Genomic DNA, 144,179 nt, shown 5'->3' with positions numbered 1-144,179 from the left:
ACAGGTATCGGTTTTGCTCCTAGTGACAGTGCACTGACTGATTCTCTAAAATAGTCTATGGATTAGCATTAAGCTGGAGTTTGTATAATTATAGCAAAACAGACCTATACTCCCTCAGCCTCTACTTCAGTGCAGCGAGAGAGGGGGAGAGAGAGAAACTAATCAGATTTATCGCAGGGTAGCTTTATAATTATTTACTCCATTAGCCATTAGTGGTCGACACAAAGTGCACTGGCTCGCAAAATTAGAATCCTTATCTGAATGTTGCAGAACCTTCACTGTATTCTGAAAGAAAGTGTAAATGCAGCGGGATGTGCCCCGACCAGGAAGCGGCGGGTGTACAAGGACATTTTGAGGACATGTCAGTAATGTGGCACCAAGATGTTTTTTGCAGTGGCAATGGGAGATTCCAGAGAAACTGTAATGAATTCCTGAAGGGACCAAAGCTCTCATTTGCATTGAAACCTTTTTTTCTCTCTGTGAGTGTCTGTGTCCAAATCTGGTTAGGCTCTTTGTGCCAAATCTGCACATCTCCTGTTTATATATAATGCCTATTGCCTATATATCACTAATTTTCGACATTACATACACTTTGCAGGAAACCAATGACCAGATTAAGTTTTAATTAACATAATAATAATAACATAAACTTTTTTAATATGGCGTTCAGGCATTATGTTACACAACCACAGACAAGAGTGTGGATGCAAACCCTGGTCTCTGGTGTCACAGTCCTGCACTCTGTATGCTCACCCACCTCTCTTTAACTCTGCTGCTTTATAAATATAATCGTTCATTCATCAAAAAAAAAAAAAAAACATACACACAAAAACCAACAAATAATAACCTTGCATCTGAATATAATTCAGCCATCTATTATATTTTGCCACCACAATGCAAATGGAGGGTTCATATTCTATAAATATTCTACCACTCAGATCATCTCAGTAGTTTTGAATGCTAAGGTTGTTATATTTCATTCCACATAATGAGCATCTTAATCTTCTATTCAGACCATAGCTGGAGTCTACAGACACACAGACCTTATCAAGAGTGAATGTTCTGTACATTGTAAAGTCAGTGTTGGGTTGTGAAAAGCTGTATTATGTTGGTTCACTCACTGATACATCACAGCACAACAGCCACAAGTAAGGACATTTTAATGCAGGCCAGAGTCGACTTTCCTTCTACATTTTCTCACGAGTATTGCAGGATGCTCCATGCGTGGGATGTGACAGGTTAAGGTGATTTGTCGTAATTACATGAAATGACTCATGGAAAGAACTTTTTTAAATTTTTTTTTTTTTACTGCGGATGCAGAGTAATAAACAAGTGATAGTTTCTTCATCTCCTCCCAGGCTCTGCCTCATTTCTACAACACCCCAGGGATGATCATCTCTGTTCAGGAGCAGCGTTTGAATCCAGCAGCAGGAGGTTAGGGTTAAGAAAATATCACGGCTCGAGTCTAGGACAAGTACCACATAATGCCTGACTTCCTATTGACATGGAAGGCTTTTACTGCCCTGTACCTCCCCCCCAACCCCCTCTGGGACCTCACTGGGAGTTTGACCTTTCCACTTTGCTGGGAGGATAATTGAGGTAGAGACTTTACAGAGCCTCCATGATGTACAATGTTCTGTATCCACAACACCTTTTATTATTATTTTTTCCAAGCGTCTTATGTGCAATTTTTTAAGGAATAAAAGGAGAAAAGGAATTTAGATAACACTGTCAATGATTGCTGTTAATTTATGGCAGGATTTCAACAGTATTAACCTGTTACATTTATATACAACACTGCACTTACTGTAATACAAACTGAAAAAATCTGTTAAAGGGACAACGAGGAGTGTCTCCAGCAGCAGAACGAAAAATTCTGCAACAATAAAAAAGTCTCATATTAATGTGGATGAATCTACGTTACCCACACTTGTTAATGGGCCCATTTTCGATAAATATATAGTTTTGTCTCTATCGTTATTTTGTTATTATTAGTGGTGGTGGAAATGCTGGGCGAGCCGACCAGCGTTTCCTTACTTTCGGTTTCGCGGACGCTGCCCGGCGGGTCATGAGAATAACGCCGCCGAATCGCCGTTTATGGTCGGAACTACGGCGGTATCTGATCGTCGATCCTCTGACTTTAATTCTTGATGAATGAAAACATGAGTCTGTCTTGCGCCGGTCAAAGAATTTCACAGTGCGCGCGGAGGCTCATAAATGTAGTGTGAAAACACTTAGCTTTTCCAAAACTCCTCGTTGTCCCTTTAAATTATGCTCCATTGACCATTTTTTAACAGCACTATTATGTATTCCTAAAATACAGAACTTTATTGCTAATCAATCATCCAAACCATCTACATTACAGTATCATGTAGTATTTATTGCATTTTGGGAAATTTCCCCTGAACTGCACATGCAAAGGTGGATCTGATCTTTTCTTCATCTGTGCTCATCTAGTTATTTGGCGAGTCGCAGTTTCATTTCATTCATTAATTGGTGCAAATTATATGAGTGATGTTTCCAGTTTAGCCTACTGAATATGTGCACGCCATGATAAAAGGATTCAGCAGCTAGCTAGAATTTCATAGATGAGTCTCAAATAACCAGACAACCCAAGGAGCTCATTTCAATTTCTACATGTCTAAGGTGTGAACACACAGGTGTGAAGATAGAAAGCCACACACACATATTTTGACAGTGAATTCATGAGGCATAAAAATATAGATAATGATGATGCCTTAAAAGTTAAAATTAAAAACATGTTAATTTTGCAGTAAGATAATGGCAACCCTGCTGCCAGTTAGGCTACTGTGTTTTTTACAGGAGAAATGCTAACAGTGATTATTATTGTGGAGTTAGCTTCATATCTCAGAGAACCAATGAAGCCCCATATTCTTCCTGTAGGACGTACATGTAGCAGAGAAAGGCAACATATATCTCGAGGGACAACAGAGACATAAGAGTCTTCCAGTTCAGAGGCAGACACCGAAACAGTCAGGTAACTTAACACTCTGCCCATGTCTCATCCCTTTCAATCAATCAATCAATCAATCAATCAGACTTTCTATCTGTAGCACTTTTCATACAAACTCCCTCCACCAGCCCAGGGAAACTTCAAGTGCTCAAAGTCTCAAGTGCAGTTGTAGTGGGATAGTGCAATCTCCTGCAATTTCTGGATCATATTGCAGTTTACAGACAACCTCTGCTGTGGCTGCTCTTACACTTAGAATAGCTGAGCAGATGGGATTTCGAAAAGTTCACTTCAAAGGTTGAAATGTTTGATGGTTGTTATAATGAGAGGATTTGTGGTTACACAGGGATTCACATGACACCATTAAGTGCTTAAACTTTCTTTACTTTTTCTACATATTGAAGGTCTCACTGGATAAAAACTGGATTTTATTGTAGCTCATAAAAATCACACCACCCCTCAGCGTGGAGTGGGTGGGTGGATTTTGACAATGCTGTATCAGACTGGGGTCATGTCAGTAAAGTTTTTTTTTTTTTTCAATTTCTATTTTTCCAGGACGTATTAAAAAGAGCATGTCGGTATCCAGTAAAATCTTTTCTATATTTAAATGGGAGTTAGGTCACTCCAGTCAAATACTTGATGCTTATGGTTGCCTCAGCCAGACCCCAAAGGATGCATGCTGTCTTTTACAGAAATGCTTTGAAATACCCCTCAAGTATTTACCTTAAATGTTTACCTCAAGATCTGCAAGCTGTACATGAAACTATTTTGTGAAGCCTCATCAATGCAGAAAAACATCCCATCCCACCATTCCTATCATAAGATGATTTGACGCAGAAAAGACTTCTGGCAATGGAAATAGAAAGTATGGTTTTCTTTGAGCAGTCATCAACAGAGACTCAGACTTCCTCCTGCATATTTATAAGAAAACCCAAGAAATGTGCTTTAAAGCAATAAAATCTATCAGTACCGGCTCACCTCTGTGTGTTTTTGAGTTATGCTAATTTCATTTTTCTGATAAGTTGAGAAACAAGCATTGCTTTAAAGACACATAATAATTTGGGGCATTAGTTTATTGATCCTGGATGTTGTATTCCTTCAGATTTCAGTTCCAGTTGATTTGGTGACACACACAGTTTCCTTCAAATGCACTTAACATTGCAGCAAAACAATGTCGTGTTATTTTAATAAGTCAGTCAGCACTTGCAAATAATTGCAACAGTGATCTGATTTCATGCTTTACATGGCGTTAATAATTTTAAACAAAAGTGCATGTACAGCAAGAATGCTGGTTGACTTGTGGAGGAGTTTGAGATGAAGGTGCATATAAAACAAATTAAAGAGAAAAAATGAAAAACAGAACTGATGGATTGTATTGTTGCATTACAGTAGTGTACTTCTTAGATGGTCCAGTTCTCTGAGCCAGAAAGTTGATTTTCCAACTTGTCTGTTCTATACTTTTTAGTTGTAATGTGGAAGAAACGGGGATGCTGAGGAGAAGATCGACGGTCAACAGAACGTTGCTTCTGTATTTGTCCTACTTAATATCAGGTTTACTTTTGACTTTAAAACAAATCTCAGTCACTAATAATAATACATTTAATTTGTAATGCCCTTTATATTTAAAACAAATCTCAAAGTGCTACTGTACATAGGAAGGCCTAGATAAACAAGAAAAACAAAACACACAAAAAAACAAGGAGGCTAAAAGGTTAATTAAAAGTAAATTAAAACAACCGTTACAAACAGGAAACCTTGTGTGAACTGCAACTGACAATTACAACATAATACTGTACCATTTCACAAATTAAAAGTTTAAAAATACCCAGATTTTCACTATTAATCAAACATAAACTAAACTTAACAAACTTGAATTTCCATTTGCTCTGACAGCATATGAATGCAGGGACAGGATGAATGTCTTGTTTCCTATAACTACCCCCAGCAGACACATTTAACTGGAATGGTTTTCTCCACCATACTGTACCACACGTAATTACAGAGTGTAAGTACACTGAATGGCTGTTACTGGGAGAAAAAAAAAAATATATATATATATAGTATATATATCAGTACATACTTAAAGTGCATAAATTGAATGCAGCACATCATATGGAGAGCATGAAGGTGAATAAAACTAAGCATGTAGCAATTACCTGTCAGGGTGATGTCTGCTATTGAATGGCACAAAAAGCGTAAAATTGACACCAAGGCCTATCACAATTTCTGTCAAACACACCAGCGTCCTGTGAAAGGAACCTGTGCAACCCAAGGTTAGTTACATAGGAAAAGCTTTCACACATCACAAAGCACGAGCATGATGCAGTTTGTTCTTTTCTTTGCTCAGGTGTTCTCACTTGAAATGAAATGACAGTTTAGAGCGATCAGGTTCAATTTCAGAAAGCTCTTCTGAAGCAGCCTTGTGTACATCTGCCAACCACTTGAGGCAGAGAAGAGAGGCACACAGAGGGCAGCTCATGTAAAAAGGGACTATGTTGACCTTAGCACATGGCATCCACAAGGGAGCTTTAACATTCTGGCTAAATGAAGGCTCCATCAGATTGGCGTTAAATGTGAACACGGCGAGTCCTTCTCCATCTCAGTATCCCCCTGAGCAATGCTGCAATCAGTGTGTTTTCTTCAGCTACTGCTCGATACAACATCATTCATGCTTGCATGATGCACCGACAACCCTTATTTGTGCTCTTTGTCTCCTGTCTTTTATACCTTATATCAGCAGGGACATGCTCAAACAGTTTGAGGGGTTGTTTAAATTTGTAGACAAAAAACTGGAGCAATCAAAGTGAGCTGTGATTTTTGCAGATGACTTTCTGCAGCATAAACTTCAGTTTGTTCTGTGTTATCCCTGGTGCTTCATGTGCAGACAGTTGACTAAGGACATGTGTATCCATCTTTTTTACAGCCATTAGTCATGGACTGGTTGCACAAAATACCTTATGTTAAGATTTTCCTCAGCCCAACTTAACCCTTACATACTGTTTCAATTTGATACCTTCACAGTATGGTTCGGGTCAATTTTGACCCGGACCAAGAATTCCCTCATAGTAAGTGTCTATATTGAATTTTAAACTACAGATCTATTAAGAATGTTTAAATAGCCTATGACACATAAATTAATGTATGATTAGCCTAAGTGTTAAAAAAAAATTCAGAGAGCATGGAGAGTGCATTTTTTAAGTTTTACAACACTCGTTTTTGGATAAAAACTTCTACTATTACACAGTATTACATCCTGTTCTACATAAGACATAAACACATAAAAGCCACAATTATTTAAATATATTTCATTGAATTATAAAATGGCATGGACTTTGTGGAACTGTTGGAGTTCATAATATGACCATGTTTAACCATTGCAACCATTAGGTGCTATATGTTATAGGGAGCGTGCCTATGTTCCCACAGCCCTATGTTCCCACAGCCCTATGTTCCCACGGCCCTATGTTCCCACAGTTCTAAGGTTTTCCTCAAAATTAGGCCCTATGTTCCCACTGGACTCTCTCTACCTATCTGGACTCTGTCTATCTGGCCTGTCTAGCCTCTACCGGGTCTTTTTACTAAACTTAACCAACTCTTTTCTTCATTGCCTAAACCCAACCAATGGTGGGACCAAAGGGCTGTGGGAACATAGGGCCTAATTTTCAGTGACAACAAAAGTTAGAAATGTGGGAACATAGGGCTGTGGGAACATAGGAATGACCCCATGTTATAAGCTAAATGCTATATCATAAGAAATCATAATTATCAATATTAATTCAACATTTACCACTTAGAACACAAAAACATTAAATAATAAAATGCTTATTATATTTTTAAAAAAAGCACTCTCCCTGCTTTATATATAATATGGTTTTCTTCAGCATTGTCTTCCTGCTCTGACACATCCTCCACCAAATCACTATCAACCTCCTCCTTTTGGAAGATCAGATAAAGGGCCTGTTGTACCAAGTCTTGCTGCCATGATGTCAGTCACTGAAATGGCAGCTCAGGAACCTCTATGTCATGACCCTCCACCACCACCCTCCCAACGCAAATTGATTCAAATTTGTTACTTTATAGATTATTTTATTAGGGAGGCACGGTGGCACAGTGGTTAGCACTGTTGCCTCACAGCAAGAAGGTACTGGGTTCGAATCCCCGGCCGCCCAGGTCCTTTCTGTGTGGAGTTTGCATGTTCTCCCCGTGTCTGCGTGGGTTTCCTCCGGGTGCTCCGGTTTCCCCCACCACTAAAAACATGTCGGCTAGGTTAATCCTCCAGTCAGCGCCCCTGACCAAAGGCACTGGCTCATAATCTGGAGTTGGTCCCCGGGCGCCGCACCGTGGCTGCCCACTGCTCCTCAGGGATGGGTTAAATGCAGAGAAAGAATTTCACTGTACTAGCTGTATATGTGACCAATAAAGTACCTTTATTACGTTGCAGGTGCAGGTGCTTGCAGGTGCAGATCTCGTGTCTGTGTCAAGGCACCCCTTGACCTCAGATGACCTCTGTTCCACTTGTGCACCAAGTGTCTGTGTCAAGGCACCCCTTGACCTCAGATGACCTCTGTTCCACTTGTGCACCATACTGTATGATCACTACTATGCTGTTTTACTATTTCACTGTTTCGAGGTCCCCCCATGCCCCCTCAAAGACCAGCAGGTGTCTGTCTCTGTGGGAACCTGGGCAAATGTGGTGGGAACACAGGCAGTTCTCGTGACAGTGTCGAAGGCCCCCTTGAACTCTGTTTCTGTCACCACTGTCCCATAAATCATACACACAAACATGGCCTGTACAGTTCCACAGTTTCAAGATTCCCTAAAACCACAATTTTCCTTGATTTGACCCACACTGGTGGATCTAAAATCCATCTAAACAGATACGGGTCAAATTTGACCCGAAACAGCCTCAGTGTTTAAAAATTTGTAGCACCTGTTCAAAAGTATACAATTTAAAAATATTTTCATTTTTGTGTATTTTGGGTCACTTTAGGAAAAGTCATAAAATTTCAGCCTAAAAGAATGATGTTTAGGGTATTTTTTCTGCTGTCAAATGTCAAAATGGGTTAAATTTGACCCGAACAGTATGTAAGGGTTAAAGGGACAATGAGGAGTTTTGGAAAAGCGAAGCGTTTTCACACTACATTTATGAGCCTCCGCGCGCACCGTGAAATTCTTTGACCGGCGCAAGACGGACTCATGTTTTCATTCATCAAGAATTAAAGTCAGAGGTCCGAAGACTATCACATACCGTCGTAGTTCCGACGATAAACGGCGATTCGACGGCGTTATTCTCATGACTCGCCGTGAAACCGAAAGTAAAGAAACGCTGGTCGGCTCGACCAGCATTTCCGCCACCACTAATAATAACAAAATAACGATAAAGACAAAACGATATATTTATCGAAAATGGGCCCATTAACAAGTGTGGGTAGCGTAGATTCATCCACATTAACGTGAGACTTTTTTATAACAAAATAGAAACTCCTCGTTGTCCCTTTAAGATTTTACACACTGGACATCTGGATCTTAACAGCTGGGCAAATGTCAGGCAGCTCAGCCCTCAGTTGCTCCAGACAGTGCCTTATATGTTGAACATTTCTTAATCCCTCAGGTCTGATTGTTGTGGCGAGGACGACACGTCTTCAGATATTTCACCAGCAGCTAAAAACTTGCTGAAAGCCTAGTTCATGCAGTAAGTGATCGCAGAAGACACTAAAACTTTCTCGCAATCTCAGTACTCAAATTTTATTTAGGCTACTGCACATTTAATTGACAGATTAACATTGTGAGATTCATTTAAAATGTTTTTTTAGTATTTAAGTTTTTTTCTTATCTTATTCATACACTTAAGGAATCACAGAAGACCTTAGCGACAAGTTTGTGGCAAAGGAAGAGAATGAACACAACCCAAGAAGAGTTTTCCTGATGGACACCCTCAATGACACAGAATTGACTTGACCTGCTATTACAATCATTAATACCAGCAATACCAGATGGTCTCCATGGAAACTATATACCTTTACAGCTGTAAAATTTGTATCATCGCTGTAAAGCCTTTCCTCAATGAAGGAAACCTTTTCTGTGCGACACCCCCAGCTAAGGAGAAATTCACCCTTCATTGCCATACTTATGTGGAAAGCTTTTGTGTTTTGTGCAACCAGGACCAGGCTTGTAGACAGCATTATTGCACATCTTTCAACAGTTGATTCTGTGCTGTTGTATGTGATTGTGGTGTTGGGGTTTTAGGGCTGAAAGAAGGGAGGTCAGTTAAACAACAACATGCTGCACAAACACAAGGTCACAGGCTCATTCAGCAGCACTTGGAGAGGACACTGGCAGATGCTCCAACCTTGAGATTTAAACCTCTAAAGGACTCTTGTTTCTCCCGTGGTTAGATCTCTTGGGTGACCACTTAACCTACATCTAGTCCTCTGGGAACAGATGACATTTAAGGAGACAGTGCCAACACCCACAGCAACCAGTCATTTCCATAAAGCCTTTCTGGCCCAAAGCCCTGCAGAGGCTTGCAGCAGAAACAGGAGCCATAGGATTTAAACAATAACAAAAGCAGATACACAAAAACCCTTTCTCATGCGATTGGAGATGATCAAATAGACCAAACAAATAGCGGACAGAAATAATACTTGCACATTTCATGAAATGTGCAGACATGACTAGTTTGGACACTTTGTGGCGAGTTTACTTTTCCACTAACTCTAACAATTGTCTGTGGTGACAGACTGAGATGTGGTTTACATCCATACAGTACAGCAGTTTCCTCAAAAGCCTTTTTTTTGTCTGCTTTGCATCATCCCTTCAACAATCATGGGCCTTTTTTATTTCTGCTGCTGACTGTAGCTGGAAACCTTCTCTTCTGAGATGCTGTCTCTGTGTGGTTTATTTTTCATCCACAATTCATTATTACTATAAACTCTCACTGTCCTGTAGTAACAGGTTTTTTAAATTATTATTTTAAAAACCAAACCGCAACCATTTCAAAGGTAGCTATTGTGGCTTTGCTTTGCCTGCTCACAAAAGACATTGATGTTAACATGCCCCCCACCCACACATACACACACACAGCAATGAGTCAATTATCCTGAGATTGCGCCATTTTCCCCTCACACTCAGGTGCATATTGAACATCCACACCTTTTGTGTTGTGGCCACGGCTTTGAATATTCACACAGCTCCAGTGGAGTAAGGGAACAAAGATGTCCTCTTTAATCAAGTGTAGATTTGCAGCAAAGGGACACTCATGTCCTCCTGAAGAGGAACAAACCACTGGAGCCTTATTAAACTTCCTGCAGTGGTCACACTTCCTCCAGAAACACATTTGAAGGTGATACGTTGCACTGAATCTCCAGGCAGTGCAGCGGTTTCATTTGGAACAAATGTTGGATGATGATACAGTACAACGTTTCAACTTCCCTCTGCGCTGATTCACATGTTTTGTACATATCTCTAATTCATCTGCTTTATTTTGCATACTTGTATTTGACACAAGCTGTTACTGATGATAGATGGATTATAGGAAGCTATGCATTTACATTTTATGAAAGAAAGTAGTGTTACCTGACATGAAAACTCACAAATCGAATGCCAAATGTATTTTCATCTAAAGCAAATCAAGTTCCCTTGATTAGTTTTGATCACATATTTAAATATATAAGTATCATACTCGGTGTAATAAGCTCAGTGTCAAAGACAATAACAGTGACTACGCCAATGAGTCACTGTATATTTGTTTTTCTTATACATAAAAATGAAAAGAATAAGAATTCCCTTTGGCCATCGCTCAATCAAATATCTGGCATTCAATACTTTCATTTCATATCTCCCTGAAGCCCACACATCCACATAATACCTTCATCTCACACAACACAGTCTCATTATTTATACAGTACCTGTCTGGGAAAGAATATTGGAGATCGCAGTAAATAAGCCACGCCGTGTGTCTCCAGAGGCAGCCAGCACATGAGCATTTACTTTAAAATGCCCCTGTGGAGGACATCTGCCAGGAAGTGAAAGTGAATCAGTAATGGCCTCTGTAACAGGAAATCCATCCCTGATACCTGACATTTACACCGTGGAGGACAGATGCTTCTCACCACCTCCCGGTCTGTCACTCTGTCCCCCTGTCTCCCCTCTAAGTCAACGCAGATGTGTTGTCTTCCCGCCACGGAGCAATCTGGGCTAAATTGTCCTTGAACATCAAGGACCCCCTTGGCCTGTGTGCAAATATCCAATCCGATGTTTGTCAGGTTAACCTTTAACATTTGTGGAAACAGAAATAAATCACACTCAATATTTCATCACATTTTGGAGGAGAGGTGTTAGGGCGAGGCATCCTTTGTCAACTGAGGTTTCAACACGTTCTTAGAAACTTAAATGAAAAAAACAAACAAACAGGCACACAAGTTTTTGATCCATTCATTTACTGCCTATTTTTTGTCACCTCTCTGCAATTCTAATGAAGAAATAAAGTATAGTAAATACCCAGGGACCAGATCTCCAGATCAAACAAATAAAATGAATAAAATTTGCCAGCAGCTGCATGATTTAAAGTGAGGCTGTAAAAATGTTTGAAGTCGGCCAGTACGACAAATTAAGACAAAAGTTAACTATTCTTTGTTTAAATCCCCAATAATGTCTGTTTTTCAGTGTTTGAACAGTGTTAGAGTGAGAAGACCACCACTGAATCCACTTGCTTTGGAGAAGACAGGCTCGTCTCTGCTCCCTCACTGAGGCGGCTGTTGAAGCCACTCGGGGGTTTGAAGCTCTTCATTGTGTGTTGTCTCTGTCATCTGTTGGAAGGCTTTGATTTCAATTGTTCCTCATTAGTGCTTCTGTTGGGCAGAAATTGTGTTGGCTATGAAATATTCAGTAGCTCTGATGCGAGTTGAAACTGCTGCTTCTGGATCAACACTAAGCAGTGTCTTTTTTTTCGGGGGCATATTTCTGTTTACTTTGGAGCAGTCGAGAGAGTTTGTGTGTTGTTTTTGTTTTTTTGGGTGATATCATAAACTGAGCCGCTCTCTGAGGGTGCGAATCAGTCACATTGAATGCAAACCTTCAATTTGTTATGGCTTCAGTACGACGAGAAAAACCCCATCCCGTGCTGCTGTAAAATCTGATTGAGTCCAGATTCACACTGACTGAAATGACAAATGTGTCTCACGTCTCATCACAGATGTTTTCAGATTCAGTCGCTGTTGTTTCTAATTAGAAAACAATATTCTTTGACCTGAGGAAATAAAGACAGTTTTATTTTTTAACACAACACATTGATATTCAAACAGCGCCTGTGCTGATTTATTCATTCAGTATAAAACAGAGAGGAGAGATCTAACATACAACCAATACATGCCAAATCAGATAGAGCCACTGAGAAAAGAAGATAAGCGTATTAAAGTGTATTTCATTATTAAAATAGAGCAATGCATGCCTTGTAAATGGCCGAGAGAATTCATCCAAATGACATTTCCTTGATTTGAATTTCAAAAGCAGCTCTGTGTAAGCAGAATAATCTTGTATTGGCTAATATTAATGTTTTATTAGCTGCCTGAGCTTTGTTCTGACTATGAATGGACATTATCTTGTCATATGAAAAGACTCGCTGCTAAGCCCAGAATGAAGTTAGTACCATGGTATTCAGCTTGTTAAGCTCGTATTCTGTTTTAAATCAGTCTTTAGATTCACAGTTTCCTTATTCTGGAAAGCCATTTTCATATTAATGAACAGAAGCTGTAGCAAATACTGTAGCTGGAGAATGTATATGCGCGGTGTATAGTGGGTGAAAGTATAGTGTACATGCAAATGGGCTTTTAGAATGAATCAGATCATATTATGGAGTTATCATGTTCCACTCCAGACAGTTATAGTAATTAAAGGTAGCATATGGACATGCACTCCTGATAAGAGGCAAGGCAGGAGTGAGGCTGCAGCGCTGGAGGAGCAACTTTTAGAAACTTCAATGATATACTTAAAGCAGAAGTAAGTGATATATTTGTGTTAATATAAGTCTTAAATAGTTATATCTTCCGACAGCAATCACTTACATAGAGTGTTTGGTCTGAAACACGGGTCTGTCAGTCCCTCTGCTCTGCTCTGAGCCGAGGTGAAAACATTTATCGTATCCTACAGTTTTTATCCAATGAGGAGAGAGAACGACATGCAGGGCTGTGTGTGCAGCCAAGGGACGCCGTGAATGTGGCGACGTAGGGACGAGGACTGTTATGGTGCGTTCAATGAAACTCGTATTTTTCCGACCGTGAAGTCGTACCAGTTCGATCTGGTACGAGTTCACCGGTCGGAAGTTACGAGTGGCCGTTATAGTGACTTTCACCGGTAAAACAGGTCGGAAAAACACGAGTGGGTTGCCTGGAACGCTACAAAGTCGTAAGTTGTGATGGCACAAGCTGTAATTTACGATTTCAAAAGCCTGCCTGGAACGCAGCATTAGCCTGGAACGCAGCATTAGCGAAAACGACCGGACCACTTACTTCTGCTTTAAAGAAATGAAAGAGAAGTAGCATAACCTGATCACCAGCTGCTTCGACGTAACCTCTAGAGATTCAAGCATTTATGAATTGTGATATGCACTCATATTTTCATGCCGACCAAGTTACAAGCTCTGATGATGCAGCATGTACTCCACTTAACCTTCTTCTTCTTCTGTCACCAGGTTTTGTGATTCATAACTTCATTATTCAGAGAGGATTCAGACCATTTTTAGACTGGTCTGTGTTGAAAACATCCTCTTCAAACGCTTTACAGTGTCCTTTGTATAGGCTGTCTGTAAGATAGATGCTTTCTGGGCCACAGGAGAGCCAACATCAACCTCTATTGGAAACCAGCAGCAACACTGAGTAGTGTTTGCAGCCTATACACAAGCCTGCACCTCATTTTCAAGTTAACTCTTTGCAATATGTCTTCCTCCACAGTACACTTTGGGAAAACCTTTAAATGCACGCGCACCAAGGCATTCAGGAATATAAAAAAAACTATGGTAAAACTTTACTAGAGGATAACAAACTGCTGAAGGGTGGATTATTCTTTTTTTTAAGTATATTATTTGGGCTTTTTGCCTTTAATTTATAGCGCAGTAAAGAGAGACAGGAAATGGGGAGGCAGAGAGAGAGGGGGAATGACATGCTGCATAGGGTCCCCCGAGTTGGGATTTGATATGGGACCAGAATGGATAATTCTTACTAAACAACATTAAGATTATATGTTGCTGATTCCCTTAGTATATTTTAAAGGTAATATAGGATGGGCTACTTTATTCTAACCTTTGTGACTTTAACATAAGAATAATAAACCCTGTTTCTGTTGCTCTAAGCGGATTCTGTGGAACAGAAGAAAGTTAAAAAGAAAAAACAAGAAATGTATTGTCATTGAAAATTTTGGAAATGGAAACATGGCAGGCTGAAATGTGTCAGAATCTCCCTTTAAAGATGTTATGTCACTACATCATTGCAGCAAATTTGTCAGCCACACTTCTCATGCTGCCAATCTCCTGCTCCACCACATCCCAGAGGTGTTCCACTGCATTCAGATCTGGCGCCTGGGGAGGCCACTGAAGTTCACTGAACTGAACTGTCGCGTTCACAAAACCAGTTTGAGACGACTCTGCGACACGGTGCATTATCAAGCTGGAAGCAGGACAATGCACCATGTCACAAAGCAATTAGAAGGTGGATTAGCAATTAGAGGATGAAAAAAGAAATCAGAACAAAGCCGTTAGAAGATGGTGAGTTGTGGCCATATAGAGCTGCTGCTGGTCAGCAGAAAGACTCAGACAGACGGTGGCATTCAAATCATGATTAGGCTCACAGTGTGCCATGAAAGCATTCCCAACACCACTGTAGGGTCAAAACAGGTGTTGATGTAAACCTGTGAAATAAACAAGGAAATGTGTAAATGTTTTATGTATTTGTAAAAAGGAGATTACATGAAAAAAAAAGATTCAGCAGTAAGTTTACACAAATGCAATGAAAAAAAAAGTACTCTGTGTGGGAGTCATGAGTGTTTTCTGGATGTGTGCACAAACAGCCCAGTCACAATGCAGATTCCAATCAGAGGGCGAATGGTCAATTCATGACCAGATAAGATCGATCTTAAAGGACAATTCAACCTGGGGTAGTTTCCTAACATTTTAGGTCTAAAAGAATGAACCTGAAGATTTTCTTTTTAATTGCTCCTGTTATGCAGTAGTTCTGTCTGTCCCCGTATTGCCACAGCAGCATAGACCAGAGCAGCTTTTTTATGCAAATGAGAATGGCCGATGCATTCTGGGTAATTTAGGGGCAGCTACCAGCATCCCTCCATTGAAAAGTTCAGCCTAACTGGCTTGACAAACGAACTAACAAAAAAGTTGGCTATTAACAGGCTATTAACAGACAACACTTAGCCAAAACCTACCCGGTGATTCGACCAAATACGTGTAGATGTCTGGATAAGACATTTCTGGCCACTTTGTGGGGTCATTGATCACTGTGGGAGGCTAAATGAGCATACCGGCAGATTCATTAATTGTAATTTTTCAAGATAGCGTGAACGGTGGGTTTCAAAGAGGGTGTCAAAATAATTATGAGACATAGTGCTACAAAAGAAACAAAAAATAAAACATTCAGATTAATTGTTAGTTAGTCTACACTCCATCAAAACACAAAAAGCCACTGAGTGCAATGTAAAAATGCCGGTAGCTGCCCCTAAATTACCCAGAATGCATCGGTCATTCTCATTTGCATAAAAAAGCTGCTCTGGTCTATATAATGGGAGCGGACAGATCTTAGGCTGTTTAGCCTATTTACAACCCACAAAACCACATTTTTTTCCACAGACAATGTCAGATGGCTATTCAAACATACGCCGAGCCAACATGTTTGTAAACGGAGCTGTAATACAAAGTCTCGTGACAGAGAGTCAAGTTGATGGCTCAGTATGTTTACAGGTAGAATAAACAATAGCCAGACTTACTGCTATGAAAAGAGTTGATATTCCTTTGTTGATAAAACAAACGGGAGAGCTTCAGACGACCTGTAAACATACTGAGCCATCAACTTGACTCTCTCGCGAGACTTTGTGAGACTTTGTATCACAGCTCCGTTATGTTTGAATAGCCATCTGACGTTGTCTGTGGAAAACAACTGTGGTTTTGTGAGATGTAAACAGCCTAAACAGCATGAGATCCGTCCGCTCCCATTATGCGCTGCTGTGGTGATACGGGGACAGACAGAACTACTGCATAACAGGAGCAATTGAAAAGAGACTTACAGTAAGAGCGCACTGAAGAACTGAAGACAGACAGAAGTCTTCCTCCCATAGTCCAATGATCAATCAATCAATCAATTTGTTTATTTCGGGCATGTCATACATGGCCGAAAGGGAAAGCGGGAGAAGCAAGCATGATATGCACAGTATGTTTACTGGCAACTCTAACCTGTACTGTACTGTGTGTGAAGGTTGTTTACTGTATGTCAGACCTGAGACTGACTGACACCTGCCCATGTTTACCCCGCCCTCGCCCTGTGCTAGCTAGCATAGGCACTGACCCTGCATGGGTAAGTGTGATGGATGGATGGATGGATGGATGGATGGATGGATGGATGGATGGATGGATGGATGAACTCTAGTCCTGATTTGTTCCTCAATAATTTTTCAGTAACTAAGGATTTTGTGCAATTTTGCCTCATTGTCTTTACAAACATTGAAGTGTCTACAGTATGTGTGAATTAGAGTCTAATGTAAACTCCTTCACAACTGAGTGCATCTCCTTCAGGCATTGTAAATATAATAAGCAGACTTTCCACATCAGTTCCCACAGAGAGTGCACCAATCACATCTTACATTTAAATGCAGCCAAAACGCAAAGCTCCACTGCTCACCAGTCATCAGCCTCCTTACAATTAGGACTACAGGCCTCAGGGGGCTGCACAGTAGACATGAGAATCAGTGCTGTGGATAGAGTTGGGTTGACCACCAGCTCTTTTTCTAGCATCTGAGGCACAGTTTGAATCTCATCTCGGCATCTAGCCATCCCTCCCTCTCGCTCGCTCTCTCTCTCTCTCTCTCTCTCTCTCTCTCTCTCTCTCTCTCTCTCTCTCTCTCTCTCTCTCTCTCTCTCTCTCTCTCTCTCTTTCCCTCTTTTTCTCTCACACACTCAAAACGAGGTTGATAATATCAGAGACTAAATGCCGAAATTATTTTCTATTGTGCAGATTGTAAAAGAAGTTAACAATGTCTGACCCTTCACTAGTAAGTAATTATAGGGGTGAGAACAAGTCAATCAAAATGTGAGAAAGCTGTGGAGAGGTGGTGACAGGAATATACTGTAGTGCGCGGTCGCCCTCTTTGTTTTTCTCTCATCTGAATAGCTTGTTTTTCATTTCATATCAAGGTCACAAGCACTTAGTCTCCCTGAAACATTTGTAAAAGAGGGTGTTCAACAAACACAGGGAAAATTTCCTTTTTTTCCTTTTTTCTTTATTGTAACTGGATCTGTGTATGTTTTGTATCTGGATCCGTGTATTGTGGTTTTATTTTGAACTTTTTGAAAAGGAACCCAGAAAGACTAGCTTGGCGTTTGTGCGTCGGCTAATGGGGATCCTGAATAAACAATAAACAATAAACTCGCTTTAACACAACTGATGCTAAAATGGCTCCAAGTGAAACCCTCATATCCTTGTGGTATAAATATTTTACATGTCAGGCAACACTTGAAAAACTGTCACAGCAGTGGGGTCTCAAACACAGCTGGATTCAAACCTTCATTACCTCCTGTGTGTTTAATCTTATAGGCATCAAACGAACCACTGCCCTTCCCCACCGCTCCTCTGACTGCTACCACCAAAACACAAACACATGCTCATACAAACACGTGAAAGCACTGCACATACACCCGTGCTGTAATTTGCACCCAATGAAGTCACCCTTTCAGCTCGGCTGAGCAATAAAACGTCCTGGTTGGAGCGTTTGGTGTTCATCTGTTTTGACTGCATTTCAACAAGCTGGTGATGTCCCTGTTGCTCTTCTATGTTATATACTCCACAGCATATTGTATTTTGTTATGGTGTATATTTGGAGCCATCTGCAGCAGTCAGTTGAAACACTTTCATTGATTATAAAGCAGCTTTAATCAATATTGTTTTATTAATAGTTGATGAGATTACTATACGTGAAATGCAAGAATGGTCACTTCAGGTAATGAACCCACAGAGAATCATTACTCAGCTCTTAGTTCTGGTTTTCTGCTGAATACTGGGCAAAGCCAGTCTTTACAGGTTCAGATATTTTAAGAAAAACCAAAAGGAGAGTGAACGATGTACCTTGATTCATTCGTTTGCAAGATTTACAACTGTAAATTACTGCTAATGTTTCTCAGTGTCTGCTGTGCGTGTACACAGACAAGTGAATGGTAAAATTTACCTTGTTTAAAACTTAAAATGTGACATTAATGTTCATGTCACTGTTGTTACAAGTTTACAAAACAGCTTATGATGGTTTTGGCTTCTTTGATACAGTTTGACGAACACACAGTGTTCTGGGTTTTCTTTGCCCTTTGACAAGTATTTTAGCCCTGCCATAGACAGACCACAGAGTATTACACTGCGACACTCAAAAGAAAAAACACATGTAGAATGAATAATGCCCACTGGTAATGTAGAGGAATAAGTACTGTTCTTCTCCAGGGCTGTCGATGAATATTCTTAGTTTGATTATATAATCAAATTGTTACAACAACAAAAAATGATAGTGAAACTTAATATTTAACTGTGAAGACAAAGCTGAAAGACAGAATAATTCAACAATGACTGTGTGGTAATGACAGAGAGGTCACAACCCAACTTAGCTAGAGACAGAGTTGCACTTAATCTACAGTAAAAGGTCCCGTGTGGAAATCCTTTGGAATTGGTTAGAAGACGGCAAAATTGTGGAACCTTGACATGAAGTTATATGTGAGAGCAGATCTCAAAAATGACCACTTAACAAATAGTTATGTCTCCAGGTGTGTTAGTTTGCCCTTTTGTTGACATAATGCACAAAAAGAGACATTCAGATGGTCCCCCCTCTTTTCTTTTCTTAAGGAGAAATAATGTTTTTTGTCCAGTTTTGACAGCACTCGTAATGACAGCCATCAGAATACAATGCATAAGAGAGATAGTGGATTATTTATATAGTCCTAAGTGGTGCACATGCGAGTTGCTCTAGTGGACACTGACTTGTTCTGACAGCCTCTTAATATGGCAGCACTCAGGCATCAGGGAATGGACTGACCACGTAACATCAGCACCACGCTGCCAGCAAGAACTCCAACCCCCTTTTATCCTTTTCCCTCTTTCACTCTGTCATTTCTCCCGGGCTCTCTTTCTCATCTCTGACATTCTCTTGTCATCGTTGTTGTTGTTGTTGCTCTTCTCTTATTTTATGTGTGTAAATAACATGTAATGAAGTGAATGTGCAAGAGGGATTTGTACAATAATGACCAGCAAGACGAAGTGCAGTGCATCCTATGTGTCCTAATGACAGGATGTAGATGCATTCATCTTCAGATCCTCCCATCTCTTTCTCTGGCCTGTTATAGTGTAACGAAATGTCAAACCCAACATATAAATCCCCAAACCACCGTGTATCCCTAAAGGGAACGCCCCACCTTGTCTTTCAAGGCTACACTGGTTATGATTGACATGTCAACACCGTTCCCTAGTCCCTGGAGACAGTGAGTGACACATTGAGTGCAGAGAAACATCCATAAATAAAACCTGGCCAGCATGGCAATAAACTTTTGTTGTGCACATAACAATAACATTTTCTACGTCGCGACTTTCACATTTATGATGCAGATTCATCACATCTGCTATCAGATCTATTATCAACTTTGGGGGTCTCTAGCAACGAGACGGAAAGTAGTTGATAAGGATTCTTCAAGCAATGGTTGCTGCTCTAAGGTTGCCTTGTTTGGTCAAATCTACATTCTGCTGTTTATTTACAGCCATTCTTTTAGAGGTCCTCAGAGGCCAACATTAATATCTGAACCGCACTCCCTGCTTCTGTATAGTGTATGTGTGGTAGGCCATGCGTGGAGCACCCCATTTCTTTTCTGTTGCTGGAGCCTCCAGATGAGCTGTCGCCTCCAATACTATCAGAAATAGATGGCAGAATCGATGGGATTGGTGCGCTGAGCAAAGGGGTCCACTCAAATTCAATTTCAAAGTGCAGAGAGACCCTAATTTCTGAGTCCCTATCTCAGCCCGAGTGAAGATGAGGTGGTATGAAATTTGACAATGTCATCTGCGACACATCGTGTTGTTTACAGTACATACGTGCTTTATTCTATGCGTTTATTCTCTTTCGCTATTTATGACACCCTCACAGGCTGAGGACCACTCCCCGCCTGCAGCACACTGTGGTCAAGCCAAGAGAACTACTTTACCTTTTCTGTCTCTATCTCTTGAAGCTGAAAACATTGACTCGGGCCATCCTTGAACACTGCTCATTATGGGTGATTAATAGTTTTCATCAGCACAAGGTCATTAGAGGTCTAATAAACAGTCTCCTGAGTAGCTTCATGTATCTCCCGCAGCTCATTCCACTCTAATTGCAATCTTGCAGCGGAAAATAGCTTCGCATTTGTTTTTAAATAAACTCTACTGATAAAAAATGTAATCAAAGACACCTTTCTTTTTCTTGTGTTCTGAGTGAAAGTCAGCTTCAAGTCATCATCGCTGACCTTGTTTTAATTGGTTGGCAGGCTGGGCACTTGCAGCAGAAACCAAGAGGAACGCTGTTCATAAAGTCTAGTCAACAGTGGAGGCTGAGGGTCAAAGGTCAGGTTTGTATGCATTGAATCAATTACACCTTCAGCTTATTATGTCCACAGGCAGTTACTGATGAACCATAAAATGAGATTTAGCCTAATGAGCAAAGCTAACGTGTCTGACCATTTAGCTCAATGCGGTGATGGAGATTTATCATTTATCTTTGTTGATCAGGGTTATCCATGTGTTGGCTAATAGCTCATACTGGATCTTCTTCCAAAGAGGTTATAAATTAGTAGTCTGAAGCGTGTCTATGGCCTCAGATCCTTTTTCATTCCTCCCCAAGGAAACTTTTTCATGTTTCCCAAACTCTGCACCACTTTCAGATTCTGGGTAACTCTGAGGGAACATGATAGTAAAGTTGAGATGATTGCTTCTACATTGCTGTATATATATAATTTATACAAACTATTTTCCCTCAAATATCACAAATCGGCTCCTGCCAAAGGAAGTTAGTCAGATGCATAGATGAGCATTCAAAATGCAAAATATCCAAATGTCAATTGGCTTCTGTGTAGGGACATAGTTATTCTTAAGTAAATAGTGCTGATTGTGTGTCCATGAAAACTTGGCAAAGCAGCAGCTCAAAATAGCACAATTGTGAACTAAAACCTACTGTAAACACACACTTAAGACACACCAAGGGATTTTCTTTGAATGTTACCTTTTATATTAAAGCCTTTCAAACATGTCCCCAGGTTTTTCTTAGATTATAAGATGTTCCTCTTTGGAAAAATTAGGTGTTGCAGCAGTTCCAGGCAAAGTTTTAAAAAAAAAGAAAGAAAAGAAAACGAAAAAAGTGGGACTGGGTATAAATGATAAAAATATTTAATAAGAAAAAAATGTTCTAGTATTTAAACCTACACAGTTGATGAAGAATGGACACAGTAACGCTGACACTTAAACAATGAAGCTGCAAGTGTGCTGCTGAAACTCTTGAAGGGTATAGCCGCCGTACATTTCATCTAGTGGTCATTAGACTTGCAAACAATGTGCTTGTTTATCATAATAGCCAAGGATGCCCCGGTCAGACAAGCTTGTTTATTTCTCCTTGTCTTAGGCTGAGTGTCCTCACTTGATAAATATCCCATTAACTCTTCTGTTCCACTTTGCAGTCTGGCCATGTGGGATTACTGTTTGGTCCCACACACACACAGTCATATACACATAGACACACACTCTTTTTATCAATGAGTTTAACATAATCATGTTTATCTAAATGTTCATGTCAGCCCATGCACACACAGGGCAGTCACACACATAAATATCATTGCCCATCTTTTTTTTTGGACATCCACTGGGTTTGCTTGTTCGCACCTTCCTGCAGGCAAATCTGTCTCATGTTGCCAGATCTCTCACTCCCCCTTCATTATTCCCTATAAAACCCCCCTCACCAATGCCCTTTTGTTTGAAAGTAACTTCAGAGAATATAAACGGATGGACACACACACACACAGAGCATTCCCAAGCGTCTCAGTGGTCATTTATCTTTCCTGCTGCCCACAGTTTAAGAATAAGTGGAGAAATTAATTTAGTCTCCCTGTCACGAGAGCGCATCAAATTTGGCAGCGGCGGTCGCCTCGCTCGCCTCATTTATTGCATCTTTCTTGGCTCCATTTTGTTTGAAGAAGATAGGGAGATCCCTGTGAGGAGTAAAGGAGGATTAAAAACCTTTATTTATTGCTTAAAAGAATGGAGGTCGCAGGGGGAAAAAAGAGTCAATATTCCGCTTCATAAAAAATGACAATGAGGGAAAGAGCAGCATGTGCAGCAGCTGGCTAATTATATGATAACTTGATCATAAATTTACTTGTTGAAGTAAATATCCATTTCTGCGTAAACTACATGGGCGGTGGGGTTTTATCTTGGATGCTGGAATGAAGTCTGGGTGATTGTGGTCGTAATAAATGGTCGTCAGCCGGCTGCCAAAACAGTAAACCCTGTGGGCCAACAGGAGGACAGGGCATGTTTCCATCAGACTTGTGTGTGTTTGCATAAACAAGGACCAGCAGGAGCGGACATGAGCATATTCTACGGCATATGCACGCAACGACACAAATGCATACAAGGCCATTAACTTGAACATTTGCAGTGATGTGTATCTGCATGTGTAAAAACAACAGCTGCTCATCAGTCAATCTGGTCAGCACATTCAGTCAAAGTGTTCTTTTGTAATCATACTGTATAAGCAACACTTCCTATTCATTCAGGGGGAAAAAATGGTTCGAATACAATAATAAATGAGTTAAGGTTAATACATGTTTAATGTTGGGCAACTATAACCTGCTAGAGATATCCACCCACTCACCGTTTTATTTCATATCCGCATATATCAGCATTTATTCAATTAATGTAACACACAGCTCATATCACAGTGCCTGTATGATTTCCTTCCCTCTTCTTTGCCTCTTTTGTTCAGCGGCTTAGACAGCAGTAAGTGCACAGTATGAAGGTATATTAGCACCTGCACAGTTTTAATCAGACAGTTCCATTACACACAGTTTGAATGGTCTTAGCTCCTCAGCTGGGGTTAGCTCAGCTTTCAATCTTAGCACCAGCTAAAAATCACATTCCCCTTGTTGTAAAAAACAAATAAATAAATAAAATAAAAAGCCCCTCAGGCGATGTTGCCTCACAGAAACACTCTCACAAATCTGCATTTATCTTCAAATCGCGCAGAACGGCGTCATATCTTTGTTCCAAAATAACCCGTATCAGTGTGTGTCATCAAGCAAATGACTATTTTACAGGATTGGGGTTGAGCCCTGCCTGCGAAGACAGTACCACTTTAGTCCTGACTGAGGATGAGACAGGGTAGTCTCTCTCACTCTTTCCGTTGAGAGACTCTCATTTTCTCATTTCAATACAGGGACACACACAAATGGGCACACCAGAAACAGCAGTTTCTCGGTCATTTACTTAGTGTATATGGCTAGTCCGCGAAACATTTGCTGTTAGTAGCGCGCAGCCTGCTGTTTCATGAACACTAAATGTTATGTGCTGTTTAATCAGATGTACTCGTACCTTCTTTTCCTGATGGTATTTCTTGGATAATATTTTTGCCAGCATGTAATCAGTTGAAATAAAGTTGGTAAAGGTGAATATTTACTGTAGAAGCAAAGGCTAGAGGTTGGCTGCTAATGGAACAGTTAAAATGTGCATTAAGAGGGAAAAAATAACTGCCTAATATAATTTCCAAGAATCATTATAGGGCAGTGGTAAGTAAAACACTTAGTGCACACCACATCTGTATATGACTTCTGACTTCAGAGCCCCTTTTGAACTGAGTCTCGAGGATATGGCAGACATCTCTTGAAGTTATATAAGCAATGAAATATTTAGTATTCTGAAGATGTGCCATGGCAGTGGAGGTGTCGTGCCCTGCGTAGATTCACAGAGACACACTGAGAGCACCAGTGAAAAAAAAGGTAATGCACAGAGTCTATAGGGTGTGTTCACGTCTGCACTGCAGATGTGACTGATGATAACACACACTTAGGGCTGTGCAATTTTACACATGTTAGGAGGGATGTGACAATGGGATGGGATGTATTCAAGTATTGCTCCATCCTCCCTTTGCTCATCACTGAGCCCACTGTGGCACAAATCTCCTTGTGTGGCAATTTAGCCCAGACAAATGTGGCCAGAATGCTTAATAATGGCATTGATCTTCTGTGGTCTGATTGCGTTTCCATCGGGCTGTCATTTGTGGGGGGCCATCCCATCAGTAATGTGTCTTTTTGGATGTAAAGTGCAGTAGATCTCGAGGCTTCTCAGTGGGGGAGCCATGCTCACAATCTCTTTGGCTTTTTGGGGATTTTTCTTGATGTAACCAAGCCAAGCCCAGATGTCTTGTCTGCCTGCCATCTCCTCGGGCTAGATGGGATATGTAGTCTTTTCAGCAGGTTTTGAACAACCCAAAATGCCTCAATATGATGAGGGGGCAGCCTAATCAGACATTATTTTAACATCACAGAGAGAGTGCAATCCTTTTAAAGCAAAGCAGTGTAAATCCACATAAGTGATCCATAGAAAATCCATAAATACAACTTCCATAGCAGCAGTAGAAGCACATAAAAGATGTTTTATAGCCAACTTGTGTACAATGAAGCAAATTGATATTGATTACCTGTTGTATGACGGGATATTGCCCCTGAATCCATTTGCCGGTAAGTTTTTCTTCTGTCTCTGAGACGGGAAAACGTACCTGTTGAACAGATGTATGTGGAAGTGACAAACCTGCATGTTTAAAACACAGTCAGCTTGATACCTCTGGAAGCATATATGTATGTGCACCTTTATTGGCAATTGGCAATTCAATTGGCAAAATGGCAATTTAACTGTTAAAATGGCAATTCAATGTTTAATTTTGTCATGTAATTTGAAAATGCATTTGGCAATTGACAATTCAGTTATTAAAATGGCAATTCAATATATAATTTCATCATGCAATTCATGCAATTTGTATTTGTTATATTAAAAAGAAACAGTGACCCCTTTATTGCATTGCGTTTTGCCACATGGATAATACAGGAAAACAGATACCCAGGTAGCCAATCAGGGGGAGGGAGCGCTCGTTCGCTCATTTACGGTCAAATGGAGGAGGTCAGGGCCAGATACGATGAATATGGACCTTGTGAAGAAGGAGAGGCGACCATCGAGAAACATCCAGAGAGAAGAAGGTCAGAAGAACAAAACAAAACAACCTAAAGTTATAGCTGACACTAGCTGCTTAACTTTGAGTATAGCTGCTCTCCGTGTATCTGGTGTCTGTCTGCACCATCCACTGAAGTCACAGAGGAACAGATGACGCTCGGCCTGAGTCTTTTCCAAAAACAAAAAGAAAATCAGTAGCTATTTGCTTGTTTCATCCACATTTATCTTACTGTTTCACTTACATGACAAAATTAAACATTGAAACAACTGACTCAAGGACTCAAGAGGATCAGTGCTACCGGAAGTGGGAGAAATGGACTGAATATAAATCTGGCCAGGCCATGCTCGTAAAAGAGATTTTTGTATCTCAAGCAATTTGCCTGGTAAAATAAAGGTTAAATAAAAAATAAAATAATAAATACAACAGGACAAGGACCATCACACTGACATTAAAACAGGAAAAAACGGGGTGGTGTTTAGCTCAGTTGGTAGAGCAACTGCCTCACTGCAGGCGGCCTCTGTTCGAATCCCGCGTTGAGTGGCCCTATCCTGCATGTCATTCCCCCTCTCTCTGCCTCCCCATTTCCTGTCTCTCTCAACTGTCATGTCAAATAAGGGCATGAAAAGCCAAAAAATATACTTCAGGAAAAAACTGTAGAGGCACGGCGATCCAACATGTTCTTTTTCTGATCTTTTGTTTTTTATTTGTTACTTCCCCTCACCCCCAAAAACAATAAAAAGAAAGTATCAAAAAAAAAATTAAACATTGAATTGCCAATATAGGTGCCCATATGCTTCCATCCAAAAGTGTTTTGTTAACTGCCTTCAATGAAAGCACAGGCACAAATACACTACTGTACATAAACTCCCCACTGTACCTCACACACACACACACACACACACACACACACACACACACACACACACACACACACACACACACACACACACACACACACACACACACACACACAGATGTCATTCCTCTTATTCAGTATAGTCTTGGGAGCATAACATAAATTGGAGCCATTCTTCAACTTGCACAGGCAAGGTGTCTGAGAGAGTCAATAGTCTACTAATTACATGGTGTTAGAAGTCCAAGTCTGGCACTGTGGGTTTGGCTGCAAGTCATTATTGGAGCCCCCATGCGCCACAGATATATTGGCATGTGGTCCTGACATGGGGATTAGTTGTGAGCGCCAGAGAGCCTGTGGACACTGGGGAGGTGTATGTTACAGAACCACCACTCTCTGTGTTTGCAAAGAGGTAAAATGTAATTGGGCTGAGAGGCTGCACCAGAGATGGACTGGTTGGGTGGGTGGAGATTTAAAGATGTTTCACCTTGGGAATCATTTACATATGACATTGATCACAAACTGTATGATCAAAATACACAAAAAGTAAAAAGAAACAAAACAAAATCAGTGTGTGTCTGCCCTCCAGTATGATACAGAAGCTTGTTGTGATGCGACAGCACCAGTAACAGGAGAATATGGTTTGACAGGGAGTTTCAAATAACTGTTTTAAGATTGTACCCACTTTCTCAAGGTCTGGTTAAGTAAAGGCACAAAAGCGGCCTGGTTATGTTTAAGGAAAGATCATGGCTTTCATTTTGGTTTGCGGAACCTTTGTCGGCATGGTTACAATAATAACCACTTGGTTAAAGTTTAGGGAAAGACCGGGGTCATGGTTAAAATAAATCAGTGCTCCCTGATGGTAGGAGAAGGGAAACCAACAGCTGTCTCTACAACCTTGTGTCCCAGAAATTATGTTGATGTACGACTATATTGTTTCCCGGGTTACTGTGTGGCGACAACGTAATCACTGGCTGGATTAGGCTATGTTCAGAGGCAATGCTTCCTTTGAATGAATGAAGCGCTACATTTGTTAGTGGCAGCAGAGGCGCCAGGAGGTGGTTTAGATGAATGGCAGGAGTTTGCTTTCAGAAGTCCCTGTGGTGAGGTTACAGGACTGGGAAAGCACTTTGATTAAGGTTAGGGAAACACACTGTGAAGTTTTACATCAAACCAAACCATGATCTTTCCCTGACTTTAACCAGGTGGTTATTACTGTATTGTAACCATGCCGAGCTGTGGGTGCCTACACATTATTAACCATGAAGACGTTTAATAATCCCTACGTCATTATACCAAGTCAATATTGTACTACAAGATTGGAAAACAAATGTCGGTGAGCTATTTATTGATACTCTTATCAGTGTATTTCAACTTTGCCAATAAGGATGGTGATTGATTCGATCTTATTGATACCAGTGCTGTTATTGATTCTGCTTATCAGACCTGAACTTTATAGATTGCTTTACTGATTCCTGATCAGTTTTCAGGGTAAAAAGTATGCCACATACAGTCACACATGACATAGCTTTGGCTTTAATGTAAACACAAGTGGGATGCATTGGGCCCATTCAAGAATTGCCCAGATTAGCTGCTAGAAACAAAGTCCTGTTCATACAGTAGTTATTTTTGACTGATAGATGTGCATTCTTAAATGTTTAATTCTATATTGAATCAATATAGTCAATGACAGCTGTTGCATTCACGGTCTTATTTTACTGGTGTTTTACCTTTTCTGAGTCACAGTCTGTAGACACTGTTGCCAGTTGGCGTTTATCAAACATAATGAGTAGCTGTTTTCACTTTAAGTTTTGCCAGGCACAAAGTCACAGACAGACCAAGAGACACACTACCCTGGTGTTTCCTGGTTAGAGAAAACGACAGACTACAAAGGGACACACTGCAAGCTAGCACTTAGCGTTGGCCTACTGCTATTGCAGAGTCTTTGTAGGATTTGTAGCTTACCCAACTTGCATAGTGGGTGTTTAGGTCCTGAAAAACAAGCAGAGAGAGAGAGAGCATAGATAAAAGGAAGTGATAAGCTCTGAGTCATGTGATTCTGATGGTTCAGACTATTGAAAACTGGTTCTCAGATGGTTTTTGTGATTCCCACCCACTATTTCGCTGTCAAGAAATGTTGCCGTATGTTGAGGTAGACCAGCGATCATTTTCTCTCCAGCCATCAATCATCCTCCATGTGATCAATCACCTCAGCTACACCTTAGCAACCATCACCTTATTGGCTCATCTGTCACATACACAACTGTGTGGTGTGTTTGTGAACTGTACATGAATTATCTGTTAAAAGTCCTCCGGTGATGATGAGAGGCAAAACTCTTCACAGTGTTTTCAGATTTCAAGATGCTTTTGAATATAACCAGGATGACATTTCCTGCTGTAGATGTAGATATCTGTGTGCCTATCCTAAATCTGCACCAAATCCTTTCCCAGGGCTGATAGATAGTGACTGAAATGATTTCAGTGTGAGAGAGAGAGAGAAAAGCAAGAAGCAGGAGTCGGCTGGAGTGGGAGAGTAGGTTGAGTTAGGTGTGGGTTAAATTCATCTACATGGCCCCAGAGAGAAGAGGAGGAGGAGGAGGATGAGGAGGAGGAGGAGAGTGGGAGGACTAATTGTCTTTGTAGAGGCTCATAAAGTGTAGGGTCATTAGTGTTAATCATGCTGTGCTGTCACCTAGGCAGCTGTGATTATCTGACTTCTATTGTTGCCACTGCTATCATCCTCCTCACACTGTAAGTGCTCTGTCTCTTTGTTCTCCCGTGTGCACGGACATCTCTCCTTTTCACCTGGGTCTGTCTGGCTGTCTTTGATGTTTTTTAGACTATTAAGTGTACACTTTCTCACAACCTCACTTGCCATTGTCAGTCCATCACGCCTGTCTCCCTCTGTGTAATTACATTGCAACCCAAGCTCCGACAAAAGTACACAGGTTGATGGGTCCGCACACACATCAAGGTTTATATCTGTGGTTGACCAGGTTCACTGTTATCACCCAAGAGCATTATTCATAATGCTGTGTGTGGACATCCACATAGCAATTTATATTCAAATGCGTCCCTAATCACACTGAAGTTTCCATGTATAGCCAACTTGTTAAATTCCCATCACATCCCTGCTCTCTAGCTGTATGTCTAAACACTGATCAGGCAGTGCAGTCTACCTGTCCCGCATTTACAACTGAACCAGTTATTATTTTACACACAGCTAACATTAAGCTGTTTAAATGGCAGATACTCACCCCCAGGTGGACTGTCATGCAGGGACTCCTTGCTGCTGCTGCACATTGTCTTCAATCTTGCTGCTTTTCATGCATGACATTCCCAGCTCCACCTCCTCAGACTTGCTTTTATGCTCTTCCAATCAAGTGTAATGCATGTGCAGCAGAGAGCTTTAAAAGCAGATCTTTACCAGCTAAAAGTGTTGTTGTTGTTTTTTTTTTCAATTTTGGTAGCTTTCACTTTGAACTCAATTCAGCTGGAAGCGGAAAAGTGGGATCCACTCATGTCATCACTAAAGATACATTTGCTTAGAATTTTGATAGGAATTCATAATAAGATAATTAATCACTAATAATAACTAACTTTTATGACCATATAGGTTTATTTGCCCTACACTTGGATATACCGGGGTATACCAGCAGCAGTCATACAAGACCTCTGATGCCAGGGGAACAATTACTAACATGCAATTGGGGGCACAAAAGCAACTTGGTTATGTTTAGCAAAATAGCATTGCCTGGCTTAAAATAGGTACCTTGCTAAAGTTAGTGGACCTGGTTACAATAACACATGTGGTTAAGGTTGTGGAATAGTGATGGATGGGTCACTGATAACTGCTGTCCTACGGGGAATTAACTGTGTCCAATGCCGCGTTTCCACTAGGTGGTACCAGCTCGACTTGACTCTACTCGACCTTTCTGTGTTTTCATTAAGTAGAAGTACCTGGAATCTGGTACCTGATACTACTAACCACCTCAGCAGAGGTTCCAAAACAGGTAAAGAGGTACCTAAAGGTGACATGCGACCACTGCAGATCACCGATTGGGCGAGAGAATCATCACTGCGTCATTGTGTCATCAATGCGCAGCATGCACGGATATTTTGCATCTTCTGGATATCTTTAAATTCCCGCTGTAGGGCTGTTTATTTAAGCAATATCACACGAGAGGGAGTGCTGTTGTACTGTATATCAGCACGGCTGTGATTCGGTCGTAGGCACGAGGCCGCAGGCCGAGTGCCGCAGATAATCACACCGTGCTGATATACAGTACAACAGCACGACCTCGAGTGTGATATTGCTTTTATACAACAGTGCTACGAGCGCATTTTAGAACAGTAATAAACTACAAGAGATTATGATTTGTTTGTTTATTTAATCATTTATTTGGCTCCGCCAACAGAAATAGTTCCGCAACTGGGAAGGGAGACAAGGCTGTTGCCAGGCAACACATAAACATTTCATACTAGCTTGCTACGAGCTACGAGCTTCTCCACCGAGCTGCTTCCAGTGCTGGTTCTGGTTCTGAGCCCGTGTCTGATTAGCACCGGAGCAACAGGACCAGCGTGAAGACACAGAGACGTTATCGACACCGTATTACATTTGTTTATCTGCTATGTAATCAATTTAAACACAGTTGAAGCTAAGTAGCTGAGCTACGTGGCTAACAACAGCTAATGCTAATATCAAAACACATCACCGTCAAAACGTAGTTGCCCCCGCGGCGATTTTTTTCCCAGCCGGGTTTAGTAGAGGAGATGTATCGCCAATTAGACGGACCAGGTCAGGTCCAGGTTTTAATGTTCACGTCCGTTTATAACTGTAGCAGCAGCAGCAGCAGCAGCAGCAACAGCAGCAGCAGCAGCAGAGAGATGGGGCAGCTCCTGTATGGGGAGCGTAGCTCTGACTTAGCTTCTGTCCAGCTGAACAGCGGAGTGATACTGTCTGTAAAAAGTCCCAGTGCTGTTATACTGTATATCAGCACTATGGAATGTCTCGTTGTCCAATCAAATTGCTCGGTTGGGACCGGTCGGAACTAACTGTTGTATAATCCACTTTATTCCATTTTCATATTTTTTTATGGGAGAAAGTGACTTTATAGATCCTCAATATGTGGTCAGTTTTTTCAAGTGGCTCCTTTTTGAGCATAGCTCGATTAAGCTGTGCATGCATGTACAGTAAACGTACTGACTATAGTACATCAGTTGACCTAATCCTGTTTCAAATATTTTTATTGGTTTTCAAAAACAGAGGTCAAATATAGGGCATACATAGTTCAATATTTAAAACATGACCCCCTCAGAAAAAACAAAAACAAAAAAACTAACAAACATATAAACCCCACAACGTAATACCCCGAACAACCATTCCCCCCCTCACCACCCCTCAGCCAATCCGACCCCAAGCGCTAAAGGACTGTTCCAAAATGTCAGGAGGCCCGCTCCCTTTCCAGGAAGAAAAGCAGTGGTCGCCAGATCTTTTCAAATTGTTCAGTTCTGTCTTTTATAGAGTATCTGATCCTTTCCAGATGAAGGGTGTCTGTCAGCTCAGTTAGCCAACTTTTCAGTGTAGGCACCTCTTTCCCTTTCCAACACATCAGAATCAGCTTCTTGGCTGTGATCAATCCATATGACAGTAGAAGTTGTTGCGACATTCTTAAAGATCTCAACACGTCTGAAATACCCAGGATTATTAGCACTGGTTCAGGTTGTATCTGTACTTTAAATGAGATGAACCGAAAATGTCAAACCAGTAGCCTTGCAATCTGGTACAGTACATGTGGCAAAACTGTGCAACAGATCAGCTTCTGTTGACCCGCATTTATCACATAAAGGTGAAATTTCAGGAAAAATGTTATGTAACTTCACTTTTGAATAATGGATTCTGTGTAGAACTTTGAATTGGATTAAACAGTGTCTAGCATTTAAAGAGCAGGTATGAACATGTTCTAAGCAGGAGTTCCCGGTGTTATCAGTGATTTGTAGTCCAAATTCCCTCTCCCATTCAGATTTAATCCTAGTCATACTAGGGCGACAAAGACCTTGCAGTCTATCATACAGAAAGGATATTATGTGGTCTGACTGTGTGCATGACTTTAAGCACCCATCCAGTTTGTCAGGGGGTGTATTTTCAAATCCAGGTAGATGCTCCCTTACATAGTCCCTGATTTGAAAGTATCTGAAACGGTAGGTCCTGGGTAGATCATATTTTTCCCGAAGCTTTTCAAAGGATGCAAAGGTCCCATCGACATAGAGGTCCCCAATATTACCTATACCTAACTCTTTCCAGACATTAAAAAAGCTATCCATACTAGAGGGAGCGAACGATGGATTGGATGCAATAAAAAAGAGACTTTCCTGAGATTAAAGTGCTTTCCCATTTGTTTCCAGATCCTTATTATATTAGTTGACCTAATCCTAATATTATTTCAATGGCCACTTGAGGTCAACTAACAAGTTAACATAGTAAGTAATAAGCTGCTGCACAGGCCTGTGGGGTTGTTATGTTTAGGACAGGAGCACAGTCTCATACAGATACAGTATTGTTCCTAAAGCTGCCACACCTGTCAACTGTCAAATGATAAGATGATTCATGAGTTAGGGTTAGGGTTATAAAATGTTACTCAACCAATCAAGCAATCAACTTTGGAAACCAAGTACAAGGTTATATACGTAACTCGTGTTAATGAGATTTTGCTTGATTTTAGTTATGTGATAACATACAGTACAGTGCAACAAAAAACAGCAGTTTTTCTATGTTGGTGCTTATTTAAATTTGAAGAAAATTTCAATATTTATGAATTATATACTTTAAGTATACAAATTTTCTAGCTTTCAACACAATTATGAGAAGGTAATGAACTGCTGTTTAATATGGGCCCCAGGGGAAGAAATTAGTCCGATCCACAGAGACCTAAAACTACAATAAAAAAACAAAGGTTTATTTCAAGGTTATACATGTTAATATACAAGAAGTGAGTTACCTGCATGTCTTAAAGTCTAAAAGGGGAAAGTCATGGTTGATAACCTTCCAATCGTTTCAGCAAACACAACTGAACCACAAATGTCTGCTCTGTTCCAGCAGGCTGACAGTTCCTTTTGTTCCTTTCCCCCAGCGAGTGAGCCATAAGCTTGAGACAATAGGTTTAATGGGATTATAAAGGGCATCAGAAGAGTTTCCATGGATCACAAAGCTCACAACAGATACACAGGGCAAGTACCAAATGAGACAGTCAACAAGGTGAGATAGGTTTCTGCTTCCTCTAACAATATGCTGACCGTCCATCTTGTCTGCCCGCAGTAAGCAGCCTAGGGACCTGGGGACCTGAGTGGAGGGTCAGGAAGAGGGTCTGGGTCGATGTTCTGGGGCCTTGAACTGAAAACCCAATTATCCCAGCATTTCAGTCAGGCCTAATTAGGCTTGTCAGATGTTCAGCGGATTCATTATGTTTCTAATTAAGTCCCTATCAGCCCCATAGAAATAATGGCTTTATGGTACGTCAGAATCAAGCTGCACTATGCTCACATGATTGCAAAAGCTATCCTTTGGCAATCTTCCTGAGTGGGTGGTCGCCTTGGAGGTTGTTGTCTCCTTCAAGAGAAGCTTTTGAGCAGAAGTGTTAATCTTTTGGGCTCCTGGGGACTGACTGTGGTGTGGACTGAAATTGATGCATTTCTCTCTAAACCAAGAGAAACTAAAGAGGATAAAATGTTTTAAAGATGTGTTTTAAAGAAGGTTTTTACATCTTTGTCACATCTCTACACCATCTAACCTCAAACGCAATAATTACTTCTCTTTTATCTATTTCCCAAGGTTGTATCTGTGTTTAATAATTTCTCATATTTCACCATGATTTTATTGTAGTTAAACTGTATTGTTTACAGCATTTTAATTTGAGACAAAATACTCACATTTAGCCTTGTGAAGCATGTAACTGCACATTTCAAAACACACTAGGACACACACCTTTTTGACTCGGTATTAATTAGTTCTGCAGCCGAAGACAGGTGAAATACTTCACATGGAGAGGTTACTGAGGGTCCTTGTGAATAGGTTGACTGCAAGTGAAAACATTGCCGTATTTCACAAGGACAAATTAGCTATTTTGAAAGAAGAGTGGCTCGTTTGATTTGAGAAACTCTTAAAGTGTGTGACACAACACAAACATCACACCTGCAGTTTATTCAAGGATAAACAAAACTGTGAGAAGGCTTGCAAAGTCGTCTTTCTTGACCTTCAGGAAAGGTTTCCAACCTTCTGTTATTCTGTTCAAAACATAGACTCACTAATGCACATTCATACACAAATGCATTCATACCACAAGAAGAGCATCTTGGTAAGGATATGAAGCAATGTTAGTAAACACACACCCTGCAAAACATGTCACGTCCACTCAAACAAAGCCATGTAACTAGGCGTGCTTTTGGCCTTTATCTTCTTCATGAATTCATGTGCTTCTTGAGAGAAAACAAAGAGAGAGAGCTTTTTTTGTTTAAGGCCACAGCTACAAGCAAAGCACAAGTTGTGGATGAGCAGCTACTAACTGATGCTGATTTGAATATCTCAGAGGATGAGGCTTATACTCCAGGGAGAAGAGAGGGCTCAAGTGGAGACACACATGGAAAACATTCGGAGTGCAAACAGAGGGAAGCGACATGTAGAGTATAAAATTAAAAAATTAAAAAAACATTTTGAAAACAAAAATTTGTCACCATGCTAGAGTCAACAAAAACAGCATGCACTGTGGTGGGTGGTTGTTTATTTTTAACAGCAGTTTAAATCTGTGTACTTATGTTTGAATGCGGTTTTTCCGTGGTGTAATGTTTTATTGAAGCATCACTTTTTAAGTGTTGAAACACCAGCTTCTGTACAACCACCGACAAACAATGTATTGAGTTTTTCTTGGGAACTAACTGAGCCGCAAATGCAAAGGCGTCTTGGTTGGGCAGAGGTCTATGTTCTGTTTTTGTTTTTTTCACTTGTGTCTCTTTCGCAATTTCATGGCTCTGTTGCAATGAGAATTTGATTGCAGTGTAGTACAGCTGGCCCTTACAAACCTTGGGTTTCTGATGTTAGTGGGGAAACAAGTTTTTTCTAAGGAACACAATTTTTGTTGTAAGCCAAACACAATTTTCTCTGGTAATCAAACTTCTATTTTCCATGTGAAGTTATTATGAGCAGCTTTCACTTTTTTTGTAAGCATGTGACCAGCTTAAGCAAACTTTTGCAACAAAAAATACTTTCCCTCAGCAGCCAGTTTGGATGCTACATATTTTTGCTTTGTCACTCTGAACCTCCCGTGTATTAGTGTTGGCTACAAAGCTGTACTCTCTTCTCAGCCTATTGAAATGCTGCTTTAAGAGGAGATCTAAAGGAACTGACGTGACTGGCCAAAACTCAGCTCCACCCAACTCCAACTCCATGGCCACCCTCGTATGCACTTGCAGCTGTGCAGTGTTTTCTCACTTCCAGTCTCACTAAAGTAGACTCCATAGTCCTTGAGTGCTGTGTTCTGTTGTGTAGACCACTTTGGAGTCACCCAACGTATCAGAGAAAAATCAATATCAATATAGCTCCTGTGCTAGTGACCGGTGTTCCAAACAGGGTTTCTAATGATAGGACTTTTTCTTTTATCAATGGTAGATCAATGGTACACCATTATGACAGAAAACTCATTGTTTCTAATGTCCAGTGGACATCCTGTTAGAATGTATTATTCAGTCAATGCGTCATTGCTATACTGTGGATTTGTAAAGCAATTCGCGGGGGAGTCTTATAGGTGTTTACATGTGAAAATTCATTCATTCATATTTATGGATAACTAAAACAAAAACCTAGTAGAAAATATGATCAATCTACAGTGCAATATTTGGAGCATGGCCTGCCATGATGATTGACAGGGTCTGTCACACTTGAAGGTGATATATCACTGAAGAGCCCTGCTTTGTATTCAGTAAGAAGCGTCACTGTGCCTTTAATTGTAAATCCTTCTTGCAAGGCACTTAACACTGTATGTGTATGTGTGTATGTGTGTGTGCAGCTAGCGGGATTTTATTTTATCGTCCAGTGGAGCAGAAATATGGGAGCCAGTTGGAGAGCAATGCTGCTGGAAGACATTTAGAGGAGCTGTGCAAGCGCCTCGTGGGGATAATAGGTACTGGGAAGCAGGTGATTGCCTGGGTAGACCTAAACTGTACTTTGTTTGTCCCAGTCGAAAGATGCATTTTTCTTCTGTGACAGCACTTTGTAAATAGATGGACAAAAATAAGATAATTCTGGGTTGTGCGGTTTGTACTTACGAGGACATCGCCATACACAGGGGCCACCAAAAACAGTGAGGCAGACCTTAGCGATAATCATCTTTTACTCTTTTACAAGTTGTCAAATATATTAAACGTCACTCTTGGTGGTAGTGACAGTAATTTAAGAGGAAAAAAGTGAGACTGCCTCTCCTGGATTCTCACAGTATAGTTTGCAGCGTGTGGCCTTGACTGCTTAATAGTCCAAAGACAGTGGGTGAGAGCAGCTGTGTTATTTTTCATTCTTTTGACAGAGGGCTTGACACTTGTTTTTTGAGACTGTGTTTTGAGCTGTCAGTGTCAATATACACTTAAGTTAGAGAGGAACAGGGAATGCTGTCAGGGTGATTGAGTGGGTGGGTCGTGTCGTATTCTTGATAGGTAGTTTCAATTGCATTACCCCAGAATGCAGTCACCTCTGATTACTGATTACATGGCAAGGAATGTACATCCATTCAGAGAGAAAATCTCTGAATGACATTTGAGCTTCTACCATTAACGGACAGTGGTAAATGCCTCACTGATGAATGGATTCTTTCTTTCTAATGTATTAGAATGGCGAGACCCATTGGAAAACCCTCCTTATTAACCATGATAAGAATATTAGATGTTGTATTATTATCCTGTATCTTTAAAATGTCAGCACAGAAGGTGGTTTACATAAAAAAATAAAAAATAAAAAAATAATAATAATTGCAGCAATTTGTTGAACTGAACACTTAAATTAAGGCTGAATCTTGTGGATACTGACGCAAGATCAACACTCCCTGACTTCTTTACATTTAGATGAAAACTACTGATGACGGGCGGTGTTTAGCTCAGTTGGTAGAGCACCCGCCCCATGTGTTGAGGCTATATTCCTCACTGCAGGCAACCCCAGTTCGAGTCCCGCGTCGGACGGCCCTATCCTGCGTGTCATTCCCCCCCTCTCTCTGCCTCCCATTTCCTGTCACACTCTCAGCTGTCCTATCTAATAAAGGCATGAAAAGCCAAAAAATATACTTAAAAAAAAAAAGAAAACTACTAATGACAATCGTTTTTCTCTTTGGATCAACAATGCATGTGTGGCAGCTTCAACTTCAAAATTACTTGAAGTATAATCACTCTACATTACAAGGTTGGACAGCACTTCTCCAAGATTTAGTTGGGTTTAAGAAGGATATCAGGATTTCTGCTCTGTGACTGAACATGATGGCTTGTCTGGAATTCACGGGTAAAGCTGAGCAACACATTGGATTACCAGGAAACAACATGATTTTCTACTTATGAATAATCCCAGATTAGCAGTTTTAATTTCCTGTCAAACCAATAATAACATTATTAACCCACCTACTAGGCTCAAACTGTAATGGAAAATTAATAATGCAACCAACATGTATGCCTTTATATTTGATCAAGTATTTTGCATCAAAGGAAATGTCCTTGTTTTGATGTGGATGAAATTGAGTATACTAGAGTAAAATTTTGTTGTATTCCTTTGTACCATGGGATAGTGTGTTCTTTGTAGGCCTTGCTTGTTGAACTATACTTGTGGTGTGTTCCTTTCAACAGTCTGACTGTGATGTAGTTCCTCCTAGAATGCAATTATAATGTGTTTTTCTTTAAAATGTGGTTATAATGTGTTGCTTTAAAGGTTGAATATGTAGAATATTTATTAAAAGCTATATTTTTTCAAAAATAATACATCCATGGGGCCTTTAGAGGGGTACAGAATGAAAGTATTGCTTTTCCATAAAACATTTTTTTTTAGTCTGAATTATTATTTTAAATTTTTTTGACGGGGTCGACAATGACTTTCTGTCAACGTTCTGTTTACATTCGTACCTGCCTGTAGCCAACACGTGGCTCAGTTCTCCGCTGTTTTCCTGCCTCCTCCCGGTCGGATGCGTTTGTTTCCAACCAAGCCTTTTTAATAATCAATCGGTGGATCAATGGATTATCATATACTTGTTAGGATGGGTGTATTTGTGTAGTCTTATCTGTCATAAACACGTTTATCGTCGCGGACTTTCGGTGCCACGGAGCTCCTTTTTTTTTTTTTTTTCCAACTTGACGAGAGCAGTGACAGCGGAGGCTCTGAGCAGCAGCGGTGTGGAAGGCAGAGAGCCTCCACTGTCCCTGTAACAAGCTGCAAGTCATTTATTATGCTGTTAATGACGGTAAAAATGAAACATATCCTGCTTAGTCTTCCTCCTCTGCTGTCCTCTGATCAGAGCGGAGTCCCTAGCAACGGCCCGTTTTACCTAGCAACGGTCTGGCAATCGACTGCTGGAATTCTTTTTCTGTTGTTTTTCTTGTAATTCTACATAGTCAACCTTTAAAGGTGATACAAGTTTAATTCCTTCTGGCCAGTAGGTGTAGAACTCACACTGCCTGCTCTCGCTCCAACCTTCTGTTTTACTGGTTGCCAGTTACAGCAGTTACACATGACATCAACGTTCTAATGCTGTTGCCACAGAGATCATTCCATGCCGACGTTGCCAACGTAACCAGATGTAAATATTCATATATTTCGGACCCGCCAAAATTTATTAAACAATTATTTATATACTATTTTTTTTTAATTCTGTAAAATTAATTCTAATTTTATTCTGCACCCCTCTAGACATTCTGTGGATGCATTATTTTTGAAAAATGTATCCTTTTGATGAAAAAGTTGTAGTTATGACCTTTAAAGAATGTGATCGTGACCTGTCGACTCCTAGGAAGTGATTGTGACTTGTTCCCTTCTAGATGATTGACACAGGGTTAACAACAAAGAGCTGCCGCCTAAACTAACGTCTTAAAAAAAAAAAAAAAGTAGCGACGAACGCCTTCATTCATCTCCATTCATCTCTGCATCCTCTCACACACATAGGCCTACACACCACAGAGAAGCGCGCATGCATAACAGCAGCGCGTGGTGAAAGCGAAACTTAATTTTGTTTTCTAGAAAATGACTGTGCTTGTGTTATATATTGTATGTGTATTTTTCTTAGCTCAGCTTTTATAATAGTGACATACTTCAATACAATCTGCAGGTGATTCTCCTAATGCGATCTATTTTCTTTGCTGGTTTCACAGAACCCCAAGGACTATTTGAGTCCAATGATGTGATGACTCTACAAGCAAAATAAGTGAGTTTGTTTTATGATTTTTCTGCATCTCCTGGTCCCACAGTAAGACCACGGTCATACATCATTCATGACTAGATTTAACACAGTTGGTCTTATGATTGCAATATTAAAAACAAAAAACACTCTTCATGTTCAGTAGCTGAACACAGTTTTTTTTCCATGAAAAGGGAAAGAAAAATTTCTACTGCAGCGGCCAAATTGAGATTTACAATCTCCTGTAACACCAGGGTTATGTTTCAGGTGAAAAGGATAGTTGTTTCGTTTCAGCATGTCAGCGGGCCACATTGGCAATTTGCTGAAAACTTTCACTTGTGCCTAGGAAATCTCACCTCAGAATGCACAGAAGGTGTTTTTCATTTTCACTGGCCAGAAACCTGCCAAAATGCATTTGACATGTAAAGAAAAGAATCACATCCTCTAGACACCGACTACAGTGATCCCCCAAGTGACAATTGCATTAAACAAATCACAAATAGAATGGCACGTGAAACACACCAAATTATGTTTTTTCAACAACAGCAATCTTGCACCTCAACCGTTCCACACTTGTCCGTATTAATAGCTGTATTAAAGTTTTAATTTCTTTAGATAGCCAGCATTTAAAGCTATCCAATTCCAGTTGTGGAATCTAATCCTATGGGATTGGGATAAGCATTTACCAGTTACCCCATTCACTATGTTATAATAAAGAATTGTAAAACTCCACACAAACTTTTACAACCCTATTGGTAACAATTTAGCATGGTAGTAATAACATGATTACTAAAAAGCACTGAAATGTCAAATTAACCACTAGTCAACCATCAACTATACATCCCATCCTCCAACCATGTCCTGAAATGACAAGTTTCAGGCAGTTGTGACATTGGCCAGAGAAACAGAGATTCATTAGGCAAACACAGCTGCCTTTTACTCAAAAAATATGGAAAACAAACCATGTGCCATTTCATTTTACACCTCATTTAGCAAGCTAAGCAGATAACCCATTATTGCCTGGTGGCAGAGGACTAGCAGGCCTCGGTATACAACGCTGATCGGATGGTGACAGAATTAGCACAGCTGAGTGTTTCACACTCCAAAGGTCAGGAGCTTGCGGTGATTGAATATTAGCTTGTGTTGCACAAATGAAATCAATTACCTTCGTGCTTCATGAAGGGAGAAGAGAATACAGAGAGGGAAGAGAAAGAAAGGTAAATCTGATGGAAAAGGACAGTCACTGTGGAGGGTTATTAGACCGACTGCTCCAATTCACAGCCACAATCACTCACAGTCACATCCACCTCCTGGTCTACCACTGCCACTGCTAACCTCTACACTGTTATATACAGTAGTACACCATGCTCGTACCTTACCTGTATCCGTTCATTACACACAAAAACACACACTCTTCCATAACAAGATTTCTACGTAGAACTTGAAAAGGTTGCATCGTGCTGTGATTCACATTGCCCTTTTGTTGATAACATCACATACCGGTATGTCCTATCCACCCACTGCCAGTTCTCTCCAGCTCTGTGTGCAGACTATTAGCAAGGAGCAGCCAAGGCCTTCGATCCTCTTAAATCAGAGTGTTGATTTTCCAGTCTTTGATGCTGTTAAAGTTGGATTTACTCTCAGAAATATGAAACCAGCTTTAGTAACCTTCTGGTGAGGAAGCAGAATGCATTCTATGTTTTCACCCTAATACCTCTTTACCTGTTATGGTCCATCCTCTCAGTCTGCCAGAGAATACCTCTTTCTTGAGAATACTTGAAATTGGATACAACTTGAATGTTTTTAAAATAGCAAAAAGCATTAAAAATACATTTCACAAAATACACCATAAAGTCTTTCTCCGTGCATTACAGTACGAATACATGTGGTACTGTGTTTATAACCACAGCTGCATAACTAAATTACATGCCAAGGATTAAAAAAACAACAACAAAAAACATTATATGGAGATGTAGATGTTTATTATGGGTGACATTTTCATCCACCAGCAACAGTTGGGTTTTGCACACTTCAGTGGAGATCCAAATGATCATTTTTATGCTCATGCAATGAAACCAGAACACAAATTACAAATTGGCCGGAGCAAAACAAACAAAATGTAATGTGACATGGGGCTCAGTTATATTGATTCCATGGTCTGTCAGTTATACCAGGTCCCTGTAATGCTCTTCCACCAGACTAAAGCCAGTCTCTTTCATTGCATATTGCTGAGCAGTAGAAACACTGGCCTGTAAAATCATGTTGTTGTTCCTTGTTTTCATTTTCTGTTCTATAATTTTTCTGGACATAGGTCTGCAGCTACAGTACCAGTTGTTTAATTATCAATTAATCTGCTGATTATTCACTGAGATAAATCCTATGATTTCCCTCAGCCCAAGGAGATGCGTTTCTGGATTTCTGGATTTGTCCAACTAACTTTATTTACTGTCTTATATAATAAATAACATCTGGTATTTTTGCTTGTAAAATCACTAAAACTGACTAATTGGTGCAGCTCTTGTTGAGTTAAAGTAGATATTTTACAATATTCAAAGGTGACCTGACTGCATTTTGAGAAAAGAGAGTTGTGATGAAATGTAGCTTGAGAGCTTAAAACACTGTTTTCACTTTTTGGCCAATGGTTATGTTTAATCAACTGCACAATGCCACAAAAATGTCATTCACAACACAGCGCAGTCATCAGAGGCGGAGATTTTTGCTTTATCTACATATTTAATGCCACTATATCTGTCTGAGTTCTTCCCCCTCAGATGTCACACCCACCACACTGTCTAATCAAGGCTTAACTGTCATATAACAAACTCTAATCATGTGCAGTACCAAAACATTCAACCTATCAGGGCCAGCTATAATGAAACATCTTTCTGTGCATCAGTAGCTGTGACAGCATGGACAAAAATGAGTTTTCATAAAAGTAAAAGCTGGCTGTAACAGGATGTGTCCTATCTTAAAAAAAAAAAAAAAAAAAAAACACTACTCAACAGTTTATCTTGGCTGAGTGACATCTAACTCAAACTTAGTGATGTGAAGTTGATGTTAAAAAGGTAAAAGCTTATTTACCATCTAATCACAGCCACATTTCAGCAACTGTGACTATTTCAGCCTGTTTTTCTCATACTGTGTCCATAAACGTCGCTTTTCATAATTACAGACAGGCATGCACATGTCAGTCAGCCTCAGCAGGTGAAACTACGGGATGTATCCTTTCTCATGCAGAAGTTTTTCGTTGGTGTTGTTTTCAAAACTTAGATTGGCAAACATGCCGCATAGCCAACAGCACCCAGCTGTGTAACAGTCTTTCTTAACTGTGATTAAGTTAATTAAGTCCATGGAGTGTTACTTTCTGTCTCCTCCCTGGATGGCTGTGACCATTCAGCTTGGAGTGGTTACTGCTGTTTTGCTACACAGACAGAGCTATGTGTGATATGGGGCTGATGGGGGAGTGGAGGAAACGTAATGAGGGCAAAGCACGTATCAACAATAGAATGAAAGTGTCATTCATTTTTAATACCTGCTGTCTAATTTCTTTTTACGTGATAAAATTGAATTTAATTGTGTTTTCCCTCCGCTGCGAGAGACTGGGATTTTGGGCAATGTTTTCAATGTAAACATAGTAAATTATTGAAAGAAGTGGAAGAAAATGCATTTTGTGTTAATTGAATACTGCTGCGCCAATGTTTCTAGTACGTTTCGACAGAAAGTAGCTGCTGAAAAAGGTCACTCCATGTCACTGGGTGGCAGACCCTGTCCACACTGACCTTTCCCACTCTATTCCTCTAATGACTCTAGGTACAAGCTGATCCCGGACCTGCCAAACTTGAAAATAAAGAATTTGTAACCAGTTACATAAGGCTACCAAAATGTTACAAAACATAATAATAACATGTCATGTCTGAGGCATGTTGTCCCAGCTGTTTAATGCATACCACAGTGACCATACTGGGCCCCATATGGTTTCCATGTCATCGCTTGGTTTCCTGTTTTGGTATTCTTGTCCATCTGTATGCATCTTTATATCTACAGAGTATTATTTTCTTAGCTGCCTCCAACAATGTCAGAGCTATTTTTATTTCAATGCGTTTACTGTAGCATCGACTGTAACTGTGTCAGTATTAACATTACTGTGTTTGAACTATATGAATACATGCACAGCGACAGTTGCTGCTTCTTCCGCTGAGCCAGACGTGTTGTTTTTAATGTCTGAAGGGGCAACATTCAAATATGGAAGCCTCCAAGAGTCTTTAGGCTGCTGGAGAAGCCACCCAAATATAGCCCCTCCTCAGGAGCTCCATCCTTCTCATAATCCCCTTTCAAAGCCAAGGAAGTACATACTATTTTACTCTGACACTCATTGTAATATGAAACCTTGTATGACAGCAAATACTTTGAGATTATAACTCGAAAAAATATTTCTCATTATCTTTTACTGAAAGGAGATACAGTTCTGCTTGGAGTTGATAAACACCCAGCTTGATGAGGGAATATAAACAATTTTGTCACTGTCACAGATCACGTTAGTTTAAATCTCACACTGAAACAACAGAGCAAGTGAAACCAGGTCCTAGAATTTTAATTTTTTGTTTCATTTTTTGTTTGTTTGTTTTTTGCACTGCAAGTGCATTGCTACCGTACCAGTTAAAAATAACATTGCAGTGAAGTTTTATATCATTTTGCCTCCAACAAAACAATAAAAACAGGTTGGCATTCAAACTCGAGACTTAAATTCAAACTGTTATATGCACACATTCATGCAAGGCCAAAACACAGAGGAATTCTCACGTAGATAAGCATGTACATAAATACTTTTCTATGACAAGGGTTATATTGTGGAAAATATAGATAATCACAGCAGCAAGAGACTTTTGTGCTTTATATTTAGATAGCTATGCTGCCATGGTTACACCTCATCACCTTTTAATGTTTAACAGCCACTTTTCCTTTCATCTTATTTTAATGGGCATCAAATTGCTTGTATATAAAATATACTCGTATTTAAAGAGGTTTATATGAGGATAACAAATTGCCAATATTCTCCTCTGCTTGTACTTAGGTGTGGTACGTGCCTCCCCTGTTCTCCACTCACTGTGGTGAGTTAGCTCTCTCTTTACCTGCAGGGGAAGGACAAGTGGCAAGTGTGGATAGTCTGACAGATCTGATTTGTCAAGCCATTACCCTGGGTATGAGCTACGGTGGCTTTGCCAAGCAGCGTTATTCAATGAAATAAATACGCATTAGTCCCTGTCTGCATCAGCCCACAACATTTCTCTCATTGTTCATCGCATTTTTGAAGCGTGTTCAAATTACTCTCATTGAAAGAGGCACAGGGGAGAGCTCGGCGCCCCAAACTGGTGAAGGATGAAGTTAGGGGAGGGGGGTGGTGGTTGAGGGGGGGCAGGGGGGTCAGTGGTGAAGAGGCATTGTCAAAAAAAAAAAAAAGCGCGAAACACTTGAGCTGTGATACAAGCTTTAGTGTTTTCAATGGGGTGGAAAAATTGTGTGTATGTGTGTGTGCGGAAGGTGTGAAGCCCATGGATGAGAGAGCAGAAAACAGGTTTGACGCAGCCACAGAGAGAAGCTGAGGAAAAAAAAGGGGGGAAGCAACTCAATCATATCATGGTGACTCACTCATGATAGTTACTGCTTGGTGCCTTTAAAAAGCAATCCAGTGCTACATGAAATGTCAGATTTGTGCAATTCTCCTCAAACAACCCACAACCATTTTAATTTATGAGACAGGGGCCAAAATTGTTCATTTACACTATAAAATGACATCAACATAGAGACTTGCGTGTTTGTTCTCCATGTGAGTGATGACTGAATCTGTGACTTTGGTTTTTGCCACAGAGTAGAGACACATGTCGACGGCCACCGTGCTGTTGTGCGTGCATGAGGGCAAAACATGGTGTGAGAGAATCTGTGTGATCATCAGTGTCAGTGGGATGCCAATGTGCCATTGCATGCAAATCAGATCATAGTAAAATGATTGGTAACACTTTGATACACACTATCGAGTCTAGTTAGGCATTCGTAATTTATCATTTTTAAAGCAGTCTTCCCATATTGACATAAATAGTAACTTATATTTTCATATTTGATAAATAATGGATTCAGCATTTGTAAACCAAACATTATAGCAATAATAAACCAGTTATTAAGGAGATACCGGGGTTCATGGGCTCATCATAGAGTTATATAAATAATTGAACTCAAAAGCAATTATACATAAAATGATAATATTTCAGATGGTTTATAAATGCGCCAATAGATTTTTTATTATAGTTATTAGTTAAACATTTATAACTGTTTGTAATTTGCCTACTAATTAGTATCAGTGTATGTGCTTTATTAATGATGAATTAAGTATTGACTAATGCTTAATTAATAGTAATAGTGTGTAGTTATAATAATGTTCTGCCATTTCATCGATGCATTTTAACCTCTAAAAACCGTTTAATGGGGCGGTGTTTAGCTCAGTTGGTAGAGCAGCCGCTCCATGTGTTGAGGCTACAGTCCTCACTGCAGGTGGCTCTGGTTCGAATCCTGCATCGAGCAGCCCCTTTCCTGCATGTCACCCACCCCACCCCCCACCCCATTTCCTGTTTCTCTCTCGACTGTGCTTTCCATTAAAAGGCGAAAATATATACTTTAAAAACGGTTTAATTAAACTCATCTGGAGTATATTTTTAATGTATATGCAGTGTGCTGTGTTTTAAGTTTGTATATTTTCAGCCTATGTTTTGTATCTGTCTGTGTCTGTGTACATGCGTGTGTGTGTGTGTGTGTGTGTGTGTGTGTGTGTGTGTGTGTGTCTGTCTGTCTGTCTGTGTGTGTGTGTGTGTGTGTGTGTGTGTGTGTGTGTGTGTGTGTGTGTGTGTGTGTGTGTGTGTGTGTGTGTGTGTGTGTGTGTGTGTGTGTGTGTGTGTGTGTGTGTGTGTGTGTGTGTGTGTGTGTGTGTGTGTGTGTGTGTGTGTGTGTGTGTGTGTGACCGTATCTCTCACAGGAGCGAGTGTATGTTTAGACTTTTACAGGGCCTAATGAGAGCTTTGAGTATCTGGGGCTTGTGTGGGTGGCAGGTTGGTGCTGTTTGTGTCGGCCTGTGTGACGTGCAGTCACAAGTCTGCGTTGACTTGATGTGTGTTTGAGGTCAAGCTGTGGAATTCAGACGAGTGGGTGTGTGTGTGGTCAGCTGTGGTAAAATGTGGATTTCCCCTCTCTGGTTTTGGCCAAACTGGGTTGCTCAGAGACCACTGTGACTGTTCTTGGACTTTGGCCACTGTAAAGGAAAAGAGAAAGAAAGAGCTCTTACAGTACACCAACAAGTCACTGTTTCCTTTATAGGCAGGTTGCATGGAAGGACAGATGCAGTCCTCTAAAAACACACAACATTATTTAGTTTTAGGAGCAATTTGTCATGTGCAACAAATGATTTTAGTGCGAGTGAAGAGGAGCTTGTGTGTTGGCTTATTAAATCAAAAACAGGAAGACACTGTTTTTTTTATGTTTGGGGTCATGAAGTCGCCTCCACTCGGTGACATTAAAGTGGTGAGATGGTGACGTACCACCTGACTGACTGATGGCATTTCTACCCCACACTCAATAACTCTCCCTGGCCAGCTTTCACAGCTGGCCCAGGGACTGCAGAACACGGAGGCCTAAATGTCACAGCGCCTTCTTCTCCACAGAGGTGAGACAGCAGGGCACCCTAAGTGCTGGTGTACCCACTCAACATCCAGCGTTTAAAGCCTTTAGTGGAGAGAATGGACAGTGAAATTATACAAATTAAAACGTTTAAAATGAGCTACTGTGAAAGAGACATACTCCATAAAAGCATTTTACCTAAACTAGATGACACCAAGTGTCACATGGCTTTTCTTATGTTTCTCATCTCCACTGCGTTTGGGGAAAAATACACAAGACTCAGCTCAGTTTGTTTGTTTTTCCACAGTTTTCATTTCAGTAGGTTTGGTAGCACCTCAATACAGAGAGCTCAGTCTTCCTAAAATGACTTGGGTAAATTAGCAGGAATCCTAAAACCATGTAACAAATAATATTTCTTATAGAAAGTAGTCTGTGCTAAGTGGGAGGGATAGAAGCATTAGACCACCAATTTGTTCCAGACTAAAATATACTATGTATTTATGACTAGGGCTGAGTGATTTGATTTCAAATCAGTGTCAGGATTATTTCAAACCTTTATCTTAAAATGAACAAACAATCAATTACTCTCTGTTTGGGATCATTCAAGATATTGTCCCCACAGGAAAACTAGTTTGCAGCTGTATGAAACATGATACATACCACACTAATCAGAATCAGAATTGCTACTTACTTACCGTATAGCAGCAAATGAGCAATATTCCCATAGTAGAGACCATAAACAAGCATATCTACATAAATACATTTAAAAAAAGAAAGAAAGAAAAAAGCTCCACAACAGAACATCCAGCATCCAGTGAAGTCAAACTGCCCAGTGTGCAGCAAGAAATTTAAGTTGACTGCTTTTTAACAGACAAACAATAGGAGGTTCAGAGGAGACCCAGTGCCTTTTTGTTTTCACCAGAGGCACTTCCAACCATCAGCCTGAGGGTACAAATGAGAGTACTAATTCTAATTCACTGTCATGTTGTACAGTACTGTGGAGGTCAGTTAGCTGGACTTGACTCCTTCCAGAAAACTCATCCCCACTCAAAGAGGAACTATGCAAAATTACATAAATTTACCTTAATTAAATTTAAATTATTAATTTATCAAGCAGCTTTGGAGTAATTGTGAATGTTAAATGACTTGTTACGGGGAGAATGAAGGCTCTCTGCCGTTGTCTTAAAATGTATATGATATATAACTTTATCCACTGCTCCACAGATTGCCTTATCGTCGGCATGTTGAAAACAAATGTACATGGCCAAGGGGGGAGGGAGGAGGGTCAGCAAAACAGTGAAAAAAACAACCAGACTTGCATAGTTCCCCTTTAAACAAGTCCAGCAATGTGACTGCTCCACATGATTTCCCAAGTTGTTACCTGTAGTCACTTTCCATACTGTATTCACCACTCTCCGGTAGTCGTGACTGATAAGAGCCAATCAGGAAGTGAGGCAGGTGTCTCAGTGTCTTCCCAGACCTCAGTGTAAAATGGTGTCTCTGAAACTCTGGAGGCAGAAACGTAGCAAAAGTGATGTGTTTCAAAACTAAAATGTACTAGTCCCTCAGGATGAATTTGTAATAACTTTGGTGATCTCAATTTATTTTTTTGCCCAGCACTTAACAGTAAGTTGATGACAAAATCCCCATCATCCTCAATTGGGATTTCTGTCTACTGCTAATTAGTAAATGTCAGCATACTAACATGCTAAACTAAGTTGGTGAAGTTGGTAAACAGACCTGCCTAACTCCAGCATGTTCAGCGTCGTCACTGTGACCGTGTTAGCATGCTGATGTTGACATTTAGCTCAAAGCACCACTGTGCCTCAGAGCAGCCTCACACTGCTGCCTGCCGCCTCTAGACCTTTGTTTCTGATGTGACTTGTTTAACTGCTAAAAAGCAAGTGCAATTTTTATTTTATTTTATTTTGAAAAACTATTTGCCGAAACACCGTTAAATTTCTTACAGATGCACTTTTTAAAGTCTGCAGTGAATGAGTGCACCCAACTCTAATTATCTTGAAGCTGCTGTTATTCTGAGGATATCTAATAGGTGTTTTGTTTGAGGAAAAAGAGAGGGCTGAACATGCTCCCAAGTGGCAAGTGGCACATGAAATTACTGAAAATGTAATTTGCAGAGTCATAACAAAGCAAGGTTGCTATGTTAATGCATTGACATTACACATACAGTCAGCTCATTTATATTCACGAGAAGTTGGATTTGTTTCTTAAACAAAATGTGTTGTATAAAAAAAAAACCTACACAATATGTAGCTATGGATAAACAACACTTCTCATGAATATTTTAAAATTAGTTTGTCATCTTTAACTGGTTGAGAGTGTGTATCTGTTGCTACCAACAACAAAAAAACATTATCAATAGATAAAAAAAAGTTGCACTTTCCACAAAATCACATATATTATTTATAATCTTCCATGAGACCCAGCTGACACTACGATCTTCAAAAACTCTTCAGATGGAAGACAGCCACTTTCATATCCAATATGAGGTGCACACACGCGCACAGCATGTGAGAGAGATGCTTCATTATTCCCGCTTACAATGACTGAGAGATTGATTTGAGTGTGAGAGACATACTCACATGTGGTGAATAAGGGCAGGACGATAAAGGCAGTCTCTGAGAGTAGGCTCATCGGTTTAGACTGCAGAATACAGGGAGGAAATTAGAGGGTTAACAGAGAGAGAGCTCGATGTGGGGGTGTGGAAAACGAGAGTGAGAGAGAGAGAACATGAGCTAGATAGAGTAAATAGACAGCAGCAGAGAGAAGAGACACACCAAGTGGTGGAAGGCAGCAGATGGTGGGGTAATACTGCTCTGCTCTTATTACTTTGCCTTCCCCGAAATTATTGGTCGGGAAATTGGTTGGGATATTACAGCGGACATAACAGCCTTTATCGGCAATTTCGCCCTGTATAATTCCCTTGGTTCTGCTCCTTCAAAGCCAGATGAAACGCTCACTGGATGAGGGTAGAGTCAGTAATGTAGAGAAGAAACCAACTCCACTGGCATGGACGGTACGCAGTTTATTTCGGCCACCCTCGGTGCAATGCATACAAAATCAATATAGTAGACTAAAAATCCATGAGGGATAAAATGCCTCCAATAAGTTCCCATCTGGCTTTATGCTTTACCAGCCTGTTTGGTGCCATAAATATAAATTCTACAGTGATTCAAAAGACATCAGTCACCAGAGTGTTTTTCATATCAGAACAAAGGGGAAGCCGTATCTTTTACTCTGCGTTTGCATCACAGGGCTTTATCTTAACTCTACTGCTGGATGTCTGCGAGCCGTGTGGATAATTTGCTGGTAAAACGCAAAGTGACCAATGATGGTCCCTCTCTTTTCTTTTCAAAACAATAAATCCAACAATAGATAATCTCTCTAAATTCTCAGCACGGCTCTGCAAAGACACCGCAGACTTCTCCCTAAACAGTCCAGTGAATATGTATAATGCACAACTGCAATGAGTTTTTTTTTTTTTTTGAGGCAGGATGATAGGCTTGGCGAGTTCTTTCATCAGTAGATTGGTACGACCAGAACAGTGCTGCCGGCCTAATTGGAATAATTTAACTGCTTACTTTGAAGTGTAAAATACGTGTGCTAGAGAAGAGGTTCCTGAAAGGTCAGTGCTAGAGGCGGTACACGGTGCTGCTTTGAGATGTAGAGTGGCACATAGAGATGATATCATTATTTGGATTTCTCCTTGATTACCAGCGCAGGTTGTGGTGAAAAATGCTGCTCATTTTGACCATGGATATTCAGATCAAACTATGTATGCACACTTTGTTGATACAGGAAAAAAAGAACGCACTACATGATTTAAATGATTAATATCAGACGTCCTGCCGTCTTGTCCACTGCCTTGATCATATAACATTACCTTTTTTATTGATGTGTAAATCTAATTGTATCTCTTCTGTAAAATGGAAATACATGCAGGAGTTCTTCTGACCTTAACAAATATAAAATGAGACTTGTAGATACAAAATAAGATTTGCAAATCCACACTCAGATGTGCAAATTTGTTCTGAGAAATGGAAATGTTTACCCAAGTGGCCAATCCATTTTGATATGCACTGTGCCCAGGAATAGTTGCAGTGTTGTTTTGGCAAGATGAGCCCACTTGATGGATCCTTTTTGGGAAACATACATTAATAGAGCAACATGGAGAAACCAAAGTAGCTCAGAGCCCTCACCCTGGTGGTGGCTCTGATTTCAGGTGCCATATTGCTGACGGTCTTACAAAATATCACCTAATCTTTCTGACCTAATTACAGTTATTTCAGAATCTGAATACCAAATGTCAGTATTTGCACATTTGAACACAAAATCCAGTCACTAACATATATAATAAATTATAAGCTTTACAATGCCAGGAATCATATACTGTATATGTTCCATTATTATGAGTTTTTTAATCAAACTTCATCAAAATTATAAGATGCACTGGGCCTGCTGCCAATACTGTGACCCCCTATACACCACTGAAATTAATATGAATGGATATCAATCACTGAATTAAAGTTTCAACTTGGCTTGACTCCATAAATAATGTTGTAGAGTAGAGGTTTTTTTTTCTATCAGTGATGGATGAGACCCTACATTATGCTTTGACCCATTACCGCCTCACCATCACCAGCTGGCCGGCTTTGTTGTTGCGGCTTTTTAGACTTCCACAGCTACTGAAACAGCTACTTATTATGACATTGTTTCACATTAACAGTGTAGTCACTTCCTCTGTTAACAGCAGTGGCCTAAAGCAAATATTTTCATGTGTGACATCATTTGAATACTTTGACCCGTGAGTAACAATTTGCTTACAAGACAGTTGGCAACACTGTGGCTGACTTGACCAGAAACACTCTCACAACACGGCAGCAATTTCATTTTTTTGAATTGCTTGTCACTATTCAGGTGCTGGATAAATTATTGTAGTTAGAATGTTTTTGATGCAAGCTATTGTGTACATATTCTATGGAAAAAGCCTATGCATGGCACCTGAGCAAAGAAAAAAAAGTGTAGGCTATATAAATATGTATTAAAAAATGCATCTACTGTATGTGACACATGAAATAAAATGGATATTTGGTACAAAATACCAATGAACCACAGTCAAGTAGACGCACACAACATGATGCAGACCAGTGCAAATCCCCATGTGTGGTTTCAAAAAGCCAATTCCACACTGTCCTTCATAGGGTATTAAAATGCTGGACACATTGCCTCAGAGATTCTCAAAGCGTTCTGTTGCTGCATATCTGCAATACTGTTACAAGAGGGCTGAATGCCATTTGTCACAGACTTATTCTCACCAGTCCAATTTACATTTCTGTGACTCATTAAGCTTGTTTCCCCCAATTATTTGTTCTCTTGTTTTTGTTCATTAGCCATCCACAACATGATGACACAGCTACAGATAACACAAATGTTAAAGGAGCTATTTGAAAGTTGTCTGTGCCGCTGAATGCAGTTTCTTGTCGAGATTTGGCGGTGGTGATTGTTGAGTTCCAGCCATTGTTGTTTCTATAATTTACAAGGTTATGATATACCCTCTGAGTAATCATACATCTTCAGGGCAGGCTACAGTGACTCGTTGTCAGAAAGTGAGTCAATGATCTGAGGCTAGCTGGTTAGCATGCTAGCTTCAGTAGAAGAAAAAAGCAAGCTAGACTATCAATGGCATTGTTGTTGCTTTCCAGTGTGAGCAAAATTTTGTTTAATGCAGAACTAGCAATGTTTCTTCCAGACTGGTAAACAAACTGTTGTAAATGCTAATAATGACTCAACCAAAGTCAAATCTGCTCCGTTAGTTGTTTTATAATGTTTTTGATACCAAAAAAATCTTTGCTGTCCAGTGAATTGTCCGTTATTCGCCAGCTGTACAGTGTGCTGCTATGCTGAGGCTGCTAATTTTTATGGAAAATGCTGACATCACCACTGATGTTCCAGCCGGAGCCATGTTTGTTTTTATTTGTGTTTCCTGATTAGGATGTAGAGCCGGGGCGTTGTACCAGAGGGAAGGCAGCAGGGGTTCTGACTCACTGGCTCAAAGCATTTCGAATTAAAAATGCATTTTGTAGGTGATGATGTTTTTATATGCTCATAAATATCATCACCTCTTCCGGGTGTGTAGCAAAATGTTCTAAACATGGCAAAGATGTCTTGTTACATGTTTGCTCTCACTACTCCTTTTCTATCAAGCATTAAGCCTCCACCACCCTGCACCCATGCAGCTTATACAAAACATGTAAATCATTTTTTGACATTTCTGACATGGGGAGTAACATGTTGTGCCTAAAAAAAAAAACTGTGAAATTTTCTCATTTATGTTTAAATGATGGCTGAATCTGTCTTTAGACCCTTCATCGTCTGTTTATGATGCTTGATGGAGAGTAATTTATATGACTTAGTAAAAGATTAATCAGCTGATGGGTAAATACTCGTCATGCACTCCGTCTGAGTGAATCTGCTTAAGGCTAACTCAAGGTTGTCCTGTCCCCACACTGTCAAATCATTTTAAGCTGGTTCACCTTAGAAACACAAGTTGCCCTGCTCAAATATTGATTTGTTACCGTGGATAACTAAGTTGCAAAATTGTAAAGGTTCAATAAACTGCTTTATATACACACACATACCGTCTCCATGATGTCATTCATTTCCAGGAAATGTACGTTTACCTGTACCTAACTCTGTGACCCTAAAAATGAGCACTGGACATATTTTAATGATTGAATGAACTCATTAACATTACAGTAGGTTGATGAAAAGGGATTCGTTTCTGGTGGGATGTTAGGCTATACAGTGAGTTTTGTTCACATTTTAAAGCTGATTAATCTGGATTTAATGGAGCAAAAATCCATCCAATAATCTAAAACTGGAGAAAAAAAAGGTCTTACCCAAAATAAGAACTTCTGTCACTCACTCACTATGCAGATCAGCAGCATATTTTCTGTGTGCCATCACTTTTCTTTGTGTTCAACTTGTTTTATTTAGTTTTCAAATAGTTTGCTCCCATTGACACCGCTCCGCACTTCAAACCTGTTCATTCAGAATCAGTCTGAATGCTTCTTGTTTGCAGGAGAGAGATAATGTGGAAAAATATCTGTAAACAGATTTCTGCTTGTATTCACACAAAGTTCTTCAAAGTATCCTTGAGGTGATGTGAAAAGTTTATGTAGGGTTTGTGGGGACAATACTAAGCTGGTGCATCGATATAAGCCTCAGCACTAAAACACATGAAACAAACGTGCACAAGAAATACATTGTCACATATGTTTTGTAGAACAGTTGCATTCATCATTATGATTGTGACAAAATCGCAGCATTAGGGATAAATGGGAAAATAATTCAAAAAGGACAGTTTTAAATCATTGCAGAGGCAGTGAATCACTGTAAACTGTAGTTCACAGTGTAGAGATGAAACAATGTATAATCTTCCACAGAGGACATGGTTAAAATGTTGGCTGTGTTGACATTGATTTAACACTGCTCATAAAAAGATATAAGGTATGTCTGGCACTCAGGAGGCACACAGACACGCTGTGAAGTAAGGACAGAGCCAGACAGGATAACACACAGGCACACTCATAAAATCCCACCTCCTACCACATCCCACCATTTAGTCTGACCACACTGTCTGTCAGGCAGCTCCATGGATAGGAGCCGTTTTATCTGTCTGACATTTGCAATGACTTTTAGATAAAAAATGTTCCCTGACACTTAACGGCTGACAAATATCAGCGGATTTGACTGAAATGAGCACATCACAAAATATTTACCATGTAGGGAATTTCTGTATTCAGTAGACAGCCGGCTTTTAGACTCTATCTGCTTTAAGACACAGTTTGTCTTCTCAGAACAGCGGTGTCAGAAACAAAAACTATGAACGCAACTGTCAAATAGATATCATGAGTCAGATTGAAAGTTATGAAGCTAAGACTTCATCTCTGATGGATTGCCTGGAATAACTTTTAGGTGCTTTGGAAAAGGAGAAAATAGAGCACTGAATGGCAATTTCAGCTATTTTGTCCACTCCAACACAACCCTTGTAGCCATATTTTGTGTCAGTATATTTTAGTGTCAACGCCTCACCTAAAGTTATCTTTGGCATCAATCAACTTCACTATACCAATTTTTGTTCTTTCTTCCTTTTCTGTTTCCTTCCCCTTCATTTTCATCAGCCAGCCTGTCAGTCATGTATCTGTTCAATAATTCAGAACTACATTTTTCTTGCTTCATCTGATAGAGAGAATATGCGGCCTATTGGAGCTGCCGAGACTGCCTCAACCTGAGACTGGGCCGTGAAATTGGAGTGCCAGGCAGGCATTAACCTGGCTGGGTATGTACATATTAATATGCTCATTATCTGCAGCACGAAGGGACATGTGGTCTGTGGCACACCGGTGACATTCAAGAGGACACAATGCAAAGGCACATGTGTTTGCACTGGGAAATATGTGTGTGCAACCACACAGTGAGTATATTCACAAAAGCTCTCCATCTTTAGCCCGCCCCACACACACACACACACACACACACACACACACACACACACACACACACACACACACACACACACACACACACACACACACACACACACACACACAAAGCGCACATGACCCAGTCCCCTCTCATACACCCACGCTCATTTTCACCATTTTGTGTTAATTCCCTCCACAGAAGGTGTAGGACAGCATTATTAATCATGTGCAGCTTCTGACAAAAAGGCAGCCAAACAACCCCAGGAAACAAACAGTAACTTGTTTACGCAGAAAATTAATTCTCTGTCATGCACATCTTGTTTAAGAATTAAAGAAATTAGCCCGGGGTGAAGACATCCATGGTGTGTGTTCGACCTTGTTCTCTGGCTGGCTGTGCAGGGCTATATTGGGTTGCTGCGACAGACCAAAGACAAAACCAACGTGCCACCACCGAAGGATATGAATTGTTTGGAGGACACAGGGTGTAATGGCAAACAGTGTAAAACAAACAACTTTCAAACACAGTAACTATTTCTTGAATCACCTTACAGTATATTCATTTTAACATACCAGACATGTGTTTTTGTAATGCCTGAGATTCGTGGGTTATCGATAGATTTGTTTTTCAGAAAACCATATCACTTCAGCCAGCGGCAATTTCAGTCATCAGTAGCTAACTCTTTTTGTGTTTCAGTAGTTTATCTTACCCATTTGCGTTATCAGCTGTGCCTTTACCCCAGTGATCTAACAGTTAAAGATTAACTACTGACTGGAGGTCTAAAGTACCTGCGCCTGCCTGCTGTTCGTATCACCCAAGTGAAGAATCATGGGAGTTTTCTGGTTAAAGAGCACTTAGTTCACTCGTGCTTTATTCCCCCCCTATCATGAAACACCACTCATTGTATGCTGGGGTTACATAAGTACACACTGAAGGCTTTTGCATTAGCATAATGACCATCTGCACACTTTAAAAGCTGTAATCAAGTTCCTCAATGAATCTATAAATGCTAATTAGACTCATCGAACACTTTATGTTCAAAAAAGAAAAATACATTATAATGTGCCTTCTAGCACAGTTTTACTGTAGAGTGAGTTGAACAAATGAATCTGCAGAGGACAAACACTTACTGAGACTGAACAACTTGTTCCTCCCTTTTTCTTATGTTGTATTATGCTGTATACAATTCTTTATCAAGAAAATAAATGGAGGGCTCTTTTGACTGTGTCCATTTAAAGATCTGTGTTTCTATTCTCAGTGCAAAGATAAGCACATTTTCTTAAAGCCTGACTCAGTGTGCAGTCTATCAAATGTACTCCCAGTAGACTTCAGAAACATTAGTTCAGCTCATTCAACTCTGTACTGGCATCAACAGTTTTGGAGGGATGAGACGTATGTTGCATCCACACTAGGCCTAAAATAATTCAAATTATCAGTCATGTAAAATTAACAACGGTTTTCAATTTGAACCCATAAAAAACACAGCTATTATTCGTCCAGGCAGAATATTCGTAATCATTAGTGCTCCACATCATCATCATCATCATTACACTCATCATCACATATGACCCCAAAAAACTAGATGACATTTTCCACAACGTTTTCTCCCCATTGTGCCTTCAGCAAACAGATAATACTGTAATGTTCCCCACAGCCCTCAAGTACTCCTGGTTCAAGAAACTGTCTCTCCTCTGATGTTATGAAACAGTATGATTATGGAGAAATGTATATATAAAGATTGTCTTGCCCTCCATTAATCTTCTTCCAGAATTAACATTTGTCTTGTAAGAAACTCTCCCAACATATCAGAGAAAACACAGTTCATTCAATCATCATCAGCTATCTTCTCCTAACAATAAACACCCAAACACATACTAAGCCTCTGACAGGAAGGCGCTCCAATAAATCCCTTTCAGAGAATCCTGATTTCAACTGACTGATCATAATAGAGTTGATCATAAAAGAGTGGCCATCTTTCGTGGAGATGAATGAGACACAGGCAAAGCAATAATGAAAGGTAAACTCATACCATATTCATCACACAGGGTAAATCAGCAACAAGTGGAAAACACCACAGAGCAAAGGATCAAACATCTAACAATCCAATATATCAATATCCCCAGTGAACAAATGGAAACCAACTTTCAAAACACATCTTTAAAATATCATACATTAAATAAACACAATTCATTTTAAAATAAAAAGACAAAGCAAATATCCTCGCCATATTTAATCCTACAGGCAATATGGCTCAAAAAGAACTGTATAACTGAACTGAAGGCAACATTTTGTCCTCAGATCACCTGCCTATGCAATCAGCTATAGATGCCTTTCCAAACAACCTGGACTTGCCAACACAATATAAAGGAAGCAAACATTTGAAGCACCCCTAATATGTAGAGCTATGAATAAAATACCCAATAATAAGTCGCCAGGACCAGATGGACTTTTGGCACAGACACTCCTGGGAGATTTTACAGCCACTATTTTACAGAGTAACTGCAGAATCCAAAGGTACCTCCACCAACATGCACATGTAATGACACTGCTATTAAAGCCAAATAAACAGCCAGTTTCAGAAGCACAAGTATGGTTTACGGGAGTTGTTCTTCCATTTGATAAGAACACTGTACACTTCCCCTGGGGCCGCAATAGTCACTGAGCTTCACACTTCATCAGGCAACCACACAAAGATGCCCAGTCTCACCGTCCCTATTTGCCTTCTTTTCGGAACCACTTGCAGAAGAAACACAACAAAGCAATGAAAATGAAAGAATTTTAGGAAACTTTTCATAAAATGAGTCTTTATGTTGATGATCTATTAGTATACTTACAGAACTTTATGTGTCACCCCATGAAAAATTCAATTGAACACAATAATAAAAATGGAACAAATCATCTACCCTACCACTGCCTGATAATGCTTTGGAATCTGCAGCCAAAGACTTTCCCCTACCACTTCACACTAGAAACATAAAATATTTAAGAATTCATATTTCTCCTAGCCTGTCAGATCTCTCCGACCTCAATTACACTCCTTTGCTAAAATAAAATTTAAAAAAGAAGAAGTTGACCTCAGTCGCTGGACTAAGCTCACAAGCACTCACACTCATTGGACAAATCACTACAGTTGATATGAAAACCTTCCCTCAAATTAATTATTAGTCATCCAATTTTACTCTCAGCACTACAAAGAAGGCTATAAGCACTAAGCTTCCTCCTCTGCTTTTTGGCAAAAAAAAAAAACTAAATGGGCTCAAAAGCAGAACAATAATAACCCATGGCATTAGAGCTAAATCAGTGTAAACTACTTCAGTTGCAGGCCTTCACATCCTTTCTGCCATGTCCCTTTGTCCAAAATTCAACAGCAGTTTTTCACTTTGTTTTTTCTCTCCAACAGTCCAAGTGAAGTACTGTACTGTATGTGTGGGATGTCGTTATGTCTTATGCCACATTCATGTATGTCAGTCTGACATGTGGTTGTGTGTGTGGAGTTCATTTCCCCCTTTGTCAGCAAGTTCCATGAAACTAATCTGAGATACTCCATTTAAGTACATGTTTTACATGTAATATGCATGATATGCAATAATGTATGAATATTAAATATACACGTTATTAATATCCAATATATCACGTGGACATAATGGTGAAGTGGGTGGTAACATAGTTTGTTGCACCACTGGCTCCTATAGCCATTGCTGCCTGCAATCATATTTGACCTTAACTGTTGCACAAACAAAAGGCAGTGATACCACAGTAAGTGTGTGAGAAACAACTAGATGTATGATCCCTTGGCATTATTGCATACTTGAATGGCTATATGAATAAGTGTCAGTAGAATTTCCTTTTGAAAAAAAAAAGGCTTGCAATGAATGGAAGATCAGAACATTTAAGAAAAAGACAAAGAACTTGGTGTTAATTAAATTCTTTCCAGATGAGTATTGCTTGACAAACTAAAGTAATAATTAAAACACTTATAATTATTTGGGAAATGAAGGCAATGTGTCATCATATGATGGGTGAACAATGTGTTCAAATATATGCACACAATACTCTCCTACATTTACTGTACGCATCTTCTTGTTATTCAGTGTGTGTGTGTGTGTGTGTGTGTGTGTGTGTGTGTGTGTGTGTGTGTGTGTGTGTGTGTGTGTGTGTGTGTGTGTGTGTGTGTGTGTGTGTGTGTGTGTGGACAAATGGACATATTTATTATGCATTTGCTTAACATGTTGCTTTGGTCCTACAGTATGAGAGCTGCAAGTTAATGTAAACCTAAAACAAGGCTGCCATGGGACATTTTGGCTGTGAGAAAAGGTAAACATCCACCAGTCCCAGATATTACCTTACCTTATACTGTATTTACCTTGTATAGGAGATGAAATGTCAAACAGGAGATTGATCTGGACTAAAATATAACCCTTTGTCTGGTCATGTTTTTAGAATGTTGAAATGCAACTCCACTGACCTCGTTGGTTTAGTTCATTGTTTGTCTTCATTTCACAATTTAACAATTTATTGTTCTTTTATTTGAAATTAAAATCCATGAAAAATAATTAATACAAGTCAAAAGGTTTCTGTAAGTCTTCTCAAATTTTTTGATATAAACTTAAATGTTACAGCTGTTGAGTTGAAGGAAGGCTGTGTCGGCCCCACCACACCACAACACAAGCAACACCAGTGTTGTAAGAAACTAAACAAGGCAGGCAGGCTTAGTTCAGTGATGTCAGGGATGATGCCAGCGTGGAACACTTAGTAAGAAAGTGGAAGCTTTGACTCATCATCACTTCCTGTCATACTGATGACATGCAATATCTGGAGGTGGAATTTTACTTTAAAAGCAAGACATGTGTCATGATTCTCATATTTTTTAACAAACAGATTGACATAATCTGAAATGATTGCATTTGTTTGAGAACACCCATACAGTAATTCCTTAAATTGGCAGTGTCATATTTAATCTGATTATATCAAAATCATTCTGTCTATTTGCGTTGCATGTTAATTGGTGATACTAAGTTCATTTTGTCTACTGCCATTGTAATGTACAAGCATGAATATGCATAAAGGACATTTTTAATACAGTAATTTCTTCTGACGGTGCACTAATGCCTGTCAGTGGCATGATGTGTTTAAACAGCCACCCCAGCCTCAGCAAACAGGCCTTAAGACTATCTCTAATCATGAATATTTCATCCCAACAGATAACACAAATACTCAGCCCCGGTTCAGACATGAAGCAGTCAACATTTTCTAAAAAAGCTTCAGGAGACAGCATGCTTTCGGCCCATCCAAGCTTCTTGGCACATGCACACACACACATAGCCGTAAAAAACACACGCCCTTGTATCGGCTGCCCTGAGCCACCCTCACACTAAAACCACTTGTTTACTCAGTGATCCCATGTTGGCTTCCAGACCACAGTGACCTGGGAGCAGGGTAACTTTCTGCAACCTTCCCTGCCTCGTAACCACTGTCCCTGGCTGAGGATCAAGGCTGTCTGGGTTCGCTTAAAGCACAACCAGCCAGAAACAAGGACCCAAACAATGTAGGAGGGAGAGAGTGAAACAGGCAGGGACACAGAATAGTACTGACGGCACAAATGACAAAAAACCCACATTTGAACTTTGTTCCTTATATAAAGTTCCCAAAGAGTGCCAACTCTATGGTTTCTAATGAATCATACTGTAGATAAACGCTAATGTTATTCATTAGTGTACTATAGAAGAATCTCCCAAGAGATATTATGTGTTTTATTCTTTTTCATCTTATTTTCTTCCATTGGTTTTCTTTTTATTAAGTATGAAGTAGGAGTAGTGATTCAGGTGTTCAGTGCAAAACTGATTAGGTGTGGGATGATAAATATTGTGAGCAAAAGCAAAGTCAGCAGAGTACATATATTGTACGAGTTAGCATAAGGTTTTGTTTATATTTCTCAAGAGGAAGGTGGAAGATCGATGGACTGATGGTGCAAAGGGAACTGCAGAGCCAGCCCCGATATCGCAACCACAAATACCTATTGACAGTTGCCTGAAGTGACCCAAAGGTCACCAGGAAATATATCGATTATAGTCAAACCCAGGCCTAATTGGCTGGTACTGGTAAACCTGGAGGATGCATGGAGATATTGTGTGGAATAGCTGAAGAATGGGGACACAAATGGGGGGGAATTACAGTATTTATACACTGCAATATGAGGGGCAAGCTTCCATAAACCACTCAGCTATAAATCTGTGTCTGGAAACTCCACTTCACCATTCATAGAGGAGAATTTACACAAACACTGAAAAAGTCTCAAATGTATTGCACCATATCAGTCAAACAACTCTCAGGGCACTGTGGTGTAAACAGGTTTCTCATCTGACACACTGCAGCCTCATCATCAGGGACAGGCCTCACCTCAGCCATCAATAGGCAATTATTCTAATGCAATTAAACATGACTCTTCCTCTCCTCTTACAATCAATACCGATCATTTCCTCTAATCACAGGAAACGTGTCATCAAGGTTCAGCGGGGGTGTGACTCCTGTAATTAGGCCTCATCGTGGTTATGAAAACAACCGAGCAAACAGGCCACTCGCCTCCACTCCTTAACCTCATCCTTCCTTGGCAGCATCCGGTGCTGTCTAATTATGGGCTTCCAGGATGAAAAGTCACGGCCAAACACAACCTATCCCGCAAGCAGGAGAGCCACCTTCACATGCATCCACTCACGCACATACAGTACAATAGTGCTGTAATGAAAGGAGAAATTTCAGCCTGTTGTTCACCGACAAGCTAAGCTTTGTGTACGTGTGTTCCCTTATGTTTGTGTGTCTGTCTGCCATGTCTTTTTTTGTCTGAATGTTTGGACGCATGGCCAACGCCCTGTAAGTGAGTGGGAGCAGAGCGGTAACAGGATGTGGCCCACGAGCGACACAGCAGTAGGACTTGAGCCATGCCAGACTCTTGTGTAACAAGCGGCCTGTTAAATCGGCCAGAGCCAAGAGGAGGAAGTGCAGGCCAGAGGCTGCCCTGTTGCAGACATCCTGCATGCAGAATTAAATCAGTGGAGAGGATTGCCACATCATCACACAAGCTGTCTGTTGACTGCACTGATGACCCCACAACATGTCATGCTAACCTGGCACTGTGGGTAAAATCATCATGAGGGAACCTTATCCCAACAAGAGGCAAAGCATAAAGTACAAATTAACTTTTACAAGACCAGGTCAAACCCTAAGACTGGACCGCGTATGGTCAATGTGCAAATTTGAGCATGTACTTGAAAGCTGCTGTGGAACAGCTGTAAACAACTGACATCATGGCATTGTATTTACACTCCGCCTGGTACCAGCCAGTTTCAGTCTTTTATTTGTTTGCTCCTCTCCTACTCTCTGTGCTCACATATACAACAGTTTAGTACAGCTCAACTAACAATATTGCTGTGCTCATGTGCCCGTTTTTCTCTTTCTGTTCTCCAACAATGGAATAAGTTTGAAATAGTGGCTGAAATATGACCCATTAAGACTATACATGCAACCAGCAATCATTTCTAAGCTGCAGCTCTGCACTGCCAGAATCCTGACCGAATCACAAATCATACAAACTCAAGACAAAGACTGTGGTTTGATGTCAGCTAAATTTACTTAAAAAGCAAGGAAGTTAGAAGCATAGCATCTCTAACACAGTGCACAGCCTCTGGGTAAGAAACTGCTGCTGGACCTCGCTGCCACTCACTGAACAGAACAGACACAGAGAGAGGTGAGCGTCTTGGTCACAGGGCATTACCGGTGACTGTCTGATATAGAAAGTAGCTAAGATTTGTCCAAAAAGTAACTTAATTGAAAAGAAAAGTTACAATTGTGCTAATTTGGTAAAACCCATCTGTAATAGAAACTAGTTGATTTTATGAAGGTCCAGTGGTATGACCTCATAATTCATGTTGCATTCAGCTGACCAATGCTGTAACTCACTCACTCACTCACTCACTCACTCACTCACTCACTCACTCACTCACTCACTCACTCACTCACTCACTCACTCACTCACTCACTCACTCACTCACATTTAAAGGGCTGATTTGGCAGTCGCAGTTTTGCCAAAAGCACAAAATCTCAAAAAAGATGGTCCCCATTTCTGTGTTGTTCGGCAGGTTTTTCATTGCTCCCAATAAATGATTCTTTTGGTGACCGCATGACCCTTTGTTTGTCTAAAGCTCAGTCCAAACTCAAACTTTTTTTGCAGTTTACATTTTTGCAGTATATATTTTGTCTCCACACACACAACAGGTTTGGGGATAATAATAATAATAAAACCATCAGAATGTGATGTACTCTTCCCATTTTTAGAGCAAAATGTATTTTGTGGACTTCCTTTAGGAGTTACTTGTACATTTTACAATATACATCAACATTTGAGTTCCTCTGGCCCTGTGCCTTGCTGCTACTTTATGTATATGACCTCACTGACCTACGATTAAGCCATGGCAACAGTTGCTGCGACTGCACACTATGCTGCCCTGATCCATTAATTACCTGTATCCCACATGGACATTGATTTGGCATTGATTTGCCTATTGGCCATTGGGAGCAATTCATCATTTTACTCAGTGTACTGGATTGTGTTTCCACAGTGTCCAAACCCAAGTGAGGAATACTGTGACTCTAAGACTTTTGTGTATGGCTAGCTAAAGGCGATATCCAAAACATGCATTATTGGAAGTGACACCTCACGAACAATATCATCATTATTCACTCATGCGCATTACTTTTGTGTGGTTGAGCAGTGATCCAGCTTCAGCCCTGCTGGAGGAAATACAGCCCATGATCTCCCTCCGAGGCATCACATTCTGACATCCAGATAGCTAATATGACAGCATATTACCACTGCAGCCAATAACCTCCGAAAAATAAGATTCTGTTCTGCTACAGTGAGTGGTCACAGGCCTGTCCTCTCCCACTGTTAGGCCATTGTTGTCATACCTTTGGACAAGGTGTTAATTTAGCCTTCTGCACCACTGAATGTGATTCTCAGCAGTTGTTATTTTCACGTTAACAATATGCATTTTGACTAAGGAGCTGGGGGTGCAACAATAATGAATCTCTTTCTCCAATGCTCTGTAGTGAAAAGTCATTAAAAGAGGTCCTTGTGATAAGCGCCTCAACCAATAGGTTGAATGGGAATTGAAGACATATTCTTCTCACCTTGTGTTCATTTGCAAGCAGCTTCATTTTCAGCACAATCTGTCTGCTCTGGCTAGATTCACCAATTCTTTGATGCACCACAAGACCACAACCACACAAACATGCATGCACATAGACACTCACACAAAGACATGTAAATCTGAAGGAGAAGATAAAGTCTGACCCTGGAAAGAGTGTCTGTGGCTTATCTCCGTCCTTCCCACTACATTAAAGAACAAACGCTGCACTTTTGAACCAATTAGCAGACGGTCATTCGTCTGCTCCTCCTCCAGGTGTGTCAGTATCTGATGTCAATAGATACAAAGATGATGCTTTTGTTGGCAATTACTCAGTTGTTAAGCCCAACGGTAAGAATACAAGATGTTCAATCAACAAATGATTGGAAAACAGTTAACATGCAGCTGCTCTTATACAGTTTCATTTTGGCCAAGGAAAGACAAACATCTTTAAAGGAGACATAAACAAATGAAATACATTGGCAGTGAACATTTCACCATTTGGCAGATCCATAAATCAACAAGGTGACTGCGTTATGTCAATATAAAATATAAAATGTAGTCTAGGTGCCATTGTCTTGCCTTTAAAACAGAACTGTTGCTTCACATTAGTTGTATATAAATGTGATTTCAAAGAGACAGGGCTGAGTTGTAGCCACATTTATCTTGGTGTTTTAGGTGAGCAGGATATTAGTAAGAGAAGCTGTCTTGTTACTGAAAGGTGCTGCACATGCAATAGCCAATATGTTTGTCAATGGCTGTACTGTAGCTTGGTCAGCTGTCCTTAAAAGTGAGTGGCTAAGTGAAGAAAACTCCTTCAGGCATTACGAAGGCATCAGCCTGAATCACAGACAGAGGCTGAAGCACAGAGGAGAGTCCATCCCTTAGATACACATATTGCTTATGTATGCAATGCTTCTCTCTTTACTGAGTCCATTGAATCAAGAGCAAAAATTAAAATCTAATGAGGCTCTCCAAAGTGAAGTGTTGACGGCAGATGTGTTGGCTTTGTTTTACTCTTGGTATGTTTTTGCTCTTAAGTGATCTCTCAGCGGGATAAGTGAACACAAGTGCACTCTGTGCTGCTCACCAATGTCAAGTTACATCATTTCTCCACCGCCATTTGTCCGACCAACAGGGGACTGGAGCATATACCAGTGCATCCTTGATGAAGACAGGGTAACGCAACGTCACCAGTCTATTGCGCCACTTAGACATTAACACACTCACATTTGCTTCTTCAATTCACCTGGGTTGCACTTATTCACACAAGACAGAGAAAACCAGACAAAGTCCACATAGAGAGTTAGGACTGTCATGTCATGTGTGTCTTAATTCGAATAGTGAATGACACATTTGATTTCATCGTCCATCATGCTGGAAAATGAGCTTATTTGATCTGGATAGTGGAAGTGGAAAAGACAGACATCTATCATCTGGCCTTTGATAGTGGTATATGAAGTGGGACCTTGGGTGACAACAGGACGTCAACTACTTTGTCAGTAGGTGATGGACCACCCAAGCACTCTGATGATAGATGGGCCAGTAGCTGCTGTTAACACTGTCATGTCTCTTTCAGGAAAAAGTCATTTCATGCACAAGCACGCACGCAAACACATATTGGATCACGCAAAGCTCATACAGCCATCCCCTTCGTGCTTTCCAAGGTCACACCCATCCCCTAATTTAAAATCCCAGAGCTCAGTTTTACTCTTTGAGTCTTTGAGATAAAGAGATCAACACAGCAGGGTCACTGTACCACTGTGCATGATGCCAGTGGACTCATTATTCTAATTCTGTCTCACGCTGTGATTGGCGGAGGGTCCAAATGAAAGACTAATACAGCCCATGCACCACAGTGATGATTTATTCTGAAGTTCGTCCAACACATTAAAAAGCATTTATAGCTTATAACATGAATAAGTTCAGCACATCCTATATCTGACACTATTGTGCAGTAACTGAAACTCAAATTTGAAGACACAACCCAAAGGAAAACGTAAAGAAAGAAAAGTAGGAGAAATTGGTCCTGATTAAAACTGGGTTTGAGCAACAAGCAGATTGCACCAGCTTTGCTAGGTGGAATTATTTGGGCCTAATGCACAGACACCTACAGTCAATGATGGATCCTTTTCACACAATGTCCCTGTCCTGTCCCTAGAGAAGTCCATTTTCAGCTTGTTCTCAAGTCAAGTGAATAAATGTGTCATTACTCACCACTCCCCCTCACACACTCTTTCTCCTCCTTTGTCACCAGTTCACACAGCCACACCCTCCTTTCTTTCAACATGCCGACATTGCCCAATGACAAGCCATTTGTCAAAACACAATTTTCATTGCTATTACCCGCTCACATTATTCTCCAATTATAACTTCTATACTTGTGACATTTGCACCGCCATTTATCCCTCAGATTGAAGTTAGCTGTTAACAAATCATCAGGCTCATAAAACTGCCTAACAGAGCTTGATGTGAGTGAGCTTATGGCCTTTTATGGAACACAGCGATAAAAACAGACATGTATATTTTAATATTGCTCCCCAGAGAGATACTGTGGATGTTTGATTATAGGCTTGGATATACATGTAGATTTTGTCCTAATGTGGCACTAAAGTTACCACTTTATGTTGTTGTATATAAAGTAAATTCTTGCAGTTTGACATTTGTGAACTCTGGAAGTGAAAGTTGAAATTTGCAAAGTCTGCTTCCAACCTGAGGAACAGAGGGGCCCTCGGGTCAAACATTCAGACACACAGACAGACACAAAAATATTCCTCGGTGGATTCCAATGGGACAAACCAGACCAGAATCCAAAGTATGCGCTGATTTATTTATCCTTAGTTTTGCCTCATCTGTCTCTCTCCCTCCTCCCTGCCCATCTTATTTTAAACACAAGGTGAATCATTCTCTAATGCCCAAGACTAATCAAAATGGTATAAGACCAGGATCAGCTATGAAATGGAGAATGTTTTGGGTCCCTGTGTAACTGAACTGCTCCATCATTCGTCACTCTTCCCTGCTTGGGTCAAAGGTTACCAACTCTTGCAGAAAAGTTTCATGCAAGAGAAACTTACTTGAGAGCAATGCCCTGGAACCAAAGAAATACACGTGTGTATATATCCCTCAAACACTATGCCAGTATATTTTAAATCACGGCTGCACAGTTAATCAAAATATAATCGCCAAGTACAGTATAATATATATCAGATAAAAATAGACACCTACTGTATAAGTGTGTTTATTCTTTTGCAGCAGCTTGTGACTTATTAGAAAACTGTCAATGCTGCACGTGCCAATTGTTTCTCCACTTGTGATCAAACAATTCATTGAACGCCAGCAATTCTGTTCATCAATCAAATTTAATTGAAGCCTACAGTATACTGAGGAGCATATTGGATGTGAGGGATGATTTCTCTTGTGTCACTTGATAATAATGTCCAAATCATTACAACAGAATGTGGAGCAGTCATACCATTAAACCGTAGCATGAAACCAAAGTAAAGGGGAAATATTATGTTTGTTGCATTCTGCGAATTGAATGCATACTTCTTTTTTCTTACCCTCTTAACATTGTGCTATTTAGATGAAAACACTTTCCAACCTGAATATCTCAGTTTCCCTTTTGTACAAGTGCTCTTAATTGCCTTTCTGCAGAGAGCATAATTTATATAATTTCTTCATTATGAACAAATTTAGCTGCTGTTTTTCTCCTTCTCTTGTTTCACAGTTACTGTTTCCAAATAAAAAACAAAAAAAACAGGCAAGACAAAACCTTTTCTGCAGTCAGTGTATTTTTAGTTCAGTGGAAAAAATCTGAGGTTTCCAGAGCAGAGACACATGCATTTTTTTCTCACAAATAATTACAAATAATCCCTCAACAGCTGATGTACAGTAGATTAGGTCCGTGCTTACTGGCATTGTGTACTGACGTTGTGTGTGCCAAGAGCAACTGTAGCACACTCACAGCCTCAGACTGCTCCAACAATAATATGTACACATTTTTTCATATGTGGTAACCTTTTTATTTTTACTCTTTGAACTGTAGCAAAAGATTAAATTCGTGGAATACCTTTTTAGCATGAGCAGATTCAAACGTGTCGTGCATGTGCCAATTTGTTTTGTTTGGAGCGCAGGATGAACTGGGACAGCAGGCTCGCCTTTGGGAGAACAATTTGTTTGCTTGTTAGCTTTAAGATCCTGTTTAATTTAGATGCACAAATCTGGCAGTGGCATGAACTCCAACTCGGGGCCTCTGGGAGGAGGGGCAGGAGCCAAGTGAAGCTCTTCCAATCCAACCCGCTCGCTTGGTGAAACCTTGTGTGTATCAAACACACACCAAAGGAATGTGTGTCATTTGTTCATTTTATGACTTTGTGTAATTCTGCCGAGCTCAGAGTGTGCCTCGGTTTGCCGTCTGCTTTGTGACAAAACCGTTAAAGAGATTTTCCGAGTGTGTGTTTGTGTATTTTTGTCTGGCAGTCAAAAGACCTGCAATCAGCAGTTTAAATGAACACTGTGGCACTCGGAGTGTAATTCATTTAATCCTGTGAAGTCTCTGAGAAATCTAGTCCAGCCCAACTCTGAGTGCCGAACACAGTAATTGCTGCTAGAGTTCTGCCCCCCTGCAGTTTAAATGAAAGGTGTGTTGCACTTTATCTGCAAATAGAAGAAATAGCCTGTGAGAAAGCAGGTTAGATGTGTTTCGACTGTTAAATGTCCGTGGAAGAGGATTAATGTTTTCTGGACGATAAATAACCTCACACAAAAAAAACAACCTTTTGATCTAAATCAAGTTACACTTTTTAAACTGTGAATGTCTGAAATAAAGTTTAAGGCCACAGCATGAGTATGAACCACAAAGTTGGCTAAAGTTAAAGACACACACACCCATAAGAAAGTGTAGGTACTGTGTGGTGTGTTACTCCTATTTAATCTATTACCTCATTGTTGGTGCAGGTCAGTTACCATGATGTTGAATTGTTTTGTTCCTCTAGTGTATGTTGTCTAGCACTGGTGTTGATTTGCTCTCTGTGTTGCTGTTAAGTTTTGCATTTGAATGTTATATTTTAAAGCATGTTCTTCATATTAGCGCTCACTCTTGGAGTGATGTAACAGTCACTTTAGTGTCAGATTCATTCAGATCGTGGTCAACTTTGCTACTGTGATGTTTTTAGTTGAGTAGGCCTATTATGATTTTCAAGTCTCCACAAAGATTGTTCTGTGTAAGTGTTATTCTTATGGCTCTCCAGCTCACCAAATATAATTGTAGACTGCCGCTCTCTGCAAACAAGCACAGACAGGCCAAGTGTACAGGTGGCTGGTATAGTCAAGCATCTACCTGTCAAAAATACAGTATACAGTAGAAAAAAGACAAAATGTCAAAAAGCACAAAGGTGCAGGTGGATTTACCACATGTGACATAAATTGTCTGTTTACATTTTGATAGATAGAGTGATTAATGCACAGGTATAAATGAGCCATTGTGGTGGTGGATATTGTAATCAGACAAACGGCCATTAACCATTTAGCATTTCCTCTTTTTTGTCATTACATTTGTGTTTTTTAGTAATGTTTAAAGAGTACAAATTAGTACAAAAGAGCAACAGCAAAAGTCGACTTAGTGTTGAGCGTAAAATCAGGTCCGCAGTGTGTTTACTGGCTTGCTATCAAATTGTTTTACTAAGCCGCTCTTATTTATTCATCTATTTATTATTATGACTGCGTTGTGTTAAAGATGTGAGAAGGAGTTGTCAATTCAATTCAAGTCAATTGTCACTTTTTTGGTGTCACTTAATTACTGTAGCGATTTATTCATTTAAATATTTCCTGATTCCAGCTTCGCCCGTTAGATCGATGTGTCAATTTGCTGTTTGTCACTGTTAAATGTGTTTGATGAGCTCATCATGAGGCACTTATTTCACAATGTGTAACACTTTCAGGATGATGTAGCCTATAGTTGCTGTTTTAGAACATGAAGCTCCCACAACCCAGTTTAGACTCAGACGGACAGCCTCTTTTGTTCTAGTAAAAGTTCTGTTTCTGTCTCCACTGCAGGGTATTAAGTACAGTTTAGCCATCTGTAATTCCACAAACCTCTCATGCACATAACAGTGAATTCCTCATTGTGCTGGTGACCCCTGGGCTCATCCTCGAGGACCCATCAGAGCCCCCAGAGCCCACTTGAAGCACCAGTGGCTTATTGAAGAGTGGTGTATAGGTAGGTCATACACACACACACACACACACGCACACAGTCTCTCAGATCATATATTGTACCTGCAGAATAGTGTTTCAGGTTGTGCCAACGCCCCCTGGCTGCGTTCAGCGGAGTTGCAGCCTCGGAGGGTTTTCCGTCCACAGCTTTTTTCCTCCCCTGAAGCTCTCGCCTTTCATGTCACTAGTGCGACTTGCATGTGCAGACGCAGCCAATCTCTTCCTCATGACGACACCGAGGCTGGGCTCCGAGGGCTCCGATCATAATATTTAACACACCCACCACGGATGAACACTTGGAAGGAAGACAAGGCAGTGTTAAGAGGACAAATGACAAACAGGATCCCTGCACCTGCCAAGCCGGTCCCCGATTCGACTTCAACGAGGCTCGCAGCAGCAGCAGCAGCGAGGAGCGGGACGACAGCCAAGCATCCCTGCCACGGATCACCTGTAATTTACGTGGAATTTCATTTTCTCTATTATATTTTTTCGTCCTAAATTCATCCTTAACCATACATCAGGGAGGTTGTGCTCTTATGGACTGAATCAGTCTCTGCCGTTACTTTCCCCCCCCCTTGATAGACAGTTAAGACGTTTGACATCTCACTCCGAACAAGGAAGCAGGTTTGATATCGGTGCTTTTTACAGGACCCCCCGCTTTCCTCTCCTCTCCTACCTCCACCTCCCCCGTGTCACTTCTTTAACGATTTATTCAGACTCTGAATCCAACAATGCGATGCGTGGAGAGTACTTTTTGAGCCGCTGCCAGTGAAGTATCCAGATCCCACAATGTGTCGGTCTGTCCACCTGTCCGTCTGGGAAGAATTGGGACTATTGTAATAAATAAAGACGGAGCGCATCATGGAGTTGTTAACACAGGCTGACACGCATTATGTTTGCAGTGGTCGTAGTAAATCCTCAAACCAACATCCCTGCTTTGTCATCGATTAACACTGTTATTGGACATCGGTGTCGGCGCCCTAAGGTGCGCTGCGCTTAAAGCTTACACTGTGTTAAAGAAAGCATGATAAAGATGATATTGTTTCGTAAATTCAGAGTGTTGATACTCATGGTGTTTTTGGTAGCGTGCACCATGCACATCATGATAGACTTGTTACCGAAACTAGAGAAGCGAGCGGCGGGAGCGGACAGCGGGGACGGCGGCTGTCAGTGCGCTCATCACCCGGGCGGGGAGACGCAGGGCTGGGCGAAGCAGCGCGCCAGGTCGGCGGCCGAAGCGGGCTGGCCTAACAAGCACACGCTGAGAATCCTGCAGGATTTCAGCAACGAGCCGAGCTCCAACCTCACGTCCCACTCCCTGGAGAAGATCACGGCAGCCGGGGACAGAGCGGACTCCTTCGGGCGGAGGAGAGCGTCCGCGGGGAAGGCGGAGGACCACAAGCAGCTCATCGGAGACGCGAGTGGGGGTCGCACCGTGCCTGCCCACGGTGTCTCCCGACTGTTTGCTCTGTTTGAGCATCCCTTATACAAGGTTGACCTTCCTCCCCTGACGGACGATGACACTTTGTTTAACGTCAACACTGACATCAGGTTTTATCCAAGAGCAGCAGGGAACCAAGGATGGTAAGATGATGCATGGGAATCTGTTCAACTTGAAGGGTTACAAGTGGGACAGTGACAGTCAGACTGACACTACATTATGTGAATGGTGATGGGAAAGTGGATGTAAGTTAGTTGTTCCATCAGCCTTTTAAGATTTTAATGCTGCTTAATGATTTTAATTGGATCTATCTATCTATCTATCTATCTATCTATCTATCTATCTATCTATCTATCTATCTATCTATCTATCTATCTATCTATCTCATCTACCGGCAGACAGGTTCTTCCATCCATCCTGTCAGTTTCTGTCTCTTCTCTGCCTCCAGTATAATGTCCACTCATCCATCTTCTGCATCCACCCATCTCTGTCATCTCTATTGTCATGCCATTTTATCCATTTGAGCACGCAACACTTATGAGTTACCATCCTGCTGGATTTGTCAATGTACTTTGATCATCTGTATTCAGTGTGGCTGCATTTTAACCACATATTCATAGTAATGTGTGTGTGTGTGTGTGTGTGTGTGTGTGTGTGTGTGTGTGTGTGTGTGTGTGTGTGTGTGTGTGTGTGTGTGTGTGTGTGTGTGTGTGTGTGTGTGTGTGTTATTACAGTAAGATGCAGTGTCCCTGCCAGTTCCTTAAGCATTATTTAGGCTGAAACAGCTAGAGACTGCAACAAATACTGTACCCATCTACACTAAAGATAATCTTAACAAGAATCTTCTTGCACCACAACTTCTTGTTAAACCGCCTCTCCTCTCCTCTCCTCTCCTCCCTCAGGCACAATGAACAGGGGAACGAAGAGGACGAGGAATTCTCTCCAACGGGAGAGGTGACAGCAGAGTCGTACCCCAACTGGTTACGTTTTCACATTGGGATCAATCGCTACCAGCTGTATGCCAGACACAGTCCTGTGCTGGACGCCCTGCTGAAGGACCTGGTCACACAGAGGATCACTAGCGTGGGTGAGTCAGTCAAATAGAGCTTTTCTACCAAGGTGTGTGGGCTGAGTGTGGAGTACGGGCAATGATAAGACGCATGGTATCATGTGCACTGGTCATTCTGAGTATCAGGCCCATATTGATTGACTGTTTTATTGGAGTAGATAAAAATAATACCAGTTAAAAAACATTAAAAAGAAAAATCTAACAGAAATACAACTCATAAATAATGTACTGATGAACATCAATTATGTAACAGGTACAAACACAAATCGAAAGGTTAGAAATTAAGAATCTAAAATTACCAAGAGGTCCCAATGAATTCATTTTTAAAGTGCTTTGTAGTGAGTTGCAGGTGGATGGTGCAAAAAAAAAAAAAAAGCAAAAGCTGTTCTTTTAAGCTCTGTATGAACCCAAGGGACATGGACTGTGAGCCAGTGTTTAGTTCAGGTTTAGTATAGTCCAGTGGCCAAACTAACATAGATGTAAGTTATGAAAACCTATTTTCAGTAAGAGATTTTTACATAAACAAATACATATGCAAATCATGCCTCTTGGAGGGAGACGACGGACCAGCCTCTTTATACAGGATGTAGTGGTGAGTGTTACAGGCCTCAGCATTAATCAAACTGAGAGCAGTAGTGGATAGAAGCAAGGGGTTTAAGAGTCTATAAGATGTCACCATAACCTTAAACTGAATTTAAAAAGTAACCTCAACAATAGTTTTTTAACAATACAGTGCGAGGCAGGATTTATTCCTACATCAAGCATTTGGCTTCTAAGTCCAAAATATTTGAATAGCAAATGATTCTCTATGAAATATCTGTGTGTTGGTCAGCATTAATGTGATGGAGGTTTAACAACAGTTATACAATAAATATTTTCACATTTAGTCACATAACTGTGCAACTGTCAGTTTGACTGATTGATGAGAGTTGATGAGGGAGATGAAGGTTAATAAATACAGTGGGTCAACCCTAATTCTGCACAGACGAGTGTTTATACTTTTGGTAATAGCTCAGACCAATAGTGTGAGATCTGAATCCACCATGAATCACAGTTGAGTGATGCCACATTCACACACATCTGGTTCTTAACCTTCACTTCCTCTTTTGTGTGTTAGTTAGAAATCTGTGTTTAGCAGCCTTCTCCCTTAATGCTTTGATATAGATCCTAACAATCTATGTTTATCAAATAACATGGGTGTGTGAGTGTGTGACAGTGTGTTCATGTTGGTTAAGATGTGCGTCAGAGCTGCTGGATGACTCAATTGTTAGTGAAGACATCCTGAAAAGTTTTTGTTTCCACTGAAGCTATGATTTCATGCAATGTCATAATTGTCATTTAAGTGTTAAAATCCCCTAAAGCAAAATAAAAGAAACTTTATACTAAATATTTCCACATGACTATAATGGCAAAATAAAAGGAAAAAAAATCAAGTCTGAATAAACATGGCAATCTTTCATAAACATCCATTGCTGTCATTTTTGCAAATACTTTGCTTTTAAAGCAGCCATGAAATCAGTGAGTGAACCTGAGCATCCAAACATCAGACTGTGGCTGCAGAAAGTAAAAATATACCACAGTGCAGAAGCAGCACTTTGTATCACTCTGTGAATAATGCACCCTACACTAAATGTGCCTTACTTTAGTTTTACCTGCTCATTATATTGATGCCACGTTGGCAAAATCTTTGAGAAGAGGAGTTCGTCTTTGTGTGAAAATACTGGGAGATGAATAGCTGTGACTAATAACCATAACCACAATGCTAACTGAAATAGTTAGGAATATTATTTTCGCTGTCGTGTTCTTCTCTGCTGATGCGTGTTAGCTATCCGTATCGACTGCCGCGCTGTTATTAGTCCCTCCATCTCTGGCGGGCAGCTCACCATCATTCACACTGCACATCGCAGCCTGCACTTTAGTAGTTTGTGTGTGTGTTTTGTTCCCTAGTATATAAACCATCAATCTGTACCCAGACACACCTATAAAAACACTGTCTGTGACAGCCCACTGCACGGTGTGTGTGTGTGTGTCTGTGTGTGTTTGTGTATGTGTGCCTGGAAGCATACATTACAGTTTTTGTGCCCCATAATTGGTGCACACACTTACCACTTATCTGTCTCACTAAAATTACAAAACAGAGACAGCATTATAAAGTTTCCCTGTTCAGCATTTTCTCCGCAACCATGCTCCTCTCTCTCTCTCTCTCTCTCTCTCTCTCTCTCTCTCTCTCTCTCTCTCTCTCTCTGCCTCCCTCTCTTCCCCCCCCCTCTGTGTCTGTCTCTCTGTCGAGGAGGGGGGCAGGCTGTGGCCTTTTGTTCAGTCTTCCACTGGACTCATAAATCAAATGCACAGTACCGTGAGGCGGCTCAGGTGAGAGCAGGATGGATTTATCATCGCAGCACAGGAGGGGGGGGGGGTGGGGGGGGGGGGGGGGGGGGGGGGGGATCTCGATGGTGGTGGGCGGACGAGGCTCGGGGCTTTTGTGAATGACCAGCGAACGTGAAGGTGTAGAGGCAAAGACAGACAGGGACATTGATTCATCTGTGGAGAAGCAGAGCAGAGAGATAGATGGGTTGATGAACAGAGGCGCAGATACTGAGACAGATGGCCTTTAGGGGAGAATCAAAAGTACGTCTTGTTGGAAGATCGCTGTTGTTCATGTTTTGTTGCATGTCAGCGCAGAAACAATCCACAGAAACAATCAGCTGAGCTTTGCTGTGGGGGCTGGGGGGTTCCACAGAGGATTACCTTTTGTAGTTTTTCGATTAGAAAGAAAATTTCATAAACGGCCATCACAGGGAAGTGAATTGAGGTCAGCTCCTCAAGGATTGTGGCTTAGGGGTTCAAGGTCACAGCATTACATAAAACACAGCCCAGTTATTTGCAATCTCTCAAAGGTTTTAGACTTGATGTATAGCTATAGCAAGTTTAAAGATTACTCCCGGGGGGCACTATCTACTTGACCTGGCTTCAGCAAATCTGGCACATGTGTAGGCCTAATACTCTCAGTGTACACTGTGGCTTTGATTTCACCCAGTATCCGTCCTCTTTTGTAAAGGCAAGGCACTGACCTGAGGTGATGGAGGTTGTACTTTGTGCAACAGTGTATGTAAAATTCAAAAGCTTTTGAAAATGAGTCACAGTAAATGGGAAGGCTTGCCAGCGGTGAGTAAGATTAAGTGAGACAGACAGAGCATAACAGAGAGAATACGAGTAAGAGGATGACATATACAAACAGAAAAAGAGGAGAGAAAAAACAGAGGAACAAACTGAGAGAGGGAGCTCTGAGAGAAACAACAAGGAAGTCAATGAACACTAAAGGCAGCTCTTTGCAGGGGGTAGAGTGCAGCCAGCTACTCAGCCAGCAAGTGGGTCCACTACAGGGGGCTTATGTTGGTATTGGGGTTAGGCAGAAGCACTGTGTTGTGTAATATGCTCAAGTTAATGCGCTGTAATAAATGGGCAAATCCCCCCAAAATCCTGTCCATTATGACAGAAACACAAGGCATTTAGACGGGCCTTGCCATCCCTTTGTCTGAGTGGGATGGAGGCGGGAAGCTCGCAAGTGAGTCTCCCTCAGCCTCCTGGAGACGTGAGTGATAGTCAGAGACATGTGCTCTGGCTCCTCTCTGTCCCAGAGTTGGCTCCATGAGGTCAGTTCGTGGGAGCGAGAGAGGAAGCGGTCGCAGAGTGTGTAACATCTCCAACAATGTGTTAGAATCCACAGAGGCTCACACAGAAGCATCTGGTCAGAATCAGGTCTGGTGTGTTAAGCCATGGAATAAATGCTCCCTAATAGTACTATAGTGCTGCTGAATTGCATTTTTCAGTGGACTTTCATTCATTCACTGTGGATTTTAGATCTGTCTCAAAGTCTCAATCGCTCCGTTACGCTCTGAAAAATTGTCCATTTCCATGTGCATCCTTCCATCCAGCCCAGAACCAGTCGTGTATTCATTTTCAGCAGATGCTTTTCCCTCAGTCGCACCCACAGCAGCACTTTGATTTGTACAGTGCCTGGCAAATTGGTCAGCAGATGTGATAGCTCTATTACGCATTCATGCAAAATTGCATTCTCCAAATTGGCAAATAAGGGAACAGCTGTGCATATGTGCATAAGTGTATCTGTGCATATTTATGTTTATGAGCATGTGAGTGTGTGTGTGTGTGTGTGTGTGTGTGTGTGTGTGTGTGTGTGTGTGTGTGTGTGTGTGTGTGTGTGTGTGTGTGTGTGTGTGTGTGTGTGTGTGTGTGTGTGTGTGTGTGTGTGTGTGTGTGAGTGTGTGTGTGTGTTTGTTTCAAATGGTTTAGACGATGATCTGACATCTCCATTGTTTTCCTTCCCAGCCATGAAATCAGGAGGCACCCAGCTGAAGCTGATCATGACTTTCCAGAACTATGGACAAGCACTATTCAAGCCTATGAAGTAAGTAGCACAGCAACTGGCTGCACTGACATGTTAGACTCCCCCTCATCTTCTGGGTACTGCAGATATTATTATCATTGTTGGAGTAGGCTACCCATGGTTAAAATGTCCAACAGCACTGACTTGGATTTAAAAACATGTCACAGATTTCAGCAAATCCAAGAAAACTTCAAAAAAATAAATAAATAAATAAATAACGAACATCAAAAATCTGTTTGATACACTTGGTTTGATGCGCCCACTTGTAATGCATATGTTTCAAGAGGGCCACACAAAATCTCATCTGAATAAGTGCCAAGCGCTGCTGCTGCTGCTGCTGCTGCTGCTGCATCCTTCGGTGTGCTCAGATACACAGCTCTCCCCTCTGTGTGATCTTTTTCTGATGGGGAATCGTCTGTCTGCTTTTTAATTAACATCAACAGGCTTATGTGTTAATTAAAATGAGCACTGAGCCGTCGTGAAAGGCGTCTTTGGGGAGCCATATATGCTGGCAAAGACGCATCGCACATGAAAAAGAAACCCCTTCCCTCTCATCTGTCGGCAAAGTTGTGCCCGATGGACCCCCCCGTGCCAACAGGGATAAACAATGTCCAGGTCAACTGGGCTGTCATCACAAGTAATTGCTCAAGAACATGGTTTGATTTGAGAGGCAGATAGAGAGGAAGTTTCTGTGTGAATAATGCTTGCCAAAGCTCGAGGCATCATATCATGATGACCGGCGCAGGTATGGGTTGTGATTTTTTTTCTTTATTTCAAGTGAGCTAAAACCATTACCATACCATCCAAAGTCACATTAGTGGGAGGATAAGGAGTCTAGGTCTGTGAGTTCAACATCAACTTGAAAATAAATGACGAAATGTTGCTGCTGAATATCTTTCCACTGTCGGGGCTTGATTTATGAAGAGACTGCAGTTTATTCAGAAGTTTATTCACCCAGTGTTTGGTGCTCAAGCTCTCTATTCAGCTCCAGTTTTTAGCAGTGCAACCTTATCCCTTCATATACATCAGCAGTAGTGGCAGCTCAGGATTTCAATGTGTTTAAATGAGTCTGTATCCTGATTTGACATATTAATTTCAAGGTCAACCACAGACTAGAATTGAGAATATGAGGCATTGTTTACTAAATTGGCCTCAGAGAATATGGTCCAAAACAATGGCAATCTGAGCATCTTATACAGCCCTCCTGCATGCAAAGCTCTTAAGTCAGCAGCAGCACCCAGCAGGCATCATTGGGTATAATTATATCTAACAGGAACTGAGATTACCCCGCGTTTCTCTGTGTGTGTCTGTGTGGGTATTTTTGAGTAGCTATTAGATTGGACTAGACATCCAGGGGCTGCTCTGAGGCAGCATGGACAATTGGACAATATGTGCACATGCGGTAATAGTATGTGTAAGTGTCATTTTGTGGTGCGGTCAGGTCCTGGGCTGGTGCTCAGGGCACCCTGGGGTGTTAACACTGAAAGGAGAAAGCGGTGCTTCATGCGCTGTAATCCAGTGTCTTGTACTGTAGATCACAGACAGTTTTGACGATGAGGCCCTTGGGAGTAGGACACTGAACATCCACTGTCAAAACTGTTTATTATTAAAAAAATTTACTTTCACAATAATGTGCAGTCTCAGTGACAGAATGGTGCGTCTGCTGCCACTTCTTACAGTTTACCTCCAGATGATTGAAAGTTTGAAGTCTCAGTTTCACAGTTAGGGTAGATGAGCAGCGATTATTGTATTACAGTGTATGTGCTCTACAGTAGGTTTCATTGTAAAGCTTAAATAGCTTTGTGAATGGTGCAGAAATTGGACCCTCTGTCCAATGAACTTGAAAATATAGAAGTGCTGATTGCTCACAGTTGATATACAGTAAGTAAAACAGTCCCGACTGCCCTCACAAACCGTTTTGACAGTAATTACATGTCACTTCCTGAATTATATGCTACACATTGCTGCAGCTCTTTATTTAGCCTGTCATATTTTATTCAAGCTCCTTTCTTTGACTGTCACCATCATCTGTCCCCAGTTTTTACGATACCATACAAAAGTCCTCCGAGCGGAAATATAAAAATATCTGAAAGAAATCATGTTGGAAAATAACCTTTGTTCTTCTTTTGTTAAACTAGCGCGTGAAGTTCGGTTGTTTCTGTCGTGGCACTGATGTGTCCCACTTTTATTTTAGGAGTAGCAGTGCATTCTGGGTACAGTAGTTCAGAATGTTGCTGTGCCACATTGTTTTTGTTCACCTGTCCCATTGTTCAGCATCAAGTGGTGCTTCAAACGAGGCTTTGATGTTTTAGGCCTCCTTTGAGTCAAATGCAAATCTCTACACTGGCATGGGCCAGGAGACTAAACAGGCTGACAGCTTGCCAGACACCTCCACGCAATGTTTTCCCGGCGCTGCTCTGGGAGAAAAGTTTGCAGCTTTGTTTTATCTGTCTGACTAACTATGGTTGGGTCTGGTGATCTAAATGTGGAATGGAAGATGCTCATTTAGTCCTCTGGGTCACAGTGACTTGTTTCCCCCACACAGAAAATAATCTCTTTAGTATTTATTATAGTATTTATAACCCATTCCCTCCCTGGAATCTTTTTCCGACAGTCAAACATGTACTCATCTAACTATTATGTGGAAATAGTAAATCATTCCATGCAAAACTGCAAGTATCTGTATCTGCTCTCATCACATTGCCCTGACTACCCAAAAATAACAAATATAAGCAGATGCATCGTGGTGTCACCATGAGGAATTCTTTCCTGTAGCCAACAAAAGTTCATTCAAAATAGATTCAATTTGAACTACAGATGGGAATGAAGGACAGCTGTGAGATAAAACGGTCAAAGGCTGTAGCGGAAGGAGGGAAATGAAGTGGCAAGTGAAAAGAGGAGAGGGCCGGTATTGGAAGACAGATGTGAGGCACTGACCAGAGGGGTAGGGGAGCGGTGAGCGCTGCCAACCTGTCAAGGAACTGGGTCTTCCAGCTAGAGCCAGGTTACGGGCTGAACGGAGACCCTCGGTGCCAGGCCTCAGCGTCTGTCTGGCTCATGTCCCTGGTGCCCGTCCTAGCCATCCACTGCCAAGATAGCTGGTTGTAGTGTGTACACAGAACCATAATGTTCATGTCATGCTAATTGGATTTGTCAGATGGAGGGTTGAGGGATTGAGGGAGGGGGGTAAGCCTCAGATATGCAAAGAAAGAATTAATTTCTCCATCACGCGCTGTTTGACAAGCCTGTTTCCAGCCCCCTCGCTTTGATTCGGTTGATAGTCGCACAGTTCAAAATGATTTATGCTTTGCAAAAATAGCAGAAATTACTTTGATCGTCCGTGTTTGTTGTCTACATGCCCCAGTCCTGCCCAGAGCTGTTATATCAGCGCGCAGGGTTCATTACATGTAAACACGAGTGCTGGAACACATATATAGGGCGCACGCACATGCCTGTCCTTTTGCACCGTGGGGAATCAGAATACGTCCTCATCTGCGTGAACCCGATCAGTTTTGACAAGCTTGGGCTCTTGGCGCTAGTAAAGCCAGTGGGATTGGCTGCCGAGCCTCTCAGCTACAACGCCCAAGAGGCTGCTTCATTTTTATCATCCACAGGCTGTTTCATAACCACAAGTCCATCGGAGTCCTCATCATATCCACTGTGCCCCAGTCGGGTTATGACTGACATTCCTCCATGGATCTTCTCTGTCGGTGGGGAATTCTGTCAAGACTGAAAGCATCTAATGTCCTCTGCACATGGCCTCTCCCTGCTGTGGTTATCCATCAGACCAGACTGATAATTTCACTATTGATTTATATGCATTTATGTAAAGTGCAGGACAGACTGTTTTTCTCCCACTACTGCTGACAAATATTTCCTTAATACAACAACTGCTATTTAGTCTTTAATCTCAGCTACAGAGATTTTAGATCCATATGCCTGGATCACAATCCTGTAAAACTCATGATTTGTGATTACAAGCGTCTGTTGACCGAACGACAGGAAAAGCTGGTGCACAGATTGAGTTGTGCCCCCCCCCCCCCCCCCCCCCCCCTCGTTCACATAAGCTGTGACGGTCATGGATAAAACAACACAATGAAATCCAAACAGGAGAGAGAGAGATAAAGGCTTCACGTTGTGCAGAAAAGATAAATCTCATCAAGCCTCAGAAGATCCATTACAATCCTCACGAGTCCCATTGTTAAGACGAAGAACCTGCGTGTGATAAATACTGCATGATCACATACACATGCATGCAACACACACAAACATGTGGGAATATATGCGTGCACTGTACAAACTCACTCTAAATCCCCTCCTGAATTCACCAATGCACTGACATCGTAACTGACATCTTTCTCACTATTTTCGGCCTGGGAGAAGAAAATACAGTTGAGAGTGTAGAACGTACTAGTGGGTTTTTTTTTTCTTCTACGGGAGTCACTTGTCTGACAGTGTTTCACTAAAGAGCTCCCACGAGGGGCCGTAAGAATGCCGCTGGTTCTTCTAAGTTGGACGCACTTTTGAAAGGCCCTGAGCTCATTTTTAGGGTGTGTGTAAGCAAGTTACTATAGACAGCTGTTCGCACAGCTGCAGCTCTCGCTCACACTCTCACTCATACATGCACACACAAGCTGCAAAGAGACGGGACGCTGTGGGGGTTACGGAGTTCGTGCACCCTCCATCACCCAGGGTTGGTACTGGAAAATCCACGAGCGGCGAGCCAAGCGGCAGCTGTAGCCGCTCACTCAAGGGGATGTGGGTATATTGCACAGAAGGTGATGACTGCCGGTCCACACTCTGTCTGCACACATGATAGAAAACTAGCTCATTCACTCCCGACCGCTCACCATTAACACTTCCCTGATGATTTTCACCGCGACAAGTCAAAAAGCCTTGAAGCTCATGATGAGACTTTTAATGTGATGAAACGTCAAATCTTTTCACATTTACCGTCCCTGTCCCAAGATGAAGGAAGTTTTCCCCCTGACCTCAATCTTGCATATTATAAAAAGCTTCAGCTGAGTTGCTGCATTTATCTCCTCACTTGCTTCTAGGTTATGTAAACTTTGGCTGCACGACTTTCTGGTTTCATCAGCTTTTTCTTGGTTGAACAGTGCTTTGGCAAGAAGAGACTCCTCAGGTTTTCAGCAACCCCCCCGACACACACACACACACACACACACTGTGCTGCCCTGGCATCAGAGCAGCCTCACAGTCGTCCCATTGAGCTCACATAGTATGACACACAAGCGCACTGGACCGACCAGCAGGGAGGGAGCAGAGCAGCAGCTCAGGATGCCAAGCAATTTGTCCGACCTGGCTTTTGACATCAATGACAGTCTGTGGGGCGCAGGTGTATGGTCATAGATGGAGGAGGCTATAAACTACATTTAAAGGGAACTGTGCAAGTTTTTTCATCCAGCAACTGGTCTTTGATCTTGTGCGCCCTCACTTCAGAAGACGTATGTCAGTGTTTGTGTTTGGAGCACTATTGCTTTTCCATATTTCCACATTTGTGTGTGTGTGTAGAAAAGCAGAACCAAGAAGAAAGTATTAGTGGAAAAAAATCAGCATAAACTCAGATGTATGAGACAGTAAGAAGGAAAATATGTCTCCGTTGTAACTGACAGATTCCGACAGAGAAACAGTAAAATGTTACTTAAAAGCATTGTACATTTCTCAACAGTTCCACTGTGTTGACATCCGCGGTGGAGTTTCTCACTACTTTTTCTTGGTAGTGTTGTTAAACTAATTATTTACCCCAAAAGTTTGCACCAAACTGCAGTTGGTGCATAGTTTGTGCTCTATAAAAAAAGAACAAAGTAAAAAATAAAAAAATATTGAACCTCATTATTTTTGATTTACAGTGTAGGCTAAGACTAGCTTTTGAAATTGATTCTTTTTAAACTTCAGAACTTCTAGTGCTTAATGAAGCACGGGGTGAGAGCCACCGCTAAGTTTTGAGCTCTGTATCTGGGAATTTAAATGACTAGTCCCCCCTACTGTTTACTTTGTATCAGTCAGATATGATCAATCAATGCCTGATCTTAAATGGTTCTGTTAGGTCATGGTATCAGTAGCAAAGTTAAACCACATCTATTAGAGGGTTCTGATTGACATATATTGCCAAAGTTCAATATTTGTGCAGGAAGTGTTGTGCCTTTCATGTAGTGAAGCAGAAAGTAATGGTGTGAACACTCACTACAATTAAGATTTGCTTTAACTGTAACCTAATATTTTGACTCTAGTTCTTGCCTTGTATCGTCTGTATCTTATTTTCCATAACTACAACCTTTCCAAAATAATAATCACATCATAGTTATTGACGTGAGTTATTATGTAAATTTAGAAGTTTTGGGCATTGGATATATCAGATCATTTACATTAAATCTGTCTTGTCTTTAAGAGACTGATATGTTCTGTAACTAATAGTAAGATGTAGCAGGAATAGTAGCTGTAATTCATTCTCTTCTGATTTATTTACATTTTTTTGTTCTGTGTTTTAGAAAGCTCTGGAAATCAGACACAGAGAAACATATGAGGCAGAGAAAACATCTGCTGTCAAACATTATCTGCTGTTTTCCCCCCATCTCTCCTACATTTCATTGTCTCTATCTCTCTCGCACACACACACACACTCACTCACACACTCATACACAGAGAGAGTGAGAGTGTTCCGGTGTCAGGCGTTCACAACATCTGTTTCTCATGCAGCTTTGTACTTGCAGCCAGGCAGCCACAGAGGGCCTAAACCCAGAGGCTCTTCTCCAGGCTCTGGGCACTACTAACTCCCTCCGCAGGTCTTTAAGATTAATTTGGTCTTTAAGCTGCTCTAATGTGGCTGAGGATTGCTCATCTTACACAGCCTCTTTTCTCTTCGCCCTCCTACTCCATGCTCCCCCTTCATCCTCTCCTGACCTCTATCCTCCTCCTCCTCCTCCTCCTTTATTCTCTATATCAAAGATTCTTGTGTCATATAGCTACAGGCTGATAATGTCTCAGCATGGCTTGTATGTAAATTCTCTTGTTTTTTGTCCTCCTTTTTGATCCATTTAAACAACCCAACTTAATGAAGTCTTCAGTCTCACAGCTTCACACTGGGATGTTGCTTATAATGTGGGTTGTTTGCACATGTTTAAACTGTAAGTGTGTATAGTTGGTTAACCACTGAGTGTGTGCGTGTGTGTGTGTTTGTCCAGTGTAGTCTTTTTGTGGGTGCTGTGATGCTTCGACCTCTTGTAGGCTTTGCAATGAGCTGGTCAATTAGTGCACAGCTCTGCTACTTTAACAGTCATGTAACCACTTGCACAAGTAGTGGTGGTTTGTCACATTTGTGTAGTCATCCAAACACACACACGCTATTTGAGTTGAGTTAGCTTTGGGAAATCCACTACAGCATTTACATGTGCAGTATTTCAGTTGAAGTGTCAATCATTTATATGTGTTCTGCCCATTATCTAATTATGTCTCATCATTAAAGTGTGTGTTTGGGTGTAACCACACACTGGGGTGCTCTGTGATTAGTTATCTTGTATCATTCCCATCTGTCATAATTACAACAGACTCATTTCTCTTTCATTTCTTGGATGTGCTAAAAAAGAAGTTACATCTGTTCATGTCTCACTCGTGTCTGATTCCTCAGTGTCTCAGTTCGGTGTCTGTTCTCATTTCGAGGGGTCACCAGTGGAGCGTCTGGCACTGAACGTGCCTGTACGCCATCTCAAATAGCTTCTTTTTTTTTTGACAGGTACACTCACACAGACTTCCAGCACAGTCACAGAAACACAGAGGACCGTCTTATTTTAGACTCCCGAGCATTAAACTCCCCGTACACCCTCCTTCCTCTATCACACTCGCACATGCACACTTCACATAAGGACGTTTCTCATGAATGTTTTACTAGGTCAGTTCTTGAGGAAGTGGTGTTTTTCGTCACCATCCGTCTCTTCCTGCCTCACTCTGTCCGTCCCTCTCTCTGTCTCCACCTCCTGTCCATGCTCCTTTATGGACTTGTTTGTTTGATGCGCTGAGGCAGTACTAATCCTCGGCTTGTCCCTCGCCTCCGTTCAGAGTCTCTCTGATCTGTATTTTTAGATTCTCTCCATTTTCTCTCTCTCCCTGTCTAACAATGTACTCGCAGTGTATAATGTGGCAGAGCTGTGAGTAGCCCATCGTAATGTGATTACAGGCCAACTAAGTTGCTGCAGATGAGAGTGATATGCATCAGAGATGTTCACAAGTCTTTTTTTGCAAGTCCAAGTCAAGTCTCAAGTCTTTGGTCACGAGTCCAAGTCAAGTCTCAAGTCTCTAAAAAATAAAAGTCTCCTGTCTCTTCTGGTTGTAATGACCCTTTATCATCTGCTGCTATCCAGTCTACTAAAGATACTGCACAGCTATATCTAAGAGATTCAAAGCATTTACTGTAGGTTATTATCACTCCTTTATCTATACACTCAGTAGGCTATTGATTAGTTGTTTATTATATGATCACTTTAGGATATTGCAATGCAATATGAAGAAAACACACATGGAAAGCTTTCCTTTAAAGGAAACTGTATTCTGAGTCAAGAAATAATCAAGGCTGCCCTCTTGCCCTCTGCACCGGCCTTTTCTCTTTTTTTTGCTTTGTTGAATTCAGAAAACTCAGATGAACAACATGGAAAATGATTTAGGCTGTTAATTATAGGTCATTAGATCTGGGTGGTACCTATAGCTCACATCTTTATGTGCAGCAAAACCTTTCTGGATCCGCATCGTTGTTATTATTTTTTTAATTAGCCCCGTCAACTCATGGGGGCGTGTCGACACGTAGCCTACAGACTTCCATACGAGCCTTCAGTCATATTTCGCAGCAAAAACATAAATAAACAGGAGGATTTAGCCTACAGTAGCCTGATATGTGCCCGTTATGCAGCAGCTCGTCCCCGTGAAGGAAAGTTTCACAACAAACGGGCGTTGTGCATGTAGGCTACGGACGGTGCCGCTATTAAAAAAAAAAAAAAAAAGCCAGTTCACAGTCAGCTGTCACTCACCTGCAGCTGACTGCGCTGTCAGAGGAGCTCTGCTGCTCCTCTCTCTTTAGACACTGGTATTTGGCTGCACTCTGTAGGAGTTCAATATGAAGATCTAACCTCCATCTGAGTAACGTTACCGGCCATGTGGCGCTGCTCCGCTAGTGTGTTAACGGCAAAACAAAAAAAAGAAAAAGGAAAAAAAAGGTCGTCGGTCGTCCTGTCAGGAGGGAGGAGGCACGAGCCAAAAAAAATAAAGATTGTTCACGAGTCTCAAAACACGAGTCCGAGTCGAGTCTGAAGTCTTTTGGGCACGAGTCCAAGTCAAGTCTGAAGTCTCTGTGGGTGCGACTTAAGTGCGACTCGAGTTCGAGTCGCAAACTCGAGTCCCCATCTCTGATATGCATGTGTGTGTGCGTCTGTGTAGGTCTTGGTTATGGGTAATGATAATAGAGTCACTGGCAGCTGAAGTCACACCTCATCAAACATCACAACATTATGTCCTCTGTTGACTGCACACAGTTTATAAAGAAGAAAGAAATCCAAGGACTTCTTCTCAGCAGCTAGAATAGTTTGCACAGTTTCAGGAGTCTTTCACCTTGACGTTGTTGTCAGGCAACCTGCGAGGACTCACTGTTGCTGACCAAGAAATAGTCTATCACAGACTTCTTTGTAAAACATGTCAGTTTACACTTAGAGTTTTGTTGTTGTTGCTTGTAGACAGATGTTGTTAGCTTAGGACAGAGCCAGGCTGGCTGATTTGACACTTTGTGCTCTCTTATGCTAAGCTAAGCTACAATAACAGGCTGTTGGATCTGACTTCATCTTTACCATGCAAATGGGAGAAAGATACTTTCTAATGTATCAATACAAAGCAAATTAGTGGTATGACAAATGCCCTTTAATGGGGTTTGGGTGCTTGTAAACTTGTAGGAAATAGAGGTTTCTGTTCAACCTCTGTGCTCATGTTTTCTGTTTTGTTGCAGCACCACATCCTCAGGTCTCATTGTAATACATCTATGAACATTACTTGTATTTCTTTTAATTAATTGTTATGCGAATGATTTGTCGGCCCACTTGCAATACCTTTGTGGAGATTGGGAGCCACTGCTGTAAAACACACCTGAATATACATCACTGTAGAGATGTATTAGGTATCTTTTAAAATCACATGCAATACACAGAGAGGATGAAGATTCAATGGTCTGTTGATACTTGAAGTTGGTTTGGCCGTGATGTTTGAAATGCAGACTTATAGTATATGTGGGTGTTTTGCGGCATATATGTTAGTCTCCGTGCCTGTGGGTGTGGACCAGAGTGTGTATGCTTCTCTGTGAAACACCACATTCAAGAGAATCATATTTTTGCAATTGTGCATGCTTGCTGTGGTTCCTGACCCTGTCTTTGTCACTGCTTTAAGTGGTTATGTTGTTCAGCCATCCTATCATATCATTATAGTCCAAAATACTGGATGGGGGAATTCCTAAGTTTCCCTCTAGGAATGTTGCTGCGGCATTTGTCTGGAATGCGGAAAATTCATTTCGCTCCAGGAGGTGAATTCTAGACATCCCAAATGAGCATTTCTTTTTATGAGGACGGGACAGCAGCCTAAACCTTGACTTATGTTGAGGGATATGTTGTGTACCATTTGTAGCAGTATCTGTTGAAATTACACAAAATAGCTGAGATGGGTTATCTTCAGTGAACACTCAGGAATGCTGCATTTAATTTAGGGAAATTTTCAAATGCTAATTGTCAGCGAAGTGCTTTGGTAAATCCACTACACATGATTAAGACCTTGCATTTTAGCAATTTATCGAGACAAGTTAGACAACAACTTAAGGTATGACATAAAATCTTGCAAATGGCCCTGACTTTTTACAATTTAGTCTCCCTCAGAGGCCATAATGAGGATAATAGCTTGGGCCTAGACAGACCAAATGGGATGACACTTCCTCTTTTTTCATTGCAGCAGTCTTAAAATGACAGAGTAGACATGCCTCATTGTTACTTTGTCGCTGAATCAACTGTTGCCCCTAACAATGGGACCACACGCACTGCACCACCCCTTACAACGGAGCACAGTCATTAGATAAGGACCTTTCCCAGGTAGATCTATCACAGTCCACCTGAACCTCTCTCTGAGCTGTATGAATGAAACAACAGTTCTCTGACAGAGAGAAAGAGAGAGAGCATTGTGGCTCTGTAACCTGGGCCTTTTGTGATACATGTACAGAGGTTAATACATCCATTGTGGGCCAAGCCCATGCTTGTATAAGCCTGTCCCATGCAAGGTGGCAATTAGGCTGTGCGTGACTCCCCTGTCCCCCTGACAGAGGCCAGGAGAGACGGGGGAGGAGAATGCAATCATTGTCTACCAATTAAACCAGATGAGGGTTATCCTTGGCTTTGCCCATTGTCAGGGCAGGATGTGGGAGGGGCTGTCCTGACCAGGTCTGGTGTCACTGGGCCAAGGAAGGCAGGAACCTGATCTAGGGGCTTTCCTGGGTTACCCCTCCCCTCCTATGCACCCTTCCTTTTTTCAGCTCTAAGCAGCGGTGATGCAGACAGAGGAGCCTCTGTGCTGGAGGTGCAGGAAGAATCTCAGTCAGTGCAGTGCTGCTGCTGTGAAGACTGTTCACAGAGAGAGAGAGAGAGAGAGAGAGAATCTGAGATATGAAGAGCAGCAGGTTCATGTGCATGTGTCACCTCCTCTTGACCCTATTTAAACCATGTGGAACGACGCAACAAATGACATCCAATATTTATTAAGATGTTTCGGTCTGGACCAAAGCAGTGAATTTAGCAACTAACACTGCTGTCCCCATAGCCATGCAGCTAATGTGGCAAAGAAAACTAACACCATCTAGTTTACTGCTCTCCAGTGTGACAACCATGGAAAAATACTTATTTACTCAAGCTTAAATAATGTCAAAGAGGTCCTTATTAAACTTATACTAGTGTGTACTATTTGTTTTTTGTGGTTTGTTGTATTGAATTAGATTATATGGTAAGATGCCTTTGTGCCTCTCAAAAACGATGTACACACAAGGAGAAGCAGTGCACCACAACACATTCAAGTCATTACCAGATGATGCATTGGGACACGGTCTGTGGTGACGTTAAAGGTCACATTACAAAATGCAGCTGTCACATGATGATGCATGGACACTGCCTCATGATATGCTATATGACCAATAACAGTGCAGAGGCTTCTGAAAATATCTTGCTCTGATTCAGATATTTTGCCTTTTTACATTTGACTGTGTGTCATTCGCTCTCTTCCTATTGTAACCATCACTCAGTGCACTTGGAAATGTGCTGTACTCCACTGTTGCTTTAGTTAGATACTGAATGTACAGAAAATAGTGAGTTTGACATGTATTCTTGGTTCCAGTGTAAAGACATCTGAACTCTCCTCCTTATCCCTTTCAAATACAAATTAACTCTATTTATCCTCAAGTGCACTGGACTCGTTCCATCCCACTTAGCTCTTACACAAGGATAAATGCAACCCTTGGAACTGTTTTTCCAGTGGTCTCACCACTTCCTCCTTTACCACCGTCACCCACTCATGACCACAATGACATCTCTCAGCCACCACTTAGCCTCTGATAGATGGTTTCTATTTAGGAAATGGCATCTGACCACAAACCACCGAGCACAACAAGACTGTTGACAGGTTTAAATAGAAAAGTTCAACTATAGGAGAACTGAAGCACAAATACCCGTGCCTCGATTTGGGGGCCTCGCCCGCAAAATAGCTTTCTGAAAAGAGTCTTTTGATTGCTTTCTTTGGTCGAGGTATCGAAGTTTTGAGTTTTATGTAGTTAGGCTGCACTTGGTGGTGTGCAATCCATTTTGGGACGGTGGAGAAAATAACTGAAAATAACTGACAGCCCTCCAAAATTGAGCTGTTCACTCTCTGAGCTGAGTGTAGTGATGTGCTTTAGGAAGATGTAGCTTTTTAGCACTTAACAGAAGAGGTTGTAGCGACTACCTCAAACACTTCTCAGGTAATTAATAAACACATTCATTAAGGAGTTTAAAAAAGACAGTGCTAGTAAGTCAACTATTCTATCATCAGTCATGTGCTGCTGGAATATGACATTTTAACAAGCCTCACACCGAACTAATTAAGGGAAAATGGTACCAAGCCTTTCAAGCCGTTCTGGCTTGTTATGGATTACAGTCTTCTGAGACTGTCAAAAATTAACGGCTGCCATGTTCCTCTGTAGATCTGTGTGTGTGCGTGTGTGTGTGTGTGTCATCTCAAAGTCTCTATCTGCTTTTGTGGTGTATCCGTGTTCAGTTTAAGAACACAGATGGGGAAGGGAATGACTGGCCAGCAGCCACGGTGTCCTTCAGGGAAAGGAAATCAAAGACAGGAGGAGGAGGTGGGAGAGGAGAGACGGGGAAAGAGATGAAGATGTATTTATGGTCTTACATGGCTGGATGGCTTCAAGTCACGACACCTTAAGGTGGCGGGATCATCCATGCTGGACACTGCTTAAGAAAAGGCAAAGACAAAAAAAAAGGTAATAAATATCCAATACATTCAAAAACAGGAAATCATCCAAGCATTCATAGATTATAGAAGTGCTTATGTCCCTGATAGCATGACGTAATGAAGATATAAACTATAGAACATTTATGAACATGTACCGCTGATCCTGTAATAAGTTGTCGGGCCATATTTGAAAACTGAAAAGATGATACTTGAATGAATAACAGGTGGATTATAGGCAGCCTTGAACATAAAGGCTTTATTAGCCATTGATTTACAGACTGCATTTACAGAAGAAAGCAGAGTCTCAATTGATAATTAGCTAAGACCTGCACCATAAACTGCTTTTAATAGTGATAGAAATGTATACATTTGAAAATGAACTGCTTACTGTAAGAGCATCATACATTGTGCAATGATGAGTCATGAAAGGACAGCAAAGGCCAAATGTCTACAATAAAATGATCACTATTGCACATGAATAAGCTTTAGATTTTGGATTTACTGTTCTGGTAAGTTTCAAAAGTCATTGCGTGAAATTTAGTTTAGTTTTCATTCATTACATGCAAGTCAGTGTTAGGGTATTAAGATCAGACTGCAGAACTGATTCAATCAGTATTAAATTAGTTGTAGATGTGTATATAACCGTATCATCTGCATAAACCCGAACACATAATTCAGAATTAATAAATGTCATAATAAAAATGGCAGGGGGATCCAAGAGTCGAGGCCTCTTTGTTGTGATAATGTATCAGATTTGTTTCCTTGAATAACAACACAGGAACTGAACCATGGTTAAGCCATGGTCAGGTTAATGAATGCTGGACCAGCCCATTTCCTCTAACAAGAGGAAATGGGCTGTATGATTTGATTGAAAGCCAAACTGAAAAAGATTGATATTGTGCTTATTAAGATAGCATAACCATCCTAAATTATTTTTGCACTTTTGCAATATAACAGAGAGAGAGAGTGTGTTTTTCTTATCTAAGGGTCAAGATAATTGGATTGTTTTGGATGAGACCCCTCAAGATATTCGCCACTACAGATGGGCAAAGATAATGGACGTCCAAAGTGCTTACTCACAATCCAATTAACTTCTCTTGGCACAAACCGCACAGACACACTCCATGTCCAACCTCTGAGTGGTGTGTGTGTGTGTGTGTGTGTGTGTGTGTGTGTGTGTGTGTGTGTGTGTGTGTGTGTGTGTGTGTGTGTGTGTGTGTGTGTGTGTGTGTGTGTGTGTGTGTGTGTGTGTGTGCTTACAGTACATGTATGTGTTGCTGTAAAATTAACGCTTCCCAGGATTTAACATAATTTGTACTAATTGGTGTTTGTTGTTCAGCAACTACTTAGTGATAATCAAATTAAATTAAATTCTTACTGGTCTGCATGGCATGTGTGGAGTTTAGACCTGTGTGCAGAGCCGCTCTGCAAAGATCCTCTGTTTAAAAAGGCATGATTTATATAGTTTTGGCAGGTGTTTCACTCTCACTCTGGCCCACTCATCTGCCAGTTTCTTCTCAGGGAGTATGCTTTGAATTTCATCCCAAGACGAGAGCATGATTGTATATTCACCCAGTCAGAGATTTCTCAAGGCATTTTATAACCTCAAATTTGTTTTATGACTAAGAGAAAACATGCAACAATCCGAAAACATAGCGTCGCTCCAGCTTTGAAGAAGTTTCCGATTAAATTGTATGTGTTTATGCTTAAGACATGGCAGCAGCCACCCTTTTATTTACCCGCCATGTTTTAGATCACAGCGAAGTGCAGAGAACAATTAGAGGGAATAAGGGAGTTCAGACTGGAGAAGATACCCATTATACAGTACCTCTGTATCTTTCCCAAAATCCTCCTCGGCCTAAGTGGAGAGACTGCTTTTCGCTAACCCTGCATTTTCTGCAGTTTACTGACACTCTCAGACCAGGATTGTTTTCCCCTCCTCTCATCAGTTTCAGCTTGCATGTCATGCTGCATACCAGGGCTTGTTACTCAGTCCCTGTGAGATGAAGACTCATGGTAATGCCCATTGATTTTGTGTGCAGGCAGAAACAAAAACTCACACACACAGGCACATACAAGGAAAGCTCCTAAAATCCCCATTGATCCCAACAGGCTGAGTACTATCCAGTTTGTTTTCATTATGGAAGTAACGTCGGCCTTTGCAGACTTTTTTTGATCTTTTGTTGCCTCCATAAGACCACAAGTGTCAAGGTGGATGTCATCTTTTTTCACTTTTTTCCCACATTATTCATTTTGAACCTGGCTTTTTAGTTCTTTGAAGTTTAAGTGCCTCCCTGTCCTCAGCTCCCGCCTTCTTTCACAACTTGGAGCTGTGAGGGATTGAGACAACTGGTCGAGGATTTCTGGAGGAATTTCCTGCTGGAATAAAATCATAGAGGGACTGTGCTCCCTTGTCTGTGTGTATTAGTTCCTCCCTCTACACAAAGAATGATCCTTTTACAGTCTTTCCGTTGGTTGGGTGTGTTACTTGTGACAGTGTTCAGGGAGACAACAATCCACACCACTATGACACTCCCTGTGAATCTTGTCCATACCTCATTTCATGGTGGATTGCCTGGCACGGATGGACAGTTTGGTCTGGCTGCACACGTCCAAGAGACTTGTTTGGGGCAGCTTGTTTTAAAAACTACAGCTCAAGATCCAACTTTGGTGTTTATGTAGAAAAATAGACTGAGAAAAGCTGTAAGAGAGAAGCTTATTGTTCTAAACACTCTCAAGCTTGTGCGCTTAGACATCTAATCACTCTTGACCCAGGAATACCCTTGATGTTTGTGTATGTTCTGCATAATTCATAGTTCATATTCTGTGCAAAGCCTGTCATGAATCGCTCACCCTGTGAAGGATTGCCTCAGACTTGTGCTATTGAAAGCGGTTAATCCTCTGTGGATGGATATGTAAATATGACGAAGTGTGGCTCTGTGTTGCTGGAATGCTGCTGATTGTTGAGGATAAACCGACGAGCATTTTGTTTGTTGTGGGTGATGGTGTGGGAGAGAGACAAAAAGAAGGGTAACTGTAAGAATAAAGACCTGTCCCATCCTTCAAGTACATAAGAACATATAATCCCCCTGCGTGAACACACACACAACATGCAGTGCACACATGAAAACAGCAGAATTATTCACCGACGGCAAACACACATCATTGTCACACCACACAGTCAAACCCACACTGTTTTTAATCCTGCTTTCCTGCAACATTTGCAACTCTTTCACCTCACGTCATGTAGCTAGAAACATGCATCTCTGAATTTCCTTGAATGAGTGTATTACTAACATCTGTACATTTAACAGCAATCACTAACCAGCGGTTGTTTGCTGTTTTTTACCTTCTGGAGGTGTACATTTATACATTTATATATTGATTTATTTTTCTTTCACTGTTTTTGAGTACTCTGTCCTAATCATGTCGATACAGCTGTTTTTGTATTGTTTGTGGATGGATGTATGTGTTTTTACTGGTGGCAAAGCAGTTTCCCCTTGGGGATCAATAAAGTTTTCTTTCTATCTATCTATCTATCTATCTATCTATCTATCTATCTATCTATCTATCTATCTATCTATCTATCTATCTATCTATCTATCTATCTAACAGTTAAGTTGTCACATTGTAGTACGGTATTTCAATAATTTCCCTTTACAGTAATAAGGTATTTCTGATTCTGACTTCTGGGGTTTTTCAGTGTTTGAATCTGCAGAAGAGTCACACCATCAAGACCGAGCTATTCTCAGCCTAACTGGTCATTTTATGCTTTTATTAGAGTCAGGCAGCAGAGAGATGACAGGAAATGAGGTGAGAGAGATATGAAATTACACGAGACAGTGTAACAAAAGTCCCTGACCAGACTTGAACCCCTGTTACACTTATTTGTCGGTGCCTTAGGGCAGGTACATTCATTTCCCACAACTGTTGAGCTGATGATGAGTTATGATTCGAACCAGGTTGTCGATTGCTGAAGTTCATTGAGTGTCCTGTGCTGTGAGAGAGAGAGAGAAACAAACTGGTTTCATCTTAAGATGTTTTTTCCTCTTATGCCGAGTTATCTTTTTTCACTGTACTTTCTGAGGTATTGAGCAACACATTCTGCAGTGAGTTTTTATTACTACTGGAATTGTCCTTCTCTGCTCTGATATTGTCTGGGTGACATCGCAGTTTAGTTCCACCTTTCTAAAAACCCTAACATATGCTGCTTGAGTTGTCTGCGCTGCCCTCACTGCGTAGTTCTGCCTTTTCTTCAAGTCAAGTAACATGTCGGAAAGCAATGTTTGAAGCTTTTTTGAGAACCACTCATCCAGAAACCTTCACAGTTGACACTGACTGCACATCCCTCTCTCCTCTGCAAAACACCTGCCAAGTTTTGAAATCGTTTGGATGAGAGGTTGTCGAGAAGATCGAAATCGAGTCAGACGGACAGAGAGTCCTCCATCTATGGTCAGAGATAAACTGTGCAAGCTGCCAGTTGACGTTCATGTTCGTTTTGCTAAGAGGACACACAACACAAAACTTTTGCGGCAATACGGTTGCGTGGTCGTCTGCCTCTCGAGCTCCAGTTGTTACTGAGCAGTGGTTTACTGTGTCATCTGGTGTATTAACTGTCACAGGATTTACAGTCCTTCCTGAATATAAAAGAGGAATAAAGTTGATGGAAAAAATCTTGACGTGCGGTCCAGTTATTCCAGGTTTTTCTGTGGTTGTTCCATTTATTCTAAGCTTTAAAACCATGAGACCACAAGAAAAACCCCAAAGGAGTTTGTTTGTTTTACAAAAATAGCTTTCAACAACAGTACAATGGCCTGAGGAAAGTGCACTCATTGAAATTACATGTCCAGTATGACAAAGATAGGGAATAATTGCTTGCATTTTAATATATTTAATTCCCCAGACACCAAAAATATCTATCTCCAACATCTGTCATTCTGCAAAATAAAAGCTCCTCTGATTGTGAAGTTTTTGTAATGTCACAAAAATTACGCCCTGTTTTTTTATTATTCTGAGTGAATGGAAAGCTATTGAAAGGCGCTTAAGTCATCGCAAGACATGGTCTATTGATATTGGAAAGCTGCCATTTAGTAGCACTTCTTACTGAAAGCCACCAGTGAAAGCGCTTATCAAGTAACAAGCACAACTCTTATTTTGACATGGAAAGGCGCCGATGTATTCACCAAAAATGTGGCTTTGTGGGGAAAAAGGGAAGTATGCAGTAATACTAATAAGATTTTCAATTTTTTTCATATATATTCCAAGGGCTCTCACGACTCAGGGGAGCCCGTTAATATGATTGTAGGAGAGGGATCCCAGAAGCCCAAATATAATTCTGCAGCTTTGCATCAGGTCTTCACAGTGATTTCAGGTTTAAACACTGTGCTCTATGGAGCGTTAAGCTCAGGGGAACACAGCTGAATATGTCAAGCCAGTCAATTAAGGCCAGCCAAGAAAAAAAAATCACTGCAATTTCAGAAATAGCTTTAAAAGTAATGGGGGGGGGCAGGGAACATGCTGAGAAGAAGAAGCTGAGATTCGGCCTGAATAGCTGCAACATGGGGAATTATTTATAATCCTACACGTTGACCCGGCATTAGGCGTTTTTCTGATCTTGGCTACACAAACTGAACACAAGCTCAAGAGGTCTAAAGCTAAGAAAACCATCAGTCAAATGGACTTGACACTGTGTCTTTCCACCTGTGTTGTCATCGCAGACACTTCATGACAGCCTCCTGAAGCCAGACTACACAGAGCCAAGTTTGCACTATGATATTTCGGCTGACATTCAACATCCACCCTGCGACGGCCTGACTCAGACCAGAGAACTCCTGGACCAGTCAGCAGTGTGGAGCATCAGGGTGGGTGGGTGGGTGGGTAGACGACGGTATGACTCGCAGAAACCTATTTAAGGCCCAGTACCATTGTTTCAATTTTTCCTTTTGAAAATCAGAAACAAAGGAAAAAGTTTCAATTTGACATCTCACCATGAAAGAGAGAGAACTCATCTCTCCCAAGCAAAATGTCTGCTTGCACTTTTTCAGACAAGAAGAAGAGACACTGTGAGCATGGATTGCAAGACAATTTAATTTCTGTTCATGGAGTACTACTCTGTTAACGTGCTTCAATGTTCACAATCACCGACACTCAGGTTTTGATCAGATCATTTATTGCCCATATATTTTTTATATCAAAGTTGAGCCCGAGTCTTATTGGCTGCCTTTCATATGGCAGTCCTGTAGTGTTTTGTGTGTTTAATTTCCAGCACCCCTGTAGTCTGTCTTGTTAAACCACACACACACACACAGAATAGAGTGTAGTTAGACAGCAGCAGGGCTTTGCAGGCCCATAAGCCCTGGCCTGATCCCTGACATATACAGACAGGGACTCCCAGCCATCTGGCCAGATGAGACAGCTGGATTGGCACATTCTCTCTCTCTCTCTCTCCCTCTCCCTCTCTCTCTGACTCTCAATCATGACTCAACCTTACACACACACACACACACAAATTACCCTGGTTCTGAGGGTTTTTGTCATCATCTATCTCAAGGGCTGCCAGAGAGCTCTGGTGGTCACAGATAGTGACCTAGCCCAAAGCGACGCCACTTCCCTTAAACATTTAGACTCCAAATTCGAGACCTCAGTTTTCTGCCTGCAGCTTTCATTATGAACAGGTCAGGTTGCTGAGAAAGAGTGAGATAACTGGAGGTTATAAGATAAAGTGAACGAGATAATTGGAAGACAGATAAAAAGACTGACTTAAAAGAAAAAGTTAGGTTAAGGGGGTTAAATTAACCTTTGACACCTTGTCACGTTATCTGTCATTCATGAACCTACTGTGAACGCACTGTGAGTACACAGTTTTCAGTTCACTTACTTAGTAAAGCCTACATAAATTTTATATGAAATAAATGTGGGCACTTAGGCCCATCTCCACCCCTCAGCTTTTTTACTTAGCCCTGCCCCTCTGTTTTGTGCGTTTACATCAGGAACAGGGACATCCCTGTCTCTTAAAGATATTTTAGACTTTAGACTACACTGCCAACAATGGTATGACACATTTCCCAAATACACAAGGCCACAAAGAAACATGTAAATGTTAGTATTTTTACCATGAATGAGGATCTAAAATTATGACATTTATGTCTCATCAAATATTTTATCTGAAAATAAAGTATGCTTTTTGTAAGGTTTGCTAATCATTATTGCTGATTTGCACAATGATCCCAAATTTTAGATATCTTCATGTATTACACAGCGCATGACTTCTTTTCAGCAGATGGAGTTAGCAGTCCCCGCCCTCGTCCCTACAGTACGTCACCGCATGCACACGCATGCCTTGGCTGCACACACAGAGAGGACCGCCCCTTTATGCCGTTCTCTCTCCTCATTGGATAAAGGTTGTAGGATACAAGGAAAGTTTTCTCCTCGGCTTACAGCAGAGCAGAGTGACTGACAGACCCGTGTTTCAGACCAAACACTCTATATATAAGTGATTGCTGTCGGAAGATATAACTGTTTAAGACTTATATTAACACAAACATTTCGCTTACTTCTGCTTTAACATCAGGAGCTGTGGATTAGTCAGACTTGTCCTACGTATTGACAGTCAGTAACAATTAAAAGGAAACTGAGGGTTGATTCAACACAGGTCCATGAACTTTAAAAATATTTTTGCTCTATGATTATGTAGTTGGAAAGTCATTGATTTTATGTGTGCAAGGCCTAATGGACAAAAAAAGTTTTTTTCAGTTATGAATTTTGTGTGATTCTGTGCAAGTTACAATCAACAATTTCTCATCTGTTAAGGACAAATCCCTGCCAGCGTGAAGTTTAATGTGTGATGTATTAAGTGCATGGTGGAGCAAAATGTGACTCATCATGTGCTGCACTTTTAATCTTTTATGCAGATCATTAATGAAGCAAAATAACTCCCCAAAGCTTCCAACTCTGATAGAAGACCAATCAATACTCTTCCCCTTGAAAACTTTTGCATGTAGTGAATACTTCACACTGCAGAAAGCTGACCACAGATAATCTCGCTCAGGCGCCATATTAATTCCACGCTCTCTCCCACCTCATGAGTCTGATAACTTTGAAATTGAAGCACTGACTGAGCCCATCATTCTTCTTCTTCAAGTCTTTTTCACCGGCAGTCTCATGATAATATCGCCGCCCATACAGCTTCCCACACATGCAGATAACTTTGCCGTTCCCTCCTGGCAGTGTCTCACCCTGAGTGTTGAAAATAGCTGAGACCTGAACACAACTTGTGTAACATTGATTTGAAATTCAATCTAGACAGCTACCTCTGGGCCCTGGGACGGTTCTTAGATCCCTCTCTGATACCGATGCGGGAGGAGGCAAAAAAAAAAAGAAGGAGCAACTGTGTAGGAACATAAAGAGAATGTGCAGATGTAGAGTCAGGAATACACACAGAATGTATATATATACACACAGTATATGGCTGATGTAAACACAGAGGCACACACGCAGCAACCTTGGAAGTCTTTGCCTGTGTTCTCTCTGATACTTGTGTGTGTAGTGCTGCTGACAGACAAGCACCCTCTGACACAAATCACCAGGCTGAAGAGGTTTTATCCCCCCATCTTTCATCCGCTCCTCCCTCCTTCCACCTGTGTGTCACCCTGAGAGCTGTTGTGCGTACTCTACAAGGTGCCATTTACCCACAAGTGTCCTGAATCACACTAATCACTTGCATTTCTCCCAAACTCTCATACTGTTCACAAACGCGCGCACACACACACACACACACACACACACACACACACACACACACACACACACACACACACACACACACACACACACACACACACACACACACACACACACACACACACAAGTCTGAGCAGACAATTTCAGAGCAGATGAGGCGTTGCTCATTTGGAAACGTAGACTGTAGTAATTAGTGTTAGGAAGGAGGGACAAAATGGTATGCACTTTAGTAAAAATTGTTTGTAAAATATCAATCTGTTGTTTTTGTTGGGCAGTGATGAAAAAAGTAGTGAGGAGGGGAAAAAAATGAGAACGTGGATGATGCTAAAACTAGAAAACACGGAGCAGGGTGTAATCTTATTGGGTCTCCTTTTATCTCTCTCCAAATGAAAATCCAAATTTCAAAAAACTGTAACCTGCATGCAGATATGTTCTTCTTGTTATTCTCTTCTTACAGTTTCATGACTTGTTACTGTATGCTTTGGCCACTACAGTGTTGTAGGTTGTTGTCCTGGCTCTGAAAAGGTTAAGCTCATATAGAACTCGTTTCTTAGTTACATGTGCGTAAATGACTGCTTGGGCTGATTGCAGATCTGTAGCTTGTTACGGCTGACTACATGAGAGAGCTGGGATCATGCAGCATTCATGCCATATCAAGAGTTATTGTAATTTCAAGTTTTTGACTTGTGAATGGTGTTAATTGTAATCCTAAATGGGAAAGTCTGATATTGAAATTGATATTTTTTATGGTGACATAACTGATAGCTAAAGGTCTTCTATGCTAAAGAAGAGAGTTGCAGTTGCTTTATATACCCAGATCTCATAGCAAAGCATTAAGCATGTCTTCTCAGCCATCCACCCACCCACCCACACACACACACACACACAGGACATAGGGCCAGACAGAGACAAAGAAGCCTGTCAGTGGGGGGCTAAAATCTGCAGTGGATTACCAATAGATGACAGATCTCCTGTGTTGCCTCCCTCTCTCTTTCTCACACACACACACACACACACACACACACACACACGCACACACACACACACACACACACATACACACCAATAGGGGGAACAGGGGACCTGTCGGGCCAAGCTGCCAAGAGGGGTCTTATGTTTACACTTATTTTGAAAAAACAAACATGGAATATAAAATTGACTTTTAAGGTCTTTTACCATAATATTACTGAAAATGTGACTTTTAATTATTTTTAAAGAAATTGCCAAGAGGGGACTTGGATCTCTGAGCGACATTTACCTATCAAAGAGTGGACCTCCACATACTGCAGTGGAGCTGTCTGCACCCATTCATTCACCTAACGACCCATTCATTCACCTAATGAGTCCTTGTTCACAACAATGACTTTCTCAGTTTCTTTCAAAAATGGATAATATAACTTTAGAGTTATCATTACTTATTTTAAAGTCTCTGTAGTACAAATTGTATATAAATATATAATCATGGCCACATTTGAGAGTGAATATTTTTTTATTGAATTGCATGCAGTTCAGAAACATGACTGCATGCACTAATATCAAGTTCTGCAGTATAAGCAACAACATTTACTTTAAACCGGCTTTAATATAGATTAATTCTTTTTTCTTAACAAAGATAATTTGCTCGTCCGTCTTTACTCATCCATAAATGCGTTGCCTCTGTCATTCTTAGCAGTCCAAGAGGGGATCTACTATCATCTCAATTTTAAATAGTCAAAATGCTCTAGACATTTGGTTTCAACCAATTAATAGGAAATAGGAATGCATTTTATTTATTGTTTCGCATTGCAGAAAAAAGGTCCACACTTGGTTCATATGGAATGACAGGGGTCCACTGTTGGCTGGTACATAATGACACAGGTTCCCACTTAGTTAGCATGGAGTGACATACACACTCCATCATGTATGAATATGAAAGAAATAAGCAAAAGTGATCATTCTTAAGATATTTTTTTTTTCATCAAAACTTAACACAAACATTTCTAATAAAGTAGCACCAATAATGTTTTCATTATTTTTAAATGGAGGGTGTATACTGCAACACACATTTCTACAGTCTATTAATGTTTCCCCTACAAGAGTTTTATACTCCTTGACTGCATTTTTGTTATAGGAAAAAATATTTGAATTAAAACTAAGGGTTTTAGGTCATTTTAATGTACTTGCATCATGAATCTGTATTTATGAGGATGTATTTTATTTACTGTTTTACATTACAGAAAAAGGTCCACACTTGGTTTATATGGAATGACAGAGGTCCACTGTTGGTTGGTACGGAGTGACACACACACTCCAGCATGAGTGGATAAGCAGAAATGAAATAAATTGCTAAGTTTTAAGATACATTTTTAATCTAAATTTAATACAAACATTTGTAACTATTAATACACACAACACACACACACAAACACATGCAAACACACATATTTAAACTAAAGTAGCACTGGTGAAGTTGTCATTGTAGTTTTTTTAAAACATGGAATGTACTGTGAAAACTCAATGGCAACCTATCAAGATACTTAAGGGAATATTTCAGTTATTGACATTTATGGCTCAACAATAAAACATGTATGGGAAAATAAAGGAGGCGCTGGGGGGTCATCAGTTTGTCTGAGATACAAGGGATAATTCTTCTAGAGGATGGATTAACCTCACTAAGTAATATACCACTGCAACACACCTTTCTACAGTCTGTCAAGTTTTTGACTTAATGAAGTTTCATACTCCTTGACTGCATTGTTGTCATGGGAAAACTACTTTTAAATAACTAAACTCAGGATTCAACATGGTCTGATGGCCCAGAGCCACAAAGTGTTATTCTGTAGTCACCTAATGTCCCATATAGATGAAGCTCTGTGGTGGCCACCTATTGTCACTCTTCTACTTTTTAACAGCACATGGTTTCAATCAATTTTAATGTACTTGCATTCTAAATCTATATTAATAGGGATGCATTTTACTTATTGTTTTACATTGCAGAAAAAAAAGGTCCACACTTGGTTTATATGGAATGACAGGGGTCCACTCTTGGTTGGTGCATAATGATACCCACTAAGTGCCCACTTAGTTAGCATGGAGTGACATACACACTCCATCATGTATGAATAAGAAAGAAATAAGCAAAAGTGATCATCTGTAAGAGAAATGTTTCATCACAGCTCCACGTTACACTTGTTCCAGGCTCTGCCCGTCGTTTTTCTCTAGAAATAGAAACTTTTTCCAACTTTTTTTTTATCTCTGTGTAGCGATAGCACTCGTCTTCTCCTTCTATTTCACTTCTTGCTCTGATCTACAGTCTCATTCGTTCTACACATCCCAGAAACCCCAAAATTACTCACAGTGTGGGCGACAGCGTCCCCATTTACCAGCCGCAGAAAACTGCGTTTGACGTATACAGTATGTACGTCAATGGCACTCAATGAGTTAAGTGGGAGGTACACAATAAATCTAATTCTAATCAAATTTATTTTGAAAACAAATAGTAGAATGGCAATCTGATTCAGTGATTAATTTGTTACACATTTGGGTTGCTTCCTAATGATTTTTTTGATGTTTTAGTACCCAGCTAAACACAACAACAAGTGTGTATATTCCTTACTATCTACATTATGTATGTGCCTTGTAGGCACTTTACTTGCAGTGTTTTATAAATCTGAATATTTTTTGTCACATCACATCTACCCCGACACTTTAGAGCGTTTCTGTCTCGACGCCGTGTTTGCCTTCGTTCTGACCTGAACACAGCATGTGTTGTTTGGGTTAGAAACATGCACATTTGCAAAGGAAAAAAAGCAAAATCGATAAGCGGAATCATTAAGCAGGCACGCACACAATCCCAAGGAAATGATCACGTGGGAACCAGTTCTGAAGAGGAACCGGTTCTCAATTCCCACCCATAGACTTCAGTCCATGATGTGGACACAAAAGTATTCCTCTACATTGAAGTAGTGAAGTCATCAACACTCATGTATTTCACAGATCCTAAATCCTGGTACACACATAAAGATTCTCTAAATTTCAACCAATTTTTTATCTGTGAAAGACCCCACACGTGAAGATAAAAAATCTGTGATTGAACAGTTTTGATCGTATTGTGTGTGGTGTGCTGTGATATTCCAAACACAACACACCACACACATTAAGATTTTTCAGAGTCGTGACCCTCCGGTCAGAAAACTCAGAAAGAGATCCGTATTGTTGTAGCTACTCTTTCGGGTCTATTTCCGGAATGGACAATGAGAGCGATGTAATTTTTTAAAATGAAAGCGGGACACTTCAGCCTTTACAACGATACCATCTGTGTGTGTCTGTGGCTTCGGAGGCCGAGCAGTAAAGCGGCTGTGAGCGGCGGTCACATGATCATTTAAACATGGCTGCTCTATTGCTGGCTGTTGCTGGCTATGATCGCTACCGTCTTTGCTATCGGCTATCAGGAAATCTCCTGTGTATGCGTGAATGTCTGTGTGAACCTCATGTAATGCCAGGGCTGCACCGTGGCTCTCTGTGGGATTACCGGTGTTGTGTCGAGAAGTGGCTTGCTGCGAGCAGCATGCAGAGCTTGGCACTTCTCAGCACAACACCAGCTTTCCACATGCAATATGACTTTTGATTTGTAAATATTGAACATGTTTAATATTTACGATTATCAATTCAGCGCCGAACGTTTTCTGAGGCGATTGTTGTGAGAATTTTGACTCTTAACACACCTCACACTACAAGAGAATCTCATAAAATAATCTTAAAACCTTAGGATAATCGGCCGATTTTTGTCTTTGGTCGGAAGGGGGAAGATCGGGGCAAAATCAGCCCGATTATCTTTATGTGTGTGGTAGGCTTAACTCTACCTCCACTCTCCACTCTAAATGTGGAACTGGCTGAGAAGTGAGTGAGGGCTTTAAATCTGTGCCAGACGACTTGTGTCAGTCCTTGACTGTCGGCAGTGTGGGGGATGGTTTCTTGTAGCTGACGATGGTCGTTAGCAACTCTGAAGGGCAACCTGGAAAAGACTAGCATCCCTCAGCCAAGATCTTATATCCAAATCAGACTAACAGACAGTGGAATTCCCCAGTCCTAGGTTGGCCATGTGCTACACACCTATGGACTTCTGTGGCAACTGTAAAGAGTGGGTGTCCCAGCAATAATCCACCCTGTCAAGTCTTTGATGAGTTTTGTAAAGGTGTGTGATGCCTTGTGATCAGTATAATATTTTGTCAGCCTTTATATGATCAACCATGGTGTGCCAGTAGAAATGTTTCTGAAATTAGGATTTATCAGATTTCCAGAGATACAGGGGATAAATCAGCTATAGTGGATGGAATAACTCCAAAATACCCACTGTTGAACTACTGCAACACACATTTTTACTTACCAAACTATTAGCTCTTCATGTATACCTGTCTGCATATTTTTGGTCCACAACAAAAGTTAAAACTAAAACTAAATGTGTGTTCTTTTTCCTTCTGTATATTACACACTGTATCACATAGTCATACACATCTATAGATGAAATTGGTGTATGAATTGAAACCTAATTTAAAGTTGTCAAAAGGTACAGGATTGGCACAGGGTCAGAGAGTTTATATTAAGTGGGAAGTACACAATAAAAGCTGTATTCAGTTCACACTGGTGCTAAGCAGAAATGGGTCTGGTTGCTTTCAGGATGTGTGGATTGTACATTCAACAATCCCATATTACCTTATTCATAGCATCTGAAGTGGATTATAAACAAATTCAATTAATTGTGTTCAGAAGATGGTAAAACGTTATCTAATTTATTTATATTTTAAGTAATTCATTTGTTATCTATTTTGGTTGTTTCCTAATGATTTTCTTTCGTTTCAGTACCCAGCTAAACACAAGTGTGTATATTCCTTATTATCTAGGTATAACCTTGTGCATGTTGTAGTAAGCAATGTGACTTCATTACATTTACACACAGTTTTCTAAGTAGAGTTGAACATTTTTAATGGGGTTTCAGTCTATGATGTGGGCACGAAACATTCCTCTACATTGAAGTAGTTAAGTCACCAGCACTCATGTATTTCACAGGTCCTAACTTTAAGGTAGAGTTGTTGAACTGGGATCTGAGAAGTGAGTGAATGGAGTGAGAGCGGAGTGAGTGCCAGATGACCTGTGTCAGTCCTTGAGTGTGGGCAGTGTGGGGGATGGTTTGTCGTAGCTGACGATGGTCGTTAGGTATTTTCAGGTTGGGCTTCAGAGTTTCTACCTTCTTTCAGCCAACATCTTATATCCAAATCAGACCGACTGAGACACAGGTATCCCCAGGTCTTAGGTTGGCCATGTGCTACCTACGCACCTATGGCCTTTGGTGATTCAACTTCTGTGGCAACTGTAAAGAGTGGGTGTACCAGCAATATTCCATTTTGTCTAAAGAATTGTCAGTTCTTTGATGAGTTTTGTGAAGGTGTGTAATTACCTGTTATAATATTCGGTGAAAGGGCCTTTATATGAGCCACCATTGTCTGCTAGTAGTAATGCTGTCTGAGAACAACAATTAACATGGAATAAGAAATTTGGATTCATCAGATTGTCATGGATACAGGGAATATGTCAGTGTGTGGACGGAATAACCCCCCAAAAACCCTGTTAAACTACTTATTAAAAGGTATTTAGAAAATCAAGGGAAATAAAGGAACGCATAAATATAAAAACACATGCAAAGCCTTACAAAGCCTTGTAAAGGACAATTAGGACACAGCAAGAACTATATTCCTCAGACACGGTCCACACCACTCAGTACGTTTACATGCAGAGCTTAATCGAGCTATGCTCAAAATTCGATTTTGGCATCAAGTCGGACTTCTGTCCTTGTCTCAATATACATGCAACTGAGAAAACCGAATAACTGACGGGGTCCGCCCCCGCATGCGAAGTCACCCGTTGCTTCAGCCGGTTAATACGCCCCCCTGTCCTGTTGACTTTTCTGTCACCTCCTAAAAACTGGATATAAACAACTTAGTAAGCTTAATAATAAATTCTCAACTGCAGTTCCCGACCAGACGCAGCAGTCTGGGCTGGATGCGCGCTGAGAATAGGATACGGGCTTCCTTTTTTCATCTCTCTCTCTCTCTCTCTCTCTCTCTCTCTCTCTCTCTCTCTCTCTCTCTCTCTCTCTCTCTCTCTCTCTCTCTCTCTCTCTCAAAAAAAAACACTCTTGCTGGTTGCGCTGTGTGAAATGCATTGACTCGGCGGCGGCGCTGATGTTGTTTTTTTTTCTTTACTTGGCCGGGTGCGGGCGGCTTCTCTGCTCCACTTTGTGCCGTCTCTACTGTTGTGGAGCATGCGCACATGCATTGTCCAGTTATACTCCGACTAAGGTGTTTACATGACGGAGAAAATCGAATTCCAATCGCATTATCTGGGTGTTCTCAACTCCGATTTCAGTCGGACTAAGGTGTTTACATGCACTTCAGTTGTCCAGTTATAGTCGGATTAAGGCAATAATTCGGTTTTTTCAAGTGTCATGTAAACGTACTGACTGTCAACTTTTTTTATTTGTGTTGCAGCAGTTCAACATTGAGCTATTTGGGGTTATTCCATCCACACAATGCCTTATCCCTTGTATCTTTGGCAATCTGATGAATCCTAATTTCTTGTGCCATGTTAAGTAAGATGTTGTTCCCAGACAACATTTCTGGCAGAGAATGGTAGCTCATAAAAATGCTCTGTGACTCTATATTGCATGTACCCATGTTTCAGTCAGTCTGTTTTGAATGTAAGTAAGTGGAGTGAAATGCACACTCCATCATGTATGAATAAGAAAGAAATAAGCAAAAGTGATCATCCTTAAGATAAATTTTTCATCAAAACTTAACACAAACATTTCTAATAAAGTAGCTCAGATAAATACAGTGGGGCCAGGCCGTTAAGTGCTTTAAAAACAAACATTAAAAGTTTAAAATCAATTCTGTAAGGGACAGGGAGCCAGTGAAGGGAGTTAAGAACAGGAGTAATGTGCTCACGTCTATTAGTGTTAGTTAAAAGACGGGCAGCAGCGTTTTGGACAAGTTGGAGGCGACTGAGCGAAGACTGGGAGACGCCAACATAAAGTGCATTGCAATAGTCCAATCTAGAACTGAAACATTTTGACTGTGTGAATGTGTGTGGCAATAGTTTAACATAGGGATCCTCTCAATGAATTATCCCTTGTATCTCTGACAAACTGATAATCCCCCATTCCCTCTGTATTTTCCCATATCAAATTGTTGTATATCAGTACCTCTTTGATGGTTTACTTGTACATAATATATCATCGTAGGTTGCCATTGAGTTTTCACAGTACACCCCACATAAAAAAACACGACATTACCGTTGCTACTTCATTATAAATGTTTGTATTAAGTTTTGATGAAAGTTTTGAGCTTTTGAGGTTAATCCATCCTCTAGAAGAATTATCCCTTGTATCTCAGACAAACTGATGACCCCCCAGCTCCTCTTTTATTTTCCCATACATGTTTTATTGTTGAGCCATAAATGTCAATAACTGAAATATTCCCTTAACCCTCTAGGCGCCAAAGTCGCATTATTGCGACAGGCAGCATGCTTGGATAAAACAGCCCATATCTTTAAATCTACTGCCCTATATTGTTACTGCTTGGTACCACTAGATGGCGAACACGTTCAGCTTCAATCCTGACGTCATTTGTGGGTGTGTTTTTCTACAAAATATCTGAGAAAAAAAAAGTTTGATTGGCGCACAGGCGCTCCGCTTTTTCTCGCGGAGCTCACGCAGCTCACGCAGCTCAGAGCGACCAGGAAGTGAACTTCAGGTCTTGAGAAACACCGTGCGCCCCCCCACACACCACACACACACACACACACACACTCGTCAACCCCCCCCCTCCTCCTCTCCCTCCCTCCCTCCCTCCCAGCCCCGCAGGTCCGTGTCGCGGTACCGCGGACGAGCAGCGGTGCCGCGGCGGGACTCCTCGCTAGTTTCAGCCGCTGTATGACAGACTCCCGGCCGGGAGGGGGGAGCCTCGGCGCCGCCGACGACCGGGAGACTCCCCCCTCCCTCCCCCGGCCGGGGGGAAGTCTGTCATACGGCGGCCGAAGCGGCCGAGGAGTCCCGCCGGCACCGCTGCTCGTCCGCGGTACCGCGACACGGACCTGCGGGGCTGGGAGGGAGGGAGGGGCGGAGGGGGGGGGACTGTAAATGTGCTCCAATCACACCCCTGTTCCTTTACTTTGAGGATGAGATGTCAATATAATTTTTTTTCCTGTGTAAATATGTTTCAAATTCAGTTTTACTGGAAGTCACGTAATCCAATGGGGCTGCCACCCGGTGACGTCACAATATGCAAATTAGATGAGTACATTTACTCCTATCACAAACTTTAGGTCATTGTGAATATTTTTCTCATTTACACCATAGATTTATCTCTGACCATTTAAAAGCTACAGCCTTGTGAAATCCTGAAATCCAAACTTAATATTTTCCTAAATAAACTCTGGCGCCTAGAGGGTTAAGTATCATGGAAGGTTGCCATTGAGTTTTCACAGTAACTAACCCTAACCCCATGTTTAAAAACAAAACTACAATTACAACTTTACCAGTGCTACTTTAAGTTGAAATATGTGTGTTTGCATGTGTTTGTGTGTGTTGTGTGTATTAATAGTTACAAATGTTTGTATTAAATTTAGATTTAAAATGTATCTTAAAACTCAGCAATTTCTCTCCTTTCTGCTTTGCTGGAGTGTGTATGTCACTCCGCACCAACCAACAGTGGACCCCTGTCATTCCATATAAACCAAGTGTGGACCTTTTTCTGTAATGTAAAACAGTAAATAAAATACATCCTCATAAATACAGATTCATGATGCAAGTACATTAAAATGACCTAAAACCCTGAGTTTTAATTCAAATATTTTTTCCTATAACAAAAATGCAGTCAAGGAGTATAAAACTCTTGTAGGGGAAAAAATAATAGACTGTAGATATGTGTGTTGCAGTAGTGCACCCTACATTTAAAAAGAATTACAACATTATTGGGCTACTTTATTAGAAATGTTTGTGTTAAGTTTTGATGAAAAATTTATCTTACGGATGATCACTTTTGCTTATTTCTTTCTTATTCATACATGATGGAGTGTGTATTTCACTCCATGCTAACTAAGTGGGCACTTGTATCATTATGCACCAACCAACAGTGGACCCCTGTCATTCTATATAAACCAAGTGTGGACCTTTTTCTAAAACGTAAATCAACAAATAATTCCTATACAGATTTATGACGCAAATACATTAAAATTAATTGAAATTACATGCATTTAAAAAGTAAAAGTCTGACAATAGGTGCCCCCAACAGGGCTTTATCTATATGAGATGTACGTGGCCAAAAAGTAACTTTTTGTGGCTCTGAGCCATCAGGCCATGTCAAACTGTGTTTTCCCATGACAATAATGCAGTTAAGTAGTATAAAACACCAGTACAGTGAAAAATTAATAGACTGTAGAAATGTGTCTGGCAATAGTTTAACATAGGGACTTTGTGAGATTAATCCTCTCAATGAATTATCCCTTGTATCTCTGACAAACTGATGATCTCCCAAACCCTCTGTATTTTCCCCAAAGATAACAAATTGCCGTGCCAATACATTAATATCAGTTACTCTTTGATGGTTTACTTCTACATAATATATCATCATAGGTTGCCATTGAGTTTTCTGTAATATAAAACAGTAAATAAAATACATCCTTATGAATACAGATTTATGATGCAAGTACATTAAGATTACCCTAAATCCTAAAACCCTCTCTTAAAAAATTAATAGACTGTAGAAATGTGTGTTGCAGTAGTACATCCTACATTTTAAAAATAATTACAACATTATTGGTGCTACTCATTATACATTTTTGTGTTAAGTTTTGATGAAAGTTTTCTCTTAAAAACCAAAAATCACTTCACACTCACATGATGGAGTGTGTATGTCACTCCATGCTAACTAAGTGGGGTCGTGTGTCATTATGCACCAACCAACAGTGGACGCCTGTCATTCCATATAAACCAAGTGTGGACCTTTTTCTGCAATGTAAGTCAACTAATAATTCCTATACAGATTGAGAACACATGTATATTGTAAAATTGAAACCCTGTGCTTAAAAAAACTGGACAAGCAACAATAGCAAGGTCAATTATTTTTAATGTTTAATCAGAATTCAACAGAAATGATCTAAATTACCATTTTATTTAAAATTTTGTTATGGGTGATCAATTTTTTCAATATTTTAAAATGTCTATTATACCTAATACAGTGTTGAGTTTAAACTTAAGACATCCATGAAAACAGAACCTTTATATTTTGTTACAAAGAATAACAAATTATGTTTCAAGGTACTGGTTTGTTCACTAAGGAGCCTGTTTGATAGCCTCTCTACAGTCTGAAAGGCTGCCGGGGCTGCAAGTCGTTCACACTATGGAGGAGTGTAAGAAACGACGTGTGTGAATGAGTCGTTAAAAACCCTGCTCCAGCCTGCCGGGGCACTGCTGAATATGGTATTTTACACACACACACACTCAGGTCCCCTCTTGGCTAAAGTTAAAAAAATTAACCAGAAGGTTTTTCACATGATTTTAAGTTGATTTAAAGCATGTCCAAGAGGGGACCTAAAAAAAGTCCCCTGTTGGCTGCTTGGTCCCCTGTTGGTGAATGTGTAACGACGCCGATGTCCCCTCTTAGATAGGTACAACAGTGCACACACACACACACACACACACACACACACACACACACACACACACACACACACACTCCATCATTTCATATGTTGGATCACTGCAGCACTTGGTCAGTGGGAGTATAGGCACTGAATATTTTTTCGTCTACCTGCTGCGCTGGCACCATTTTTCTCCGGATAGAGGTTGAAAAATGCTTGATTAGACATGTTTTCCTGTCATCTCTAAAACAGCCCACACCACCTGGCAGGGGAAAGGGAAAAAAAAAACAAGCTACGTTTGATTTCGTCTTTACTCAGCATGCACGCGTGAAAAGAGAGTTGCTGACTTGCCCTCATCAGCTTCACCCCCCAAAGGTGACATGGAAGGGGTTATTATCGCGATGGATTTCTCTCACTGAGTTTGTCTCTACTGCCCCCTCTCTGCAGTCTGCCTTTGTGACACTGTGTCTTGGTGTGTGTGTGTGTGTGAGAGAGAAAAAGAGATAGAAAATAAGAAAAGAGGAGTGCCTATGCAGTCTGGGCCACAGCTGTTGTGGTGTTCACCCCTCCTTCCTTCCCTCCCTCCTTCCCTCCCTCCTCTCTCTCTCTCTCTCTCTCCCATCTTTCTCTAATATAACCCTCCACTGTGCAGGTCTAAGCTCATGAAAGAGCATTAAAACTGCCAAGTCAGCGCAAACTGAGGCCACATAGGCATGCAGTTCAGTTTCATCACTCACACACACACTCTCACACACACACACACACACATCGAAACTACAGTATGAACAGTGCATTCCCCTAATCACACACTCCTTCACATAAAGGGGCTTTTATTATCAAGGACACTCACTGCTAAAAGGGAGTGTGTGTACATAACTATGAGGGGGAACTTTTTTGAGTGTGTGTGTGTGTGTGTCTCAAACCTGCTACATTCAAAATTCTAAGGAGCTTCCTCTCTGACAGGAAATTGCCTTCTACATCCTGGTGACCATGGAAACTAAAGTCTGTAATGCCCGTCAGTCAGGTTTATGTTACATAGTTCGCACAGTGAAAATTGAATTTGGGGAAGAAACATAATACAAAACTCATATATGGCCAAAAAGCTTCAACATAAATGTAGTTAGAAGTTCCTTGCTGAAAAGGAGCTTGAACTGTAGATTTTTTTTCTGTTTCTTGCAAATCTTCCATAGAGGATAACTTATTCAAGTGAAGGCTGTTATTATGTCCGACCCAGGGCAAAAATAAGGGGGAAATTTTCAGATCTCAGTGCGTCTTGTTGTGATGCTGAGCCCGTCAGCAACCATGATTATCTATACGTGATAAGGGGTCTTGATAATGGCTTATTTGAATGATAACAAGGTGCAGTTACAGGTGCTTTGAGGTCACCTCTTACTGCACTCCCTTTTCATCTACACAGTATCTTTCATCCCCTGCCACTATGCACCCTGAAAACAAAACATAAAAAACCCCATCAGAGCCCTCCTGGTGTTGGGTGGGAAAGAAAGAATTACAATAGCTGCAATGTAAAATGTGCACAGGTAGCTACAGTAAGTGACATGGAAAAGAAAAGGAGGGGGAGGTAATTTTCCTTTGTCAGTGGCTTGGTTTTGTTTAAGGAAAATAGGGAGAAACGGGGGGAGGAGGAGGGAAAATAATGCACTGCTCCGTCCTCAGGTACAATCCACACTAATGGAGTGGTGGAAGAGGAGGAGGGGAGGGAGGTGGGGGGTAAAGGAAGGTGGAGAAGGAGGATGTGCGTATATGTGGCTGTGGTTTTAGCTGAGTGTGAGAAAGCAGAGCAGTTACACAGCAGGTTATTTCAGGTGTGGCTACACTCTACATGTGTATGGGAGAGATAATATCATTAAATCCAACTGACAGACAGATGGAGAGAAAGATGGACACAAAGGGGGCTATACGTAGCAGTCCCTGACTCAGATCTATGGCTTGGTTGGCAGAGATTCACCTCTCCTAGATGTACGTGTGTGTGTGTGTTTGTGTGTGTGTGTTTGCTGAGAGGATGACAGCAGGATGTGAGCAAAAAAAAAAGTCTCATCCAGCTTCCCCCTCAGCAGCCTTGTCCACACAGACTTTGGTCTCATGCGTCAGCTTGTGTCCTACAAAGGGACGCTGAGATGAGTTTCACGCTGCAGGAAAAAAAAAGAAAGAAAGATGAAAGCTGAGGAGATCTGCATAGACGGGAGCGGAGATGTCTCAAATCAAAGGACAGCAGCCTTAAAAAAAAAAAGGACATCTGAGTAGAAAAATCAAGGGTCAGTGTGGAGATATGATTTTAAATTGCCCTCTGAGTCTTTGTTACATTACTGTTTGTAACATCATCTCCCTCCTGATGAGTCAGGACTCAGGGACAGATGATACAAGGGAGGAGCTGCAGGACGTTACATGAATTCACATGTTCAGCTTTCTCATTTTTGAGCTCAGGATGAATATTATTATCAGCCCTCCAATACGTTTACTGTAAGATGATTTATTATTATTATTATTATTATTATTATTATTATTATTATTATTATTATTATTATTATTATTATTATCCAACTTCTGACTGTTCCTCTCATCTAAATTTACAGATGTGAAATACAAGAGTACAAAGAGATCAAACTAAGAAGAAATTGACGGCTTTGACTAAAAACACCATTTCCTGCTGATGTTGTGTTTAATGTCTCCTTGTAACCATTGTCTTTCAGGCAGACACGGGAGCAGGAAACCCCTCCAGACTTCTTCTACTTCTCTGACTTCGAGAGGCACAACGCTGAGATCGCTGCTTTTCACTTGGACAGGTGAGTTTTTTCTCCCGCACACCTCCCATCCACACACAACAACAAAAAAAACTATTGTGCTGTGTGAAATTTCTCAGTGACTCACCTCGTTCCTGTTAAGAATGCTTTTTCGAATCATCCCTCACACTCTGTTCCAGGAAAGAATGACAAGTCACACATGTTCGTTCACACAGACAGCGACATTTTAACCCCTATTATAAACCGGAGGTGCGCCATAATGGATTTAAGCTGTGAAAATTTGAATAGGATTAAGTACATGAGGGATTAGATAACACACAGCGAGCTGGGAACATCTCCTCTACTTGCTGCTGAGGATATTGATTTCTCCATGATCCTTTCACTCTAAGGACTTAAAAAAAAAAAAAAAGACTTCTCAAAAGAGACGGGTGCTAGGAAAAGTCAAATATGATGGTTTGGGATTCCGGGGGAGGATGATAAATGGACCACTGGTCGTCTTTGGGTCTTTGGAGGGCATAGTAATTAGTTCACACACACACACTCTCTCTCTCTCTTTCTTTCTGGCTGCCTGTTCTGTGAGGTCAGTAGCATGTGTTTGTGTGGGCAGGAAAATAGAGCCAAACAGGAAATCACAGACACACCATTACAACGGAGGTATCAGGGGAGGAGTGAGGGGGGGGATAACCCTAGAAAGCAGTTTGTTTTTGTTTGCGTGCACCATGCAGGGCTGCTTGTGAATCAGAGGAAATCAGGCATGCAGAGGAGGAGGATGTTTTTTTTTTTGCTCAGCTTTAAGTTTCTTTTATTTGATTTCTAATTCCAGACTGTCGTAATGAAATGTACTTAAAATATCCTGAAGATTTGTAACATCGCCACTAAATCTAAATCTCACTGTTCTTCGTGCCATCGTACCATCTGTCGTGAACTCCTTGTGACTCAGGGGTGTGTTTGTACTAAGCAGGGTGCACAGAAATAGACGTCCGAGTGTGCTCTCACAGCCCCCTCCCCTTCTCCTCTACACACACACACACACACTCATGCACACACACTCACAGGTGCTCCTTTGTCACCAGGGCCCAACGTGACGGTGCAGTTTGCTGCTCCTGAATGCTGTCCTCTGTAGGCTTAAGTTTCGCCAACTGTGTTCCACTCAGCCAGTCTGTCTGTGTGTCTGCCTGCTCCCAGGAGGCTTAGTCTGAGTCTCACACTGGTCCGGGGTCATTTGGACACAAAACATACAGTGAGACAGGCTAAACAGAGGCTGAGGACGTATCACGTTCCGACACAGGAGCGTAAGAAAAGAATGAGAGCGAGTGAACAGAGGGACTAGAAGTGGAGGCAGAATGAACCTGCTCTGTACCATCTGAACATACAGTGAGCAGCGGGTTAGAGCAGATCATAGTTACCGCATCGTGTTGGCGAGGCAGACACTTGAAAATGTCCTTGTTTGGCTCATAAGTAGATGTTGAGTGACAGTAAATGCTGTTTTTGATGTCAATCACACAAGCAGACACAGCACACTGTAAAGATGATTAATTAGTTATACGTTTTCTGTGCAGAAACCGTACAGATCAAGTTCTATATTGACAAATTTGATGGGAAATCGCCCAACATTATTTTTCTGTGAAGAAACTGATCCAGGTGTCCCACTTTTTCTACAGGCTGTCTTTGTTTAGACCATCTTTGACATGTGATGTCTGCTATTTTACTGCAGATAAGATGAGAATGAGCTGGTACAGCTGTTTTTTAGACCAGTGGTTCCCAAACGGTGTGCCGAGGCACACTGGTGTGCCGTGAGGCAAGTCCAGGTGTGCCGTGGGATTTTGTGACAACCATACATTATTATTGCAATATACAACTACACAAAAAATAATTATTTTTAATTTACTATCAGTACTTTGTATGCGCTCATTTCATAATACAGAGGCAAACTATATACCTAAAAACAATTCTTAAAAAAAAAATCCTCAAAGAGAACCCCATATTTCGCACAATATGTTTCAATGCTGATCAATCTGTAGGACCATGGACGATTATTGTGACCTGTCTGGTTTAAATGGTTGTATTGCTGCTTTGATGAAGCCTAATTTGATAAAGTTTCAAATACATTTTTGAAATATTTCGTTAAAAAAATATGATTTCGTGAGTAATGTAGCCTACAGTAGTTGTCTTTGTCACATTTTATTTGGCATTATTAAATAATTATGCACATTTACAGATATTTTACATGATATAAGTGATAACACGTGTTATGAAGGCTATTTTGAACAATAGGTGTGCCTTGAGATTTTTACTTGTCCTTTGGTGTGCCTTGGCCACAAAAGGTTTGGGAACCACTGTTTTAGACAGTAGTTTCATATTGATCTTCCAATCTGCAACTATGGCAACACTGATGTCAAGGGCGAACGACACAAACTCACATAAACAGCACAAGTTCAGACCAAACCATCCGTTTAAAAAAATGTCCCTTTTTTCGCTTTAAACTGTCTGATGTTTAAAATGTTATGTAATCCGATTTCCTCTCCTCTCCTCTCTGGCTTCAGGATCCTTGACTTCCGAAGAGTTCCCCCGGTGGCAGGACGTCTCGTCAATATGACAAGGGAGATCAGAGATGTGACACGCGATAAGAAGCTGTGGAGTACCTTCTTCATCTCACCAGGTAGTGACTCTGCCAGCCTCTGCAGTTCAGCACAGCTTGATCGCTGCTGGGGTTCAGCCTTTTTTTAAGACAGAGCGCAAGACAACAGGATCTCTCTGGCTTCACTTTTAAGACACTGCTGCTCTGCTGTTACGACCCCTTAGAGGTTTTTAGCCCCAAAATGGGAGTCCTCAAACATAAACAGCTCAGCCATAGTGTTGCAGTGAAGAAGAGAAATGCTTTATTTGTCATATAATCCTTTTGATTGGCCTCAATCCACAAGATGACAACAAAACAAGAACAAAAGACTGAAGGACTAGTCAAAAGAAAGAAACAACCCACAAAGGATCTGGTGTCTTCCCTCTGACCTAACATAAGAAACACAACTCTAACCAAATAAAACCTCTAAAATAGCACTACCAGATCCATCAATCAAAATATAAAAACCAAAATGCATCTAACACGCCGCACAACCATTAAGAACTCCAAAATAGCAGTGGCTGAATTTATAGTATAAGGTCCTCCCACCTTTAAGCCGAGAACTGGATAACCTAAGTAAAAGAGAAACAGAGAAATGATTAAACATATGGCCTCTAACCAGCAGGAGGGGGGAATTTAACATACGCATTACACACACAGTGGGTTACGCATGCGTATGTACATATGTCCTGCCCTGGTGAAAATAGCAACAGTGCAGCACGTATGATCAGACATCAAGCCAAAGCCAAAAGTCACCAGGGGATGGTACTGTAAGTCGGGTTACTCCCAAAAGCATCAACTAACTGTATAACTTAATACGTAACATTAACAAATGATGAATGAACTGAATTTGACTCAAACAAATCTTCAGGACATCAGATCTTAAAATGACAGGGTAATTTAAACCATGAATATCATTATATACTTTGTACTGTACATCATTTGTCACAGAGGAGTAGCTGCCCACAGAGGTTTACATTTTCTCAAAGATGTCAACATTAAAGCAGCTTTTTAATTAAAACCATAGCGATGCAGAGTTAAATTGCATGCTTTGGTTTGAAAAATCTCAAGGACAAGTGTACCAGATTTGCTGAAAACAACACGAATAAAATGTAAAATTGAAAAGAAAATGCTTTCATCTGTATGTACATCATGTCAGTGGGAAGATGTGTGAATAGAGGATAGAGGAGGATCTCTGTCTGAGCAGGGACAACACTGCTGGGTCAGCACTCGCTCTTGTCTCTGTGTTGAACCCTGAACCTGAGATTAGAAAACCATCCTGTTTTTTCATTGTCTAATTACTCTCTCGTTCACATTCAGCCAAAGTAGGAAAACCGCCTCTTGCTTCTACTCTCTGACAGCGTGTTGGCTTTTTCCCCCTCTACAGCCAATAACGTCTGCTTCTATGGAGAATGCTCTTATTACTGCTCCACTGAGCATGCTCTGTGCGGAAAACCAGACCAGATCGAAGGATCATTAGCAGCGTTCCTGCCAGACCTGAACCTGGCCAAGCGGAAGACCTGGAGAAACCCCTGGAGACGCTCCTACCACAAACGCAAGAAAGCAGAGTAAGGAAAAGACGCTGGTGAACCATGACAATGAATCTGTCAGCACTGACACACTTCACCTGACTGATCTGTGCTGATTATATAATCGTCTACATTTATTGTAATTAATATTTAACTGATGAGATTTTAAAACACTTTTTTGTATTCTCAGGTGGGAGGTGGATCCAGATTACTGTGATGAGGTGAAACAGACACCCCCATACGATCACGGCACTCGACTGCTGGACATCATGGACATGACCATCTTTGACTTCTTAATGGGTACGCGGCAAAGACTTTGGGTGTAGCATTGCGTATAAATGTATGAATGTGTCTCTTTTAAACTGAATCATCAACAACAGCATCCTCGGCTCATGCTGTATTTCTTCACTGTTTTCCTCCTCTCTCTCTCTCTGCAGGTAATATGGATCGTCATCATTATGAAACCTTCGAGAAGTTTGGGAACGAAACTTTCATCATTCACCTCGACAACGGAAGAGGGTAAAGATAGTCTTCTGCTTTTTTTCTTTTTTTAAAAAAAGCTTTGGTCCTAGCAACAAGTTGAATGTTTGATCCACTGTACTGAAAATAGTCACACTGACGTCATACAGTGACTCAGGTGTTCATCAGAAATTTGATTAACTAATTCAAATCCGTCAGCTCACCTTAAATATAGAGTTTATGTGCATGAAATGTCATTAGGACTAAGGAAACAAAGGTTTGAAGGTTTGAACAGCCGTCTAAAACCTAAAGTTGTTTGTGTCCTTTGAACCTGCAGGTTTGGAAAACACTCCCATGATGAACTGTCCATCCTGGTGCCGCTCAGCCAGTGCTGCAGGTCAGACCTTTGGATTTCTCTCAGTTTAAAGCTTTGTTATTTCCAACTCTTTTCTTTTATTGTCCTGTTCACCACAGAATGAAATGTAGCCTATTGTCTAGTCATCAATCTTGGAGGATAAGTCATATGTATTTGATAAGCCACTGACAGCTAGCTCCTCCATATTGCCTTTGATACACAAGAAACAATAATCAAAATCTCTATTTAAATCACAATTAAAATGCTAGATAAGTATGAACTCTTGTTTCTCAGAAGTGCAAATAAATGAAAATATATTAATATAACTCTGGCATGATTTTAGTGACATTATGACAAAACCTACAGGATTTACCTTTATATCAGATTTGCAAATTTGCTTGTTAGTGAACTTTACAACTAAGGAGCGAATTGCATTTAAGAAACTTCCACACATGGAAGTCAGATTCCCACCTCCCAAATGGTAGACAGGGTATCCATCTAGGCCAAATAGGGCTGCCACATCTCAAGTATTCATCTCCAGAACCTGATAACTCCTATAACTAATAGCAGAGCTGGTGTAACAAGCATTGTTTGCCAGGACACGATACATTGCCACTTCTTTTCTTTTTTGGGTTTATGTAAGTTTTGTTATACTGAAAATCTGAAAATAAAATATTCTAAATATATATACATTAAAAAAAATGTTTTTCGAGTCTACAGCAAACAGTGATCATTCTGATATTAGTTAACGTGTGAAATGATGAATTTGGTTTTCTTTCCTTCCCATGTTTCCAGGCTGAGGAAGTCCACATACCTGCGTCTCCAGCTGCTGGCCAAAGAGGAGTACCAGCTGAGCGCCCTGATGGAGGAGTCTCTGCTGCGCGACCGCCTGTCCCCTGTCCTCATCCAGCCTCACCTCCAGGCCATGGACCGCAGGCTCCGGCTGGTGCTGCAGGTCCTCGCGGGGTGCGTGGAGAAAGAAGGCTACGTTAACGTCGTGGAGGAGGATTTAATCGGAGACACAGCAACCCATAGGAGCCCAGGTCACAGGTAGTGAGGGCGATGCTCGAAGGTGACAGGGACCACCAATGACACATGGACAATGGACCACACCTGTGGCTGTCTGGCCAATGGGATCGGACCAGAAATCCCACCTCTGATATCAAGCTGAATTCAGTGAATTCCAAGACTTGCCATCATTGCCTCTATGGAACCTGCTTTGAAGTGTTTATAGAAGAAACAGATACAATGACAGACTGTGCTCACACAGACACTTTGTATTTGTTCAATACAGATGTATTTTTGTTTTACCAGATGTTGTATAACACATAAAGGAACCACTGCTGTGCTCAGATTTTTGTCCTGTTTGTTTTGGATATGGAGGGTATCAGCTCGTTTTTATGTGTTTTATTATAATAGTGCATAACCAAATGACAACTTAACACTGACTGGGCATCTCATGGTCAGACAATAAGCTTTATCAGTTTTCGTGACACATAAAAAGGTTGGGAAAGCGAAAGCGTGTGGACGTTGGCAAAGATTGTGTTCCTTTTGGAAAATGTAGTTTTAACCCTCTGCAGTCGACTACATCAACAGGAAAAGCTAAGTCAGGCCTGGACGAACAAATTGCAACCAGGGGAGAAAAAGAGTTTCAGGATAGTGAGTTCTGTTTCTCTGTCTTCATAGGCATTTTGTCTACACACAGACTTGGAACAGACCAACTGAAAATGTCATTACATAGTTTGAACGGCATTAAATCTGAGTTCAAGTGTATTTCACACTATAGTTCAATCTGTATCTTCACTTTGCCTTGTTCCAATTTTGTGTCTTGTTTTTTCTTTTTTCTTTCCCAACTCCCCAGCGAGTTCACCTTGCACTACATGCAGTACAAAAGCAGAACACTAAAATATTATTTCCAAACCAAAAATACTCTAAATGTAACGAGTCCACATTGATGTGCTGGTTCATGGTTATTACATGATTTGTCAGTTCATTCAAGTGCACTACAATTGTTACCCTCCTCGTCTACAGTTTGTATGTTTTTCATTTTTTTTAAATTTCTCATCCAAATGACTATTTATTGCTGCGTTACAAAGAGTGAAAGTGGTTTAATGAGTTCAAGATTATAGATTTGCTTCATGTTGCTTTATACATTGGAATATTTAGCATTTGGATACTATTTAAATTGACATTCCTTTGGGTAATATTTTATGTTCAGGTGAGATGATAGACAAACAACTACGCTGTTTGATTTTGGACATTAATTTGTTGAAGTGGTGCCAGTGCAATTTTCACTTTCTTCCTTAAGAGTCCTGTGCATTGGCTAACCCAGAACCTGTGCAATGACAGAAATGGAGTACTTGAATGTTTTTTGGGGTGGTTGTCAGTGTGGATTCATTAAACTAAAAAAAAAACCTGGGAGCTGGACTCAAGTCTGCTTGGGGGTGACAAGGGGGTTCAAACGCCTCATCCCGCCACAGCTGTTTTCATAATGGCAGTGTAAATACCTATAAATACTTTGAAGACCTAACAAGCTGCACCGCACAGTGATTTGCTTCTGTTTTCTGCTATTGCATTGTTACTGTGAAGATCTGTTTACTAAATGATTAAAGTGTGCAATAAAAACAAAAGTGAGGGCAAAATGCTATGTGTGTGTGTGGGTGGCTGCAGGCAGATGAACCCTTTCTTTCTTGATTTTCTGCATGGGTGGAGGTGAATATGTGTGTTGGTTTCAGTGGGGTGAGGACTAACAACATTAAGCACTACATAAAAGGTTGCATTTAGTGAAGAGCATTTAACCTTTTTTGTCAAACTCACTAGTCAGTGCACAGCCTTAAAATAACAGCATAAAACCCTGCATGCACCTTGACCTTTACCAGTCAGCATATAGCAGGAATCGCTCTAACATGTGCAGCTTCAATCTCACGCATACTCCAACCATGCAGTCTGTGCGAGGTAAAACATGCAGCTTGAGCTGAAAGTTGACAAAGTGAGTCAGATCTTACACACATATTGGATACCAATGCAGATTTCAATGGCCTTTATAGCTTTAGATTGTGATGACAGTGAATACCATTTCTCAGTTCACTTATTACATAAAGTACATCCATTAGGCTCAAAGTTAAATGTCTTACAGATGCAAACCACTCAGGATGAGTCAGTCCTGTACACACTCCTACACAAACTGCACTTGTGCAGGTCAAGCCAATATTTCTTTGTCATTTAAGTGTTCAAAAATTCATTTTCTCTCATATTCTATTCTGATAACTGACTCATGAATCAATCTGTCTCAGGACATAAATATATATCCTTTTATATTATCTTCTCTGATTTTCCTTTAATGTGAGTCTAAAAGAACTGAACTGAAGTGATCATTTGAAATAGAAAGTACTTCAATGCTGACAATGAATGTAAATTGTAACGTCTTTATAGTTTGATATTACATACTTAAATGTAAGGCGTTTAATGATCAATTAAAAGATTTTTGAACATCTGTATCCATGGATAGGCCTATAGACAATCTGAAAGAGCGGTGTTTGCTCCAGCAGCTCAGCACGTGCTGCCTGGCTTCTAATGGAAGCAGCCGGGGAGCTCGCGGTGCTGTCCATGGTACTGAAAAGGAAACAAAGGCCTTTCTCTCTCCGTGTCAAAAAAAAGAAAGAAAGAAAGAAAAAAGCAGACGGCCACCACATGTGCAAAGTCCGTGGTGCGAGACAAGTTCCCAGGCCAGCATGTGTCTGTGGCGCTGTCCGTGGTACTTGAGAGGGCACAGCCGAAGCAGCACCACGGACAGCGCCGGTGTGTTCATCCGAGGTGATAAGGAGGAGCCGGGGGGGTGAGGTGTGACGGAGGCGGAGAAGACGGTGAGAACATAGAGCTGCTGCTGGTATTTGTGGTGGTTATTTTAAGCTGAACTGCATTTATAGAATTAAATCTGTTCCTCCTTTGAGTGAGGTAAAGGCAGAGAGGAGGGTAGAGAAGAAAAGGCTGCCCTTCAATTGCAACAATGTGTTATTGAGTTTATGTGTTTAAATATCAACTATTTCGACGCCATGTCTGTCGCAGATGTAGACAAACGTTTTCAGCACTACAGTCTTTATTTATGCTTTGTTCAGAGTAAACTGAGGCGTGTGCCCATCTTCTACCAGGAGAGGGAGCGAGTGCTCCACGTCTCTACCCGTGGAGCTGCTGCAACATGAAGCTGTCGCGGGCGAAATCCACTAGGTGGCGCTCAAGCCTCGCGCTCATGTTGGACAAGGTTGCACGTGCGTTACAGAGATGACGTTGCCTGAGTTAGGGTTATAGCCAGTGAATCATTTTTAACGCCTCGGTGTAATCAGCTGATTTTTCGAGCTTTGTCGGTACCAGCCTTTCAAAATTGTCACTTATACAGAGGGAAATGAGACTTTAATTATATAATTAGGCCTACAAACCGTCCACGTGAAAGAGCTGATGTGATTTTTTTTAAGGAAAAAGGGGAAAAAAAAAAAAAAAAAGTTTAAAGCGCAGAAATTTAATCAGTCTACAAGGTTGCTGCACAATTAGTACACACTAGACTGAAACACCATAACAAAAGCGACCATTATAGTTTTGTTATTATGTTTTCTTTCATGCGGTAGGCCTACGTGGCCTATTTCTCAACATTTTCCCAAAAACGTTTATTTCATTCATATTTTTATTCCACCTGACCTTAGAAAATAGGAATAAAACAGCCTAGACACTACTCCCGGTCACTCCCACTTGGCCCAGATGTTGTTTACCATCCACAGCCACAGACAGACCAGACCACCCCACGTCCTCTCACCTCATTCAGTATGGCAGCCTCTCCTGCCTAGTAACAGTATCCAACACCACTGTCCTCTCGTCTCTATGGCAACAGAGAGCAAACCCCCCCTTCCTTCCCTGCCTCCCACTGATCCAAAGGTGTGCGTGGCTGAGTCCTCGACGACCCTAACCCTTACACCTACCCCCACTCCCCCACCAGAGAACTTAAATTATGCCTGAGTTGGCAACACACATTTCTTGCGAACGGCAGCGCCACAGCGAACAGACACGTTTACTTCTGTAACCGATATTAAAGTGATAGAGTTTTGAAAAATACAAAATTATATAATGTTACACATAGAGCTTCTTAAACCCAGCAATGAGGACCCTGCATCATGAGGATTAACCTACTAAATCCTTAAAAAAAAAAAAAAACTGTGTACGTTTCCCTGAAATTACATCATAAGGCAAAAAAACACGATTTTGATTATGGTCTAAATAAATTGTTGACTACAGTGAACACGCCTCTCGTTATTACAGAAGGCGTCAACACCCTTCTCGCTCATATATAGGCCCATCTGAGTGGAAAACACATCACTACCCTCACGCACGCCCCCGCCAACTGTGTGTGTTGTGCGTGTGTGCGTCAGAGCGCGTATGGCGAGCTGAGATGAGAGGAGCTTTTCAAACGCTTCTTCAGAGGCAGTCGTTTTTAACCCCTGTCCGTCTCGATTGATGTGAGCGCTGTAGGCTTCACTCAGATCCGCGCTGATCAAAACAAACGCACCCCCGAGGGAGGAGAGCGCTCGCCGAAACGTGTTTTTCTTTTGGGTACACGGGTGCACGATGACGAATAACCTATTCATACCCCCCCCCCCCCCCCCCCCCCCTTCCTCCTGCATCTGGTGGCACTGATCCCTCCAAACTGTCCAACAATCATCATGTTTCATAAAAGGACTATGAACTAAATTGTGTCGTGTCTTTTAAGGCCGACTCTGCAGGAAACAAGGTGAAGGCCTGTCTGCCTCATCCTCATTTCCTCTCCTCTGATTGTGTTCACTGGGAACTTTACAAGCTGAGCTCATTCTCATCTCGGAGGAGACGGTGCAGTGTCCCTCTCTGAAAAGCAAACCCCTCTCCATCGTGTGTGTGTGTTTGTGTTTGTGTGTGCGTGTTTTCTTCCAGCGGCTGAGCTGAGCAACACCCTGCCAATAAGCGCGCCTGTGTGGAGCTGGCTCTGTGTCTGAACTCATGAATTATTAAAAGACTGACTATTTCGCGGCTGCAGCTAAAATTAGGAATAGCCTTATGTTGGCTATAATTAGAAAGCAGATGGAAAGCGTTCATTTATAATAGTACATGGAAGGTTTTGACATTTCCAGGTGACGATGTGCGTGTGCTTGCGTATGCGTCTTCAGTGTGTGTGTATGTGTGTGTGTATGTGTGTGTGGGGGAGAGAGAGAGAGAGAGAGAGAGAGAGAGAGAGAGAGAGAGAGAGAGAGAGAGAGAGAGACGTGGCGACAGAGACAAAACTCCTCCTGTCTGTCGTCAAGGTCAGACGGAGGCGCATCCTTTTGCGTCAAGAGCACCGGGAGAGAAATTAAACTCCAAATCAATTGCCCTTGAACTGCCGCGCGTGTGTGACTGCGTGCACGACTGACTGGCGATGCGTGCGACCACGGATCTGCACATAAAAGTGAGAAGAGAGAGAGAGAGAGAGAGAGAGAGAGAGAGAGAGAGAGAGAGAGAGAGAGAGAGAAGCCTAAGTTGCGCCTTTTCTACTCTCCTGTGCGCCTGTGTGTGTGTGTCTGCGTGCCAGGAGCGATCACGGGCCATTGCCGTAATTGCTCAGCGCGCAACCTATACGGCGGGAGGAAGAGAAGCGAGGGAGTGGGGGTGGGGTTGGGGGGGGGGGGGGGGGGGGGGCGAGCCGTGTGTAAACCCGATGAAACACCCTTGGCTGCACAGGAGAAATTCAGAATGACCGAGATAGGCTGCCCACGCTCGGGCGCCTCGCGACAAGTGCCGCTTTTGCACGAAAGAGCAAATGAAAACAAGGAGAGGAGAGGATGCTAATTATTGACGCGCGCCCGAGCAAGCTGCCAGCAGCCGCTCATCTGTCACTCAGGAGGAGGAGGAGAGAGAGGAGGAGGAGGAGGAGGCTGAATGGAGGGAGAGTCACAGTCCCTATCCCCTCCTCTTCCTCCTCCCCCTCCCCTCCCCTCCACTCCCCCCCACTCCTTATTTTCATTCATGGCACAATCAGCGACACACGCATGCACATATCTCCTCCACACAGCGGCTGGCTCAGTCCCTCTCCATCAAAAGACTCGCCTTCTCTCTCCCCAAACACACACACACCAACACACACCTTCACATAGGGACACACACACTCTCTTTTCTTTTTTTCCTTTGTTATCTAATTTTCTCATACACACACACATCTTTTCTTTTCCATCTTTCTCCTCATTTCTTTTCATACATGAGTAAACACACATTCCGAGTATGTCTCTCTCTCTCTGTGTGTGTCTCTCTTGCATGCACGCACGCACGCACACACACACACACACACACACACACACACACACACACATCCCAGATAATAACAAATACAAACAAAAACATCCAAGCCAAAGAAGATAAACAAAAAGAAGGACACAACAAAACAAACACGAGCAACTGCACATTGAAAATTGCATGTTAAATTCTCTTTCCTTCTTGTACACACACACACACACACACACACACACACACACACACACACACAGTTGTGTTACCAGACACACATACAGCTTCCTCGCCACCCACTCGGAGAGAGACAGAGAGGGAGAGAGTGAGGGAGGGAGGAAGAGGAGGAAGAGCAAACCTGAGACAGAAGCACTCCTGCCGGGTGCTGAGTGCAGGAGGAGAGAGAGAGATGGAGGGAAGGGAGGGAGGGAGAGGTGGAGCGAGGGAGGGAGGGAGGGAGGGAGTGGAAAGGAGGAGGGAGGAGGAAGGTGGGGGGGGGGTGTTTTGGAGGAGGAGGAGCAGGTGGCCCCACAGCTCGACCACTCCTTTCCTCCCTCTCATCTATCAGCAATATCTCTCTCTCTCTCTCTCTCTCTCTCTCACACACACACACTCAGTGCAACAGCAATCACTCCACACCCCCCTCCCCCCATCTGCTCCTCTCTCACACACACACACACATCAGCGCGTGGTGGCTGTCGGACAGGCTGCTAGACTCTCCTGCACAGGCTGCAGGACGAGGCTGCACCCCAACACCCCCCCCCCACCCCCCCCACCCCAAGCTAATTCCATTATACATTCCCGACTGGAAGGAAGAGGGGCTGTCTTCTAATTGCTTTCTTATCCCCCTGAGTCCCCCTCACTCTCTCCTCCTCCTCCTCCTCCTCCTCCTCCTCCTCCTCCTTCTTCTTCTTCTCTCCTCCACCACCACCACCACCACCCCCCACCTCCACCCCCCCCTCCTTTTCAGCCCGCCCCTCGCCCTGCGTGCACTCAACATGGCAGCAGACAAGCAGAGGAGGGAGGCGAGCTAGAGAACAGGAGAGAGAGGGAGAGGGAGAGAGAGAGAGAGAGAGAGAGAGAGAGAGGCAGGCTGCCGCTATCAGGGAATACTGGTGCCATTTTCAGCATCGCAGGGTAAAAGGATTGAGCCTCGCCGCTGTACGCTCGGCTCGGCTCGGCTCGGCTCAGCTCGCCTCGGCTCAGAACAGCTGAACAGGAGGGGGATTGGAGGGACGACAAAAAGGAGGAGAGAACGGCTTACCACCTAACACAGGTACCACGCTTTTCCCTGTCGTTTGTTTTCTCCTCCATGGCAGGTTGCAAGATGGACAGCAGGAGAGTGAGAGCAAGGAGGAATGGTAGAGGGGGGCGTGTGTCTGTGTTTGTCCATGTGTGTGTGTGTGTGTGTGTGTGTGTGTGTGTGCCAAATAGAGGACAGCAGAGTCCCTCATGGGACTGCGTTCTATTTTCATTTGGTGGAAGAACATTCGCCTCCCACACACACACCAAACACAAACATACACACACTCCCAGTACCAGACACCTGCCTCAACCCGTGTTTTTTTCCACCAGCATCTGTCCAAACAAAAGGCAGGAGAAAAAAATGAGTACAAACAGTGTTTCTGCCTGCAAACACATGGATAACATACAGAGGAAGCATGAGCTGCAGCCGCTCTGTTGGTCAGTGGTCGGTTTGTTTGTTTGTTTTTTTTGTGCCTTTTCCTCCCAAGCTGCGTTCAGCATCCTGAGCCTTAGGATGTATTACGTAGTGCTATAACAGGACGCTATGTCAGAGCACGATGTGTCATAGCATGCTGTTTACTCTGCCTATTGCATAAGGAGAAATCTGAAATGCACACACACACGCACACACACACACACTGATCTTATGAAACCAGTGACGAAGTTAGATTATGGTTCTTCTAATCTGTGCTTCCTTATGATAAATGGATCTTTTATTGTACATACGTATATATAGTTGTGTGTTGTATGTTGTGCTGCATGAGAAACGGATGGTTTAGTTAAAATTATTACTGGACCACAGACTGGCCTCTTTATAGTTGATGAAGCTTATATATTATGCTATTTTTAGAATGGCTTTACCTGTGTTGGCTGGGGATACATATGCTGTGTGTTAGAGACAATTGCTGATCTTATTTCTGCATGTGTGTGTATGTGTGACAGTTGTGTGCTTTCTTGTGCATCTAATGTGCTGCATAGGCGCACTCCAGAGGCGGCTTTACTATACCATTAAAAGTGTCCTCAAAGGATGCACTGAGACTGCAGTGTCACTGCTGACTGAAACTGATGCTACCAACAACCACGGTCATCTCCAGGAGAGGGGGAAAGAGGATGAGAGAGAGGGACAGAGAGAGAGGCGAGGGGTGGGAGAGGTGTGAGAGAGAGAGATGGGTGAGTAAAAAAAAAATGAGTGACAGACACAGCCATGTGTGTGTGTGTGTGTGTGTGTGTGTGTGTGTGTGTGTGTGTGTGTGTGTGTGTGTGTGTGTGTGTGTGTGTGTGTGAGGGGGAGGAGGAGTAACGACAGAGATAACACAGAGAGGGTGTAGAGAGGTGTCGGGGACAGAAAACAGAGGTGAGATAGAGAACGGCTGTGTGTGTTTGTGTGTGTATGTGTGTGAGCGTGCAAGTGTGTGTGTGTGTGCCTAGAAAGACAGGCACAGGGTGCACAAAAGAGTAAGAATGAGAGAATGATAGAGCAGGAGAGGGAGAGTGATAAGAGGTGAAGGAGAAGGAAGAATATATGAATGGAAGATGAGAGCCTGATCCCCTATAGCAATGCAGCGACATGGCCGCCATCAACATGTAAACAGCTGCGGCAGGATAAACAGTGTGCAGGTGTGTGTGTGTATGTGTGTGTGTGAGTGTGTGCAGATTTCATGTTTGTGAAACGTATCTTTGCATGTAAGCAAAATACAGCAATACTACCGTACAAAAACACACCAAGTGGATAAATCTCTCGAAGGTTGTGATGTTTTCACCTGACAGTGGAGTTGTCACAGTGTCTGTGATCTTTGTTGCATGTGTGTGTGTGTGTGTGTGTGCGTGCGTGTGTGTGTGTGTGTGTGTGTGTGTGTGTGTGTGTGTGTGTGTGTGTGCGTGCGTGTGTGTGTATGTGTGTGTAAAAGCTGTATTTCTGCAGTCAAAAGAATAGATAAGACAAGAGCCAGCCCACTGGCTTGGCACAGCATGGCATGGTATAAGGCAACATACCTCGAATACACAATCGCACACAATACAGAGACAAGGGGATATAGTGCACACACACACACAAACACACACACTTATGCGCAAAAAAGTCTGCTCTCCTTTCCCTCTGACTTTTTCTCCTTCACGCACACACATCCAGACTAACAGTGGGTTTCCTGCATGATGCAACACAATGAAAGGAGGCTGATTATCATGGAGATCAGGAGGCGTGTGGAGAGCAGGTTTCAGCGTGTAGGTGTGTGTGATGGTCAGTAAAGAGCACACACTGAAACTGGCAACTCATTGCTGCGGCGAAATCAAAGGTGAAAGCTCCTCCTCTGAGCCCCCACCCCCCATCCCACCCCCCTCTCGCTTTCTCTTCCTCTGCCTTCCTTCCTTCCTTTCTCTCTCTCTCTCTCTCTCTCGGTCTCAGACCAAAACAAATATATGAGGTCAAGGAGGGGAGAGGAGAGAAAACAAGAGGCAGGATGACAGACTGAGAAACAACAGCCCAAATTAAAGGCACATATCACTGTTAGAGATGTAAAACATCAAGCGCTCTATTTTCTCTCCACATCTTTCTCTTTCGCTTTTAATCTTTCTCTCTCCGCATTGATCTGTCCTTTGTTTACATCCAATTTCTCAATTACTCTGGCCCCATTTTTAACTAGATTGCCGCACTTTCTGTCCATGTGTGTGTCTGTGTGTGTGTGTTCATGAGCGCTGCGCTATAAGCCTCAAGTGTCCACCTAATTGCCCTGGAGGCTCATGGTTATTTACTGTGGGGGGTTATTAGGCAGACAGAGAGAGAAAGGGAGGGAGAGACGGAGAGAGAATGTTTGTCCCTCGTTACAGAGAAGTTCCATGAACACAAGCCGGGCTGCAGGGAGCGACTGGACCACAGCACCGTCATTAAAAGTGCGCACACATGCACATGCGCTCAAACACACACACAGGCACAGTCGTCGGCTAATGAATGTGGACACTCCACCTATGACTCATAGCATGCGATTTGTATTCATATCGGATAACAATCCCTGATTCTTCTTTTTTTTTAAATATACATGTATATAGTAACACATCCTCCTTGCTGTCATGGTTGTCATGGTTTTAGTTAATTATTTCAACTTATTTTTTAATCATGTGTTTAGCAGAAACTCAATCTATTAATCCACACGGGGACACAAGGGTAGAAAATAAGCTGTGGGCCCCTTACTGAGGAACACAACACAACACACTGGATTCTTTCCCCCTTTTTTTTTCGCAAAATGAAACCAGCAGCAGTCATGACCACTCTGTGTGATTATTATTGTAACCATGACAACCACAACAAAAGTTATTATGGATAAGGAAGTAGCTTATTTTGAAGCAAATAGCTCACTGGCGACATACCACTCTCTCTTTTATGCCTTAGGATCTATATTTTTTCACTTCATGCAATCAAAGATCTCTCTCTGAGATCGATTAAACGAAACACACACACGCTTACAAAAGTGTAAACACATAGTCAGCAACATAATACTGCACACCGAACCCTAATACAACACAACCACAAATACGAGACAACACAAACACAATGCTCTCTTATCTTATTTCTACGTACACTCATAAACACTCACACACACGTGTAAATGTGTAGCCTCCATCTTCACGTGCATCATAGGACCTCACACCCACACACAAACACACGCACAAACACACACACACAGCATATTTTCCACAAACTCAGCTTGAGTGAAGTGTGAGAGTGCGGGTACACGCTGTTCCAGTGAACAGTACACCACGGCTGCTAACCTAGATCTGATTACACACAGTAGCTCCTTGCATGCACAACTGTGTGTGTGCGTGTGTCCATACATTTGTGAATGTGTGTGTCTGCACTGGGGTCTAATGCAGTTTGCAGGTAATATATATTTATTGGACGAGCCAAGACATTGTCAGTGCAGTGTGTTTGTCTGGGGAGGACTGATGTATTCCCCTACAGGAGAGCAAGGAACATCAGAGAGGAAGAGAAAGACAGAGGGGGGGGGGGGGGAGAGAGATGGAGGGAGAGAGAGAGAGAGAGAGAGAGAGATGGAGAGGGGGTTGGGGGAAGACAGGGGGAGAGGAAGAGCATGGGGTTACTGCAGGGAAGAGAAGACAGAGGTAGTGATGAGAGAGAGGAGGCGGGTAGAGAGGAAGAGAGAAGAGGAAAGGCTCATCTGTATGCTGGTTACTGTGTGCGGCTTGTTTGATCTGGAGGGAGTACTTAGTGCTGGATGGTGGGATGCTGCAGAGTGGAGAAGGCAAAAATAAGGTTCCTGTAATAGTGTGTGTGTGTGTGTGTGTGTGTGTGTGTGTGTGTGTGTGTGTGTGTGTGTGTGTGTGTGTGTGTGTGTGTGTGTGTGTGTGTGTGTGTGTGTGTGTGTGTGTGTGTGTGTGTGTGTGTGTGTGTGTGTGTGTGTGTGTGTGTAATTAGGTGCAAGGTGTTGGGTGCAGCACTTTGCTCATTAAAAGGATCTGGCTGCTGTCCAACTCTGTGCAGTTCATCAACTGTCCTTCATGTCTCTCATCCTTTTCTTTTCCTCCTCTCTCCTCTCGTCATCTGTCCTCTTCCTTCCCCTCCTTCCTTCCTTCCTTCCTTCCTTTCTTCCTCCCTTCCTCACTCTCTTCTTCTTTTTTGATACCCCATCCTCCCATCCTGATGTTGCTGCAACCAAACTGCTTTGCAATAGTGTTGCTGACATGAATAACAGAGGGACATGTGTGGCTTGGGGCATCTTTTATCACCGATGACTATTTGATCAAATGCGTCTTATTAGAGGTGAACATCTCGTGCTTTTAAAAGATAAGTAATGAACATATTTGCACATACTAATAACTGTATGTGCGAGTATGAGGGGGCGCGCAGACACTTGTATGTAACTACCTTTTTTTTTGTGAAACCCTGTTTATTCTTGACAGCTTGTTAGCAGAATACACTTGTAGGGTAATCGCTAAATATTCAAAGCAAAAGATCACAAGTCTGCTCCAGTGAGAAATAACACATACAGGTATGTGTTTGTGAACTGCACAGAGGCCAGCAGTGTTGTGTATTTGTGCACCAGTGACACTGAGGAAATGCATAATGAGAAGTCTCACTCAGCATCAGGAGGGAAAAGGTGATTTTGCACGACTTCACTCATCAGAGAGGGTCACGGAGCGAGTTGGAGCTAATCCCAGCTCACACTGGGTGAGGGTGGGTCTATCACAGGACTGACATATAGAGACAAACAACCTCACACACTCACACTCAAACGAATGAGCAATTTAGAGTCGACAATTAACCTAATGTGCATGGAGGAAGTAGGAGTAAAGACCTGAAACCCAGAACCTTCTCGCTGTGAGGTCACAGTGCAAACCATAGACCACAATGCCACCCTTGAATTATATATTATTATTACTATAATCAAAGTTCTTGCACACCTGTCCAGATGTTCAGCACTATAACCAGAAAGGTCGTTAATTGCAATCAGTGTGTGTTTCGAGAGGCTCGGATGTGTATGTGTGTATTTGTGAGTGCGTTCAGCTCAGTGACGGGCTTGCGAAGTAAAGCTCGGCCCACTGGTGTTTAGATCTCCACCACCAGAGAGATAGAGACTGAGGGAGAGGGAGAAAAAAAATCAGATGAAGGGAGATGAAAGATTTCAGAGGGAAGAGAGATAAAAATCACACTGGAAGGGTTGAAAAAGAAGGGCAGAAGATGAAGAAAACAAGAGGAGAGGAGATGAAGAGAAGAAGTAAAGATTGCTACCAAAGCAGGGAGATGCGATGAGAGAGAGAGAGAAAAAAAGTGATAACCACGATGCAGTATACAGTGAAGAGGCGAAAACTGAAATATGAGCATTGCATTGTGTAGTTTGCTTAAAGAAGAGGGATAGAGAGGTGGGGTAACAACAATTAAAGCGCACAGAAAGTGTGTGTGAGTGTGTGGGAATTGTCAAGAACTGCAAAGGAGCCAGAAACCGTCACCAACGTCTCTCCTGTGTTCTGATCACACAGCAGCAACAGCACTTTGAAAAGTTTTCTATCCACCTTACCACCACCACCCCCCCTTCCCTCCTCCGACCCCCCTCCTCCTCCTCCTCCTCCTCCTCCTGTGCCTTCAAACAGCTGCTGGAGTTACATAATGCTGAGAGAAAAGCGAGATCAGAGACAGACAGACAGAGGAACCAAGCAGGAGAGATGTTACAGAACGTATCATCTGTCTCCCCACACACTTACAGCCTCAAAATGCGTCTGCTGAATGCCGATAATTATCTGTGCGGTTTTGTTATATTCTTTTTTTTTTACCATTTTCCAATGATGGCATCACTGCTATAGTTGTCATGATAAAACACCAATGTTGTGACATAATCAAGAGGACAGGACAGGACGGGGACAGGGGGCGTGTCAATGGACGCACTCAGAAATAAGTGCAGTAATAACGACTGTGAGTGTATACAAGTTGCTGAGAGTTGAGTATATTAGTGTGGCTGTTCAGGTGCCACCTACAGTATGCCCGCTTTACATTGGTAGATATGGGTTATAATAGAGGAGACTTCCTGGTCAGAGCACTTCAGACACAGTTAAGTGCCTCTTACTGACAGAATTCATAAACGCACACACACACACACACAACCTTACATTCATTTGTATTAAAGTATGCTCCTGGGTAGATATAGGACAGATTGGACCTTTTCTTACCTTGAAGCATTTAACCATTTATGGATTCATTATGAAATTGTACGACTAAGCCTCATCCACCACACATGCTGATGAACTAACTGAGTAATTCACGCTGAAGTGCATGCATCCATACACCAGGCAGGTAGCTGCAGGAAAAATCTTCCTACACATAAATACATCATTATCATCCTCTGACCTTTGACCTGTCGTCTCACAAACTAATTACAGTGCCGTGATGTAAAACTTTTATTTCCACAACGGTAAAGGTGACTGATTTTGTGCGAGGAATCAAAGGCCGTGAAAATATGACGTGTCCCCTTCACAGGTCCCCGCTGAGTACATCAGCCATACCCCACATTCAGTGCTGTTGCTAGGTTGCATTTGCGTGTCTGCCTACACGCATGCGTGCGTGCGCCGCATGCATGCGTATGTTTTGCTTGGCTGCCTCCATGCTATGGACGGAAAGTGAGTTCTCAGCCTGTGAATTAGCTTCCATAGCAACCAGTGCCACGCAGCCAAGAGGGCAGGCAGTGGAGTGAATGAACGGGCGCTATGTTTGTGTGATCTGAAAAGTGGGCACAGGCCCGATGCCAAATCTGGGTACGGTGGACACACTGGCACGCTCACGGGCACAGACAATGGGGCTGTTGCTGTGGTGATAGGAGGGCTGGTGGACGGGAGGGGGGGAGGGGGGAGGTGGTGGGGTTAACAATGTGCATTGGTATGTGGATGGAAGACAAAGTCAAAAACAGCGTTCAGCGTGATAATGGAGCTGCTCTGTGTGTTTGACGCTCCTTCAGTTTGTTTTCCTGCTGTTCCTCTTCCTCCATCGCTATTTTTGTTTGCTGATCAGTATCTCTCTGCTTTTCATCCCCTGTTCTATCTCTGTTTGCTTTCCTTCTCTTATCTCTCTCTCTCTCTCTCTCTCTCTCTCTCTCTATCCTGTTTGCTCTTCTCCTCTACTCTCTGTGTCTCTGAGAAAGAGGTTGCGGCATTGCAGAGGTGGGTGTAGTGTGGGGGCAGAGGAGATTTTTTTTTCATCTGTTATTGTCAGAGCTGGCCCATCACCTTGGATACACACACACATGCACCCACACACACACACACACACACACACATACACCCGTAAGACGTCAAACACACGTCAAATGCTAACAACTAAGAGTCAAGGTTTTGGCACAAAGCAGAAAAAAAAAACCAACCAAACTCCGCCAAACAAAACACCAAGTGGAAAAAATATAAACAAAACAATCATGGCACAGACGTCAGAGATGGACTTCATATTTGCCCAGTGATTTAGATGCGAGCCACATCTGAGGTGTGCTTTTCAGTCACCCAGAGTCAGGATCTGACTAATTGCTAATGTTCTCATGCAGAGAAAACATGAGGGAGATGCTAACGACCTCTCGCTCAGATGTCTATCGACTGACCTACCTGTAGCCATGGTAGCCGGGATGAGCACACACAAACACACACAACACATATTCAAACACAAAAACACGATGTCACCTGAGGCTCAGATGAACGATAAGCCTGAGCCAAAATTTGAAATTAAATTATAATTCGATATCATCAATTATCTCACTTTCATGTATTTCCACAGTGGTGAGCAAAACATAATGAATGCAGAGAATGAAGCTGCCAGGCCATTCTGTGCTTTAATATTGCTTTATAATACCTATCACCTCTGTTGAGGAGATAAAACCTCGTGTTTTGAGCTTTTACACAAAGAAGGAAGGAAAGAGAGAAAGAGAAGATGACGGCTGAATAGTAGAAGCACCTGGGAGAGAATAAGAATAGTAATCAATCACACACGTGCATCCACACATACACACCCATAGAAACACATAAACACACATACACACACACATAGGCAAATATGCGCAAAGCACAGCTGGGCTGTGGAGAAGCCATCTGTAATGCCACAATACAAGTGTGTGTGTGTGAGTCTGCATTTGCTCTCATGTTTGTGCATGCATGTGCATGAAGGCAAAATCAAGATCAAGTTCCAACTCACTCAACCGTGTCTCTCCTTACGATGGAGAAACACACTCACACGAGCCTGGATTTACATGCATACACACTCTTTGGCCAACACATACAGGCTCAATAACACATGCTGGTGCGCACACACACACACAGAAACTCATGCATAAGCACTGAATCTCACCTGCAGCCATAGACTACATAGCAATGCATACTAAAAAGACCAGGATAGATGAAGGGCAAAGAGTGAAGAGAGAGAGAGAGATGGATGAGACAAGCAAAGGATGGAGTGAAGGATGGATGGATGGATGGAGGAGAGGCCAGTAACGGGGTCTTTACGGCCAGAGAGATCTGTAATGAGATCTCGGTAAGTCAGATGGGATGCTACACACTTATCCTGGCCGGATAACAGATGAGCAGCCTCGAATGCATTAGAATGCATTAGCCTAGCTGGCTAATATCAAAATCTGTGTCAATGCTATTAGCATGAGGAGCCATCTCTCGCACATCGATCTTCTTGAAAAAGCAACTAGCCTGGTTGTCCGGGTGGTGGAATTAGCTAAGGCTGGCAACAATTCACAGCTACCTAAGCAGTTTGGCCCACCAGCATTATAAAAGGTTAGCGTCGACCCAGCGTTGCTTTTAGCGTGTTAGCTCGTATGAAAGAGTGAGTCACCGGCTTTGCTGAGAGAAGCCACAGCACAAATTTAAACATCAGAGCAGTCAACAAACCGTGGGCTATCTCCGTGACCATGTTTATTCATGTGGTTTGACACCCACCAACACACATACACATACAATAAAGGCACATACTGAGCTTGTAAACAAAGTGAATCACAGATGAACATGTGATGTATGTAGTGCACTTCTCATTATACATCAAACTCATTTCAATTATTCATTTGGAGTCAATCCTACAGACTCTGTACTCTTGCATGAAAAGCCACCAACTTTTTTTTTTTTTTTTTTTTAGGACTGAGACTTTCATGTTCTACAGAAGTGGCAACAAGTGGCTCAGTGCTGAGTGCCACAGATTAAGTTTCACAGGAGTTGGCAATATTGTGAATTTGTGACAGTGACAATGTACTTACCTCTAATTAAACAACATTTATACTTGTACAACCAAATGGACACAATTTTTAAAAAGCAGTTTGTTTGTAGGCTATGCGGCTTCACCAACAGCTACAAATAGTAGGCTAAACATCATATTAAGGACACAGACGTTACAATGTAAGGTCAGTTGGGATAACCATGAGAGGAACAGCTTCAGGTTCTCGTAAGTTATGTCCTTGAGGTGTGTGTGCAGAAAATAGAGTAACACCTTGTAGTAAGTATCTCTATAGAAGCAATAATTCTTTTTTCTTATTCTGTTGATACCTTTCGCTCCTCCTCACAACAGCCCTCTCCATATCTCCACCTTTTCCTGTTAGTATCTCCAGCGTTCAATATAGCATTCTGCTTTGCAGTCTCCTCCCTCTCCTGCTCCTTTGAGTTACCCCCTTCTGACTCTCTCTCTCTCTCTCTCATTGCCTCCATCTTTCACTTTCTCTCTGCCTCCTTCCGCTCCTCATCCCTTTCTCCCCAGCTCCCCTTTCTGCAACCTGTTTTCGTGCTTCCTCTCGCTAGTGTACACAGACATCTCTCTCTCAGCTCATCTCATCTCCCTGTTTCAGTCTTTCCATACAGTCTCTCCGCTGCTCCATCAACATCCTATAACCCACCTCCTCCCTCCTTCTCTCCTGCCCCTTTCTCTTCTGCCTTCCTCCCCTTTCCCCTTCCGCCTTTTTCCATCTTCAGCTCACATCTGCTAATCTAACACCAATCTTCTCTCTTTTCAGCATGCCACCTTCACCCCCATTACACTTCATTATTGGGTCTGTTCCTTTTTTTATCACCCTTCCCCTCTCCGCCCCTCTATCTCACGTTCAGGATGACGCATGATTGCATGTCTGGGCCTCATTCAAGCAGCCACATGATCACACATACATACGCACACACGCGCACGCACGCACACACACACACGCGCGCACACACACACACCTTTCCCCTGTTAATATATTTATTGTGGGTAATGTCATCATCAAGGTTAAGAGCGGAGGTACAGAACTAATGGTGAGAGGATCTGGGGGTTGTGGGTAATGTAGGAAGTACCAAAGTATGGGCTAAGCTCACTGATAAATGAGTTTCATCAGGAAGAAGTCAGCGTCATCTAAGCATCGTGGTTTGGAAATGATGTCATCTGACCTTTCGTATACATCATCAGGGAACATTTTGAAGTATAATTGCTATCCTCTAATCAAATGGTAATTATTGTCATAATGTTTGGAACTGAAGGCAATCAGCTGAAGAGAATTTCATGCTGTTTTAGCCTCAGCCCTCTATCTTTGTCCCCTCGTTTATGTTCATTAATGTGAAGAGCCACCATTGTTCCATGGATAATTCATTGACATGCATGGCAGCAGCCCCTATGTGTTTGTTTGCGTGCGTCCGTGTGTGTGTGTGTGCGTGCGTGTGTAGTGTGTGTGTGTATATGTTTGCAGTGGCGGGCAAACAGATGCAAAAAGCATGACAGGAAAATAACCTTCCCTCCCTCCATTCCTCGTCTGTTCTGACGACGAGACGCCTCTGTTGCACTCCCTCTCCCCCTCTATTTTTATCATCTTTACACCCCCACCCACCCTACATCGCTGTCGCTCCCTCCATCTCTCTCGCTCTCTCTCTCTCTCTCTCTGGCTGTCTCTCTCTCTTTCGGTCTCTCTGTCCTTGGGTGTCTGCAGCCAGCTGTGTCTGCGGGCCATTATTGCCCCCCCTCTCCCCTCCATCCATTTTCCCCATCACTGATTCCTCCAGCAGACTCTACCCCCTTCCCCCATCCTGCTCTTACTCCTCCTCCTCCTCCTCCTCCTCCTCTTCTCTCCTCCTCCTTCCTTCATACTCCTCTGTCCCTGTGACCACTGGGGCTCCATTGTCACAGCAACTGCTGATAATAGTCTCGTCCTCCGGTCCGGTATACCGTTACGCCACTGCACCAAAATCAGACGGCTGCACACAGGCACATCTGTAAACATCCGCATTCAGAGACGCGTATGTACGTAACACACACACACACTGGTTATAGAAGAAACACTCACATCTAACGCCTATGGATACATAGTACGTGCACACCCCACATACGCCACCAAATCTACACAGTCAGCATCCTCCTCTTTCTGTTTATGTAAACATCTTGTTGTGCAGCCGGCCTCTTGCGGCTGCCTCCAGTTATGAAAAGTTATTGCGCTGCATAATGTAGTGCCATTTACTTCTCCACACACCTACCCTAACTCACTCATCATAATAAAGCTGTGATTGATCCGCTCCTCTCGTGGCATGCTGATGCTAAGACAGACTATGGCCGTCGGATGCACAGTGCAGGAGAGAGAGCAGGTTGCCTTTCAGAAAGTGGGCCACGGGTATCGTGTCCCCGGTGTATCTGAGCGGTCAGCAGAAGAGAGCTGGGCTAAGGCACATGTGATGCAGATGAAGTAGTGCTAGTATAATATTCCTGAGAATGGCCATGTTTAGAAAGCTTAATGAGTGCACTAAAGCCGTTTTCTCACAGGTTGGTTTGACAACTCTGCCGTTGGTCCTTAGCAACAGGAATTGTTGTGTTGTTGTTTTCTTTCCGCTCAAACATTTTCTTTGCTTCTGGTTTTATGCCAGTCACATGATACAAGTGTCATCAATCCAGTCTATTCACACATGGGCTCAGCTGTACACTTCACAGACACTTACAGCTCCTCAGGTCAACATCTAGACAAGGTCAGGGTTCACATATGAATGATAAATGTATTAGAGTTGGCTGGATTAAGGTTTGTTTACAATGTGCAACAGAACACTTTGCATGGACTATATCTATAGTTGTAGATATAGTCAGTGTCACCAGGTGATGGCCACTTCAACCTTCTCAGTTTGTGTAATTTTAAAACGGCCTTAAGGCAGTAATAAATAATAATTTTAAAATAACAATGTGCTAAATGACAAAAGAGTCTGACACTTAAAGTGGTCATGTGAGTCTCCAGCCCCACTCAGTTTGACAAAGCCTTAGTTTTAGAGAGTTTCAGCTTTCTTTCTACAACTTTATTGTTGGGTCACTGTCACCACTCTCATAGTGTCATTTTCAGCTATTTTCAGTAAAAAAAAAAAAAAAAAAAGTCTACAGCACCTGCTCAGCATCAAACACCAGACTGTGAACATACAGCTAATGAGTGAAATATTTCCCTCAGTAGAGACCAAAAACTGAATTTTATATCATTTTTTCCACTTTCTGTTGTGGTTTGCAACCACTCAGATTTATCTTGCAACTCTTTGGGGACTCTGACCCCATGCAGGTTGAGACCAAGTAGTGGAGATTCTGAACAGGTCAACAAAATGATCTCTTTTAGTAGTGTTTTCTTTCTATTATCTCTAGTGAGGTCAAATTAAGCAGGAATAACAAAGCAAAGATCTTCTCTTATAACACAATACACACTCCAACAGTTTCCGATATTCCACCGACTGATACACAGCAAGGCACCAGCAAGTGTAGTCTATGTTCTCCCCTGTTGTCTCATGGTATATTGGGTATCACCAAGCTATATAGATATTTGTAACACTTGAATATTCTCTTTTAAAGCCACTTGCCATTTTTGTGTGTTTGTGTGCGTCTACCATGTGTGTAAGTCCGTCTGTATGTGTGTGTCCACAATGGGCGTGTTTGTGTGTGTGTGTGTAGTGTGGTAATGGAAGTGTTGGGGGTGAGGGGGCTTTTGAATGTCACTGTGAATCTGACAGCTTCAACAGCAAAATGACGGCTGTCTCTGCTACCAGTTCACTCCTCTCACACACACACAAGCACAAATTTTCTCGCAATCCATTTCAGGTCCATTTTAACCACTGGAGGACAATAAAAATGGGTCGTCCGAAAGGGAGGGAGGCATGCACACGCAGATATACACAAAATGATGGCCCATTGCATCATCTGTACCCCCTCTACCCCACCCTTCCCTCCCCTCCTTCTGTCCTTCCTTCCTTCCATCCATCCATTACCCATCTCTCCCTCCTCCTCCTCTCCAACCACTCTATTGATTGAGCCATTCAATTTCCGGCTGTAATTCAACTACACTGTTGCACTTGAATATGTAAATGAGCCCATGGGGGTTGCCGATGCTGCTGTTGTCATGGAAACCTCTCATCAAACACAGAGACATGCACATAGGACACTCTTGCACACACACACACACACACACACACACACACACACACACACCCAACGGCCTCCTTTGGGGTTAGGAAGGAGAGACAAGGTGAAACGTGTCTGTGTGTGTATATGTGTGTACTTGTGCATGTGTATGTGTGTGAAGATGAGTGTGGAAACTGAAACTTCGACAGTGGCATGAGATCTGGTCAGGGCTAAGATGACCTCACCGTACCCTTGGGTGTGTACTGTATTGCATGTGTGTGTGTGTGTGTGTGTGTGTGTGTGTGTGTGTGTGCGGGAGAGACAGGAAGACTGTGTCCACTGCCTCGTTCTCTTTGAAGACTCCCTCCCTCCCTTACCTTCCTCACCTCCCTCAAAGGTCCCTCCCCCTCTCCCCTTTCTCTCGCCCTACCTCCCTCCCTCCCTCCCTCCCTCTCTCCCCTCTCACCATGTTTGTGCAGCCCTCTAATCGCACTGACAGGAGAACAGCACTCTCTGTGGCTTCTGCCACCAGGCATGCACCGAAAACACACACCGAACATAAACACATGCAGAATTAATGCATCCTCCATGTTTTCTCTTTTTCGCACATGCACATCCGTGAGCTCCCAGACACTCACACACTCGGACTCATGCACGTGCGTACACACAGACACACACACACACACACACACACACACTCATACTGTTTCAGCCTTGTGTGTCTTTAATGCGCTCCATCTCCCTCTGTGCCACTGTCTGTCCCTGTATGTTGCTTTGGGGACATTTTTAGGTCACAAAGATGTCACACCAATTTGTGTGTGCGTGTGTGTGTGGAGGGGGCAGGGAGAGTGTCGGTGTTTATTTGCGATATGTGTTTTCATCTGTGAGTGTGTTTGTAGTCTTGGTTTCTATTTTTGTACCTACAGACACAGCACACGCTGCATATGATGGGCTTTTATTTAGTATCATTATTTTCGCAGTCTGGTGGAGGGGGGCGTATCTTTAGTTATCAGTCATCAAGAATTCAACACTAAAAACACTAAACTGCCCCATGTGACTGGTGCACTGAAATACGTGACATCACTGCTTCCCAGCAGCCCTGCCCACTTCAAACCAACAAAACGAGGAAGACCAAAAACACAAAAACATTGATCTCAACATGTGGCAGAAAATCATCAGTTCAGGTCAGACCTCCAAACGAGGTCTGTCTTTGCAACTTTGAATTCTCAGCATACAGTAGTTATAGTAATGGAATCAAGGCAATTGTTTAAAATCGTTGCAAAGCTTTCTCTGCCTCCCTCAACAGATGAATTATTAATGCAGCTCAGACAAGCACGAGCGTTTATCTGAACAATAATAAATTATTTGATGATGATTGCTGGGGTTAAAGCGTTCTGCTGGCAGCTGGGCCACATCCTTCTTATAAACAATGACACTTCAATTTAAGTATAAATCAAGTAGGAAACATTTTTTCTCCCCTGCGAAAAATAAAAATAAAAAAATATTTAAAAAATCCAACAAATGTCTCCCAAAGAGGTTTTGTTTGAACTCAATTTTGGGAGAAGGTGGAAGACCTAGTGGGCATATGTGAGTAAGTGTCTGTGTAAGTGTGAAAGGTTTTTATAAACTGTATGTGTGTGTGTGTGCGTGTGTGTGTGTGTGAGCACTGCTAGGCAAATGAGCTTGTCAGTATGCGGCGCAGGCCTCTCTCTGGTGGCAGGCAGATGACAGTGCAGTGATTGGGCTGATTTCACTGAGGACGTGAGGGGAAATCTGAAGGCTGCCTCAGGGCTCAGGTGCTTATCACCTCCTCACACACACACTCACACGCACAGATATAGATGCATGTGCGTACACACACATTTTCAGACAACTAAAGTTCTACCGGCCAGCCTAAACACACAAATCCATGGACGCACACCTGAAACCCAGAGACAGACAGACACACACACACACACACACACAGATACATGCACTCTGTCTCCTCTAC

General features: G+C 41.7%; 1 protein-coding gene across 1 annotated transcript; it reads left to right on the top strand.

Annotated features, from left to right (window-relative positions):
- The first annotated feature begins 71,432 nt into the window (after positions 1–71,432).
- Positions 71,433–121,186, top strand: fam20ca (FAM20C golgi associated secretory pathway kinase a). Its single transcript, XM_083977573.1, has 10 exons — positions 71,433–72,846; positions 73,606–73,790; positions 78,120–78,198; positions 114,822–114,914; positions 117,416–117,531; positions 118,877–119,057; positions 119,209–119,318; positions 119,456–119,537; positions 119,815–119,874; positions 120,628–121,186. Exons 1-10 carry the CDS (start codon positions 72,287–72,289, stop codon positions 120,884–120,886), a joined length of 1,725 nt encoding a protein of 574 aa, XP_083833699.1. The 5' UTR covers positions 71,433–72,286; the 3' UTR covers positions 120,887–121,186.
- The last annotated feature ends 22,993 nt before the right edge of the window (positions 121,187–144,179 follow it).

This window comes from Trachurus trachurus, assembly GCF_905171665.1.
Source record: "Trachurus trachurus genome assembly, chromosome: 8".
NCBI lineage: Eukaryota > Metazoa > Chordata > Actinopteri > Carangiformes > Carangidae > Trachurus > Trachurus trachurus.
Note: the sequence above shows the minus strand (reverse complement) of the source record. Positions and strands in the feature narration are given on the sequence as shown.

Bases quoted from the DNA above. Each gene is read 5' to 3' on its own strand.
- fam20ca (XM_083977573.1), top strand. From the start codon at position 72,287: ATGATAAAGATGATATTGTTTCGTAAATTCAGAGTGTTGATACTCATG. The intron at 73,791-78,119 runs GTGAGTCAGTCA...TTTCCTTCCCAG, and splicing joins ACAGAGGATCACTAGCGTGG to CCATGAAATCAGGAGGCACC. The intron at 119,058-119,208 runs GTAAGGAAAAGA...TTGTATTCTCAG, and splicing joins CACAAACGCAAGAAAGCAGA to GTGGGAGGTGGATCCAGATT.